The sequence below is a fragment of the Anguilla anguilla genome, chromosome 10 (genome assembly GCF_013347855.1).
Source record: "Anguilla anguilla isolate fAngAng1 chromosome 10, fAngAng1.pri, whole genome shotgun sequence".
NCBI classification, from domain to species: Eukaryota; Metazoa; Chordata; class Actinopteri; order Anguilliformes; family Anguillidae; genus Anguilla; species Anguilla anguilla.
The window spans coordinates 18,176,570-18,306,569 of NC_049210.1; the positions used below are offsets into that span (position 1 = coordinate 18,176,570).

Genomic DNA, 130,000 nt, shown 5'->3' on the forward strand with positions numbered 1-130,000 from the left:
CGTCGGATTCGTCCGGCCCTGTCTGAGCGCTTTTCTTTAGCGCAATTAACGAAGCTAAATTAATGAACGCGGCTGTGCGTGGGATTCTGCGGCCTGGTCGCGCTGAGGACACGTGGCAGGGGAAACGGACAGGAGCGGGATGCGGGATGGGGGAGTGGGGTTTTGAGAGGGGAAAAGTTTTGGGAGGGGGCCTGTTTGCGGACAAACAAAGCGCCGCGCCCGCGTGTCCCGAGCAGGGGTGGAATGTGGGACCCCCGTGCGAGGAGGGGCCCGGGGCGCACGGCCCCCCCCCCCGGGACGCAGCACTTGCCACGTGGGTGCCACCCTCTTCTTGGGTAACCGCGAAAAAGCCAACGCTCTGGAGAAGAAGCATTCCAGCGACGCGCTCCCGTACCAGGGCGGATGGGACCCGCTCGCGAAAACCAGCGCCCGCCCACCCCCCCCACCCCCCCGGCACACGCCGTTCTGCACGCACAGTATAAACACCCCTTTCAAAAAAGAGAGAGAACCTGAAGAAGAGTGGAAGAGAAAAAGAAACCAACAGAGGGCAGAGAGTTCCATAGTGTCCTAGAGAAAGGACAGAGAGACAGCGCCGGCAAGCTGGCCTAAATTCTCCTCAGTTCATTATCGCTCTTTAAAACTCACACACATCTTCCACCTCATTACCTGTTATCCAATAATTAAAAACGAGAACAGCATGGGCACCAAGTGCTGCAGGACTCAGAGTAACACCACCACTCATCCCCCCCCCTCCCCCCTCACTTGAGACCACATCACCACTAGCACCTCACCTCAACATTCACTGCACCCCTCCACCCCCACCTTCGGCACACGCCTCCTTTCAGGGGCAGGTGTCAGGATGGGGGACATTTAAAATACATTACTGACACGGACGAAGCTCCGTATTCCTGAGGAAAGGGCAGAAGCTCACTGGAAACGTGCAGGACATCACCACATCTGTGGAACTCACACTTTAGTTTAGACCATTTCTCAGTGCTCTGTTTTTACAGCAATCATTTGGTGCTGTCTTTTTCATTTTCTTGGTCAGTTAAATAACCCCACTTAATACTAAAGACTAATAACCCACATTAGCACCCCCTCACCCGTTTCATTAACTGTAATTTTGTTTTCGCTAATGTCTTCTTTTAAAATACTATTCAAATACATTAATTCATTTTTCACGTGGTAATGTGGAACTATTAATTATAGTTTGTCGGTAACCGTTGATAATGATGTAAAATAATAACAGCCTTTCTCTTCCTCTTCGTCCTCATCATCATCGCACCATAAGCACACGTCTATAAGGGGAAAATGATGAGGAAAGCAGAAGTGGTTTTTCTGCATGCTGTCATTATGATGTAGGGACAGGCGGTGTTTTGGAACGTAATGGGCCAGTGCTAACCCTGGCCCCCGAGGACCGTGAGCTGGTGATAAAAATCACACTGTTTGTGTTTCCAGGGGTGCTCCTTCAGCGCACGGACCGTCTGCAGTGCCTCCTGACTGACGGGGCCCGGCGGCCCCTGAAACCATCTGGATATGACATGGATAGCTTCAGCCATCAACCTCCTCCACCGTCCTCCATTACGGCTCTATGTAATCAGGGTGTGACCCAGACCGTTTCTCCCCGCTGGCCCAGGTGAAGGTTGCTCTCTCACGGGCCGGTAGTTAAACATGGCACCACAAACCCAACTCTGCACCCCCCCCCCAGCCCTGCCTCCCGCCCACGACAGGTTCCCCGTTGGTGGTGAAGGGGTTTTTCAGTCGGCTGAACCTCCGTCTTTCCAAATTCCCTGTATTCACTGCTCGTTTGTACATCGACTCTCTCTCACGCACACGCGCGCACAACTGCACACATATGCGTATGTGGGTCAGCAGAGGTTGCAGCCCACGGTTGCGGCAGGGGTCCTCGCGAGCCCTTTTTCGGTCCGACCACCTGCCTGCCCACTCGGTGTAGCCCCCTACTGTTTTAACAGACCCCTCCGCTGAAGTTTAGAAACCACTCCATCTACTCCCCCAGACATGTGAGGAGCGGGAGGGGGAGGCCCAGTGCTCCTGGTCCACTAATAAGAGGTAGTTTCTGGGCTGGTTAGCCCAGGTGTCTCCCCTGCCGATTCCTCCTCCAGGCTGAGGCTAGCCTGGTTAGCAAGAGGTCGGTGCGTGTGGGGTGCGGTGTGTAGAGGGGAGAGCGCTAAAAGTGTATCCAAATAAAATTAATTGCAACAGTGGCCCAGGGACTAAATGGTTTGGAACTTGACACAAGTACACACATTCTTGTTGCTAAATACAAAAAAAAATAATAAAAATTCATGGCAAGATACCTTCTTGAGAACCCCTTTGGTAAAATCTCTGTGAACATTCCGACCTGGGTTTGTAATACTTAGTAAGCGCATAGTAAAAAGAATGTGGTTAAATTAAATAAATGTTTTTTTAAATATAGTAAAAATATTTTGCACATAACTGACAAAAGAATTAGAAACTGGAGATATATTTTTGAAAGGCACCGAAAACTATATACTGTGGTGCCATAATTCATAGCAGTTATGGAAATGTTAAGCACACCAGAAAGGCACTTAGCGAAAAGAATTATCGCCTGTAACCTAAAAGTTTATCAATATAAGTACGCACATGCTGACTCTTACAACTTTACGGGCCCTGTACATTAAGTTCTGTTTAATAAAAGCATGAATTATTCAATAATGCAGCGGAAAAGCGGCATATCAATGGAAGCACAAACTGCTGTGGAGAAATGCATTTACGAACAAATAAGGAACATGCGCGGCTGCCATTTTGAAGCTGGCTATACCAGGGCAAGGAAAAATAAATAAATTACCGGAAGCCTTACAAACGAACCGAGCAAACAGAATATTAAAAATCTCTCAAAGAGCCAAAAAAACACACCGTGGTGGAAAAAAAAGGGTATGCGTGTCACGATACGGCAGATGACTGCATCACATTTGGCTCCTGGGCCAGAGCTGGAGATGTTGATATAAAACCTAATACTTCCTTACAGAGGAACATGGCCAGACCCGGCCAGCCCCGTCTCCGTCCAGCCAGAAGCCATGCAAGCTGAAGCAACACTATCCAGCTTCGAGCTGAGCCCCGCTTCCTACACGGGGCCCTCGAACTCGCTCGCTCCGCACACGTCTTTTCTGTTTTTCCCCTTTGTTTTCTGAACTCCTCTTGCGTTTTAGACGTTGTGTGAGAAGGCAGCTTTAGCATTCGCTTCGTGAAGGCTAAATTTTAAACTTTGAAACGGAAACCTGCGAACCCTGCAACTAGGAGGTTTAAAACTAAGGGAGCAGATAGAGGGATATATGCATGGTATTTATTTATTTGTTTTGGAGGGGGTTCTTTCTGCAAATATTGCAGAGGTTAAAAGTGCTCTTGATTGCCTGGGAAGACCATGCAATGTGTGAGAGTGTGTGCGTGTGTGTGCGCATGTGCATGTGTATGCATGCATGTGTGTGTGTGTGTGTGCATGCATGTGTGTGTGTGTGTGCATGCGTGTATGTATGTGTGTGTGCATACGTGTGTGAGCGTTTGAGTGTGTGTGTGTGTGTGTGGGCACGTGTGTGTATGCATGTGTGTGTGTGCGTACGTGTGTGAGCGTTTGAGTGTGTGTGTGTGTGTGTGTGTGTGTGTCAGCGCATTGCATGTGAATGCTACTCAGGAGGACACTCACTTCAGCGTCTCACACATACACTGCCGGCGAAAAAAAAAAATCCTGTCAGCATTAATCTACCCGGGATCCAGTGCACGACTAATTAAAAAACAACACACCGCGAGAGGATGCCCCAACGGTCCTAAAAAAACTCCCATCAGCACAGCTGGGAATCACTGTACATTTAGGATTACAAGTCCGCTAGCACGGCCTCTGCGATTCCCCACATTGTGTACAACTGGGTCTCAAGCAATTTCTGCTGAACTGGCCCACATTTATGCAGTGAGACAGGAAATGGGAAGGAGGGGTCGAAAAATTATAACTCCCACTCCACCTGAAAAGGATAGGCTCCCTTCCAAACTGCACATAACTGAGGTCATGATACCGGACCAATTCTCCATCTGGAGCCGACCCGCATTCCCACTCTAATTTTCACGACATCTACCACATGGTCTCTCGGTTGCCATGGTAATCGACAAACACCCCAAGATTAGCCCAAGATTGGCCATTGAATAATTGTAAATTCTAAAATTCGGTAAAGAAACATTTTAATTGCAAGAACGTCAAAACGATCATTTTATAGGCTATCTTCTTTAATAGGCCTATGTGAAGAAGTGCGGAATTTCACTGATGGACAATCTGTACAGAAACACACACACACGTACTCACACATACTCTCACTCTCACACACCCACACAGCTCTGCCTACCCCTTAGAGTACAAGAAGTTTACAAAAATATTTATGATATATGAGACCCATATAACACACATAATCGCAGACATTCATCAATCAATCACGTCTGCTCCATATCTTTAGACAGCTACCAAAAATAATAAAACCTTTACACAACAGTAATTAGATCCAGTGGCTTACTCCGCTAACACGAGAAAGACTCGCAGACATTTGTAACATATTGAACCCAACGTCATGTTTCGGCAGCTAATCCTATAATAACATTATTCAGCCGAGTGGCTGGAAAAGAAAAGTAATGAAGAGCAGAACTCGGAAGAACAAAAAAAAGAAGAAAAAAATACAACAAAAACAAATAATAAATAAAGAAAATACAAACGCACCCTATCTTGAGGCATCGCCGTGAACGACGGCGAAGGTGCGAGGCTGAGCGCTTTTGTCGATTTGATGATTTAGCGAGCAGATAATTACAGGGCACGTCTCGGGTGCTTTCGGAATGTAATTAGGCAGGGCTGCCTCCGTAACCCCGAGCCTCTCTTTGAGCCCGTGGCAGTTCGTGGGCTGGCTAATGCGTCCTAAATGAATGTCATAAAAGTCAAAAAGGTGTGAATTACACATCTAAGTATCCCATTGGCTCAAATAAACAATGCATTCACGAAAAAAAAAAAACAAGAGCAAAAAAAATAAACAAATAAATGTAAAAAAAATTACAGACATTCCATTTCATTTGAGACTGAACCTTATTGTAAATCAGGAAAAGTGAGCTCATTTAAATACACTAGTTTGCGTGCATGTGTGTATGGGTGTGTGCAGGCATGTGTAGCCGCCTGCGTGCGTGTGGTGGATTTGAACGTGCACGAGAATGCGTGTGATTGTGTGTCTGATAGTAATCTTGCTGCGAGTGTGACAATTGTCTCGAGATTACACACGATAGGCTCTCTCTGGTAACGGACTTGCAGCCAGCGCACAAACAGGGCGGTGGCAGCGGGGGAGGCTGAAACATGGCATGGTGAGTGAAGCAAACACAGAGCGTGCGAGGAAGCAACGCGGGAGCCATTACGGCTCTCGAGCATTCACCTTCACAGAAATGTATATCTCTGTCAGAAGCAGCGATGACTGATGTAGTGTCTCAAAGCGTAAAGAATCATAAATCTGTACGTCAACAGAAACATTTGGATGTATTTTGTCTGCTGTTCATTTGTGAAAAGCACACAGACAGACAGACAGACACACACACATCTACAAATATATCTAAATAACTTTAGAACTGTGGTCTTCACGCCTCACAAATATGCTTTCACGCGCAAGCAAACACATTTTGTGACCAAACACAACAAATTGAAAGACTATGCTATGCAATGCTCAAAGTGTTAAATTACAGCTTTCCAAAATATTTCAGTAAGAACATTTTGAAGAAAATATTAAATTAAAATGATAAGAATAATCACAGGTGTCCGCTCTGATTCACCTCTGTACAGAGTGAGCTTATGTCTTCTACACATCTAACACCAGCATCACTACCACACACACACAAACACACACACAGTCTAGACATGAAAAAGCTGGTGAGACAAGTAAGACTTTTCAGAGAAAGAAGGATCTCTCCAAAATTGTGGACCCGAACGCCGTTTGCCCAGTGTCAGCGTAAGCTGGCGTCTCCCGGGCGATGGAATTCAGGTCCGTAGCTATGAAATTCACATTGTTGCCTCTAACTGCTAACGGTCATGTCAGGGAAGGCGACTGAATAGCAGACAAAAAAAGTGATGCAAAGCAATAGATGTTGCTCATTGTTTGTTGCCAGGCATCTCACGGGGAGTTATAATGTCCCGGTGATTGAAGTCGCAATGTTTAAACCCCCGACACAAAAAGCCCTTAAAGTGTACTGACAAGCATGGAGAGCACTCACGCCGAGAGAGGCTACACGCGGGCTCCAGCCAGCCAGCATGCACTACACCCACGGCCAGCGCGGAGATTTACACGACACCCTTTACACAACCCACAGACAGCACGGAGATTATTGGCCCCGAGATCCATCGCTCTTAATATTATCATCTTTTTTTTCACGTTCGCTTCCAAAGATTTCACAACAATCAGTGCCTTTACTCAGTTTCCACTACCAGCACTTGTTGATATCTTACTCAAGTGTTTTTACATATCGTACAATGTGCTGGGCGCAGCTTATTCAAATGTGGTGGTGGCGGTGGTTGGGGGGAGGGGTATAATGTTGCCCATCTTGATAACGGTTGCATTTGGTTAAGTTGATGTGGCATGGTCTTTTTTAATGGATACTGGCATCGGTGTACCTCCCTGACACCTAACGAATTTTGCATGTCTGACCAAGCACCACAGCAATGGGACAGGAGGCTTTCCTACCTCTTCACTTCCTTCACTTGTTCTTTTACTACCGGTATTTGATCTAATTACAGTATACCAACAGTGTATATCAATTCTGAATGACACTCTGATAGCAATGCAGGACTTATATATGCAGAGAGGACACAATCAATGCACATTTTTCTTAGACAGCTTTGTGATAGATGAACACCACTAAACTTGTATGTACAGCTGAAAAAAATGCAGCGTGACTGCACTCCTTTCACTTTATGCATTAACTTTTATTGTATATTGTATTATTGTTATTATTATTGTAGGCCATTGTAATTGCAGGAATACAAAGCAACTGTTCAGTAGTAAATATGATGCACAATTTGTATCTAGTAATATTTCCCAATATTATTTTGTCTTATAATAATAATAATAATAATAATAATAGCATAAATATAATGTGAAAATGTGTAAAGTGAAAAGGAATATAATTTAAAATTATATATGGAATATATTTAAAATAATAATAATAATAATAATAATAATAATAATAATAATAATAATAATTCCAGGACCTGGTGTTTGCCTACTGCTTAGGCTATCTGTTTGAAAACCAAAGAAAAATTCCGTTCTAAGACAGTATTCTGTCATCCAAGAGTGGAGAGTTCGCTTAAGTCTAAATTGCCGAACAGCAAATACTTGTTGGCTACATATATGGCATTGATCAAAAACATTCGTTTTTCCATTTTGTTCTTATCTGTAAAAGTCCCTTCTCGGGTGATGACAAATTTAATTTTTTAAAAAATACAGACCTACGTATAAATGTTCACAAAGCATTTTTTTAAACCTCTGAATGATTTCATTTAATATGTTTTGCATTTAATTAACGATTATTATAGGACAACGATATTTTGTGAGATCCACATTCCATAACGTCTTCCTCGAGCGATTGCAAATATCGACCCACACGCATAGTAAGCTATATAACCGGACAAAGTAATAAGCATTTTCTCCATATATAGCGAAGTGGTACGTTGGAATGTTTTTCCATTTGGAAAAATACTCTAAAAAACGAGGCATTGCTATTATATATTTTCCGGCAAGCATTTAAAACCACGTCCTACATTCATAACATCGCATTTTCTCCTGTGTATAAATACCCAAAATCTAAACGCGCCCACACATGCGGATGTGTACCTGAACCACAGGTTTATATATCTTGTCTTTAATCTTTTAGTGCGTCCACATTACGATCAAACGGTCAATATAACCTCTCGTGTTCACCTATAAGCAATGGTACTGATGACAGGCTTGAGAAATGAGCAACCAGCTACACACATTTTGACGGAAAATTGCTTGCAGCACCGCAGTAGAAAAATGTAAAGGCATTTACGAAGAGTTCAGTTTTGGCTTGTGATAAAGAGGGAGCAGCATGTTGCCGACCATTTCTTTCATAGATAGCAGGCCTAACATCAAGGCATATGCAATATTATGAAAAGTCATAGCCTAAATAACACGTTAATTTTAAAGCGGTTTAATTGTCAATTATTATTCTACATCCTGACATGTATTTTTTATTTTAATGGTCTATAGAAGCCTCCTGTAGTCCACTCGGCAACTATAGAAATTAGTATTTTTTTAAACACAAAAGTAAATAATAATAATAATAATAATAACAATAATAATAATAATAAGAATCATAATAATAATACTAATAATAATAATAATAATAATAATAATAATAATAATACATGAAATAAAAAATAGGCCTACATTTGCGCTTTCAACTAGAACACTGCATGCATTTAGAATGCGACAATATGGAAATAATTGTTTCTGTATGACATGAAAGCATACGGGAAAATAAGTACTTAAATAGGGAGAAGAATAGATAACTACCAAACGAACTAATAAATAAATTAATATGAATATTTAGCAACATAGGCCGAATGCTTTCCACGCTACAATTATTTTGGGGCCGAATGTAAATCATTTAATGGGCATGAGAGCATACAGGTATACAGAATATACAGAATAAAATGCGATGCACAAATATCTGTATGAATGAAGGAATTAATTACTAAGTAAATGAATAAATAAATAAACAAATAAATAAATAGGCTAAATAAAATGGTAAATAATATGTAGTAGGCTCATTTTATCATTCATTTCGCAGATAGTGCTTCTATAAAATCTGTATTATTATACTTTTTACGCATGCTATACTGACTATAATTAATGTAGAACCCTTTACCCTTTGTAAATCAATCGAGGCACAGTCTAGACTAAATGAACAATCAAAACGGCATTATGAGCAAAAATAGCTAAACCCGTTCAAAAAACAAATGTTTGGGGCCTGGACACTCAAACGAAATCTTGAAGCGAAATCAGTATATTAACAGCCTATTGACAACTTTGGGGTCACACTACACCTTGGCACAAAATTCTAATCAATTCCCAAAGCATTAGCGAAATGGACCACCTGCATTTATATATATATATATATATATATATATATATATATAATTGTTAATTGCATTTGATATATATCAAATGCAATTCAGAATTTTCTGTCCATAATTTGCTGCTGGACCGAAACTAAAGCTATGATAATACAAAAAAACAAAACAAAAAAAAAACAATAGCTGGTTTCACACAGCATAACAACAGAGCAAAATAAATAAATAAACATAAAATTATAATAAACATGTATCCGTGGCCCTTACTGTTGGTAGTCGTGTTTGCAGTACAGTTTCCTCTCCCGGAAGTAACAGCTGGTGGTGAGCGGTTGTTGACACACAGCGCACTGCAAACACTCCTCGTGCCATGAAGACTCGTTAACTCGCATCAGAAAACGGTCGGATATGGGTCGCTGGCACCCTTCGCATACTGCCTGGTGATGGCACTCCGTCCCTGAAAGGCGTGAAATAGAGTTAATATGTTTGAAAAGTGAAGGAAAACAAGGTGCATATACCGTGTAAATCACAAAGGACGGACGATTACCAATATTATATATTATATATAAAGGCGCGTGAAGTGAATTCACTTAGAAGAGTATAAATATAAAACCATGACTAGAGTGTATACTCAGTGTTTGTGGTTTATTAAATGGAAAAGCTCTTACTTTGACTTGAATTAATCGCAGCCTAATAATGAAATGTATTTAATGGAAACAACCACAGAAGTAAACCAAAACATTCAAACTATAGGCTGAGACCCGAAAATGCAATGACAGGTCAGGAAGTCAAACAGGTACGTTCTCAAAAGCCCAAAACATTTAGAAAATCATACGCCCCATGTACATATTCACAAATATTTGTATACTAATGTCTATATTTTATAGTCCAACTATTACTAATACAAACTCTAAAGAAATGAGTGGTGTTTTGGGGAAAACATTTACATTGATCTTTGTAATTTAACTGCATTACTGACACCACACCGAAATAAACTCATTTACCCAAAATAAGACAATATTCAATTCTTAGCCTCGTTGCAGGACTTTAATGTCAGCTACTTGCTGAAATTATACCCACATTGTGGGGATATGAACCACGCAGCCCGCAACAGGACTGCTCGAAAGCTGCTCCAGGGATTCAAGGCAATGTGAGCTCGACATTGGCTATAGCTTCTGCACCGCATTGAATTATTTATTTTTGGATTGCCGTGCTGAAACAACTTTCGATACAACAAATTGTTATTTATACTATCGTGCGAACAACAATATGAGAAGTGTTTCTGCGGCCGTTGCACTTAGACTCTGTTAACGTGACGAAAACTTACCGAGCATAACTCCCAATGTAGCCGGTCCCGACCGTAGGGGATGGTCTTCTATTTTAATACCGTCCAACATCTTAGAGTAATCGGAGTGATTTCTCGCGGGAAAGCACCTTTCCAGAGACTCTGGACCTGTTGCAATATCCATAACAATGTTTTGTCAGAGACTTCTTCCTCTCAGAAATCGCACTTATTGCACAACACAGAACCTGGTGAAAAAGTCTCCACTGACACATAAAAAGTGTTCTTTACAGAAGACTGCTTTCAAACTATGCACTGTGTTAGTCTATACTGGCGCCTTGTTATTATTTTTTTCAAACGCAAACCCTGAGGTGGCACACCAGGTCGTAATGAAGGAATAAATTCAATAAACACCGTCTCACGCAGTCACCTGTTAATTTGGTTAGATTGCGTCCGTTTCCTTTCGCTGAATACGGATGGTCTAGCTGTCGCGCCACGCTGGGTCACTACTGGTGAATCCTCGCTCGGAATATGTGCTAAAAGGTGAAAAGTGATCAGACACTGCAGTAAATCCAGGAAAGATAAGTGGAGATGTTCCAAAGTGAACTCTTAAATTAATGTGCCATGCAGAGTCCCGCTGCTTGAAGAGTCCGAAACCGAGATTGTGGCGAAAGGATACACCCTCCCCCTTCTCAAGCCGCGTCACTTTTTTAGACTATTTACTGACATTTGGATGCTATTGGTGCGCAGTGTTCGTGCGCTCTACGGAGTGGAACTAAGCGTTCCGCCTCCAAAATCGTCAACTAGTGCCATGCCGTACATACGGGGAGAGGAAAAAACAATATACCAGTTCAGAAAAACAATAAAAACACCCTTAAATTTAGAAAATAGATGATCATGCAGTATTTCTGAGGGGGTTTTCCCCCAAAGCAATACCAAAAAATAAGACAAAAGAAAGAAAAAAGAAGATTATATGACTAATTCCAAGTAGCCTATAATATGTATGATTAGATGTAAAATTCTTATTTGGCAGCAATGCTGCAGCTTATACGGAGGTGGTAGAAAACGAAAAGAACAAATAGTGCCTGCTACTTACGTAGGCTATTCAAGATAAATTGAGTACTTAAAATTTTCAAAAATACTACATTTTTATTTGCTTTAGCTGAACCGTTATATTCAATTGTACTTTATTTGCGAGCCCGCATTTCCTGCTGTTAGAATATTTAGGCAATATATTTAAATGTGTATTATAATTATTATTATTATTATTACAATAATGATTGTAAATGACTACAAATTACAAAAATGAGAAATGACAACCAAAAATGATTACAAATATACAAAGGATACACATTAACATTTGTTATATGCTAGCGTGCAGGCTATGTGTGAAATTGATATTTAAAGATTTAAATAGTGCAGGCTATATTGTACGACAACACACTCCAATACAACGAAATGCTTTCATTCAATAAGAGTACGTTGGCTATATAATGGCTTGGTTTTTAAAAAAATATCCTCTTTTAGTCTCTTTGGAAAAAAGGGGGCTTTGAAATCAGGTATTGGACCATCACGCCGCAAACGTTTGCATGCTTTGTGGCATTGTGTCTGTTACAAAGACTCGGACCTATTGACCCCCTCCGCCATAGCACCTGGCGATGGATGATGATAACCACGAGCGTAGCCTGGCCTCGGCGGTGGCCGCTGACGGGAGAGGATGCCAGTCCACCGCTTCAGCCTCGGGCGATATAGAATGCTATCTCTACTTGACTAATAAATCCATCGATAAAACGGTAGATAGTATTGAGCTGAAATTAAATTATTTATCATTCATCTCCCCTTTCCTCCGCATGGATACTATATCTATGCTTCTAGAAAGTTATTGGAAATTCATAAGTAACGTCTATTCCCCACCCCAACACACACACACACACACACACACCGTTCAAATTCATTTCGAAGATAGAAATCTATAATCTTTTTTTATCAAGTGGCAGGCATGGCTCTGTCTGTTTTATTGCCTTTCCCTTTTATATTTTCCTCTTATTGTAATTAAAGTGAAAGAAGGCAAATGCGTCAACGTGGTCTGAAAAACAATAGGCCTATGCATTTCGTATTAGCTATAATTGTCTATTTAAGTGATAATCAAATTATAGTTGTTTCGACTCTCCTTTAAGACAGATTTTTTAAAGTTCGGTTAGTTCAAATAAACACATAGACGTATACGTAAAATAACTTAGGGCTATGGCAAAAAAGTCCTGGATTCATAGACGAAAACTGAAGGTAAATTGTATTGAACAGGCATTTGGTTACCAAGGGCACGGCAAAAATCAAATTGCCAATTCTATAGGATAACGTGAATTAAAAACTACGCGCTAGTTATTTTAATTCATATTTATTTAATTAAAAAGAAATAATAAACGCCACGAGAAAACTTCCATTATCTTCGCTGATAATTTCTGAGTGGGCACTCAATGCGGATTTATATACGAATAGGTGTATTGGTCATAGATGCAACGCTCTGAACATACACTATAAACGGGAAAATGGGGATGCAGAATGTATCCACGTACCTTGCTGAAATTTAAGTATTAATCGTGAGAATACAAGGGTTCAGCCCAACGTACCATAATGAATTTGCCACGACTGATGTCCCTTTCATCTGTCCAAGCTTTATTAATCGCACGTGTCCTCAGTTGTTGCTGAGATGCGCTGATCTCAAAGTCAGATTTTTTTAAATCCATGGGAAGCACAACAAGCACATTTCAGGGGTAATTAAGACCTGTTTTTTCTTATCTTTAAGAACTTAATTCCTTGCACTTCATGACATGAAATAATTACATAATCAAACCACGAAGTTAACATAAAAGCGCAGAATGCAGAAATGCCTTACGCTGAATGCAAAAATGAAATACTACTACTACAACCACTACTACTACTACTAACAGTAGTGCATCAACAACTAGTAAAACGACTACTAATGATGATGATGATGATGATAATAATAATAATAATAATAATACAACAGAAAGTAATAACATCAATTAAATATGGCCATATCATTCATACAGGCGAGAGCTGAACAAATGTAATTATCGAGTGTCCATCGAAAGATTAAGAAAGATCTATGTATTTATCTATCGACCGATCTACCTATCTATCTGAGAGTGAGGATGTGCGCGCGCGAGAGAGAGAGAGAGAGAGAGAGAGAGAGAGAGAGAGAATTCTGTCGTTTACTCAGAGTAAAACCCAATAAGAACCATTCAAGTTTCTGGTGCACCATTCGATGCATGCACTAGCTGGTGTCCACTTACTCAAAATCATAAGGCACAATAATATGCAGAATAATTATTCACTGACGCCCCCTCCCGCAAGCCTCGCCAAGGGATTTCCTTCAGGGAATCTATACCTTAGCTATTTCAGAGGTTTCAAGCCGTCACCAAGTGAGACACCTATTGATTCGTTATACCTCCGTCCAATCCTTCACTTATTAATACATTTTTTCACGTGCTGCTGCAAATAACTCCACTTGTTTCAGTTCATTAGACCTTTTCCAACTGTAAAACGTTTCCTTTTTCGCTGTCGCATCTTTCATAGTTCAAGTGAGCTTACAGCCTATATTTTAAACCCTTCCTAGCCCCGCTAACAATGAGGGCACCGTTGCTCCGCGCGCTTGGTGCTAATGTCGCTCAGATCTCAGTCTGATCAGGCATAAAATCGAGGAAAGGACTCGGGGCCGAAATAGAGGGCCGCTGCTAAAGTTAATTACTCGGATCGGCTATTATTTATCGCCCGGCGTCTAAATCCAACGGATAAAATGTCCATGAAGCAAAATAAATACATCAAACAAAAACCATCTTGTCAACGCAAGAAATGAGAGGCCTAAGCAAACTATTTTATAAATCGTCTGAATAACTTAAATGCATCGAATTGTAGTTGTAACGATTTATTATATACAGATGTATTTAGGGTGCAACTGTTTCATTGCTTTTTATGTTACCGAGACGTTATTTTCCACTTACAAAAAAAACAAAAAAAAACACCTTTTTTGAAGAAGATGTGATTCGATAGTGTATGGTAGGCTATTTAATATTGTTGTCCAATATATAATTAATTTACAAATCATGCGTGAACAGGCATATATATATATATATATATATATATATATATATATATATACATACACACACAATAGACAAAATCTGAATTGATATTCCCCTAAACCTTGCTCTCATCATAATGATACAATAAATAGAAAGGATGTGATGCGCTATAAAACAAGAGACTGACAATAACCTACCAAAGCAAACTAGCGAATATAGCACAATGAAGGGTGTATACACACAGTCGTCGGCCTAAGTTTCACAGCTGGCAATTTTCATGCAAGCTCCGTACTGATTCATGACGAAATACACAATAATCTCATTAATTACTCTAGTATGTATTTACATGCTTTAACTTGGCTATTGATTAAGTCAACATGTATTAAAAAGGCGACACCATCATACGCAATAACTAGTAAAATAATAAAAGTAGGCATATTGTAAATATAAAAGAAAGAGAAAAATAACACGTGAAATCTCCCAAACGGCCAAATTCATATAGGCTATTCTAAGTCACCTTCTGAATGCTCACAGTCTATCACAAATATAACTGCCACATGAAACAAGATTTAAAAACTATATATATATAAATATATATATATATATATATATATATATATATATATATATATATATTTAGGACACACAATCAAGTGCGTACCCTTTAAAATTATTGCGACGACAGATAGGACGAAGGTTAGTCTACATTAGCACTATTAAACAATATAATTTTAAAATTTCGATAACTTCTAATAAATAATATGGTGCAAATGATGAAAGATACTTCTCACCTCATCAAGTTTACGACGAAAAATCACAATTTAAAATGACATTATCAGTTTACACAGCGGTAAAATATATAGCCAATAGACAAAAGCATGTATTAATGAAAACACAACATATTATACAATTATTGCTTACAGATAAAAAAATAAAGTAATTGTAAATACATTAGCGATACATTTAAGATTACCTTGTATCCATAAGCTTGCTTGATTTCCTTTGTAGTGCATTTGGGAGGTGCACGGAGCTGTAGTCTACTGTACCACTTTCGCCACTTTCCTGACTCGAACATGCAAATGTTCTCTTGGTTTGTGTATGTCTCCCTCTGGTGTGAATAGGCAGAACTGCAACAAGATATGTATGTCCGTTTGTTTTAAATCATTATTTATTTGGCGCGTGCCAGCGCCCCCACCCCATCCCATGATTACGTAGCCATTAGACGATTTAAAAGTTTATTGTAATTTTTAGTAAGATAGTTTTAAAAAAAACTTTCGTAAAGCAAAATATATCATTCTCCATCTTAAACCATATGCAGCAATGTGTCCCTTACTTTAGACACAAGTCTTCAAGTTTAGCATTTCGACTCCTCCTGACAGAAAAATTCTGAATGTCCAGATACTATATATAGCCTATTTAATTACTGACGGCAACGTACTTTTCAACAATCAGTTATGTAATGTTATTACATTTTATTATGTACTAAGAGCGTCAGAGAGTGTGTGATGTGCTATATTGGTGGAGTTCGAGTGAATGACATTCATCATTGTTCTGTGGGAATAAAACGACATCATTATGCGTTCGTTAAGCCAGTTTTCTGTCTTAATTCTCGGCAAATGCATATTAAATCAGGGATCAGATCATACTAAAGTCAGTGACGGTTGGGATCGTGCTTCCTATTTCATAAAAGTACAAATTAAAAGAAGCAACTCTGTTTCTCATGTGATAACTATAGGTCAATTTGAAGTGCAACATGTAAACATTAGGCTACACTATTACAATAATAATAATAATAATAATAATAATAATAATAATATATGGGGACAGGAATTGGTGATAATATCTTTTTGATGTTGCTGGCGACCAGGCTAGCCTAATTTACCTTGAGCAACTAGCGGATCCAATATTGTAACAACCCTACTACTTCTCATAAGCATGGCATTAGGCTACTTTCTGTTTCAAAACACAAAAAATGCCTAACAGAAGAAACGACTGAGGCAATAACTTCTAGACGCTTTGTGGAAGGGTGACTCATGCCACACTAGCGTCGTTCTAAGGACATTATCTAAAAGCCTTACCTGAAAGTGATTCCAGCAAGGCGGTTTGATCTTCTGAAACAGGGGGCGCGGATACGCCTGTGTCGTTTATATGAATTTTAAGCTAGGATGTTCATTGGTTCTCGAAGTGTTTCATAAAATAGGGCTCGTTACATGCTCATAAAAAGTCTTCGCATCACAATTAAATGCATCACATGTTAATGGTTAGTAATATGGCCAAAACGTTCCCCAAAGCGAGGAATGAGAGCCTCGGCTGAACGTGGTGATAAGACGAAGATAAAAAAAATACACCATTCACGAATACTCCTAACAAACTCAAACTGAACCTACATACAAAATGGAAAATGAAAACTACATTCTTTCACAAAGACAATATTAATTAGCTAACTATTAGAATTTAATTAGCATAATCCCCGTGCTGCCGTTTCATTAACGAGCACCATCGTCATAAATGATAACGTGATCAACAAGATTGCATGTTTTGTAGCTTAATCACTGAAAGTAGGCTATATATATATATATATATATATATATATATATATATATATATATATATATACACATATATATATATATATTTCTTTTTTTTTTAAAGATTCCAGTACTTTCTACAATACTCCACCCGATAAAAGCAGCAGGTGTGCAGCACGTGCAACCTTCTACAACAAATGAAGGTCATTCTACGCACAGGGCTCCTATCCTGGAATGCGCGTTTCACTTGAGAAAAAAATGAAACGTTTTTAATTAACACATAAAGAAGTTCGGACATAGCCTACATTTATTTGGTTAAACGAGGCGCAACTGATACATTCAGTGACAAGGCAGCTTTCCGACCTTGGTAAGCATAACTATTTAAGGCATGCTTATGTCGCCTACAATTGCGATGATGCATGAGACGAAATATTCCTATAATAGACAATAATATGATCTCAATGGTAAAAAAAAAGAGAAGTGTAGTGCATAAAAATGAAATAGTCAATCTGACAAAATCTATATTATGGGCCAAAACCTTAACCCGCACCAATCAGTGCAGCGCGACGGAAATCGCTGGGATATGTATGCATATTTAAGCTATTAACTCTGTCAATGATAAGACTATTCTGAAAAATGGATCGTCGACATAAAATATAACTGAACTAAAATGTCCCTGTAATATACATACAGATAACATAAACAACGGTCAAAGTACATATAGGCTAAATTATGGAAATAACATAAACTAATACAAAACCTTAAATCCATACTTTCTTTTAAATTTACAGCCAATGAAACTGAGTACAATACTAAACGTTGGTGTGTAAATACAGTATTAAATAAGATGAGATAACATCCGTAGTCCTGATAAGGGTTTTGGGGATTTGTTCCATTTCTAATTTATTATAAATTAAATCATTATCAAAATACGCACGACAAATGGTAGCCTACAGCCTTTTGCGTATAACCTATTTAACAAAAGACACTGGGACACTTGCATTTTGCTAGATAGCCTATATAGGACGGCTATAGATAATTTGGGAATATTTAAAGGGATGCATATCCATTCTCAACTGAAAACCCATTGGGTATTCCAAGGATCAACAAGTTAAAACTGTATTTTGCCTTGTCATTTCGAAAGCCATAGCCTAATTCAGGTTTCCGTTGTAACGACTTCGTATGCGCCTGAAACTAACCTCGAAAATGTCTCATTTATGCCATATTTTTATATTATCTTTAAACGTTATCTTATAGCCCATTCAAAACGGATGGACAGTTGAATTAGTCTCGCAAAGCGCGGTCATCCAGTTCACAAGTAACATGCCTATTCAAAAGTAAATGTATTACCATCTTAGAATGCCTTTCGTTAATTTAAGTACCATAGCGGCGAATTTAAACCTTCGCATTGGACGAATTATACTTAGAATATCGAAAATGTAAAGCAGTAAAATAGGTGCAACAGTAGGCTAAGTATTAGCAAAAAACAGAATGTAAAAATGAAATTAAACATTTAAAAAATCATAAAACAATATCCAAACTTAAAGCACAATAGGTTTTAAGATGTGCATCTCTAGCTACAGTCAAGCGGTTTAAACTGAGACGAAAATCTTTGAAGTCAAGTTAATGTAAACTACAAGAGAGAAAAAAAAACGATATTAGGCCATATAAGCAGCAGCAGAGGTAACAACAACAACAATAATAATATTATTATTATTATTATTATTATTATTATTATTATTAATAATACATTTTACAAGCAGCATTTGATCAATTACATGTTTTTTTCAATGGACTGTGTCAAGCCAATTGCATAAAAATACTTGCAAGAACTTCATTTAAAACTCAAACTTGGTCAGTAGCCCCAACTTTTCACCAGCAACTGAAAACTTTCTGTCTCACCGGGGTAACATTTATGACTTAGGCCCACATTACCTGATGTACAAATGGCACATTTCAGCTAACGGTTTTTGGGGAAAGAAAACTATGTAAATCTAGAATACGTTATAGTGTACTTGTATAAGGGAGTCGCTGTGAGGTTAAGTGAATTACACTGCCCCCTAACGAAAGGGAACGGGAATCACAATGGATGTTTTCAAGTTCAACAGTCGGCCTACAGTACTAACTTTACCTTTTGCTCCCCCTTTCACCCAAAGACATAAACAAAGAAAACTAGTGTAATTAATATCACCTATGCATAGCTTACCTTTAGTATTAATTCATTGCTTGGTGGTTTAGTTTCCCCCTTATATGAAGAACTACAAATTGTTTAACAGTAAGCTACACAATCACTGAATATTATTGTTACGGTCAAATCTACGATCATTCCAACCCCGGGAAATCTTAGGTGCGTTTCAAAGTAATGCTACAGGTTACAATAGGGCACCTGCGGTTCCAGACAATATTATGTCATTGTGTCACTGTGGAATGTGGACAAACAAATACATAAATAAGATTAGTGTGATGAGGAATTTGCGTGGGATCTCAAATTCGGATCTAACTACGCTTAATTCACAACTTAATCATATGTCATACTGACTAAATTCAGCATAACAACTGGGAATATTGAAATATGTGTAACAGCATTGCATTCATGTATTTTAGTTCAGGAGTAGGAGGCCATTACATGAAACAGAATCTTAAAATAAGAGGTTCATTTGAAGAGTGTGGTAAAACCGCAGTAAAGAAGAATGAAAAATGCAAAATAAAATAAAACCTTTTTATATCATGGGGGGAAATTAAGCATACTATTATGAAAAATAAATAATTATAAATAAATAAATAAATAAATAAATAAATAAATAGTTTTAATTACTTCCAAATAAATGATCTATCTTTTGGAATGGAATGCCATTGAACGACCAATTGAAATGCCAAAATATTTCTCATCTTCCTTGGTGTTGTGCCTAAAGTTTCAAATACATAAACTCAATTTTATTGCAGTTCATTACAGCTTTTCTTTTGTCTTTTGGGAAAGGTAAATTGAAAGTGCAAATTTAAGGCTATTTGATAGTTCAACTGCAGGGTGCCTGGATTGGATTTACATACTACTGAGCTGTAAGTGTTGGGTAATGAAACTATAAAACTTAATGCGTATCTTGGAGTTTTAATGTGTCATGAATGTAGTTAACATTCAGGATGAAGTGCTCAAAATGCTTTGCCTTAAAAAGCAAATAGTGGATCATACTACAAAATATTCTGATTCTTTCCAGTTAGAGAGGACTGAAAAAAAAAAAAAAACATTTTAAAAAAGGTTGATAACATTATGAAAGATTTTACCTTTGAATGAATACATTCATTTTTATAGAAAATTCAACTCGTTTGTGCAGCTCGTGCCCCAGAACAAACAATGATGACTGCAGAGGGCAAATTTAAGCTCACACTTCTGGGTGCACACACTGTTGACTCCAGAGAAAAGGACGGATTAGATCTGTCAGGATAATACTCTCTGCTCCAACAGTTTGACAGTAGCTACAGGCAGACTGGAAAAATGTCACACTTCAGTTAAAAAAAAGATCACCCCCCCCCCCCCCCCTTCCCCCCACCTCAAAATTCTCCTCTCTTGCCTGGCCTTGTATGACATTATGTTAAGACTTAAACTGTCTTAACAAATCCTCCGGAAAAACAAACCCCCCTCACAGCAGTGTGTAGTGTGGATATACAGTGAGTTACTGAAGAAGTGGTCTTTTATGTTTAAATTCACTTTGATCTTTTAATGAGTCTTCTCTAACCCGTCCCCCTGCCCCACCACTTCTTCAAAGCTAAGGATAAAAGCTTTCTTGGAGGCCTGACTCCCTCCGTGCAAGCAGGTCCTCAAGAAATGGCTTGGCTGAAATGTGGCACAACAGACCAGTCAACAAGGTAGGCCTAGAAACTCATTTTACAATATATGTTCATATTCAAGTTTGCCATTAGCTTGTGCAAAAAAATAAAATAAATAAAAATGAAGATGCTTTTATTTGCCAAAGGTCTAAAACAGTGGTAGCCAACCCTGTTTCTGGAGATCTACTGTCCTGTAGGGTTTCACTCCAACCATAACAAAGCAGAACTCATTCAACAGTGAGAGATCTCATTGAGCTGCCACTAGTATAATCAGATACACCAACTTAGGGTTGAAATGAAAACCTACAGGACGGTAGATCTCCAGGAAAAGGGTTGGTTACCACTGGTCTAAAACTACCAGATACAATAATTGTTTAATCCAGAAATGCAGTAGCCTACCTTAAGCTAAAATGCATGTTTTTTCTTCAAATCTGGGAAATAAACTTAAGAAATGATTTTTCCAGATTATTAATCATTATTTTACTTCTTGATGGCTTTTGATGCAATAAAAAATCACCATTTATTCTTAAAAAAAAAAAAAAAAAAACCTTTCAAAGAAATGAGACATTTCCCAGTCGTTCAACAATGGTCTAAAACTACAAGATCCAAAAATTGTTTAACGAAAAGATGCAGTACTTTAATCTAAAAATGTACTGTATGTTTTATCTTCAAGTCCGGAAAATAAACTTGATGATTTTTCCACATTATTAGTCATTATTTTACATCTACATGATGGCTTTTCATGCAATAAAAAAAATCACAATTTATTCTTAAAAAATAGATTAAAAAATTCAAAGATATTAGACATTTCCCAGTTGTTCAACAGATGATAAGTTCAAGGTGTCTTCACTGCAGTAAATAATAATAATTAAATTAAAGTATTATATCAAAAGTATTTTCTCATTTTGAATTCTGTGATTATTTATTCTGAAACAAGGCCGCATAAAACTGACATTCCTGAGTCTTTAGTTTCATAGAATTGCTAATGCCATTGAATTGTCTTATTTAATTTTCTTTACAGTATAAATATCTTTATTAAAATACACATTTGCTCAATTTAAATATTTTTTCTCTTCTTACCTCTTTATGTAATTAAAACTTGAAAAATAAACATGCACACATAGTACATAAAGTGTGCTGTTTTTTTTTTCTGTGTAAAGCTACATATATCCAGCATGGGACTTCATTATACAAAGATTCGATTTAAAATGCAATTACAAACAAAGCAAGGATGCTGCTGGAAATTGCATATAAAATATATTGTTTTTACTTAAATATGTTCTGAGGTCAAAGTTCAAAGTAAACTGTGAAATCTAAAATATGCCACCACATAACACAAATAAAAGCATGTATGTATGTACAAAAGTGTGACTATGAAATCCCATTTTGAGTATTGGTCATCAATTTTTTATGATGTTTTTTTATGATAGTAAAGTCATCTTGAAATTTGATGAATGAACACACATCCTTAACATTTTTGTAATGTTAAGGACCATAAGTATACAGAAAGTGTGTTCTGAGCCGAAGAAAGTAGAACAACAAAAAAGCTTATTCAAATGTCCAGTTCTAAATAAACAATTTGCTTCAACTTTTAGCTGCAGGTCTGAAATTGCTCACTGTAAGGCTACTTCACAACTTGAAACGCGCTGTCTCCATCTGCTGGAGAATGTAAGAACTACAGCTGAAGTCGGAAGGGTGAAGACAAGCAATGTCGCAAAGTAATGCGTGTTTTTTAAGGTTAGTCGGCAACATTCAATAAAATATGAGAAAAAACGAGCAAGCATAGAAATAAAAAATAAGGCATAGGAAATCTAACTATTGCATCCGAGACGAAACAATAAATAACGCGTTTCAAGAGAGCTGGAAAAAGCACGGCCTACAATCCGTGAGCACTAATGCCGTGGCCAGACAATTTTAGCTTAGTAGTAGTGTCTGAATATCAAACGAATAAGTATTCTTAAATGTTATGCAGCCTGAAACTTACTCGAAACTTACTTTGCTCCATGCGTGCATATCATACCTTATGGAGTTTAGTTTAGTGCGTTATCATAATTCCTTTTGAGACTAATGTGTATCAACTCCGTCTGTCAAGGTGCATACTCGTTCTGTACCAGATATGCCTTGTTGTTCATGTTGGAATAATAATAATAATAATAATAATAATGCATGTTTTTGTAATAATACATGGTTTTTTTACAGAACAAAATTATCTTTACCCTTTAAAAATACAGGCACGTCATCACTCATATTTTGCCCCCGTTTAAAAGAAAACACTGACAAATGAATGAATATCTATGAATATATATATGACAACTCTGTGGCTGCAGGCCCTCACTGCAATAAATGAACATTCAGAATATACTCAACACCCAATGCACAGACTACTTAACACATACATTAGTATGTGGAAGCATGTTTAAATCATAATGCCATGACATCTTAATCAGAAATATGTATTATGGAAATTTAAGACAAATATAATTTATTTTCCATTTTGCTAATGACCTCCCCAGCGACATGTCACTCTTTCATGGACCCCAGTTTAGGAACGGCTAATACATTACACAATCCTAAAAGCCCAGAATGCACTGCACTGACACCAACTCCAATCCAGTACTCTGGGTTCAGTGACCTTTTGACCTTACCTGAGCCATGTGAATGGAATGAGTTTGACATTAATGGGTAACGGGTCACTCTGGGGGATTCTGGATTTGCTGCACAAAGTTTCCTAATTGGCTTTGCGTGAAGAGAGGGCGGAATCATGGGGATGACATAAGGTTCTGATTGGCTGATTGCCATTGGGGGGGGGGGGGGGGGGAGCACAAACAAACCCCCTGATCACCTTTTAAATTATACAAGTGGCTGCTGCAGAAGTACAGTGGCTAATTAATAGGAGAAGCACGTAATTACATAACTAATAGGTTACTCAATCAAGTGGTCCTGGGGTAATTATTGTGTCTAATTAGGCGATGACATAAGAGGCTTGCCTTCGTTTTAGGAAGATTTATGAGTCCCTAAACAAGTCGCTGTCGTACTTGAGACCCTGCATGGATATCTGAGGCTAATGGAGGGTTTTCTTCATGGTAACCCGCATGTGGGCGGGGCTTGCATGTTGCCCCACCCACTGCCTGAGATGGACACACACTTCTCCCGGCCAGTTCACCATCTAATAGAGGCAGCAGACCGGGATTCATACAAATCAACCAAAGGCTGAGGGCCTACTCATTGCCTGAAGTAAATCCACACACAGAGTCGCCATTTCTGGTATTTACAAACGTGGTATGTAAAGGACAGTGCAGAAGGTTGATGTAACTTATGGGCCTGCAGTCTGAGCAGGGGTTATATCTGCCTCCTGACTCAAAAAAAGGAGGCTGATTTGAGAGGAATTGTTTCAGGAAACTCACTACTACCTTTGTTTCTTAAACAAATTAAAAGTCTGAAAATGTAGCCCTAATAAGATAACGCTGAACCTTTTTCCACCCCCTACGGAATTGCATACATTTTCTCTCAACCACCCAGGTTGAGTGAATGCACAGAAAATGACAGTTGGCTATGCCTGCTACCTTTGGGTAAAAAAATAAAAATACATGATGCCAAAAGTAATGGAAAAAAAATCCATTAAAACCTTGCATGGCGCGCAGATGAAGCAGAGAGCGAGCAGAGGCTCAAGCGGACGGCAGGGACTCTGGGAACGCGCCGGCGGCGGCTTCCTCTGAAAGCCGACGGCGTCGACGAGGCCGCGGTCCTCCGCATCAAAGGGCGCGCTCGACGCGTCTCGACCGCCGCCTCGCCTGTCGGCCTCGCCACCTGCGCTTCGCTCCCGCTCACCTCTCCAAAAAAATCTGCTCTTTCTCCTCGCCTGTCAGGCTGAGCTGTTGGCTGTCACTCGTCTGGCGTTCGTGACCCCCGCGCGGCCCTAGCCGAGCGGGACGCTACGGCTTAGCACGTGTGTGAAGACGCGGCAACAACAAGAAAGATGAGTCATTGCTGTCTAAGAGCACGGAGCTCAGGAGATCTATTGCGTGTCATGCCTACAAGGTTTTTGGAAAAAGAACCTGTAATGAACAGAATCTGGGAACAGAGCTCTGGCATCCGTCCAAGCGCACACGCGGTACAAAGGACACGACTCCTATTTATTTGAAACAAAACAGCTACACTCCTGGCTGTTTGTCATTGGCTGTTTTCCCCGGGGATACTGAATCAGTTATTTTCCCCAGTTGGTTCAGAGTTGTATTCTGTTTCAATTCCCTCTGAATCATCTGAATCACTCTGCCTCATTTTCTTTTGACAAAGCCTTTGCTACTGACTCATTTCTGTGCAAATGGTACATCGGGTTCACGTTGAGAACACAGAGGGACGACCCACAGTACTGTTTGGGTCTGAAGCCTCTGATCACCATTTCTAAGTGTTACACAACAATAACTGAACACCTATAAAATAGTTGCTCAATTTTAAGCAGTTAGACTGAACCTGTCCCTCAGTACTTTAGTAAGGGCCCGAACGTTCAGTGGCTATATCACAGATCCAGTCACCATAATAAAAAGAGGAAAAGGCAGCCCTGGTGCAGTGTAAGGCAGTTTGGTGCATGCATGGCAATGCTAGGAATGTAACAGGGCTTCAACAACCAGGTGATTTTAGCTGGGTTTAAAAGAAGGCTGCATTCCATAAGTCAGTGACGTATCGCACACCACCAGCACTGCCGTTAAGTACCTCCCTGCTTTGCGAATGACCCTTGGTTTCATTTCTGTTGTGTGGGTGAGGTCTTCCTAACTGGGGCAGAAATCCATCGGTACAGACGGATCGATCCACCACCAAAGTTGGTGGGCCGGGTGATTCGGTTATGGGTCCACAACAACAGAACAGGTTCTGCCGCTCACTCAACATCAAGGCAGGTGAGGCAGTAGTGTGACTGAGAATAGCGCACCAAGGGCGAAAAGCAGGCAGCTCTGTTTGAGTCCTGACTAAACGCCAGTTATGCCAGATCAAAGGAGCCACTTCTCCAGGGGGCGGGCGTAGGAGGGGGAAATTTGTCACATGACCTCAGTTGAATGTTTTTTTTTTTGTTTTTTTGCACATTGGAATTTGCCACGTTTGCTGCATCTGAGGCACGTGCACGTCCTCCATCCTGGGAAGGTTCACGGAATACTAGAACGTTGTAAAAGTAGAATAAGGGCTGCTGGGAGGCTTATTCGGTTAAGGCACCACGCTGTGGTTGCGAGGACGAACCCCACGGTTTTTGGATGAAATTCAGACCGCGCCAGTGCCGGCTGTGGCCGGGGGGCTCCGCAGGGCGATGCGCGATTGGGAACCGCATAGCCCAGGGTACGGGAGGGTTCGGCCGGGTTAGCGGTTTGCGTTTCGACCCCCCGCTGGTTGATCACGCGCCTGCGGGCAGCACGTCGAAGCCGCACGTGAAAGACGTTTCCCCGACTCCACTCTGTGTGAACTTGGCTGCAGTCTGCGGTGTGAAAAGAAGCACCTGGCAGCATCACGTGTTTAGGAGGAAAACCCCGGTTGTCTACCCTCTCAGAAAAACGGCAGTTGGGTGGATGCAGTCACAGATAACCAGACATTCAAAATTAGGGTGGGAATTTTAGATATTCAGCCCCACGCTGGGCACCAAATAAATTTAAGGAAATTAAAAAAAAAAAAAAAAAAAACCCCCAAAAAACTGCATAGCACTCCCTGTTAGGCCTGAACTACTGCCGTGGTTACGGCAAAAACTTCTCGGCCGCGACGAGATTTATGATCACGCGCTTTTCATCCCATGGTTGTTCCGTCCATTTGATGATTTATATGTACCCTGCCATGCCAGAGCGCAACAACTACAAATAAAACAAAACAAAAAAAAAAACAGTAGATTTCTAGGAGGGGGCTTATAGTATTCATTTAGGGTACTTGCCATTTATAACAGGTATGCACTATTGTGTTCTCGTGTGGAAGACATAAATCTGCTGTGTGCTCAAAATTGCACACACCCCTCCTGTGGCTAAAACTCGGAAAGAAATTCAGAATCGTTTTTTGGAAACGGTGAGCTAGCTGTGCCATAGAATTATGTCGTTTGAAAATAAACTGCGATAAACAGGGGACAGATGCATGGCAGAGATGGCCCTCAACATCACAAATTACTATAAATCAATACCGCAAAGTTAAAAACCATCGACAGACTCGCGTTTTCTCACTGCGCAATGGCAAAACAACCCTCCTACAGCGCGGATGCAGCTGAGCACGCCCACAACGAGCGTGCCTCAACGTTTTGCATCCGCACAACACAAACGCTGACGCAGTTTATATCCGCAGAACCATAACGGGGAGAAAAATACCCAAGTCACAAACTGCATTTAACCTCCATATCGAAAAATTACAGCTCAACTATAAACTTTCATTTTTCTAAATTGAAAACGATTAGCGTGATAAATCGGGCAAAAGTTTCAACGCTCGAAACTTTCACGCGACCTGAAAACCTGAAATGCTAAACTGGATGCGGAGGCAGGCACACAGAACCGACCGCAGTATGAGGAAAAGCCAGAAGCCCGTCACTAGAGCACACTTCACCCAGAAAGAACCAGCCGGCCAGATGTTCCTCAGCTGGGAGTATCTGGGAATGAAGATCTATGCGTCGTCTGTCGAGGGCTAGCGTTCCCGATCTGTCCGGAACATTAGGCAGAGCCGGGCCGGAGACCTTCTCCAACGCTTACTGCGGCAAAACATCTGCGGCCCCCCAGTCCTGCGTGTAACCCCCAAAGAGCAGGCCCGGACCCATAAAGAACCCCTTCCCCTCCAAAAACTGACGGGACGTCTACTCTGCGTAGGTAGTGCACGTAAATCAAAAAGAAAGAAAATAATTAAAATCGACAGAACTGCTCTCCAAAAGGAGCATGCAAAAGTCCAAGGGGAAGACTGATATCTCTGGTCACATTTTATGTTAGTTTATTGTCTACACACAGTAATACAATTGGGCACGTTTGCAGGCCCGTGGTTTCTCAATGATTTATGTTTTCAAAGAAGCTATTCTGGAACGAAAACACGAAAACAAGTCTTTGTTCACAGCTGACAGGACCAATTTATGCATACACACCTTCCTGATAATATGAACATTTAAAGTCAAAGTTTGTAAGGTGAAACTACAGCTTAAAGATAATTACAAGCCTACAAAAGCCTTTAGTGTCTTTGTCGTGAAACTTATCTTAACAAATTGTAGTTTAATTCTGTAATTATCAACGGATTCATGCGGGCGTCATTGCTAACTACCACCTCCAGTTGGAAGCCGTTGGTTTATACCTGGACAATTTTCTCTATTGAGCAATCTGGGTGCGTCGGGTGAATTACCTCTTTTTTTTCCCCACGGTGATTTATACGACTTCACTTGCCAACCCTTCCAGGCTCTCCCTTAGTCACTCACTTTTCTTTCTTTTTTTAAATGTTTTTTTTTTCTTTTCCCCCCAACCACCAAAGAAGCTCTCTTATGAACTGCGAGATGCGTGTTATCAACCCTCGCTGTCAGCCTGTATCCTGTTCAGATAAAGGGCGTGATTTATGGGGCTGCGGACCACGGGGTGTTACGCCCGTCGCGGGTTGCCATGGCGAGCGTCGCCGCTTCCACGCGAGTCGCACCTGCTTCGCCAGAACCGGCGAAGATGCCGTGCTCCCCGGCACATAAACATATAAATCACTCATCTCCGTCTTTTATTCTTACGCCGCTTTTCCCTACGAAATGAAGCATCGCTGTTGTTTGTGGTTGGTTGTCATAGGAATGTTTTGATCTGGAGACGGTGTGAAAATTAGGAGTTAACCATTTTGTGTGTCTTGGATAGAAGTGTGTGTGTGTGTGTGTGTGTGTGTGTTTGCTTGTTTGTTTGAGTAGGGAAAAAATTATGTGACTTTGTGTGTGTGTGTGTGTGTGTGTGTGCGTGCGTGCGTGCGAGCATGAAGGAAAGGGACCTGGTCTTCGTCAGGAAGGACAACCCCAGAATGCACAACCATGAGCCTAATGAACGCATTAATGCTTTTCAGTGGCCCTCAAAGTAAAGGAACACAACCTATATGAAGTTCTTGAACCCCCAGCCCCGCCCACCCCACCCCACCCCACCCCACCCCACCCCCTCCCTCCCAACACCCACGCCTGGGGGCAGACACCAGGGCTTTGAACCTGCAGTTCACCGCGGGTCAAACTGAGAGAGACCACTAACCTCACCTCTGCCCATGATGTACGTATTGCTCGTAGTCAAGAGTGACTACATGAACACTCAGTTGGCCCTTGTGCACTACAGAAATTCTCTCAAAATCTCTCAAAATATTTTTGCCTTTGAATTACAATATAGATATATAAAATCAAAAGAAAAAAAAAAGTTTTTGTTTTCAGGCACGGTGTGGAACAGTTGGCCGGGCTATTTGAAATGAATCTGACATGCTGCTTCTTTAACAACATTTTTTCTGTACAGCAAAGATGCTCACAAAAACGCATAGTTATAGTGATATCTAATAAGGCAAGAAAAACAACAACAACAAAAATGAATACACCCACGTATGCATAATCACCCAGTCAAAGTGCCTCTGTCAATTTAGGAACGCATCAGAATGCCTCTGGTGACTTAACATTATCAAACATAATGCCACAAATTCAACAAATCCATCCTCATCAACCGAGTCTCTTCAAATAGACTCCAGCGGTCTGAAAATATAAATCAAAAAAGAAAAAACCTCTCGGGTTTGTTTACAAATGACAGGAAAATCCGTCCCCCCGAAATGGCTCTCCGAACCTGTCAGTGCTTTCCCCCACGGACCACTTTCAGCGCAATAAACATCTTAACGGGGCCAGGGCTCCCCCGGGGGCTGCTGGGAATTCCTGCGGACGGCCGTGGAGCGGGAGCCGGGGCTTTATTGCCTGCAGGTGGCTCGGTTAAAAGGCGGTGGGGCCGGCCGTAAATGTCCAATAAAAGGCAGGTCGCACCTCCGAGGGGGCGCGGGGTCGCCGCACCTGTCTGAAGCGCCGGTCTCCGCCCCCCGCCCCGCCCCGGAAGAGTGCAGCGCTGTCCTGCTCTCTCTCTCTCTCTTCCACACATCCGCCTCTCAGGCTCCATACATTCTGCTCCACAAAATCCACCCCTTTCCCCTTTCGCAGGAATCGTGGGATACCAAGTACAGTTCTGGAGAGAAGTCTGCGGCAACCTCAGACTGCCAAGTTAAGTTCAGAAATTGCGATGTTGCCAAGTTTCATATTTTTCTCATTTTGTAAAAACTATAGATGGGAAATTATGCACCTGTTTTACATACAAGTGCACATTGAAGACAGCCACGTGCTGTTTTCCATTTTTCTAGAAACCTCAAAAGAATGAAGTGTTACACATATTTTGGTAAAAAAGAACCATATGAATTGCCTCAAAAATACTCTGTGAAATTAAATTTTTATTCAATTTTAACTACTCAGTGTCTGCTGGTTTTTGTTTTGTCTCAGTAATTTGGTGCTTCCTTTAAATCACTGATTGGTTCACTGAAGAGTCCACACACCTGGTTTCCAAGGTATACAGTGGTAAGCTACTGAACTATGTTATTTAAATCTGCAAAACCCTGCAGACAATGTGGCTCTCCAGGGCTGTATTTTTAGATGCTATGCTTTCAGTGCAAAACAATGCATTCCAAAAAAATGAGTTAGAAATCTATGATGTAAGGAAAGGGAAACCTTAAACTGTGTAAGGTTTCTCTTTCCTTATATCACAGGTCTCTAACTCAATATTTTGGAATGTATTGCTTTGCACTGAAACCACAGCATCTAAACATACATGTCTCCAACTGCGCAAAGCACCTAACAATGCATCCAACAATATTCAGAATACACCAGCTTCAACTTTTTAATCTCAGTCTTAATTGCTCTTCGTTTACTACGTGCCATTACCCAGTTCAAGCCGTTATAAGAGGTTCACAAATGTGTGGCACATGTTGAAGGCTACAGCTTGGTCCACAAGGCCTTTAGTCCCTCAGCCAGCCAAAACAACCTCCGCGGGAGAGGATAATTAGGAAGCAGGTCCCCTGTGTGTCTGGCAAAGGGTCAGACCTTTGATCTCGCTAATGAATCTCCGCGCTCCGACCACTTAGCGTCCGGCGAGCCCGGCGGACGGACGGACGGACGCACGGGCGCGGGGGCGGCTGGCTCTTCTGCTGCGGCGTATCAGAGGAAATAGATCACCTCGCGCCTCGCCCCACCGCCGGCCAATTAGGCTAATCCGACTCAGATGGGCCGGGCCCTCTCGGCGAGCCAGTGGAGTGGGGGGGGGGGGGGGGCAGCAGACTCGCCCCGCGCTTTGATATAACTCGCCGCGCAATTCGGCAAAGTCGGGCAAACGTGGTTTTGATATCCCCCCGTCCCTTGCTTCCCCAACCCCTCTACCCACCCCCCCACCCCCCCGCCAGTCCAGTTTGAGCTTGTTAAGAAAGGGGCGGAGACGGAGACCACACGGTCAACTCCACACCACGAGAAAGCTATTTCTATCAGCCTTTAAATCATTATCAACAAAATCAAATCCACCACTGGGCAACAGAAGAGGCAAAACAAAAGAGACAATTACTTAAATGAAGAAAACACATACGTAGGTAGCTCAACCAGGAACAAACATTCTTCTGGAAATACAGACATCTCTGAGAAAAATGGAGTATATGCACATTCAACTCACATGGCCATGTGCAGGACAAAAGAATGAGACGATGTCCACTAAAATATTATATATTAAAAAAAAATACACTCCCTTGCAGTTTATTGCATTACAGGCATTTAGCAGATGCTCTTACTGAGAGGGACTTACACAACATTTCATCCATTTATCCTGAAGCAATGCAGGTTAAGTACCTAGCTCAAGGGTGTAATGGCAGTGTCCTACCCGGGCATCGAACCTCTGACGAAGGTCACCGTAACTACAAAAACAAGAACACCGACATCAGCAACTGAAACCAGGCATTGATGCAGTGACGGTACCATGTGACGCACCATATGCTGATTTGAGGTTATTGACAAAAGAACGAATTGAACTGAATCAAATATTTGTTCAAGTGTCATGCCAAACAAGTTAACCCATCTTGCATCGGATTACAAGGCAGCTTCACGTACATAATATCCAACGTGTGATGGCCCATGGGCCAGTGTGGGACATTATCCAAAAACCAAATTCTTCCAATGTTAGTCACACCTTAAAACAAAGAGAATATGACAAATGTATATCCACTGACACAACTACACCTACATATAGGTACACAATACAAGAACAAACATGAATTCAACACGTGAACATGCATAAATTAATACCATATACAAACACATTAAATCTACAAGAACAAAAATGACCAGTACTAAATTTTCATAAAGAGCTCTCCCTCTTTCCCAGGCTTTCTCTAAATAATAAGCAAACTTAAATGTCTCATATTTAAATAGCCAACTCAACTACTGTACATCATCCATATTCTTTCTTGATTTTACAAAACTGATTATCAAGCAATTTCCAATATTTCATTGAGGGGGTACATTAAACAGATCCGATTTCCCTCCTCCAGGCCCTGTCTGAAAATGAAGCGGCAATATACAAGATCTCAATTGGGCACATGATGATCTAGCCATCTTAGACAGGTTATATGAAACATAACTCTCTATAACATATTCATGTTTAATCTCACTATATATACACAATTTTGATTTGCTCCATATTTAATTAGTTGTTCTTTAAATTTACTGAACGCTGCCTTGTTGAACCTGTCTGTCATGGTTCTGTGTTCCCGTCTGTCTTTCCTTGTTGGGCCGCCAGATGGCGGTACTTCTGTTTTGTGTCCTGCTCCCCCTGTTTAATTGTATTATTGGTTTCAATTCTTCGATTATTGGTTTTTGGTTGTCTCGTTTTCCCTTCCCTCTCTGTCGCCTGATTGTGCATTGTGCCCTGCTGTGTCTCGTCAGTGTCTTGTCTATTTAAGTTCCCTTCTCCCGGACTCAGGTGCTGGATCCTTGGTTGTGTTTTTGTGTGCACTTCTGGTCATGTTTCTGGTCATGTTTAAGTAGCTTCCTGTGTGTTTCTGTTTTCCCACGCATTCTTGGATTTTCTTTGTCTCCTGAGCTTTGTAGATTACTTTGTGTTTTTTTTGGAAGAGTTGCCCTGCGAGGCTTTTTGTTCTCTTTTGTCCTGGAGTTGTCAAGTAAAGTCTTTGTTTCAATTCCGTTTTGGAGTTTTGAGTTTTTCCCCTCACTCTGCGTTTGGGTCCTAACCCCCCACCGCACCTGACACTGTCAACCTTTTTATCAGTAGAAAATAACTCTTCAAACCCAAATATTTGAAACATATTACATCTCTTGACCAAGACCCACTGACATACTCATTTCAATTAAATATCCTTATGGGCAACCAGCTCTCATCCATGTTAAGTAGCCTGTTCCATAACTGAGCAAAGCAGACCTCCCAATGCACCTCAGTTCCCACCTCATATCTCCAGGTATTGCTAAAGTAGGCATATATTTATACACTGAGGAAATATCGAATGTCAAGTACAGGACACACACAGGCCAGGAATAAGTTTGCAGTAAGTATGAAAACCTATATCTTTTAAATTCACGCTTTTACCAATGATTCCCCCCAATATTTTACCTGCTGATTTGGCTACCATATAACCTTCACGTGTTTGTCAATATAAGGACGTAAATATTTATGAGTTGGTGAAATTTCATTTTTGACTTACAAAACAGAAATGGTCATTACTGAGACTAGTGCAATTTTTTTTTTTTTTAAAGATAATTATTTCAGTTTTCTTTGTATTTATGAACAACCTCATTTTTTTTTTACACCATTCATTGGTGTGGGAGAGAAGTTTTTTATTTTGTGCTCTGAATCTGACAATAAAACAATGTCATCCTCATATAGAAGGATGCTCACCATTTCTCTTCTAGAAAATACCCCATAGTTTCAGAACTGAATTTCTCTTGCTAAATCAGTACATAAATTGAAAATAGGGTAGGGGACAGAGTGTCTCCTTGCATCACTTCTAATGGATTTCAGAACAAACCAGTGAGGTACTCATTTAATCTTACAATCTGTATGTGAGAAGATCCCTTTTTCCCATTTTTACAAAATCCATTCTGTTCCTGAACAAAAATGCCTCCTTTCTCCAGGTATGATATGAGCATTTCATTGAGTATAGCGGGATATAATTTATAGATTGTGCTCTTTAAGCTGATACCCCTGTAATTCAGTGGAACTATAGGCTCACCACTGTGGGCTTTAGGGACTGGAATTATGACAGACTCAAACCACATAGATGGTATACTACCAGATTCTAAACATTTAAAAAAATAATCCAAACAAAATGTCAAATAGTACCGGAGATTTTACAACTTCATTTGACAGATTTTCAATACCAGTGGCCTTACCCGACTTTGCCATATTGATGACTGTTTGAACTTTGGGTGAAATCATTATTCTGTCATCTGTCTCTCCAGCATACTTTTCATTAGACATAATCCCTAAAATCCACTTCCCATTTGATAATAACCTCTGATAACTCACACACAGGATTGCCGTCCGGCCCCATATGAATTTTCTTAATCCGCCTTGGACCTGGCTTATTACTTTCATTCTCAAAACTCAGGAGGTTTGAATCCTAGTCAACATAGATCCTTAGCAGTTGAATGAGGTGTGCTATCTTAGGGTTGGAGTGAAAACCTACAGGACGGGAGATCTCCAGGAATAGGACTGGGCAGCCCTGCTTTTAACAAAAGGGGAGGAAGAGTCAATTTGAGGAACTGCTTCACAGTGGCTTCATAAGAATTTCTGATTGTATATACAGTACTTATAAAGGTCCTATGCATTGCTTATGAAGGAGTTATAAAGAGATTAAGCAAGTTTTAAGTGCTCCAAAACTGTTTAAACAGATCTTGTAAAGAAATTGTGTAAGATCCTCAATAATTTGCCACATGGACAGAGAAAGCGCACACCCACACCAACATGAAACCCCCCCCCCCCCCAAATAAACAGCTTCACCCTTCCCCCTCACAGGTTCTGGGCAATAACAATCAACTAACCAAAAAAAAAATAAGATAACAAATACAGAAGAAATCAAAGCAGTGACAGCTTTTCAGCTCACCACTCTTAGCAGGCCAGCTCGTCCACTTTTCAGCTGCGTTTTCTTTCTGCGTCTCCTGTGCCCTGACAAATGAAAACTCCCAAACGGACTCGCTCACCCTCGGCACGCGCTCCCGGTCTCTGCCGCGCACCGCGGAGAGGAATACATCTTTAAACCTGGGCCGACCAGTTAACGCAACACCAGGTGCGTGTGTTCTCTCCGCTGGTAGGCGTGGGCGAGACAAATCCGTTTCGCTGGACTCCTCCGCCACCAGAATGCAGCCTGAGGCTAATTTGGCTCGCACCGAGACCGCTCCCTCCCTGGTTTCGGCACCATTTATGTCAGACTGCCGTGTGACACCGCTGGGAGGCAGGTGTGGCAATTCCGGATTTGCACCTTAATTTCCCGCACAGAGAGAGAGCACCCATACCAACATGAAAACAAATAAACAAACACCATCACTCTTCCCCCTCACAGGTTCCGGGTAAAAACAATAAACTAACACAGAAAACAAACATAACATTTTTTCAGCCCTCTCTCTCTCTCTCTCTCTCTCATTGGTCTCTGAGACCCACTGTGGAAAGAAGCACACTTCATATCCTGGACTGATTCGTAATGCAAGTTTCAGGCAACCCTGAAAAGTGCCAAACTCTCGGTGCATGCCTGCATCCCAATACAGGACAGACAGTACAAACTAATCTAGATGGGCAGCAAACCAAGCAACCTCCACTACGCATGCACACACACACACACAGACACACAGACACACACAAAGTGCCTGGATTTAAAAGTAGGCCAGGGTGAGCACAGAAAAGCAGCCAAAATAAGGGCTCTATTTTTTCTGGTTTTACAGTGTGGTCTCTGAATAAGGTCATTATTTTTTTATATTGGAAAATATAAGCGGGGGAAGAGGGGGAAAAGCAAAACCATCTGACACAGCTTTTTGAAGAGTCGAGAAGGGCCGCGTGCTCATGTCAATGCCACGGTTCGGGCTACAGGGGGACTCACAACCCATCGGCCACCCACACCCCATGCCCCCCCCCCCCCCCAACAACACACACAGCAGACGGGCAACCCTTAAGGCCACAGGGAGGAAAGCCTCACCTTCACCCTCAAACTCTCACCTAATCTGCTTCACTAACAGGCAATCTTACCGGTGGTCCACAAAAAGCAACTAGTTCTGTACCTTTTACAGAAAAATATCCCTTTCAACTGTACTACTGTACTGTTGTTGTGGTGACCTATCAAAATGATTTTGAAAGAGCTCCATTCGAACCGTAGCTAAGACGTAAAACTTCCTAGAATTACCCAGACGACTGCCTGCATCGGCCAGCATGATAATTCAACCTCCTGAACCAGTGTTCCCAGCTCTCTCCCCCAATGATGCATCATTGTTTGAACAACTGACACTGACATAACCAGAGCTAATACAGATTTGATTCTGGTGCAGGAAAATTACATCACCATGATGAAGAAGGGGGAGAGAGCAGTACCAATGTCGGTAGAGGTTCTGCGAATTTCCTTGCAATAAGTTTCACTTTTGATATGCTGCGCGGAACTTGCAAACGATCCCATTTAGGGCGAAGTTCATTACGCATCACGTGCAACTGCTTGGAACTTTGCAAAACAGCGCATGAAAAGACGCTTTTTAAATTTACGATGGGAAAAGGAGAGAGACGCGCTCGGTCACGGCTAGCGTCAACGCGGCGCACAGGTTTCCGCTTTAATCGATGTTCGTCACATTATGTGCTTAACAGAGTCTCATACGAGGCGCCTCACGTTATCCCAGTCTGCTACAGGGGCGAACGCGGGGATTTATTGCAGCTATTCAGGTTAAGCGCTTCCCCCGGAGGCGAAGAGAGCGACGGCGCACCTTTGGGTTGGGGAGCGCCGTCCCTCCTTAGCTGCCGGTTCACTTCAAGTCCTCCTCCCGCCTCAGGCATTGGGCCTGGCTCAGCCTACGGGCCGGGCCCCCTGAATCTGCCCGCGGCCCTGTTTGGGTCACCCCTCTCTCCCGGTCGGTCAGGCGAGTGTGAAGGATCCCCTCCGCTACGGCTGTGAGTGTAACCGGTGCGCCTGGCTGTCTTTCTCCTGCAGGCAAGAGGGAGGGAAAGATGGCAGGGCGTATCCTGTGTGTGTGTGTGAGGGAGAGAGACTGGAAGACAGGCCAAGAGGTTATATGTGTGTGGGTGTGTGTGTGAGATCAACTGAGACACTGGAAGATGGGCCAGGAGGTTAAATGTGTGTGTGTGTGTGTGTGTGTGTGTGTGTATGAGAGAGAAAGTGAGACACTGGAAGATGGGCCAGGAGGTTAAATGTGTGTGTGTGTGTGTGTGTGTGAGAGGGAGAAAGTGAGACACTGGAAGATGGGCCAGGAGGTTAAATGTGTGTGCACATGGGTGTGTGAGAGAGAGAGAAACAGGGAGGTGTAACCTGTTTTTTGTGTGTGTGCGCGTGTTTGTGCGGCGAAGCTGGGACAGGTCCACCACCGTCAGGCCCCGACTGACAGGGTGTCCCCACGAGGCTCGGCCGCCGCCAACGCGCTTCAAAGCCCCGCCGCCGTGGGCATCGCCTCCCACGGCCGGCAGATCACCTGACACCTGCGGAGTACGGAACGCACGGAGTCTGTCCCCGGCGTTCCTCAAACTCCCCTTCGGATCCAATGAGCTCTCTCAAAGCCAGAACCGCACCGGCAGGGAGAGAGAACAGTCACCTGCAGGAAGCATCACCACACCAAAGACCAGAACCAGCCACACGTTTTTTTTTTATTGAACTTACATCGATACAGTAAAAATCACACAACTAAATGTCCCTTTAAAAAAAAAAAAAAAACGACAAACTTTAAAATAAATAGAAAAAATGTTACAAAAAAAAAAGCCAAATTTCAAAAAACTTCACATTATAACGCTGAAAAGGTTTACAATGTGTAGTTCGGCAGAACAGCGCAAACGTAACACTCGTATGTTTTGTCATTCTCGTTCTTGTTCAGAAGCGAAAGGCCGGGGACTCGGCCACCGTTTTGTTTCGCGGGTCTGTAATGGGAACAGAGGCTTTTTTGAGGTGGAAACGGCACTGTACTGATTCAAGGGCACCAGCGACAGGTGTGCGCGCTAGTGGCCTGGCGAGAGACTGCCCTACGCCCTTTGTCCCGCCTACATCCCCTTTCCCCAACTTATGGAGGCGGGCCAGTGGCGGGAGTTGCCGTGACGACGTACACAATCGGCTGCCTCGTGCGCTAGGGGAAGATACTCAAATTTTCTAAATTCATTTGATCGTTCTGTGGCACCTTATTTTCACTCTAGCCTTGTTTCTCTTAAGCGCAGTGTACAATGACTGATGCCCAAGGCACTGTTGTAGGGGAAGCTGTAATTATCTTTTGAGAAATATGATTGATGGTTCATTTAAATCAATAAGTGAATGGAAAGTAACAGGAGCTAACATTATAATTGCTTTATATATACTATATATCACTGCAAGGAACAAGACCACAGTCATGTAGAGTAAACATGATCACTAGAAATTACATATTTAGTGGCAACAAATCTAGCTGTCAAACATAACTCCACGTTGACTGATACTAGGCTACTTGTCAGCAAAACACTTTTAAAATCATGCAATCAAACAATTAAACCTCCCCCTCAACTCCTACAACATAAGTTAAATACGAAACCTGGACGCCACAGGTCCTCTATGAAGAATTCATACAGCAACACAGAGCTATTCATACTATCTTCTCCATGCCATTGCCCTCCACTCAAAGCCCTCTTCCTCTCTGAAGACCAGGTCCAAGTGGTTTGGACAAGGAAAAGGTTTTGCCGAGAGAGTTGGAGCATGAGGAAAGACAGAAAAAAAAATTTGAAAACTGACCCAAATTAAAAGAGATTGATGCCACCGACAAATTGACTTTGATCAAAACCCCTCTCGAATCCAGCTCCAGACTTCAACATGAAGGTAAAGCTTCCCATTTCAGTAAAAAAAAAAGACTGGGGAAAAAAAGGGGGGGGGGTGAAAAAATGCAAAGAGGATGACAGCCATTTTCTCTTTCGCTTTTCAGATTCCATATAAAAATGCTTTGCATTACCTCGGCAGCTACGCGAGCATGCGCGTGAGCCGCGTTTCCCACTGGAAGGCACTACGGCAGAATTCTTCCTGTGGTTAAAACAGTTAAAACACAGAGGGCTTTTTCTCTCCTTTCTTCTGTTCCTGCTAAAATTACCGCTGCGACACTCACAGACTGCTCAAACACTGTCATCTGGTTAAAAGACTAATAGCCCTGCCCCCCACAAAGAAAGAAACTCTAATAAATAAATAAATACAATAAAACTTCAGAAACAAAACAAGGAGCAGATATAATTTGTGATTCCATCGCCGAGGCCCAAAAACAACTTGAGAGCAGAGCACCGCAGATTAAAGGTTGAATACATATACATACAAACACGTGGCAATAAAGACAGTTCAAAACAGACTGATTGACCCGTTGCACTACAACACTGAATCTGAGGTTGTGTCTTTTTTCCCCCCATTTTATATATGTATTTATTTACCGACTCTCCCCCCCTGACATCTAGTCCCAGTCAGAGACGGGGAGCACAGAAATTCTCCAGAACTCTCACACACCACAAATCTCAGAGTGATTGACATGCTGGCATTAAGGGCAATGAAAGGCTACCCCCTGCCTTGAAGTACATTACAGACATACAATCAAACATGCAGTTCTGTACACTGAAATCACCTACACGTGCAGTGAATTCCTCTTTTTAAAAAATACTTTCTACGATACCTCTGTTACTCTTAAGAGGAGTTACTGTACTTACACCCTCACAATCCAAACGTATGCAAAGTACGTTCAAGCAATGAAAAACCCTCAAAGAAAAACAACAAGCTTAGCAGCAAGGAGAACTGTAGAAAGAGCCTGTGTGATATTTATAATAACACTATATTTCAGAAATAGTCCATAAACACACACCTTAAGAAAACTGATTTTTTTAAATAGCAGCATAAAAAGAAACCTAAAGGAAATGACATCACAAATAAAGATGAACAGAGAAACTGATCTGTTGAATTGGGACCTGGATTCAATCTATCTGTAAGGCGCTAGGCCCTTAACTTCACAGCCAAGTAAGCACTGCATTATAAACAGTCTCTAAGATATGGAAACAGTCCGAGTTTTGAAGTCCCTGAAATTAAAGTTAAGGACAAACCGCATTGTGGATTGACTGAATTAGGCCAGAATCCAAGCCAGCATAACACAAACGACAGTGAGGCTCAAACGTCACAGTTCCTTACCGCTCTTTTTTCCTTTAAAGTTTAAGATTGCTAAAGATTCCACAAAATCAGACAACACTCCATTTGACAGCATTTTTAACACTAAGCATACTGTAGGCCACACGTTTGAAAAAGAAAAGTGAATTTAAAAGATCACTGTCCAACTACTGTCCTATGTATCTGTCCATCATGGGTAATCAACGGTAGTGCTTCGGAATTCTTCAGGATGAACCAGAGGTCACAAAGGCTGGAAAATGAGCGTTCTCTCAGAGAAGTGAGGTCAGAATGCACTGTTTACATTTTAAAAAATGTATTCATAAAATGGCAGTGTCCCTAAGTACACGATAAGTGTACTGAATCTATTTGTGACTAACTTTGTGGGGGGCTGGTAAAGGAAGAGGAAATATTCAAAATGCATACAAAATTTCATAAAAACAAAGTCAAGAATAGATCAGGCAAGGGTCTACTTGAAGTTAACCTACCCAAAATAGATAGCTTTGGCAACTATAAAGATAACACACTGCAGTGGTGTTAATTCTGCAGTGGGACCAAATGATCAATTAAAAACCAGTTTTAATAAGATAATGGTAATTCTTCCATGGGCAGCAAATGTATAGCTTTGTTAATTTCTTTTTTTTTTTTGTTTGTTTTTTTTGGCTAACCCAAACTGCAAGTACACATGGCACCTCGTGCAAATGTGTGTTTGTTCTCTCTCTCTCTCTCATGCATGCGCACACACACGCACACACACACACTTGAGTTACATAACTCAATTACTCACTGACATTTCAGATGATGCTATATGTTGTACTAACATACAGCCGCAGATAAACCAACTCCACAGATTTGGACTTCTAAACGCCTACACCTGGTCTCTAGAAATTCATTTTTTTTGTTTCACGGATTAACACACTTTTTTCATAACTTTGTTCCACCAGGTATACTCTTACCTGTACATGGCGTACTGTATGCTGGGACTTAACTTGGCACTTATTTTCTCTAGGAGGGGGTTTCTGCAAAATAATAAATAAAATAAATACCCTTACGGCAAAGATGAAAGAAATAGGATCCAAAACTCTTAGGACCTGCATGCTCGGTGCCCGAGAACCAAGACACTTCTGATTCTAGCGCCCGTGAGCATTCTCCCGCCCTCTGGACTCAGAGCGTCATGGAGACAATAACGATTGGCGCATCTGTGCTATACAAGCCAGCGGGCAGCATCCTTCTCCAATCTTCCAAAGCCCTGGCATCGGATTTAGTCAAGAGAGTGAAATTTAGCGATCTCTTCGGGAAGGGGGGATACGTGCCCAAGGGGGGTGAAAACTGGGGACTGAGTAAGCCCCTCTAATGACTCCAAAGAAAACAATAAAAACAACGAAATAAAATCAGATGCCTGCCTCGAGACATTCAGCAGGTAACGGTGGGGAGCCGACTTCAGAAACTGTGTTGAGTGGCAGATGCTACGCTAGCTGGTGTGCCTGCTCCAGCCGTGGCCCTGGTCGGGCAGTTCCCCTTTACCGGGGCGGAAGCAGGCGAACCAGTCTGAGCCAAAATGGCGCTAACGTGTGAAACGGAAAGAGAGTCCAAGTGATGTTTTAAAAACAAAATAACAGCGCATAGCAAAAAAAAAATACAAATAAATACAGTAATACCCACATTCTCAAAGCTACAAAGTATTCCTGATTCCCGAACTAGCATGCAAAATAAATGTGTCTTGGACAATTTGTGTAAACAAACAACGCTCCCCAATATCTGGCGAAGAGAGAGAGCCCCGTTTCCGTGTAACAGTGGTTTTGGTTAGCCATACTCTGACTTGCATTCTCCCCCAAAAAAAGGCTGCATGCAAGCGCTTTACAGAAGGCTAAACTGTGAGCTTCACATGACCGCGGTACAGTGACACACCTAAACAACGCTGGACTTCACTGATGGCATCAGAGGGGGGAAAAATATAGTTTCTGCCAGAGTTTGCGTGCGACGTGTCTGTGTGAGGATGGACTGCGCCCTCCGAGGCGCTCTTCACACAAAGCCAGTCAGGAGCCCCGCAGGCTGGCAGCGCACGTCCTCTCTGAGGGACTCCTTAACGCGCGCGGGAAAGGGCGGGTCGGCGACGTCTCATACCGGCGATTCGTTCCCACGGCCACCGAGCGGAGATCGACCTGGCTAAGCACAAAATCTGGACGGGCGTCAGGCGTGTCCGTCGATTGCCGAAAAGCAGATCGTTACCGGCGCTGGAGTGGTTTCACCTAATCACTAATACGACATGGCACTGTAGCTTGCAAACGGCCAGGTTGGCAGACACGCACTTGAAAGTGTAGGCCTGAGCCCTCTAGCCCACACAGCGCTAGTTCCAGAGCAGGGTCTGTCATTATCGGACAGTGTGAGCGTGTGTAGCGGTGAGCTCTGCGTATGCAGTCCAGGGCTCCACGAGGTCACTGCTGTGGTGGTGGTTTCCAGTGGCTCGACGGAAGTTTCCGGGTGTCTGAGTGACGTCGGCGGGTGACGAGCGTCTCCTGAAGACCCCAACGGCACGGAGGGGGGGGTGATAAGCGGGGGCTGGTGTGCCGATGGCGTCAGAGGAGGGCGTGCGTCCAGCACGGTGCTTCCCGTGTTGGGTGCGGGAGGCACAGTGTTATGTCACATCAGGTATAAGCGATAGGACATTCCAAAAAACCCGGAAGATAACGAAGATGAAACATCATTTAAAACAACAACAAAAAGAAACTGTTAGCTGCAACCGCAGCCTACGTTCCCGCAAGACTGGTTTGGTTGCGTCTACATCACGCTCACTCCTCTAGAAGAGATGCACTCCCTCTCTTTTTTGCATTCCCTCTTTTTTTCTTCATTCTCTCCGCTCTTCCGAGATAAACCACACAGATGGTTAAAACCTTTCTTTCAGTGACCAATAAAAAAAAATGAAAAGAAACACCAACCATGAACGATCTGAAGGTTGCAGTGAGAGTTCTTTTTTGTTTGTTCCTACGAGGTAAGTATGGAGTTAAACTGCGCGGGAGTGCCCTGGAGACGGTCAGTGGTGGATTGTGGGTATGTACGCCGAGGGGGTTGTGCGAGCGGCGGAGGCGGCCCCTCCTCAGTAGTAAGACTTCATTTCCCAGCGCCCCTCCGCCGCCCCCGACCCGCTGACCGCCGTGACCTCAGGACTCGGAGCTCGGCGGGCTCCTGGTGGGGCTGGGGGGCAGGCGGGCGGCGGCGCTGTGCTCCGTGCGGAAGCTGTACTCGTACTGAGAGAGAGAGAGAGAGAGAAAAGAGTGCGAGTGTGGGTGAGACAGAGAGGGGGAGAGAAAGAGAGAAAGAGACAGGGCGAGTGAGGGTGTGAGAGAGAGAGGGCGAGTGAGGGTGTGAGAGAGAGAGAGAGGGGGTGAGTGAGGGTGAGATAGAAAGAGAGAGAGAGAGAAAGAGAGAGAGAACAATACATTACACAAGCGCATTCTCTTTCACATATGAAACAAAACAGGTGGGTACCTTCCACTACAATGAAAACTGTAAGCAAAGCTCAACGCATAAATTACTACTAGGACATCGTGCTACTTCACAAGATCTGATGAAAATCTATTTTGGCCCTTTGGTTAGAGAATAATTACAGTACATCACTCACAGCAGGGGACGATCTCATTTGTATACACCTGAGGGCAAAACAATGTGCCCCTGAGGGGTGAGGTCACTCCAGGTTGAGGAGGGGGTGTTTACTGTAAGTAAACACTGCCCCCTGGTGGACATGCACGTCAGCAATGAACAGTAAAGCATGTGCGAAACACCAAACACACAAATGGAGCTTGCCATCTGCAGTCTGATCCGGAACAATCCGTTCCCATTAAAAAAACAACCGCAACTTTCTGAAAGCCTTTCCGACATCTGTGTTTCAACTGTCTCCCTGACCAACAAAAGAACAACAGAGAGAGGCTTCTGCATCTTACTGAGGCATACCAACAATTTAACAGAAAAACAAACTTAAGAACCTGCAGTGTGACATATTTTGTGGCTTTCATAAATATAATTTAAAAAAACAAGGGCCTGCAACAAGTTTTAACGCTGAGATTTTTTCCAGTTGCGGTGTTCCATTTGCATGCAATTGGTTCAGTCAAACATTCGACCTAAACTAAAATGACAGAAAACAAAGTCATTCAACACATGGAGAACAAGCAGATCCAAAATAGCTATTTCAAATTAACTGAGAATTAAATCAATGCGAAATTTCAACTAGGTGAAAGGTCATATCGTGCAGCATCCAATTTACAATAGTGCTACAGAAGATGGTTTTTAAAAAAAACACAAATGTGGAGAATCCATTAAATGCACCCAAAGTGCAAACAATATTTTGTTATATGCTATACAACTATACAATACCTTTGCAGATCAAAAAAAAATTCACCATTAAACTTGTTTGGGAGCATCCAATACAGTGTGTGAATATCTCTTGTTTCTCATTGGTTAACTTCATGCTCCTGGCACCTGTAATATTTTTTCATGTGTGTGCATGCCACCTTTCTCTTTAAAACATATATTTCTAGTACAAGTGGTTTGAGGGTTGAGGAAAAAAGAAAACTAGGCTACTTCTGGGGAAAAAAACAAATAAATGGATGCAGCAACCACATTTATTTATATCCATTTTTTCTAGTTCATTTGTCATCCGATTCCAACCCTGACATATTCCTGAGATGCAACATAAGCAAAAAACGGCCCACCATTTAAGTATACTCCTCTTGAACTATGTCACAACCGCACTTGCACAAACCCGATCGAATCCCGCAATACGCAACATGACCACTAGGTGATGCTGCAAGATCACAAAAAATCCCAAATCCGGTTGGCCATCGCCGATGATTCTTGTGCAGAAATAGGGAAATCTCTCCCTCCCTCCTCTGTGTACACACCTTCTCTCATCTACCTGAAGGGAGCAGCAAGTTACACAAACGTGTCACATGCCACCAGCCGGTTAGTTATAATAAAAGTCTGTCTGGGCGATGGGCAAGTGGAAAAAAAAAAAAATTAAATAACGGAATAAGTGTGGGGGAATGATGGATTGGGGGGAATGGGGTGTTATCAGGGAGAGCATGTATCACTGTCTGCCAGTTTTACACGCCAGCTGACAGGACAGTGACACCTGAGAGCGCGAGCGGCCGGTTCCAGGATGAGCAGGACTTCATTTCCTGTCTCCTCTCGCTCGGTGGGGGGAAAAAAATATGTGACATGTTGTCTTCATTAATTCCACCTCTATTTGAATCTCCCTAACACACACACGCACGCGCGCATACACAAACGCACACACATACACACTCAAGAGCGTAGTGCACGCATGCACATATGCACGTGCACACACACGCACGCACACACATGCACACACGCACACACAAACCATTAGCCAGCCGCCAACAACAACATTTTTCAGCGGTGCGAACTACATAAAGACGTCAGCTCAAATCGCTTACTAATTAACACTTAAAAAGACACAAATTAGATATGCGTGGCTAAAAGCAATTATAATCTCCACAAGTTTCTCGAGTCATTTGGGAAATGAAAAGAATGCCTAATTGCTGGAACCAACATCTTCTAAGAAAAAAAAAGCTTAAGTGATGCCTGTTAGGAAATGCTCTTATCTACAACACTGTATGTGATTACAGCACAGTTTTCCCCAATTACATATGCATATGTTTAATGCCACAAAATGCATTCCCTTAATGAATGTGTTTTTAATAGAATTAAAAATCTGTCAATTACCATGTGCTTCAAGCTCCTGCTCCTTCAGCAGGGAAAGGACTCCTCTGCAGATTAACACTGACCTCTACTGGACAAGAGTCACCCCCCTCACTGAGGGAGGAAAAACTTCTGCACTTCAGCTACATCTGACCACACATTGAGGAGAACAAAGCATCGTCAGACTCTGACAGGTACACAAAATATTGTTAAAAATGTTTAAAAAAAAAAAAAATTATTATTTAAACAATTGTTAATAAATGCAATTAATTAATTACAAATGAGAAATTGTCAAATTTAAAAACAATTCCAAAAAGGCATAAGTTTACACCACCAGGTTTAGTAAAATTTTATAGTGGTTGAGACACAAAAATAACTAAAATGGAGAACCTTTGTAAGTGCAAAAATGTATTTCTCCACAGCCTTTACAGCAGAATTGCTGCCAAACTGAATGCTATTAAGTACAGATCAAAGCCAATTTGTTGTTATTTTATATTAAAACAAAGAAATGGCAAACATGATTAAAAGGCTGTCCTTTGGCTACATCCTGATTAGCTGACTTAAATAATATGGAGACAAACAACTGCAGTGCCTCAATGCACTCCTGTGGGAATTATTTTTTTCTTCAATCCGAAAATACAAATGAAAAATTACAAATATCATCCACTACCTTTTCACAGGCTACTAGAGTAAAAATAGCGGGAAGGTACATAATAAGAAAGATCCTGCAAGATAACAATTTTTTTTTTTTGCATGTTTCCACAGGCAAACTAATTATCAAACGGTGCTGTGACTTCATCCCCATCCGCGAGGCCACCGCATTAATCTTCTGCTGTCGTCCAGTTCACTAAATCTCGCGCATTACTGTATCTAGCATTTACTTCATCATTTACGGCAGAGCTGTAATTAATGATTCCGCGCGCCCCTCTGCGGCCCGCGGTACGTCCTGCTGCTAATCACGGTCTTATGCGAAAAATGTATTGCTGGGGAAGGGGCCGCAATTCTGGCCTCGTCATTCGACCAATACGGTACACTTACGGATTAACTGCATTGCATTCCAACGTCGACGACGGCCCGTGCCGTACAGCGCAATTCAAGTGATCAAAAAAAGGTTTTCCAAGTCTTTAAATACAATGTGACAGCAACTTCAGCCGCGATGTCAGAAAGACACAGCGTTTGACGCTTGAGCGTTTGTTGTGCAAAGTATCTCAAACTCAGCCGCACCTGTTCACTTCCAATGTCCTGTCACACGCGACAGTTGCGATGCAAACCTACAACGCTAATGAGACAGGGGTCTTCCACACGCCATCTTCCATTAATCCGCATGTTTACGTCCGAGTAAGAAGACATACAGCCAGAATGTACCAAAAAATAAAAAAATAAAAACAGGGCAGTGTGGGAAGTAGTGTTGCCTGTGAGGCAACTCAAGTTTCATACAGGCAGTTTTGCATTCAAGATCAATATAAACTATAATCCATTGACGAAAAGACGCAGAGAGGAGAAACACTGACGAGTTGTATTTGAGAACTGTAAAACTTATCTACTCGAAATGATGTCTCCACAAATTACAAAAATAAATAAAATAATAAAATAAAAAATTATATTAATTAAGTCATTACTATGCCTGCTGGTAAGCAACAACAGACAACAAAGACAATATCAGAACATTTAAAACATGCCATTTTCTTAAAAAAAAAAAGTCACATTTCTTTTCATTTCAATTTTACCACTAAATAAATGGTACACCCAATAGATATGCAAAAGGGACCAAAAGGTTCAGTAACACTTCACTATAAATCTCCATCATCACTGAACAGACTAAGGGACTTCAGTTAAGCATGACTCTCATATAGTTAGACAAATTTCACTGTTATTGTCAGGCGGGTACTGTCACTAGTTTGCCCAGCTTTGGGAAGACTGCTGTAACCATCCCCACCCCAAAGCCTTTTACGCTCCTTCCTAAATCACAGTGCTTCTTGTGTGTGGATTTTGAGATTTCGATTCCGATCTCGTCTGGTCGCTTGGCTTTTATACAGCCCAATACTTCCCACCGCACGGCCTCGTTTATTTCCCCAGTTATCTCAAAATGTGTACACACGGCTCTGACTGTTACACACACCGTACTTTCCACACTTTGCCCGGTTTATATCTTTTGTTGCATTTTTGTGGCGTTACATTTTTTTCAAACGTGTGCCAATTAAAATACGTAAATATAACTCATAATGGATTTTTATTTTGTTTAATATACGGTACATTTTTCACGGCATGGTGTGTACAGTTTTCCAGTGGAAATGCGTACCGGTTGACTTGCCACATTCAGACCTAACTCAGACAGCTGAAGAGCAAGCAGACTGCCTCGGACCAACGGTGCTTTGCGTCTCCGCGGGGTGTCACAGCTCAGACGCGCACACGGCGGCTCACTGGTTGTCACTGCTTTCGGCATTCAGAAGAACGCAGCTCACCCCCTGCGCCACCTCTCCGAGTTTGGCAGCGAGGAGAGCAGGGTAAGTGCAGACCTCGGAATGTTCCAGAAGCTGTCGCTCAGCTGTGGAATGTAAACACCTGGCACGGCATGCGTAACGGCCCGTTCTACAATCTGAATGGGGTTCTCGCTGAAGAATATTCTCTTTTGCATACATACGGAGTAAGGGCTTCAGAGGGACAGTAGTAACGGCCTTATTCTGGCTCAGGGTTTCAGGAGCGCGGGCGCTAGGCTTGCTTTACAGTGAATTCACACGAGGTCTGCAGCTGCAGCAGAAATGTACTGTTGGTTCAGGCTTTTTAACGGCCGCCCAGGCCTCACTGGGTCAGATAAATATTACATTTCTAGAATATAAATAGCCAAATACAAAAAAATACACGCACATCACACGTGCAAGACTGAAAAGGAAAATAAGTCCTTCACAAAAGAACATACATGACTTAAATCGAGATTTCATGCTCCTGTGATGTCACATTCCTGAAAATAGTACTTCTTAGCCGAGCGGCTGATGAAAGCCTTGTTCGGATATGACGTTCATTTACACTAACAAAGACGCATGTAATCTTTCTCTCCCGGATGATGTTGGGGGGTTCCACTGATTGGGATAATTCTGAATCGTTTGATTAGGTCGATAAGCCATTTTCGGGGAGAGGTTCGGACCCCTTACCGTAACTGCGACAGACAAGAAAAAAAGAGAGAGACAGGAAATTAACCCACCCCCGTCCCCCTTTAAGACGAAACAAGGGTCCTTTGTGGGATGGACGTGAATGCGTTCTGGTTGACAGAGGCCTTTTGCAGGCCCGACTCAGGCTCAATTCAATATGGGCTTAGTGGAGCCCAGCCCGCCCTCCCGCATCACCCCCGCTTAATTACGATACCCCCACCCCCCCCCAAAAAGAAGAATTTGCTCCCCATTTTTGAATTTTCTTTTTAAGAGCAGACAAGCGTTGCCATCGAGCGCGGCCTCGCCCATACTCACTTCCTTCTCGATCTCCGCCAGCGACTTGATCGTGATGCCCATTAAATCCACTTGGTCCATCTGGAATGAAAAGGGGCGAGGGGCGAGGGGCGGGGCGGGTGGGGGGAGACAAAAGAAAAAAAAAGAGAGCACGGGGTGGTTAGACGCACGGCTGAGAGAACGTTCCGGAAATCCTTAATCTCCTGTCCCTGTGTCCGTGCGGACAGGGGCCACGGCGACGGGCCACGCCCGCGTCCGTCACGGCTGCCAGCACGCGCGGGGGGGGGGAGGGGGGGGGCGCACGGGCAGAGGTGGGGGCCCCCGGGGCGCCCTCAAACTAATGCCTCGCTCGGGAGTGGCAGACCCGCCAGAGGAGACCTCTCCGCCATTAGCGAGCAGCACTTCATTAACTTGTCTCGAACACACAAAAAAGCCCATTCCAAATTTACACTACTGTCCTCCATTGAGCATGCAGAGAAAGAGGAGGAGAACGCAGACACGCCCAGGCACTGCAAGCTGAACTGTTTTAGGGAGAGAGGCAGCGGGGGCACCCCTAACTGAGGGAGAATGAGCCGGCCTCGCATTTCCCAAAGTTTTCCGTGGAAACGGTCGCCGGGGGAACACTCACGTTGGCGGACGCCCAGGCAAATTTCTCGGAGATGGTGAACGGCACTCCGTCCATGGCTGGAAAAAAAAAAAAAAAGAATATAAAAAAGAGAGACATGAGAGAAAAGGCAGGCTGGAATTAGCGAGGGTCACGCTAACGCTTTCAGGCGGCAGCCGAGCAGAGCATCGCGTTTATTATTTTACCCCCACAAGTAAACCTGTCATTCCACCTATCGCTTCATATTCTGCACTCAGAGACTGGATATCCCCTTTTTAATATTGCTGAAAATAACCGACTCCAATGGCGGAACAGCCAAAACCAGAGCCCCCCCCCCCACTCCCCCTCCAACCCCCACACATACACATGTGCACACACATGCATGCACACATGCACACGTACACACACAAACACAGGCATAAACACACGCATACGAGCGCATACACCCGCTCACACACACACACACACGCATACACACAGAAGCACTTCTACACAAAAAAAGCAGGATGAAAGCCTTTTTTTTTTTTCAAAAAACTATTTGAGTGCTGCTCCCTCCCCCCCCCCCCCCCCCCCTCCCATTCCCACCCTTCCCCATGTTAATTACTCTTGATTATTCCAGATTCCGTCTTGTCAGTAAGGCGTTCAACTCCAAAACAAAGACACACTTACAGACACAAAGAAGGGGAGAGGACTGGAGACAAAACATTCACCGGATATCAATTTGCATGAAAATAAGCCACTCTGTTCGGCGGGCAAAAAAAGTGGATTGAAATGAGGCCTTGCCAAGAGCGCGGTGGTATAATTAGCATTCTCCCAAACAAACGAGCTTCAACAGAGCTATAATTAAGCAGCCCTGTAATTAAGTGCATGCCCTTTATCATAATGATCATGGTTAAAAATGGTGTGATGGGCGCTGGTGGGTTATTAATGGCGTAACCCCCCAAACTGAGCGGGGCCCGCGCGGGGCCCGGGGGGGGGGGGACCGGGGGGGACCGGGGGCGCCCGGCTGTCAGGCGCGAGCACGGCCCTTTGTTTATAAAATACATTAAAAACTAAATTAACGAAGGGTGATGGGGAGAACAATGGACCCTGCTCACGGGGGCCCGGGGGGGGGGGGGGGGGGGGGGGGGCGAGGGGGGGGGGGGGGGGGGGGGGGGCGTCGGACGCGTTTCCGATACCCCGGGATTAACCGCCGCGTCGCCTCGCACCTCGGCGGGGCCCGCGAACGTCAAGATCCCGACGTTGCTTGCGCCGGTGTCCTTTTTACCCACGATCCATCAGCCGCCTGGCAAAGGGAAACGGGGAAGTCAACAATGCAACGGGGAAGGTTTCAGCGGACCCCGGAAACCTTGGATCCGGCGCTAAACGCAGCCGCGGGAGCGACTAACGCGGAGGAGCTGTCACGAGCGGCGCTCGGTTTCCGCGGCGCTACGGGCTGGGGTCAGACGTGAATAGCGCCTCGTCTTTATTCTGCCATCAGGGCGTAGGATCACAAATATGCGATTAGAATGTTCGCAACTGAACATTCTAATGGTGATGTCACAATCGCTGCTGGTAACTGAAAGCAATGGAGTTCTAGAACACTTCTGAAAAAAACATTCTAAAAAAACCCACGCTTCTTAAGAGCCGATGGGAGAAGGCAAGAATGTCTTATAATGATAAGCGCCCCTGTGCAAAATACATTGTGATAAGTCTTCTGTAAAAGAGATTCTAGTTTACCCCTCCATCCCCTGGTGAAATTACCGCACAGCTTGCACAGACAGACAGAGAGAGAGAGAAAGCGGGAAAAACAGCGAGAGAGAGAGAGAGGGAGAGATGCTGATGATCTCGTTTTACCCCCTCTCCAATCTGCGGCTTGAGAAAGCGGACGGATGAGCTAAAACAACGGCGGCAATCAACCTCGCCGCGAACCAGCGGTCGCTAAAGCGCGGGAGGCCCCGCCCATCTACGCCTTCACCCCTGAGAATCCCCTCTATCCCTTCTCACCATCTAAAAGCCAGTCTGGAGACTCCGGGCCCGGTCGTACGCACATCAGCCTAACAGGGGAAGACCGGTTAGCGCCGCCGCGAACAGGAAGGCCGTCTAGCACGGCGCCCGGGCGGCCACAAAGGCTTGTTCAGGCCCGTAAAAGCGAGAGAATAAACACGCGTTAAGGTGTCAGCGGGAAGGCGGCGAGGTACGCGGGGGCGGGAGGGGCGGGAGGGGGGGCGACGGCGAAGACGTGCGCCCGAATCGATACTCGCCGGCGGAGGATCCGCCGCGGCGCGGGGAGCTTTGACAGATCTCCGGGTGACGGACAGATGAGCCGGCGGTTGAAGGCTAGGCCACCCTCCTCATTGTTCAAGGATTACGCTCTAAATCAGACCCGGCTCCAGCCTCCTTCTGACAGTGCGGAAAGCGGGAAAGAGCGCCCGGCCAGGGAAGAGGCGGGCCGGGGAGCGGCTGCGTCCGGGAGAGGAACGCCGTGCCAGGCAGCGGTCGTGTTGTGGCCACTGTAAACTTTAATTACAATGAACACTGCGAACACAAGTATTTGTCTTAAACTTAAAATCACATTTCTATTGCTTTTATGCTAAAGAAGACAAAAGTACTGCAAATGAGGGGAGACATTTTGTCCTATTTCAAGGTTTCCCAATGGGATAAGACAATTCCACTTGGCATGTAAAAAGAAACTTAAAACAAGCTAATATTTTGTACTTAAGATTTTGTACTTAAGAAAGTAAGATTGTCTAATTTTAGAACTGAAACACTTGTTGAGACAGACTGACTGATGGCGACCCAACCCTCCCACCCCTCCCGCCACCACACCCTGACAACGAGCGCCATTAATCGCGTCGCCAACGAACGGCTTTCTCCACGACCGCAAAAACCGCTTTTACCGGAAATGGACCGCAAAGCTCGACGAAAGTATGAAATGACAGCGGTAAGGACCGCAGCGCTAGCTCAGTGTTAGCATGAGGTGTCCGCGGGCCTGAAGCCTGCTTCTGAATGATGGAGGGGTAAAGAACGGAGTCAGCGGCGGCGGCGTGGATCATTTCCTTATTAATGGCGACGTCAGGCGGGATGAAAAATGCGCGCATTGTCATCTTTAGCCCCCGGGTGTAGACGAATGGCTGTTCCAGGGCTGGGAGGGCTAGCTGGAACGCAGCGCCGCGCGCTAATCCCTCACTCGTCTATTGTTGGACACACTGTCGCTGAGGAGCTCCACACCGCGGCTCAGTGCGTGCACACGCTCACACACACACACACACACACACACGCACGGGCACACACACTTACTTACTCATTCATATACTCAAGGAACTCACACGGATTTATCCACTCGCTCATTGACATTTACACACACACAAAGACACACACATGGGCACACACACTCACTCACTTATTTATATACTCAAAGAACTCACACGGATTTATCCACTCGCTCATTGACATTCACACACACACACACACACACACAGACAGAATTACACTGTTAATATGGACTGAGACTGACCCCAAAAACTGTACTGCAAAACACCACACTACAACTTACTATAAAAAGTATGTAAAGTATTTTAAAATAATTAAAAAGATATTTTAAGAAATCTTTTTTGTTCCATTTTCGCTAATGTGACAAAAAAGAAAAAAAGTACAGGTGTAACCGGGCTGACCACCTGGACAATCCAGGTCATCATACTTCACGGTAATAGCCTCGCTTCAAGCTGTGGCTCTCCGTTCGCGGCGCGGGTAATGAGGGTTTGGGCTAAGCATGCGGACACGGGGTGATGACATTAGCTGGGATGTCACGCGTGTTACACGCGGCTATGCTAGCTGGCGTACAGGCGACTGCAGGCAGAGCCCGAAACTGGATCTCATCCTCTCTCGCCGACCAGAACGGTCCGTCACGGACTGGATTTTCAACTTCCCACACCCTCACCCAATAGCAATTAATTACTCTGCCTCGTGGCCCCGCCCCCTTCTCCCCCCCCCCCAGCGACACCCAAGCTCCGCCCATGCTAGTGTCATCTCACCCTTAATAAGACCACAACCTGAGGTGGGAGGGCATAGGCCAGAAATATAATAAAATAATAATTAATATGCGGGAAGCGGTGCCCCGAAACTAATAATTCTGACCCTGGTTCCGCGTTTCCCGCCACGTTAATGAGGCGCCCGACGCGGGCGGAGGTTTCCTGAGGTGGGGGCGGGGCTAACGAAAGGCTTTTCTCGGCGAGGAGGCGGCGGAGGAGGAGGAGCGCTCTCGGTCGGCCGGCCGCCCCCGCTCGCTCGCTCGCTCGCTCTCCCGATCGACGACGGCGTGAAAAATGGCGGGCGGCCCCGACGGCGTCTCCCAGACATATTGGAGTTTATTTTGTCGCCCGGGCTCGCCATCTGTGCCGTTCCGGCGGAAAAAAAAGGCGGTCGGCGCGGGCTGCCGCGGGATGGCGGGATGGCGGGATGGCGCGGGCCGCCGGGGCCCCCGCGCTGGCTGAGCAGCCGCAGCCAGTCATTAGTCAAATTGCCTAATGAGAGAGAATAAAAATGGCCCCCCGCCCTGACAGGAGGAATTTTGGAGGTGTCAGAGCCCCTGACCCGTGCTATGAGAACAGATGATGGCGCGTTGCTATTTTCAGAGTGTTTTAATGGCTGCGGCTCGGCAGATTCCATCCTTTTCTTTTTTTTTCCCCGCCCTTTCATCTTCTCTTTTTTCTCTTTATAAATCTATCCAACTGGGAACCATGGCTGAGGGAAGAAAAAAAAAAAATCATTTTAAGTTTAAAAAAAAAAAAAAAAAACGAAAAAAGGGTTACTTTTAGCGATTTAATGAAAAAGATAACTGAAGAAGAAAAGATAATGTCTGAATGGATCAATTGTATTGACGTTGTTTTCCCTCTCTGCATAAAAAACAGCAACTGCGATCCAGCTCAGATTTATGACTGGAGGTGGAAATATTGCCTTTGTTTTGAAAGTGTTCCGTGTGCGTGTGTGCGTGTGTGTGTGTGTGTGTGCACAGTGAAACCCCGACTTGCTAATCCCAAACCCATTGTATTGACTTATCAATACAAAGCTATTAGTCACCTAACGGACACTTTCAACTTCTCCATTCAAATCGAAACCTGCGGAAAGAGGTGACGTAACCGAGCCACACAAAATGGTGTCACGGTCCAAGATGAAGTAACTGCAATCTATCTATCTGTCCATTGGGGTGGGGGGGGGGGGGGGGGGGGGGGGAAACGGCGGACACAGCCGCCTCCTGGTGGCTTGGACGGCGCGCGAAGCCGGTGCGGCGGTGACCGCGGCCAGGCGTTTGTGCCGAAAGATTAGAGCGGCTCGCCGGGGACCGCGGCGGCGGCGGCGGCGCTAAACGGGCTCGCGGTGTTAGCGGAGGAGGGGAGAGAGAGGGAGCGAGCGCTTAGCGGGCGCGGGGAGGCGTAATTCCATCTGCGCCGCGAGAAAATCTGTCCCCCCGAAAATCTGGCTGCGGGTGGGAAGCCAGGAGGCCATCCCAGCCGGGCTCCGGCCTTATCCATCTTCCGGAAAGTGGGATGAGCGAGGAGCGCCCGACGGCGGGCCGGGGGGCAACGGGAACGCGGGCGGCGACTCCGTCGGTCGCCCCGGCGCTGAGCTCTCTCCCCTCCCGCCACTCCAAAAACAACCAGGCCTTCGGGAATCCTGACAACCGAACTTACTAAAAAAATTCCCAACGCACCGCAGATTGACGTAAGACACGCCTTTTGACTGAGGTGCCCCAGAGGCTTTAGGGACTGTGTGATTTACAGCGCTACACGCACAAACCGGCTTGGACGGGATCTTAAACGAGCGGACACAAGGTTGAAGTCGGGGGTGTCTGAATAAAGGAAACGTGTCACAGAGGGGCGGAGTCCGGGAAAGGTTAAAGTTGCAAAATGGACGACGCGACCCTTTCCGTGGACGCGGCGGCGCTAGTTTTCGTCCGTTTCCGCGCGCTCGGCGGCCCGGCGGCGGCGCCGGCTCGGCGTATAAATAGAGCGGCCCTCTCCGGACGGCGGCAGAGGCGCTGGCAGAGGACTGACAGTGAGTTTGCGGGCGCCGGATGGGGCGCAACAGACGGTGCAATTACACAAATCCCCTCTTAATTAGCGGTTCTGGGGGACGCGGCAACCAGAGATGACGCGGCGAGCGAAGGTGGCGGGGGGGGGGGATGGGGGGATAAAAGGATAAAAGAAAGAAAAGAGCCCCGTGACCCGCGAACGCAAACTAAACACCTCTCAAGAATGAGCGAGAGGCAGGGGGGGGGGGGGGGGGGGGCAAAGCCCTATACCGCCAGCCCCCACAGAGACGCCGGCGAAACTGGACTCTAACCCGTCGAAGGGAAGCTAAACGAGTCCAGGCGACGCCCGGCAGCCCCCCCCCCCCAGCCCCCGAGGCCGCGCCGCGGTCCCCTCGCCCTGCGGCCGGTGGGCGTGGCGGCGGCGGTGGCGGCGGGTGTTATTAAGTCCTCCCGTGTTCGCGGCGGCGGGCGATGCGAAGTGGCACCTCACGCGGTGAATAATGGAGCGTGCCAGGGCTGGAGCGCGAGGGATGACAGCCAGAGAGGGCCCTCCTTGGCAGCCGCTAACCCGGCCTCCGACTCATTCATCATCCCCCCCTTACACCCGTCCGCCAATGCCGCGCCGCCGCTCGTCATTAATTATGCTAATCAGCGCGCCATTACTCTCCCGGTGACACCGCCGCCGGTTATTAGTTCGTTAAGGCGGGTTCAGACGCGCCGCCGAATGTTACGCGCGGGCGTGTGTGTGTGTGTGTGTGTGTGTGTGTGTGTGTGTGTGTGTGTGAGAGCGTGTGTGTCTGCGAGCGTGTGTGTGTGTGAGCTTCGGAGTGCTTTCAGGTATGTGAGTGTGTGTTTTGAGCGTGACTGTGTGTGTGTGTGTGTGTGTGTGGGAAGTGTGTGTTTGAGTGTGATAGCATGTGTGTGTGTGAGTGTGTACGTGTGTACGTGTGTGTGTGTGTGATAGTGTGTACGTGTGCATGCGTGTGTGTGTGTGTGTGAGTGTGATAGTGTGTACGTGTGTGTGTGTGTGTGTGTGTGATAGTGTGTACGTGTGCATGTGTGTGTGAGTGTGTACGTGTGTACCTGTGCGTGTGTGTATGTGGGGGGGGGCGTGTGTGTGTGTTTGAGAAAGGTACAGGGAGGTACACTCACGAGTGAACAGGAAAAATACCTGTTAATTGGACTGTTACCATCAGACAAACCTGCTTTCCAGACACCCCAGCATTCTAATGGGGGCAGAGGGCTGGCTATCTTTAAAACTGATGACTATGAGGGCATCAGAGGGCCTCCTTACAAAGGCAGGGCAGAAAAATGCACTGCCCATCGACAGCGCAGGTGCGTCCTCCCTCACCGAACCATGAGACTACTGCACACCGTTTGATACTTTCACTGGAAGGGCGACCGCGCTCCAAACGCGCGGAACTTCAGGCGCACGCCGACTCTTCTGCGCGTACGGACGCGCGGCTACGCGCTACCATGGATACAGGGACGCGCGGCTACGCGCTACCATGGATACAGGGACGCGCGGCTACGCGCTACCATGGATACAGAGACGCGCGGCTACGCGCTCGCGGGGACACGAGAGGGCTCATCCTGATGGCATCGCCCCGCTTCTGGGAGGGCCCCAGATGCCCTTTTACAAAAACGACTTCATCTCAAGCAGGGCCCTCATCGTGCTTTTAAATCGCGCTACGTATTAGGGGCTCATTAATAACAAACTTAACAAGTGAGCAGACCCATTAAAAGATCTTTAAGGGATATTTGACCATAAATCTCCTTAAACTATATTTAATGACTGAGATATCTGGAAATATTTTTATCAAGTTCTAATTAGATGTGAGATAACAAACCCCGGCGTACACGCGCGGGTCGCGGGGGTCTCTGTCAGACTCTGATTGGTGTGACACTGTCAGGCCCCGGAGCACGATGGATAACCGCTCTTATTTTGGGGTAGAACGGCAGAGGGGGAAAAAAGGGAAATTAGCCATTTCCGAGGGTCTGGGACCCGCGCCTATCGAACCCGCACGGGGGCGGGCTGCTGCTCTGCTAGACCAGACAGATACGGGGGGGTAGGGGAGGGGCTGATGCGAGGGCTTTGAAAAGCCTCATTGTCTGGCACAGATATGCTGAAATCCCAAAAATTAATGGCCACAAAAAATAAAAAATAAAAATCACCCGACTTCTTTTGTGCTGCTAACCGGTTTGTGCCAAGACCGGAGCCGGCTTGTTTCAAACCTATCTAGTGCACTGTGGCGTGGAAGCCCTTGGTGTGTGTTTTTTTTTTTCTTCTCCAAAGGTGCAACGTTGACGGCTAAGCTAAGACGTGATTTTACATTTCAGTACGGCTTTCTGGTTTAAAAAGCAAACCGGCGAAGTAGCTCAAAGAATTCTAACAGGAAGAGAACTAAAAAAAGAATTGTTCAATTGGACTTGGAGTTTCAGCATGCCCTCATTCTTTTATCACTTTTCACAGGAAATAATAATGGACAATAACCTCATCGTAAGTGGCTTCAACACCAGGAGATTCACTGCAAAAATTACAAGGGTGTTATATATTCAGTTTTAATATTGGAGAATCTCCTGTACAACTAAATGCCTGTGTGACCTTCTACTGCTATATCTCTCTGGGTTCCATAACCTGGCTTCAGAAGTAAATCACTGAAGAGTTTTAGGACAGGGGACCGTATGTGGCCTTTCAAAGCTCTTCGCCAGCCTGGAAACCTTGGCTCCATTTCAGACGTTTGGAAAAATTTTACGGCTGAGAAATTGCCAGGTTTAAATCTTGCACATTCTAAAAGTAAAACAATGCTGTAAATCTGTAATGTTCCTTTCTCCTGGTCTCCCCCCCCCCCCTCCCTCCCTCCCAAATCAAAAATCCATGCAAGATTCATTAAGGTCAATTTAGATGATACTAGGGAGAATCAAGGTGAAGTTTTAAGGGGTTACTGATTCAGGTTGGGGGGGGGGGGGAAACATTGTGGTCACTGAGTTTTTAATCAGTGGCCAGTCCTCCGCGCTCCGAGTTTCTAAGGAGTTGGGTGTCACTAGCCGGGGGAGGGTGGGTTTTCTAATCCCTCAGCTTAAGGTATTGTGTTATTGTAAAATATGGCCACCCCTGCACAAATGGAGCTGGGACCAGGCTCCGGGGGGGGGGGGGTGGGGGGTGGGGGGGGAGATGGGGGGTTGGAATTGAGATTAGAGACACTTCCCGATTTCCCGAGTCTCGTGTCTGCAGCTCCACGGCAGGACGACGAGATGGAAGTTTTTGTTGGAAATCCGTTGGGAATATCTTTATTTAAAAAAAAAAAAAAAAAAAAACTTCTTTTTTTCCCTCCTCTCTATATTAGTCGATCAGAAAAAAAAATGGCGGGGTTGAGGGAGGGGGGAAAAAAAGAGGAGAAAAAGAAAGTAATTTTGCATAATCAGTGGGCGCCATCTGGAACAATTAACCGAATTCCACAGAACTCTGAGGATCAGTCATATTGGCTTATTACAGATCCAGAATTACACAAGTCATAAATCCTTGAAAAAATGAAGCATACCCTTGCCTGTCATCACTATTTTAACTTCAAATACCGAGGACTGCTTGATAAGGCTGAAAAGAGGAGATTAATATATGCAAATTACATCGAGCATTTAAAAGCCCCCCAACAACTGTCTCAGTTTTCCTGTCTCTTATTATAGGGCTTTATGTTTTATTCATACACCGACTCACCTGTCACTTCATAAGCTATAATATTATGGGGGTATTATTAAACAGCGTAAAGCGCCAGTTTAATTGGAAAGCTCCATTGCATTTTCCAATTATTTGGAGCAAATTAAAAGCAGATGCACACACTTTAATAAGGATCCCAATATCGGTCCCGGGAAATCAAAAATCATTGTCACCGCGCTGCCGTGATATTTTGCAAACTGAAGTTAATTTTGAATCCCTCTTTTTTTCCCCTTCTTCTTTTTCAAAGGATGAACTGTCTCTCTTGTCTGTTAATTGCACTTCTTTTAATAGATATGAAAATAATTGAGCTCCACATTAGGTAAAATCAGAGGCAATCTCGGGCTTCTTTTGATTAACGCGATAGATATGCTAATGCGTTAACTTTTAACAGGTTCTCTTTATTACCGCGGTGGTTTCCGGAACATTCTTCACAATGCCATGGAGGCATCAGAGGAAATCTTTCATAGAAGGGGAGCGTGCCACGAGACTGCACCTGTCCGTGTAAATATCACCCCTGACTACTGACAGAAGCCCCGCCCCTCTGACCTACCGTGCGGTCTGTACAGTGCGATATTAACTCTGTCCGTGTCCACATCACCTCAGGAACACAAAAACACGCTTCCCATTTTATCTCACTTTCACAACCCGCATTAAAATTCTTTTTCTATGAAAATTAAAATATCAATTAACGGGACGGAAACATCACGGAAATGATGTTTTTAAGACCCAATAAAACCGGGTCTTTAACTTTTATGTCTTATTCAATGTTTGCAGCAAGCAGACGGTAGAGACGTTCTCCAAATATGTTTTTTTTCCCCCCTCGCGTTACCATCAGATATTCCTAAATCGTTCCCCGCGCGTTTCAGAGAATTATTCGCTTTTCGTTAGAAAAAAGCTCTCGGTAAACAGGAGCGGAGCGTCCCCGAACGGCAAAGATCAGCGCCGATGATATGGGCCGTAGATCAAAGAGTTACAGGTGAATGTAAAGGACAGGTTTCAGCGCCGGAGAGTAGCTCGTCTAGGTAATATAAGCCGAGACTGTCAAGTGCATGAAGGTTGCGGAATCAATGCGAATTAGTTTTTAATATTCTGGTAATAAATGTCACGGCGCCCGCACGCCACATCTGTACGCGCGGCGGGCGAGATGACAGATCTCACAGGCGCCGCGTCGCTCGTTCCTCCACAGACCCGCGCGTTCTCTCGCTTTCTCTCTCTCCCTCTCTCTCCCCCTCTCGCTCCCTCTCCCTCTCCCTCTCCCTCTCCCTCTCTCTCCCCCTCTCTCTTTTTTTTGGGTTGCGTTTTTGTTTTGTTTGGAAGTGACGGAAGGTTTAATCAAGAAAGCAGGCAATTCATCAATCCTAAAGGAGCTGCTTGTTCGGTCCTGACAGAGCGCACATGGTTCTATAGCAGCTCAAACCCGGCCAGCTGCCAGCCCCGCCGCACCGCGCGCCGCACAATTACCGCCAACCCCCTGCACCGTCTGCCGCGACCTCTCCCTTCCGCCGCGAGCGGGGAGGGGGGGGGAGGGGGGCGGGGAGGCCGGCGGCTCTACTTTCTAAACGACTCTGCCCACGTAGTACGTAGTACGTACGCGGGGTTTTGAAAGTGCAACCTCTGAGCTGATCTTTAACAAGGCGAACGTCGGCGTCGCTGGGGGGGTGGGGGGGAGGGAAGGAATGGGAACGGCGCAAAGTGTCTGATATCTGTCCAATTTAATCAGCTCTGTGATCAGCAATTAATGAATATTATCGTGATCAACTTAGCGCTAATTAGGCTTGATTGGAAGAATTTTCTATATGCCACAATTATTTTTCTGAGACATTAGGGGGAGGAGAAAATGGTAGTCTTTGTGTGTGTGTGTGTGTGCGAGCGTGCGATTGAGTTACTGTCTTAATACTTGTCAATATTCTGGGTTTTTGAATTAATAGCAATCCTCCCCTCGTGGTTTAGTGATGAAATCACAGACATTGTTTTACGTATTTGCTTTGTTCCAGTCCTTTGACACCTTTGCTTTGGCAACAGAGTCTTATGTAATGACAGTTTGGAGCAGGACTGAAACTGAAATTGAGACAGAGAGAAGAGGGAAGAGAGAGAAAGAGAGAGAGGCTGAGACACACCCAGACATTCTACTGTGCCGCAAGAAGTGCGAAGGAAAACAGGAAAATTTTCTTCTGCAAAACTCACAGGTGCAACTAAAAATTTTAAAGCTTCCTGAGGAGTAGACATTTTCCACTCTCTGCAGGGAAAAAGGAACGTGTAACACCAAACAACACGATGCACCTTCCACAGCCTGACAGACAGTGGGTGAAGCCTGACAGACAGACCCACAAAGCATGTTTTTGTCATTAGTATTACCATTACATTATTCTTATTAGTAATGCTGGTGGGCTGTGGCTATGGAAATAGTATGAACACTGAAAATAATGTAAATAAAAATTGGTTTGCTTATTTCATTTCTTCTATTTATTACTGGTGTTAGTGATGCTGTATGCCAATGCATGAATAGTTGACATCCGCACTCCTCATTTTTCACTGACTGTTCATGCTTCGACACTGCAGGTATATGTATTGCACGTTACACCAATACAACATTTGCAAATAATTTGAATTAGAAAGTAAAATGGAGAGAGAGAGGGTGGGTATTTGATTGATATGGGCGAGAGAGAGAGAGGCACATTGACTTTTACCCTCTCTTTTGTGGCCTGAGAAATGGATGTCATTGGAGAGGTATAAAGGATAAGTAGACTTTCAGGGAAGGGAGCCGGTCAGATCCACTAAACTGATAGGCTGCTCAGCCCGCTGCTAGGGAACAGATGATTGGTGGCAGTGTGCCATTTCTACGTGGATCTGTCAATCAGAAGTGGGGCAGCACCCCCCCCCCCCCATCAGCCAAAATTTGTGGTCAGAGCTCTGGGCCTTTCATATACACCACACTTAAAATCACTGCACACTTACACAAACACCGAAGACCTTCATTTAACGGGAGGCTCTTTAGATAAATAGGTAATTTAATAGATTGTGCCCTTGACGAGCATACTTCACACGAGTCGCTTCAAAAACTATTTGGCTGCACGATGACATAAACATGTAAAATATGTGAGATAAAATATGTATAACATGCAAATTCGGAGGCAGGGGTTTCTGTCGTTTTTTTATTCCTCCGAGAAACTTTTCGGAGCTCTGTGGCAATCGTAAGAACACGTCGTAGCAAATTAAGTTCTGACTGATTGATGGAGCGGCGCACATGTCACCTTGCGGGTGTCAGGCAAATAAATACCCTATTAATAAGAAAAAAAAGAAAACAAACACACACACACACACACACACACATATATATATATATATATATATATATATCCTAGTACACCTTAGTACAAAGCATTTCCCATTATCAGTACCGAGCACATTAACCAAATATAAAACGGAAAAGGATTTGAGCACATGCAGTATGAAAAGAAATAACCGGACTCAGATCCTTCTCTGTGCAGATCTGGAGCCTTTGGGTCCCTGCGACGCAGCGGTGCAGCGGACGGGGCGTGCGAAGGGGAGAGAGAGAGAGCCGCTCCGCGACGCTCATCCCCCGCTCCCTCTCTCCTGAGCAAGCAGGGTCCTCGCCACATGGTGTCTCTCTCAAGCCAGAAAAAAAAAAACCCCCTGCTCCTCCCGCGCGGCTCGGCCTGCAGCCCAGCGCTGCTCGCTACCGTCACCCGCACGCGACGCGCCTGGAGCCAAACGAGGGGTCTGAGGACGCTAACGCAAAAACGAGTAAAACGCGGGGTTGTCTGATTGGCTGTAGGCGATTTATCCCCCACAGTGCCTGAATGTACTCAGGGTTCCTACGCAAATCTCCCGTAGGATTCTGTGCCAGTTTCGCTCGATAGATCCGTAATCCACCTTTCTTTCCCGTCGGTGTGAGATGGATGATGCGTCTTTATGCACCTAAAGGAATATCTGCTGTCTTAACGGAGGTTACGCAGTCATCAGTTCCCCCGACCGCATTTTAATGTTGAACGACCGCAAACAGAACGGTTCACGGGTCGCGGTGTGAAGACGGTGAACGCAGGCGCGCGGGCCGGGGAGGCGGGGTTTACCCGAGATGGCGTAGAGGTTGGAGTTCTGGTGCTCGAAGTCGGGCCTGGTGCTGTTCTTTCGGCTGAAGCTGGCGGGCAGAGTCATGGATATGTTCCTGTAAAACAAACACTCATCAGTATGAACACATTCATGTGCGAGTGTGTGGGAGAGAGAGAGAGAGAGAGAGAGAGAGAGAGAGAGATACACAGTATGTGGGTGCGTGTCTGTATGTATCTGTGTACCTGTACAAAAGGGGACACAGTGGCCTGTGATTAGAACAGTGCTCTGTTGCTCGGTTGGGTCACAAGGTCATGTCCCTGGGGTAGTTTGGAAACGATAAAATATATATAAAAACGAAAGGCAGTCTGTGCTGACTACAGTGTGTAATATTCAACCCCCACCCCCCAACCCCACAGCAGCAGTCCTCTAAAAAGGTCATAATCACAGCAGGGCTGCTCTGGGCTAGCAGGACAGGGATGTATGAACGGATTTAAGCAAGCCTTTAATGAATGTTCACTTGGGCCCACCTGACCATGTACCATCCTTATCAGTTCAGAAACTGTGTCACCTGGTTAGCTCAAAGGGCATCAGGTGACGTTTAGAACAGGGCCTCTCACATGACACAAATCGGCACAACTAATGCAAAGGTTTAAGCTACACACACACACACACACACACACACACACACCTGTCTAATGGGCAACTATCTCCACCCCCCTGTTCTACATTTTTAAAAAATACACATCCGCTCTATGAACAAGTAAAACGCTATGCTGGAAAAAATTTTATTTAAAGATTTTAAAAAAACCTTCTGTCATTTTTATTGCAACTGTAAACTACTTAAAGCTCCTGAAGTCAATTGGCTCCAAGAAAGGCAGAATCTGTTAAACAACCAAACAGGTTTTTTAGCTGCGTTCCGCTTCGAACGCAGAGAAGCTGCCCGAGAAACCGCCTTAGCCCCATCAGCCCCCCCCCCCCCCCCCCCCGTTTGGAAGCGGCGGAGCGCGGCGCGCCGGTGTTTACGATTCCGCGGGACGCCGGCCCTTGAAGAAGCCCGGTCGAATCGGCGCCGTTAATCGATGTTCAGCGAAAAGGCCACGCGTCCGCCTCCTCCTCAGGCTCCTCGCGATCGCGCTCGCGCTCGCCAAATCACCTCCTCGACCTTGGGAGCGCATGTTGCTGTGAAATGACTGCGGCGCTGCACGGACGGTTAAGCCGCCCGCCCCGGACTCCCGGCTCCTGACAGACACGCCGCCGCCGTCGGCCTCCTAAGGCTGCGGCGGACTGCAGCCAGCACATCCGTCTTCCAGCAAACAGCGCGTCGCTATTAGCGCTCGCGACCGCCACCTCCCAAGTCAGCGACACAAACCGACTAATGTATCCACAGCAAATCGTACAGCATACATTTTATTTTATTTTTTAATGGATAACTTTTTTTTTTAATAAGTTATCCATTTATGTAGATTACGTAGACAATAGAAGCCAGAGTATCTGCGTTGTAACCAGCAGGTTGTTGGTTCAAATTGTGGGTTGCACGTTACTGCTCTACTCTTGAGTATAATTCCTTAACACCTTATGCATGGTCAAACTGAACACTGTCATAATCAATTGGCAATCCTCCACTACCAAACCGTGTGGTTACAGTATATTTTTTGATTTGATAGTGCGGCTTTGTTAAAAATGCACACACACACACACAGACGCACACACTGCGTGTACTTCATGAATCGTGATTTAGACAGAGAGCACAGCTGTTCTGCATCTCACAACACACATCAATTGCACTATGGTGAATTAAACCCAGCGAATCTCCAACACTAATCAATACACCCACCGCAGGCGAGGGGAGATTTTTCAACTTCAGGAGTGCAGCAAAACCGTGCATTAGTCACGCTCCGGAGATGAGACTGGCCCCGCCATTATCTTCAGACTGAATCTTCCAAACGTAAACAATTCAGAAAGAAAAGCGGCGTCGCTCGCAAAGTTGAAGCTGCCGCAGGAAGGAGCCGGTTTTCCAGACTGATTATATTTTTGACTCAAAGTTCCTAAACGGCGAGGGTTTCGATATTCGGAGAACGTATCTGTCCTCCGAGGCTGCGGAGGGGGTCAGGTCAGATAACCCTGAGAAATAAGCTCTGGAGAGAAGGGCGGGGGTGGAGACGATCTGATACCAACCCCGCCGTTCTGCAAGGGACCGAGACCGTATAATGCTCCAGATGCAATCACGCACCTCAGCAGAAGTCCTAAATAAAAAAAAAGGAAAATATTGCTATAACTTCATCTCATTTTTGGTGTCTTTTTATTTATTTTTTATTTTTTGCACTTCCAAAGAAAGTGTACTGTTTCTGAATTAGTTGCATTCCCCTCTTCTTATCTCCCTGTCATTCCTAATGAAATAAATAAATGCAATAATTTCTATCAACATCAATAAAACAAGCCGCCTGACGGGTTGTGGTATTTATGAGGTGAAGTCTGAAACTCAGATTTATTTTCCTTGATAGGGCTGACTTTCCCCCCCCCCCTTCATTTACATCAGCATTTGGCCGTGTTAAATCTGGGGCAGTGGTGAATTTTTAAAAGGTTGGCATCAATCTTGTGGAACCGATTGCCACGTTTAATGAAGACTTCCGTTCCATCGCAAAGGTTGACTCCAACGCGGAGCGCGGGGAAAAAAAAAAAGCGAGGGACCCGGCTCTCCCCACCGGCGAGACATTTCGCAAACACCGATAAACTGACGAGAGATAGCCTGGATGTTCCAAGAAATCGGCCCGCAATCGTTTCGCTATTTAAATAGCGGAGGGCGAAAAAAAAAAACGAAAAAAAAACAAACAATAAAGATAAAGATCTGTAGACAAAACTGACCTGTAGCGCAAAGCCTTTTTATGAGAAAGGGAGACGCAACAGAGCTTTCTTCCCTAACGTTTCGATCGGGTTACCCCCCGGGGCGGCGGTAAGGGGGAGTAAAGAAATGTCGGAGCAGCTGACGTGAAATCGCGATTGGTCACGATTTCACCTGCGGGTCGCTTCGGAAGAGGAGCAATCCCGAGGCCTCCCGGCTGCCGTCGGCAGGTACGAAATCGGCCCGGGGGCGGGGCTCTCCGTGACGAACGCAGCCGAAGCGGAACGCTCGACGCCGCGAATGCGTCGCGCCCCGGCGGTTCGACTCCGCGCCGGGGCCCCGGCGACCCTCGGCGACGGGAGACGCTCGACGAGAGGCGTCGCGCGGCGAGGACGTCCCGCAGACACGGCACGAGCGATTCGCCGGCGTGGCAGAACCGACCCCCTGTCGGCGGCGGCGCGACTGGTCGAGGGAGTGACGGGTACCGAACGGAGACGCCGCGGATCCCCGCTGCCGCTTCTCAAAACTTTCCTCCCGCAAACGCGGAGAAAAGGAGCGGGATCCAAATCCGGAGGTTTACGAACATCTTTTAGGTCCACTGGCTGAGGCAGCATATGGCAAATCAATTACCCGTCTAATTCTTAAAACAAAAACATGGCAAGTGTATTGCTACATAATCAACAGCAGCGGTTCGGTTCAGATTATGTTGGCCACTAGAGTTTTGAATACAATTAATCATCATTCTAGGCAACGAGAAGCCATATTGACACTTATTTCTAATTTGAATATTTAATTACAGTGTAGTTCCTCATTAAATTATGGTGAAACTGGGATCACAGCCTGCAAGATTTAAACAATTACAACTTTTAACTCCTGAGCCACTGGTACATATCAAACGTACCACACACACACTCACTCACTCACACACAAACACACACACACACAAGCTTGCAGATGCCGGCCCACATACACATTGAATCAGATTGTTGGACTGCGTACAAAAAATCAACAAAGGCGAGTTGATGGGAATCATCTATTCTTGCACCTGCTTCCTCCAAGTCTTTTTGTTCACAGGAAAGCATAAAGAATTCTATTGTGGGGTCTAAATAAACAAGCATCTCGGTTCCAAAATACGGTCGGAAGCCAAATGCTGCACCAAAAACTACACAGGAAAAAAGAGGACCAGTCAATTTTTTTACAAACCCTCAACAACAAAAAAAACAGACAAACAAACAGAAAACACAGAGAGCACTGACTGGCCACAAAAATACATATTTTTTTTTTTTTTTTTTAAACTGCAATACTGCAGATTAGCCCTGACAAACTACTGACAGTGCATAATATGCAAAAATAACATTAACCCGTCAGAGAACCCGTCAGAGAATTGACGAGGTTCCCTAGTGAAAGAGGCCGGGTTGGCGTTGAGGGGTGTGGCCATGCCCCTCGGGGTGGGCGGGGGGATGGCGCACAGGCGCGTCTGTCACGCTCTCCATCCCACTACCGTCCGACGCGTGCCAGCTTCGAATAGAGTCCCAGGAAGGCATAGGACCCCGTGCCAGGAACACATTAAGAACAGGCCTGGAGAGCAGGTGGCAATGCCCAGCCTAAGGTACGGTGTGTGTTAACGGTACCAATAATCATTTGCTGTTTATATTAGTTGGTAAAAGTTTCCAAACTCAATTGTTAACAGCTACAGAAATTAAACATACTTGCAAGTGTTCCTAAAGTGTATTTTTAAAAGAAGTTGGGCCTATTGCGATAGTGTTTAAAGTGCTGTTCAGAGATGTTTTTTAGTTTATGTATTGAGAATTTTTGCCAGGGGGCAATGTGATGGTGTGTTGTAAGCGCTTGCATATTAAATAGAGTCAATCCCAGCATTTCAATTAGGCTACATCATTTCTGGTGCTAGCTACGGAGCATAAAACTGTTTTCTGATTACAGGACATTGTACACAATACGATATTACACGCACATTGTTTCTTTTCAAACGCGAGTGGAATTTTTCCCAGCTGCATCAGCATTCAAGAGCGCGATCCGATAAAGCCGAGCATCACACGCAGCCGTCTTCTGGGCCTGCGTTACTGTCGGCAGATAATAAAAACGCAATTTTCTCATTTTTCTATTCTATTAGTTTTATTTCTTTATGAACGGAAGATGCAAAGCCCCGTAGTACGCCTAAAAGTTGCAAATGAATGAAGTGAAGCGAGGCAGTAGTTAAAGGCTCTGACACATCGTCATTCGCCTCTTCAATAACATCAACTTAGCACTTAACGTTACAGCACCACAAACACTTTTGTTCTTATGTTTTGTTTCATTCTTATTATTGTTATGGTCTGCTAAGCAGACTCCCTTATCCACACTCCTAACATTTTTATACACTAGCTGGATATATACTGGATCACTTTAGCATTGATGGCTACAACAGCAATTCTCCCAACTAGGATTTGAACAGGCAACCAGCTGATAGCCTGGTTTCCCAACAATTCTGCTTGATTTCTGCCTCGATAACGCAAGCTCAAACTTAGAAAATGGCAGCCTTAGCTTAGCAGCTTGCCATGTGCTCAGGGATGCCGCAGCCCTACTGGTTTCAACACACGAGAGTAGACGGGTCTCAGGATGAACGCGCATTAGATCCTCCCTCCACTCTTGACAGTTTGTTGCCGGTGAAGGGGGTCCAGCAACCCCAGTGATACGCAGCTCGGGGACGGACGGAAACGCCGAGGCCCGGCACCGTCGCGGCAGGCAGCCTCCGACAGCGGGCCCAGGCCTCCCGCTAACTTCATCGGCGTCACCGTCCAGCCCTTACCGAAAACGGAAGGAACAATCGAGGCCTTCCTGGCCTCTCCCAGTTCTGAACTTCCTCAGACTTTCTCCACCATCAGCCACGGCAACGAGAGGAAAACTCTGCAGCTTGTACAGCAGTGGTTTTTTTTTCCTCTTCCCGCTTTCAATTTATATTCTCTGGCCTTCACCTGACAAAAAACTTTGTAAATCACCCTGTCCGAAATTAGAAACCGTAAAATCGGGTACAGGTTAACGGTGGCTAGGACCAACATGTTTATTGTTCTGCCTTTTGATAAAAAAATGGTGCTGTTACACTGTTATATACTGGGCCATCATTCCCAGAGAAGTTTCAAAAACCTTGATTCTCGTATTGGGGGGGGTGAAGGGGAAGAAATAATACCACAAAGCTAATTTATGCCATCGGTCTGTTTGGAGGTCAGATATTAGCCTCACGAATGACAGTTTTATCAGGGAAACAAACAACAGACTTGGCTGAGGGCAGGGGGCTGCCTCTGGGGCCGCAGTCGCCCCGTACGCCGGGTCGGATTCAAAAGCCCCGACTCCTTTCTATCAACTTACAACAAAATGACACTATAATTAAAATGACTATTTTAATTAACTTTAGTCAACCTTCAGGGGACTTCAATATCGTTGTTGATCATCCCTAACAGTTACTGTGAGCGAAGAGGAAAATTATACATTTTTTTTTTACAGATTTTAACCACAGTTCTCAAATCACCGGCTGGTGTTGGGGCATTCAGCATTTCAGGGTCTTGAGCAAGAAAAGACACTTCAAGTAACTCCAAAGCAGCTTACAGCTTATAGCGAGGGACATTGGACAGTAAGGGGCAATATAGTGGCCTAGTTAACTGTGTTAGCTTTCAACCACATGTAATAAAGGGAAAATATAGTAGTAATCCTGATAGCCCTAATTAGTTAACTAATTAGGTGTCTTAGTGGTGGCTTGCACCAATAGCGAACTGGACATGTGTAATCACATACATTACCTTCAGTGAACCCATTTCTTTTGTTTATTTTTTCAAGCAGTTTCTTCCACATATTTGAACTGAGTGCCTCTCAAGTTATGCCATCCACACCAGGTTTGAGGTCAGTTCCCTTTCAGTTACATCAATCAAAACAAAATCTCTCTAAAACAACTGAACTGAATTGAATTTCAACTCATTTCCTGAACTGACCCCAGCCTTAACCCACACACAGATGAGATCAGAATCAGATCAGAATTTAACTTCAGGTTGATTGCCTCATATCTCACAGTCAGTGGGTTAGCACATGGCCTTTGTTTAAGTGGGGACAAATGCATGATGGGAAAACTGTTATACTGTTTTATTGACCCGCCGATTAAAGAGAACTACTCCGAGGTGCACAGGGATGCTGTCCTGGAACGACCTTTCGGTCCGAAAGGGGATTCGCCAATGCATCCGACAGGCTTCCTGCACCAAAGTGACGTTCACAAAGGAGATCCTCTCGCAACGTGGCGGGAATTAGAACACTAGAACAACAGGCCTCCAGCCTTTCGTCTCAGCAGGCATTCCAGCCCCAGTACCTCGCCAACTTGAAAGCGGGCTTCAGAAGGGCTATGGCTTAGGGGCAACGTTCGACGCGGTGCGGAACACAGGCTCTCCGTACCGTACCGCTACGAAGCATCAAACGCCTCACGCCCATCAAAGCGCCTTCCTTTCTGCACCGACAGGCCGCCGCCGTTCCTCATCTTCTCTTCTGACTCGTGAGGAAGCCGGTGGCGATAACGAGCCCGATAAGAGCGACTTAAGAGCGGAAGCCAGAGGCAGCTCACGGCTAACCGCTAACACGGCTTCTCCCTCTCTTCTGCAAAGGCTCCAACTCACTCTTTAAAAAAAACATCACTCCGTTCTCCCCAAACAGGCCTGAGGAGAGCTCAGAACCAGCAGCTGACAGTGGGCCCCCGCTCCTTTCCACCCCTTTGGCCTTCTTCTCTTTTCTACAAAGCACCCAGCATTGTTTATTTACAATTTGCTGTGGAAATCCCCAGCACTTCCACTCTGTGAATAATGGAGATTGTATGGTTTGGGTCTGGAGCTGGTACAAAGCCCTGGCCTCTCTGTTCCTCCCTCTGGGCATGCCCGGAGGGGAGGGGAAGGGGAGGAGAGGGGAGGGGGGTGGCTCTTGTGCAGTTGAAGAGGGGGTGACAATGTGGCGAAGAGCCCTGCTTCCTCTACAGCTGTCTCTCTCTCTCTCTCTCTCTCTCTCTCTCTGTCTCAGGGCAGCTCCTCTCCCCATCTGTCTGAGCGCCAGGGCTCCTGTCGCCGCGGCGATGTGGCGAGCGGGTTGGGGTCTCCGGGGAGGCAGCGGGAACAGCAGGAGTTTAGCCCTGATTGAACCCGCGGTGCCAGCTCCCAGGGCCTTTCCCTGGCCGCCTGGCTTCCGCCCCTTTCTCCGCCGCGCCGCTGCAGCTGCGCGCTCCCGTCGCCGGGTACAGCGAGAGGGGGAATGTTTTCAAACATTTCCCATCATGCATCAGTCCTCAGGTGATAATATCACTTGTCATGGACCAGGGAAATGAGCAGTTGAAAGAAACACTTTTTCCCCTATAAAGGTACCGACGCATTAAACAAACCTCATGAAGATGGTTAAACACAGCAAATGTATCTCAGAAGGAAGTGAGAGAAGTGAAGGCCCGAGAGACATTTGGCCAGGCATTGGACGGGCGGGGCGAGGGTGTGGGACGTACTTGGGCAGGGCAGGCGTGCGCGTAGGGGTGGTGGTGACGTGACCGCCCGGCGTGGCGGTGTCCGATTCAGGGACGGTCTGATTCAGCGAGGGCTCTTCCAGCTGCGGGACTCTTCCCATCCTGTACCAGATCCCCATGCTGTTCATCTCACTGTGGGGAAAAAAAAACACACACACACGCACGCCATAATGATCAATGCCACCCCCTGCAAGACAACAAGGCCTAAAGAAAGTGTCTGTTTGAGCCCGCCAAACCGTGTATGACCCAACTGCACAGTGGTCACTGTGTCTGCTTGCACCCTGGTGCAACATTACACAGTTGCTGGCCTTAAAAGGTACCCTCACGTCAACTTTCAAATAACTTATGTGCCATTCATCTGTATGCATTAGCTTCAGTATTAGCATTGGCGTGGTGGCTATGTCTAACTAAAGCATTAGCATTTTAGTGTGCTCCTAAGTTGAAAAATTTAGGAGCACACTAATGCATTCCAGCTATTAGTGCTAAAAGTTTTTCCAGTTAGCACACATCACTGTAGAGCCCTGGGTGGCTATGTGCAACATTTCCCAGGAAAGATGTTATAAAATGACTCCTGACTTCTCCCTTAAAGCATGAAAAGGTATTTCAAACTCAAATAAATGATAGAATGAGACACCCACAGTGAAACGACCGCCCTCAGCAGCCTTTAAGCCAGTACTGACTTAAGCACCTAGACAAAAGCACGGTGTGAAATGAGAAGTGTGCTTATCAGCAAAGCAAGGGGGACATTTTGAATTCACAATTAAAGATGTACTTTTAAAAAATCAGTGCAACGATGTGATAAAGCAATGCATCGGCGAGTTTCCTCACTTAGTTGAGGTGATCATAGGGACCGACAGGACCTTCCCCATTTTTTATTACAGCAAATCATAATACACATAAATGGGCCAATTTTAAAATGGCAGAGATGCTTTAAAAGGGACATTTAAGAGTTATGGGTCATGGAGCAGAACAGAATGTCATATTACAAATAATAATTTTAAAGAGAATTTATAAAAAATAAAACCCTTCGTGAAGATCTCCGAGATGCGACCTGAGATGTGCACAATTCACGTACACTATAGTTTCTTTTTTCCAGATTACTGTTGCTGCAAACTTTTCAAGGGAGCTCAGCATAAGACCTACACACGAAACAACACGCTGCTGTACATTTCCTTGCGTTCATTTTTGCGAGCGAACGGGTTTTCTTCAGCCTCGTTAAACATTCAGGAAGCGAGCGGAAGGACGTCGTTCGCTCACCCTATGAAGGTGTACTGCGGCGGGGCCTGCTTGGACCTCGCCATGATTCGGACGTCGCAGATGGCCGCCTCGGTGGAGTCCCGCGGGATGAACTTTATGCAGAGCCTCCTCTTCCTGAACGCGGGCTCCTCTGTTTGAGAGAGGGGCCAAGGTATACACAAAACAAGGAGACTCAAGGAGCCACTTGCTCACGGTTTTCCAGTACCGAGCCTCGGCCTTAGATCTGCAGCATTAGCCCGTGTGACTTCTCAACCACAGCAATCACTTCTGACATCCTACAGAACTTCCCCGCCCAAATATTAACAGAGGCTGAAAATATATAGCATTTAAATCCTCTGGGGGAAAAAAAACAAAACCTGAGAAATAAAAACACTAGGGGGGTTGTGACCCTGGTAGCAGCCAAAATATTTATTTTCCTTGCTGGAAATGGCCAAAACATCACTACCGTGCCCTGCCTCAGACCAGGTCACCGGCCCTCGCGATAGCGCTTAGCACGCTAGCCAAACCGCGGCGCGGTGTCGCGCTAAAGCCGCTGAACGCGGTAAGACGGGTCGGCACCTTCGTCCTCACCGGCGCTCTCTGCTGAGTGGAGGCCCTCTCTAACCCAGGGGAGACTCCCACGGCCCGCGCTCCGCGGCACGGCGCGTTCGTACCGCGGGGATTATCCGCGGCGTGCCGGAGCGAGCCGGGCTAAGCACCGCGCTCCGGGGCGAAGCGGCGCTTTCACACCGGGGATTTAGACTTTAGCGTAACCTTTGGGGAAAAGGTCTGGCTTCTCAAGCGTAATGCCACGCGTCTGCTCACCGCGGCGTATCGATACTGAGGAAACCGTGCGCTGAATGTCACCAACACCAGTACCATCCTTAAACACAGAACCGCTGCACTACTAGGTGCACAGGTAGATAAGACTTAGTAAGAAATAAATACATTTAATAATGACAATTTTTTTTTGCAATAGACAAAATATCTTTTTTGAAATGTAGCATCTTTTTCTTGAATTTAGTACTTTATTTTGTGAGCAACCGTACACAGGGATGCGTTACTGCACTGACAGTTTGACATCACGTGTTAAAAATGGTTAAATATACACTTAAAACAGCAGCGGTTTCAAAACTTTACCGTGCACAAATTCAAATCCTTTCCTTTTTTCAAAATCCTTTCCGCACCTTACAGATTTTATAACCTCGCCAACAAGTGCGACCTCAATTTCATAATAATGAGCACAATAAGCACTCTACGCTTACCCTGTGCTCATATGTGCACGCACATGCACTCACTCACACACGCACACACACATACTCACACACGCACACACACAGACTGAGGCAAAAAAGAGAATAATAATGTTCAAAGCAAAGACAGTGGTGGTGGGGGAGAATACAGAGCACTCCAAAAGCACTAAACCGTCAGGGAATGCATTTCATTAATATTAGATAACCACCAACATCCACTCATACTCTTCTCAAATAAATACATAAATAAATAAGCTCCTTCATAAAGAAGAGCGCCTCTCCTGCTCTGATAAACAATGACTCATGATTCCCTGCTCTTCTCCCTCCAGGGCAACATGTTTATTTTATTCCCACAGACTCCCATAAATTAAGCCAACCTGTACCCATAAAATATTCACCATCCCCTGCAAAGCTGTCCCAAGGGAGGCAGGGGGGAAGCTGGTCAAAATATAGTCAAAACATGACTGGGGAGGGAGAGGAAAAAATAAAAAAAGAAAAAGAGCAAAGGCTGAGGGAGTTTTGGAGGGGAAGGGGTGCTTACGCGTGTCCACCGTTTCGTGGATGGGGATGAAGCCCACGGGCAGGGTGTCCTTCATGTCGATGAGCCTCATGTCCACCAGCACGTTTCCTAAATGGCTCTGGAGGAGGACAGAGAGACGGCACAGGGTTCAGCTGTCAGTCACCATCCCGACTTTCCTGCTGAAGCTAACGTGACAGAGGTAGATTCCCACATGTGAGCCTGAGGAGGATTTCCTTGTGTCACTGGCTATAAAAACCATGTAACATAGAACAAGGGAAAACAACAGAGTAAATATTCAACTAAAATGAGCTGCCATTTATTAAAACCTTGCAGTACTGCTCAATGAGAATGGCTGGAAGATGATTCTGAAAATTATCCTGAAATGAGAACTTCAAGAAATTCTTCAAGAAACTCCCTTAAAAAGGAGAAAAAAGCGCTACTGATCTCGCAGACCCAGTGCACTCCAGAGCGGAACGAGTTAAAAACGTTTAGCCCGCATTTTCAAACGTGACTTCCCCAAGCCTCCACTCCTCCAGTATTCCTGCTCTCATTTTTCAGCATAACAAATAATGATCAATAATAAATAGTGCTAACGCATAGCGGCCTAAGAAAGGGAGCTTTGGTTTTCTTAGCCGTGACACGGCGCGGCGGGCAAATCTGGATTCCGACGGCGTCTTCCGAGCGCTCCTCAGCAGTCATTACTACCAGAGCCATTGTTTATTCATAGTTCTTATTTCCGACTTAAGGCGGAACATGTATGAATGCTATTACTATGCATGAAACCTCTTTTTTTTTTATAAACAAAGGAAAGGGGGGAAAACATTTCCCATCAGGACCTGACAAAAAGGGGCCATCTACCTCCAACCTAGACTGTGATAAATCACAAAGTGTTTGTTTCCCCACCACGTAATTCCGGGGGCTAATTTTGCAGGATCTGTTTTTGTCATAGATAATTACTGCGGGGGCTATATTGACTGGCAGACAAAATAGCTTTTGTTGATGGTACTGTCATGTTTTATTTGTATCAAGTTCTTGAAAACAGTATGGACACTCATTTTAAACTGATACGGAGGCGCGGGGAGAAACGGTGTCGGTGTGACACATACTAAAACTCCAGCCTGGACAGAGGTCCCAAAAAAAGGGCAGCGGTTAAAGTGAGGAGCAAATGAAGGCTCTGTCCCACCATAACAAAAGATCACTTCTTCATTTTATGAATTCCCTACCTCTCTCTCTCTCTCATCCACAAATTCCACAGTCTTCAGTAACATTTTTATAAGACAAAAAGGATCTATAGAAGTATCACCAACACTCCCCATTTATTAAAAAGGTGTTCTTCTGCCCAACTCCTGACAATCTAAAGAGATTTAATTTCCTCCCCTTGAACCCTGAAGTTGAAAGGGTCAAAATGACAACAGATATCAGTAAGAGAATCAAACTCTTCTGCCCCATGGTGTGCGATATAACCAAGCAGAGGGGTGTTTTCTGAAAAACTATGAGGTGGTTAACACTTGCTGGAGTTAACACTTGCTGCTACACCATGATCTGTCATACCGACAATGATGCACAATCGGTAATTCTGGAAGGATGTTCAGGTCAAAATATGTAAAGGGTCTAATGATTATCACTTCAAGTATTGCACAGAAAGATTAAATATGAAAAACAAATTATACATGTTGTGGTAAACATATAAAACAACACATATAACTGAACTAAAACAAAGATAATGCGATCTTCAATACTTAAGCAACATGAATTTGTAATGAGTTTCCAATATTGAACCAAAGTTAATGTCGCCCAAAAATATAAATAAAAAAATAAATAAAAATAAGGGAATACAATTAATCTTTAAACACAGGTATATTTAAACAGCTCTATGAGCTAACCCGTACATTTTAAATGACAAGGGTATGCATATGTGGTTAAAGCAACTACAAGTAGCCAACGCATTACATATCAACACAGTGACAAGATTTTGCTACAGTGTTTCATTTAGTCAACTGGGAAATAAGCCAGACAACGTTCACGAAAAAACACCAGAAAAGTGGGAAAAAAAGCTGAAAAAAGCAAGAGCAAGCCACTGAACAGGTGCCCTCATTTACAGCCAACTCCTTCCTCAAAGCTGGCAACCGATAACTACTGCTAAAGCCTGCGAGAAGACGGGGGTTCACCGAATTGAAAGGGCTCGGTCAAAAAAATCTGCATTAGCATCGTATCCGTATTTGCCTGCCTCTGGTACGATTACAGCAAGAGCTTTAACCTCCCAAACTTTTGAAGGACCTCTCTGTAAAGGGAAGCGAAAAGGAAAAAGCTAAGCGGCGCTTCCGCGGCGTTCCGTTGGCTGAAGACGCGCCTCCACGCGCCTCCACGTGCCTCCTGCACAGCTGCGCTCCAGAGAGCCGCAGTCGCTAGAAGCGGCGCGGGAAGGCTGCCGGGGCGGGGAAGCGCCGCGGATAACCACCCCGGCTCGCTCCCCCCGGCGACCGCCATCTGCGCCCGCGCCGCTACGAGCGAGCGAACCGCTGCCCTTCGGCTGGCGAGCTGCGAGAGGGTTAACCCGCGTTCCCGGGGAGGCGGCTAAGCCGATGAAAGCGGAGGGAAGGTGTGAATTCTGGAGCAGATGTAGCACTGACAACCGTGTTATAAACCGAATTCAACTTTCCAGCGCGCTTGTCATGCCTGTTAGTCGACGGGAGTTATTTTTATCCCCCTACTCGGAGCTTTAAGGCAAACCGCTTACTACCCCAGGACTCAATATGGCTGCGTAGCTGGCCAGAAAGCCACCGCTCAGGTAAAGTACCAGGAAGCCATGACGATCGGTTGTAGGCCTAATATTTCCGACCAACAACTGCCACACAAAGGCCACAAACTCATACTGATACAAGGAATTCAGTGAAACGTATGGACCTATAGGTGAATATGTATGTGCATGTGTGAGAGCATTCCCATGTGTACGTGCGTAAGTGCATGCTTATTTTTATGTATGCATGCATGCCACTTATGTGTACATATGTGCATGTGAGCTTGCGTGTCTGTGTTGTGTATGTGTGTGTGTGTGTGAGCGTATAACTTTAGGCGTATGCATGTCTATTCTCTGGAACAGGTGATGAAATCAAAACAGCATCATTATCAAGTATCTGCTACCTCAAACTGATGCGAAGTGAGTATTCAAAGCAGAATCAATTCACAGAGGACTCCTTACCATTATTAAAAAAAGACGCCCCGTTTTTCCACCATATTGTGCTAAATGTTTGATGTGTCATTTCTTATAATGCAGGATTTTCATGATTTAAAATTCAGTGGGGGATTTTTCGTATTATTATTTTTTTGATGTGTGCAACATCTTTGAAGAATGACTGGGCGGTATCCGATTCGTCTGCAGGGAAAAGGTTAATTGAATAAAATAAAACTGAGGAAATTAAAGCGGATTGCAATTCTATGAATAATCATAATGTATGCTCTCTAGTGAGCAGAGCAAAACAAACAAAAAATACCCAAATAATACATCAATAATTTTTTTATAAAGGATGTGCATTTGGGTTCCCCGATCGGGCGTACAAGTAAAATGCCTCGGGTTCAAAAAAGTCACCAAATAAACCAAAGTTTGAATTTCAGTAAAAATTATAATAATCTGATGGACCACTGAGAACAGAGGCTTGAGTAGTCGCCCAAAGGAGCCCAGGGAAGGAGGAAGAAAACCATGGCAACAACCGGACAGTCAGGATGGGGGGGGACTGGGGGGTGGGGGGGGACGGGGGGGGGGGGGTGGAGAGGGTGAGGAGGCGGGAAGGGAAACGTATACATTTCAACTTACATTTTCTTTAGCGAAGGCTCTGGTGAAGCAGAGATAGCGCGTGACCTTGGATTTGAATAAACCGTCCTTCCACAGGTCGGCGTCGACGCCATCTGTTGTTTGTGAAACCTGGGTTTAAAAAAAAAAAAAAACAAGGAGGAAAGAGCGTGAGGGGGGGGGAGGTGAAGTTAATGTATGTACGGCGCGATCGCTCCGCTCTCTTCTCCCTCTTCCCCCCACGCGCGCCTTAATTACCACTCGCCTTGCGTCCTCCCTCCGTCTCATTAGTGCCCTGCGCGGGTACGGAGGAAGCCTCCCGAATCCGAAAAGGCGACTAAAAATACCGTCCCGAGGGACGCGGGTGATTAAAGACAACCTGACAAAGATCCGGAGCAGCGCGGAAAATGAAACTTTATCGTTCTCTTAAAAGGGGGTGATTGGGAAAGGGGGGGGGGGGGGAAGAGATGCCGACGTGGGTATGAAGGAAAGTTCTTCGGTCGAGGAAAGAGGGGATGTAACATTTGGTCCAGCTTTTACCCTCAAGTTTGTGCTTCCTGTCCCTCTTCTCCTACCAGATTTGAGAATCCAAGAGATAATTTCTCCAGTTTTTATTATTTATTTTTTTTACTGTGGTTCTAATACAAAAAATAAAATAAAAAAATAAACCCTAACCTTACTTTGATGGACCCCCTGCTAAAACCAAACGGCATGCAACAGAAATAAATGTGTAACAAAAAATTATCTGAGCTCTGTTTATTTTGCTGGAATAACCTTGATTCATACAAATTCTCCCTTCTAGCATGAGCCCTCTCCAGTGACCTTTCCCAGAATGCTTTCTGTCCAGCTACAGTTCTACAAAACCTTGAGGCCCAAGAACAGACCACTGCAGCACATCCCACCCCTCGCCGCCATGGGTAAGGGCAGGCCGATCTTAAGGGTGGACAGCGCTGATTCTGGTGGACTAGAGAGGTTCCGGGTGTTTGTTGGATCCTAGCTTGAGCCCAGATTGATATTAGCCTGAATGTTCAATGCTTGAATGGGGAAATGATAGAGAATACGGTTCAAGTCACTCCCAAAGCCGCTTGTGCATTTATTGACGTCATGTTTCCGAAGGTTGTACATATGAACAGATTAAATTTTATAGTTTATTGACTATTTTAAACATAAATAGCAGTTTTAATATTGTACCGGTACTTCTTCCTCTGGTACTTCTTTCTGCATACGCACAACCTCAGGAGGCATAACGTCGCTGCACGCGCTGTTTAAGAGTTGCTCGAAGCATTTTCTTCAGACCGCAAACCCCCAAATGCACTATACCCTCCATTCTAAAGCGGGCAATTCGTCAGAAAAGATCTAAAATATTTACAATTCTCTAAAGAATTTTATAAACATGTAGGGCTCTGAATGTCTAGGCCAATCGAAAGCACACACTAAAACTGAAATAATATAAAAAATAAAAATAAAAAAAACCCAGAAAGTGTTTTTTGTTTTTAAAACAGCGTTCTGAAATACAGAGAACATCTGAGAAGCAGAAAGCAAAACTTAAGTCTGCAGTGTTATTTTCTTGACAAAATGAATAGCTGCCTAATTTTTTTTCACATTTCTCATTTTTCTTTTTTTAATATAGTACAACGCTCAAGAAATAAGACTGGAAAAGGATGCAATACCTTCGTAACATAATTTCAGTACAAATAGTACAGATATGCACAGATGATACACAGACATCCACAGACATACATTCCACCACACCAGTATATACCCAAGCTACCCAACATAGGCCGGGGCTACCAGATTTGGCCGTTTGGTAACCGAGAGGACCACCACAAGGATTTCTGATTTGTCCACCCCTGTCCACCCATCCACCCAGTGTTATTCATGAAAAATGATCATCACTTCACAAGTACTGATCACACGGGAGTACAGCTCCTTCCTTAGAACCAAAGCGCGGACCAAGGCGTCAGATGGGCAACGTACAGCGACTACGATGATCGAGTCTGACGAGGCTACTCCTTTAACTGGCCTCGGGGTTACAGGCGGTTCTGATATTCTCGATGGCAACTAAGCATTCGGTGAGTCCACTAAATTACAGAGCAGATCAATCTCTGCGTGGTTGGAACACGGCGCGTCGTTAGCCCGTGCCAGATGTGTGGACTTATGCAAATACGGAGTGTGGGAGACACCCCCCAATCACAACAGAGCCGTCCGTGGGAGCGGATCGGCGGGCCTTCTGGAAATGGCGCCCGACAGCTAATCCCAGGATATTAGAATACGGGGGTAAATTAGAGCACTGCACCATTACTCAAGCACATAAGACTCCGGCTCAGATCCTGCGAGCTGCCCGGGACAAGGCAGTATAACACGGAGGTAGTAGCACCACCCCCCCCCTGGATGGATGCATACATTACCGAGCTGCCCACACGCATCAGTCTCCGGCTCCACCCCGGCGCCCTCACAACCCCCCCCCCCCCACTTCAGCGTTAAAACCAACGACGTCCTGGGGATGAAAGAACAGGGGTCAAACACCGTCGCCGTGAAATCGAGGGGGTTAGCAGGGGGAAGAGGGCAGCGTTGGAGTCACCAAAAAATCGTAGAGTTAAAAAAATCATGAGGAATTAAAAGGGCTGCTTAAAAAAAAAAAGAGAGCGAGAGAGAGAGAGAGAGGCAGCGTAATGAGGTTCATTGAGACGAGGCGCTCGTAGATCTCAGCTCCCGCGCATTATTACGAACCCTGACAATGGTGATGAACGAGCCCACCGGATAGGCCTTGGGTGACTGGGCGAGGAAAACAAGGAACGGGGGGGGGGGGCGGGGGGCAGGGGGGTGTCTTGAAAGACCCAGAACGAGACAGGGGAAGAGAGCAGAGCAGAGGGGAAAAGAGAGCAGAGGAGGGGGGGGGGGGGGGGGAGGGGGGAGAGGAGCGGGAAGGAGAAAAAAAAAAGATGAAAGGAGGGAAGAGGAGAAAAGAGAGGAGAGGGGGAAGCGAAAGAGAGGAGACGAGAGGCACGGAGAGAAAAGAGAGGGAAGTGGGTGCCTTGCGCCAGCTATGTGACGGGTCCCAGGAGGAGCCTATACATCACCAGTATACACCCCCCTCCCCCCCCAACCCCACCCCCCTCCTTACAAGACAAGCCGTCTCTGCCACTTTTTCCAGGTCAGTACCCAGCGCATCCTGTCAGAGTAAACAAAGGGAAGGTGGTGTGAAAGCCAAAGTCAAGCAGGGGAGTAATGAGGGCAGCGCCACCTCAGGCGTCATCCTGCCAGGCCGCGGGCGGCGGGAGGGACGCGCCCCGCATGCCAAGCGCCGACCGGCGGGAGCGAGCGAGGGAGAGAGGGAGGGAGGGAGCGAGGGGAGGGGCCGGGGGGGTCGGGGGAGAGACGGGCGAGGAAGTCAGACGAACTCGCCGCTAAGCACACCTGTGTCCAACTTCGACCAGCGGAGCTCGAGATGGTTACCCGACACCACCAAAAGCAAATGAGCACTCTAACTGTGGAAGGTGCTGTATTGTGCGTGTTTGCTGAAAACGATGAAGGAAATCCGCAACTTTGGCAATGCAAACACGTTTGCGAGATTAGAACTCTCGCTCCTGAGCAAGAGGGTAACAGCAGTTCATTGGGGCTGAGCAATTAACAGAAGAACTGGATGGAGTGAGCCGAGGCTTCGCTCACATTAAAATTCCGCTCAAAGCGGTTCTCCGTAAGTGTGCGAGGGCAGCCTTTAAAACTGGCCCAAGGACGAGCCAAGGTTACCTCCAAGAGAAAAATAATGGACAACAATGTGGTGAATATTAAAACTTTATGATGAAGCAAAGTCTTGAGACCGTGATAATAATTATTAAGTTGATGTATGATAAACAAGCATTGCGTACAGTAATTTAGCCATACATCAAGCGGGTCGTGCTGCCCGAAATCCAATTTGATACGACCTTCTCAAGAGTTTCATGAAAGCTGGCGCATATATTTGTCCTCGAAGTGAACACTGATACACAATTTCATGATTTTTATTTTCAATTCTTTTTTATATATATGCGCTTTAAATTAAGATGCGATTTGCTTGTATATCCAGGTTTAATATTTAAGACTTTAAGATATTTAAGATTTTGATGGAAAACCCAATTACTTCATTTAGATTATTAAAGAAGCGTAACTCATGAATCAGTAAATTCATTTAATGCACACCCCTACCAGGAAATAAATAAATAATAAAAAAAACTTCAAAAATGTAACCAACTAGACAGCTCAACAGTAAATGTACAGGGGATCATTCCTGCGAAAGACCTGAAGGGAGTCGATACAGAAATCGCAGAGAGGAAAAGAGAAGACAGCTCAAGGCAAAAAGCACCCGCGAGAGAGCTGGCCTCTGGAGGCTACAGATTAGCTTGCAAAGAAGGTGGAACGCAACACGTTATCCATCGTTACCGTCAACCGGTAACAATACCGAACCACCTCTCATTATTAGGAAGAATCTCCACCAGCAGCCTAGTGAATGATCAGTGTAATACCCCCCACCTCCCACACACACACTGCCATGATCCCATGCTGGCTTCCACAGTACTTTACCCACAATCAGAGTGGCAGCACGTAACACAGCATAATGCTACATTACATCACATGCAAATTTAAATACCCCGTCTAAACAAATTCATACTTTTCAATAGTTAGGCCTATGAGCCAAAGAAAATGAATGCTCTGATATTAAATGCTGGCAATGTAGAGCTTTTTTTCCCATCCTGAAAGCAAAAAAAGTTATTACACTGCCTACTGCTGAAGGATTTGGTATTGGTCTTTGAAGACCTCACCCGTGATGTTGTTAGCAAGGCAATATACAAAAAATGTTTTATTTTCCAGCAATCAGTGGTGATGCAAAAAAAGGACTAATTATACGGATATGTTTATGTGCCTCCTTGTGACTATCAGCACTGTTGGCAACTTGCTGTTTAAGTGCCTTTCTGGGCAACTCGAAATTTTTAAGGTAATGTGAAAGTAAAACATATTGTTGCTCGGATGGAATAAGTTGGCAAGATAAATTTATTAGAAGGCTTGATGACGAAATGACAAATAGCTTGCTGCACTACATAGTTAGCCAGCCTCCCAGACAAAAAACACTGGTCACCATTCTGACACTCAGATTTGCATTGATCGACAGCATCAGATTCAACTCCGGAGATTGTGATGGCCTATCACTGGGGTTGACTGGCGTGTACACACACAGTCTTCTATCATACTTTGGTTAGTTTTAGTACCTTTTTCTTTCCTCATTTTCCAAATAGCTCATCATGTTCAGGTAGCTAACTAATCACAAGCACGAGTCTGTTTAGTGTTCCATCTTGTGATCTTGTGAATATTCAAAATGGAAGGAACACACCCCTCGACTGTTCAAGCCTTTCTCTTCAATAACATTTAACATTTTAAATCAAAAGAAAATATGATTTTCTCAATTTATAAAGGGTGAGTATAAATCTTTTTCTTATGGCTTAATGAACACTACGAGCACCAAAAAGTGATTGGACAGGGTCTAATTTTTATAGAAAACCCCAATGCCAACCTGACACCAGTTTGACAAGAAGATTGTTTTGAAAAACAAAAAAACTGATGTTGTTAAAAATTAAACAGCTTAGACACAGCTACAGCAAAATTTTTAAATGCTGAGGAAATCAAACAGAAAGTGAAATCAAATAGCTTTCAAATCTTGAATTTTTAACATTAAAAAAAACAACAACAACAAGAAACCAACACTTCTAAGGTTCTCAAGGGCCGATTAGATCCACGTAAGAGCAGTGGAAAGCGATCCAAACCCGAATGAAGTGATCCAGGCTGGTTCCAGCTGGATGTCAGGAGAGAGTAGATAGGGTTATGGCGCGCTGTACGGGCTCCAGGCCCCACGGTCTCTCCACACTTTAGAGTGAAATTTGTTGGGCTCTCTGCCCAGGTGCGGACCCCAGCGCCTCGTCCAAACAAAACAGAATGACCCTTCCCGCCGTTCCGTGAAGAGCCGCCCGCCTGGATCTGGAACATCGCTGGACTTTGCATGAACGGCGGTGTTTGTGTGTGTGTGTGTGTGTGTGGGGGGTTCTTCATAATGAGATGCAATAGGAGAGTTATTTCTTTCCTCTTAAGACTAAATCACTCCTTATGCTTCGTACACAGTACGGATAGCGGTGGTTCAGAGTCATCTGAGGTTGTACAGAAGGGCTACGCAGAGGTGACAGCCAATTAAAAATCGAGCGAAGATCTAGCGTCATACCCCCCGCTCCTTCGAATGAAGTTATGTTAATGCCTTCTTGGGAGTCGTATGTAACGTGTTCAGCCAGATTACAGTGACGTGCCGTGTCCCCCCGCGGGGGTCTGACTGCTGCCGCCGAGAGAGGGCCCGGAGCGTTTGATGTCGGGTCCCCGCGGAACCGCGTTTGATCGAGGTCCCACCGCCGCGCGGGTAAACAGCCGCCGACGTTTACCGATGAAAGGAAGACGAGGCCGCGCGGACGAGGAAGGCTAAAGAGTTAATCAGTCGCGTTTCAACAGTGCAATGCAACGGTTTGGGGAAAAAGAAAAAAAAAACGTGCTAACAAAACGTGCTAACAAAACGTGCTAACAAAACGTGCTAACAAAAGTTCGTCGGGGAACAAAACTTGCCGGAGAACTTTTAACCAGCCGAACGGGTTAACCGACGGCAAGCGGAAGCCGCGCTACGCCCATTAATCCTGGGCTGTCACCTGATGCCTTGGCGTACGGAAACACAATGAAGGGGCTTCCATCTCTCTCCGTGACAGCCCGCAATCGAGGAGGAGGGAAGAGGTGTTCTTCACGCGGCTGAGTCGCTCAAGCGATCAAAGGGAAGAACGTTCCGGCAATTAAAACACGTGACGGCAAAGCCGAGCGGGGCTCCGCGGGAGGACTTGTGACCAAAAAATGTCTCGGACTCAGATCCTACATGCAGGGGAAAAACACTGAGTTTCGCTCGTACGGTTCCGTACAGCAGCCGGGCTCACTTTCCCGCGGTCTGATTTGTTTTTTCCAGTGTAGGGCTTGATACATAAAAACTGAGGCAAAAAAAATATCTGTCAAGCGACACAAATGGAAAAAAAATCTACATCCGTGTCAGGCAGACCGTGTCACAGTCGCAACCCTGTCTCGCGGCGCCGCTACGAGAACGCCTTCAGGACCCCGCGCGTCGCACCCGTGTCACGAACGCGCCTTCAATCAATCACCCGCGGCAACTAGCAGCAGTCGGGGCTGAAAGTGCGGAATGTTTCGGCGCACATCAAACGCGTTTTGTGAGCGGAGGGGGAGAGAGACGGAGGGAGACGGAGGGAGTCTGAGAGAGCGGCTCACGGAGTCCTACAGTAGCTGCGCCTCGCGGCGTGCCGGGGAAATCTCAACGCCAGCCGGCAGCGCTTCATCAAAATGCCAAGCCGCCTCTCCCTCCGGAGACCTGGAGGAGGGAGGAGGGGAGGAGGCAGGAAGAGAGGAAGGGGGAATGAAGAAGAGAGGAAAGGAGCGGGGGATACGGAGGGAAAAGAGGAAGTGAGAGAGAGAGAGAGAGAGAGAGAAAGAGGGAGAGCAGGGGGCCCTGGGGCCCACTCCAGGCTGTGCGTCGCTGTGTTTGCTCTGTGCTTTCTAAAATCCACAGGCAGCTCCAGGGCCCAGCTCCGCAGTCCCCAGGAGGCCTTTAACTCTGCTGTCCTACTTCTCGGTTCCCCGCTTTCTTCTTTCCGTGAGCCAAGACTGGGACTGCAGCTCCTCTCTGCCACCAAAGGGTTAAACCAACAGAGGGGCCGGGGGCCTTTTCCTGGCTGAGACTGGGATCCGCCCTGAGGTCAGTCTACCCGGTACCTGGAGGAAGGCCTGGATGATTGACGCTTCGGGGCCCAGGACAGGCCACAGGCAGTGAACTCCAAACCTGCGGGTTCTCCCTCCCGCAACCAGTAAGCAGCCACTAATGTTTCAGCTGCTTTTCCAACTTGGAACTTACAGTGGAACCTGTTTAATGCAATGTGGCAAAATGGTAGGCCTCCCAAGATTTATTGCTAGATTATCTCCAAGTTTTACCAGGTACAGAAAATAAAAAATGCATTAATGTGTTAATAATACAATCAGCTAGATACTGTGTTTGGTTTCTTTGCTTTTGGGGGAAAATTATACATTTTCTTAATTGTAAAACAGAGATTAATTTCTGGGACTTCTCCCTTACACAGAACTGTCATCTTAATGAAAACCTAAGGGAATATACTCCATTACTCATCCCATGGTTGCATTAATATTGTAAAAAAAAACTAACTATTTTCAAGACAAAATTTTCTAGAAAACAAACACTGTGTCTCTCCAACTATCACTGTAATTTTTAACATTCATTTAAACTAAGATATAAACTACTCAAGGTATTAAACTAGGTTTTACACTAAATGTTACACTACTTATTACACTACATATTCTTAATTTCCTTAAGTTTGTGGACAGCTGTATAGAGGGAAGGGATGGAACCCCGCCCCCCCCCCCCCCCATTGTGCATTTAAAGCCACAATAAATATACAAGAACGCTACTGGAATTCAGAAATAAATGTAAGCAATTTTCTAAATATTGTTAATTTAAAATGCTCAACAGCTACAATTAAAAAAGCAAGACCTAGAATAGTGCGGTCATGGCCAATGCTCTCTGTGGCGATTCATAACATGCTGTTATCTAAATATGAAGGACACATGAATAAGCGTATATCAAGAGTTGTACAAACTGATATTCAATATTCAAAATTCTGTGGTGTTGATAATTTCTGCAGTTTTGTGTGTTTTATTATGTGGTTTTGTTTTTGGTTGTGTTTGCTGTGCACTGTTTGTATGTGAAACATCAATAAAAATGATGATCACAAAAAAATATAGGCTAAATATAAAAATACAGCAGAAAAATTCAACAGCAATACAATTAATGTTTTTCTGTGCCTATTCAAACACTGGTATTGGTAATAATAAGTTATTTAACTTTGTTTTTTTCCTGTATTTATAGGGTAGGTTGACTGAGCACACAGACTCATTTACAGCAACTCCCTGCAACAAGTACAGGGTGCCTTCAGGAATTTGTGTTGCTAACTGGAGGGAGAAGAAATCGCAGATTTCAACTATTTCTCCTGATTGTTTCCTACGCAGTTTTGCATGTTAGTAGAGTTGATAACTTCTGATACAGCGGCAGATTATGAACTAGTCCACAGACTGCTAATGATAACTGCAATTCTCGGCGATAGGTAAAAGTTATCGGAGGGTGTGGCCTGCCGAAGCAGTATCAGCGGTGTTTACATTCTTTGAGTGGATAGTTTGTTTCCATTTAATACTCACTGTGTTATTATAACCCTATGAAGAGTAGGTTTTTTTAAGAATTATTTTTTTCCTCCAAAATTCTAAATCAGTGTTCTAGAACTCCATTGCTTTCAGTCACTAGTAGTGGTTGTTACATCAACATTAGAATGTTAAGAACATTCTGATCACATATTTGTGACCTTACACCTTAAAGGAGCTTAATTAGACTAAATTGTTTATTCTGTTTCTAGGCTCGTACATACTTGATGGACCGGTCAGAGTCGCCACCATATTCGTGAGGAAAGAGTGCGACTTCATGAATGCCAAAATGTGTAAAGCTATTTTTTACAACTTGCTGGTTTGGTTCAGAGACAAAACTCATACAACCTAGTGATTGAGAGCACACGGAAGCTCCACCCATTATGGGGCTTAAGAAGCTCATTCTCCCATCTCTGATACACCCTCCACCCACCCACCCCCCAGCATTCCCTGAACAGCGGGGCTCAATGGCGCTCACCACTTCATAGCCGGTCGGCGCCCTGTTTCGAGATGCCACCACCCCCACTCCTGTGATGGGGTCCATGGGCAGCTCGGGGAGGGCTTCGTTCAACTCCCGCACCTCTGGCATCTTGGACGGCCTCTGGAACACAGCGCACATGCAGTCAGAAAGCCCCACCCTCGGAAACATCTACTGGCAGTGACAGGAAAACATCAGGGTGGATGGATGGGGGGGGGGGGGGGGAATTTGAAGTGAAGAGCTCAGCCAGGGTCACCGAGGACAAGGCATGGGGGGATTGCAAAGATTCCTCCTGGGTCTTCAGTTGATGAACGACGGCACAAAAGTCGGGCTAATGGCGGCGTGAAAGCAGTTTCGAGAGCTTGAGAAACAATTGTGCCGCAAGGCTCATTTGTACACTGAATAAGCTGTGGCGATGGAGACAATAACAATGCTGAGGATCTAATCAGCCAAGCAATTAATTACTGAGAGCCATTTTCCCTTTTAAAGAGGAGCAAACAAACTGGGACTAAAGGCCTATTCTTTTGCTCGTGCCTGAAAAGAAAAAATTCAGTCCTAATGAAAAATTAAATGATCCCTGAATCACACTCTTCACTGAAAGGGGGGGGGGGGTCATAGAAGATTTCAAAAAAAGGGCAAAGCTGTGAAAGCTGACTGCAGCCTCAAAGTCGGCCATCATCGACCTTACGCAATGTAGGCCTGTGGTGCCTGTCGATGACAAGCCTACAGCACTGTGTCAATGGCATAGAAAATGACAGATTAGCACCAATTCGAATCGGGCAAGTTGCCTTCTGAACAGCACCGGCAAAGAACCCGCAAGTTCACTTTCTGGTTAATGGCAAACAAACCGCTTTCCTTAGAGCGCCAAACCTGCACCACAGGACGCAGTGTTTTGAGTTCTCAGGTGAATCAGGCAGCTGGGGGGGGGGGGGGCGAAGGCAGAAACCGCGGGCTCTTATCTCTGAAGGCAGATGTCAGTGTGACTTCTCTGATTTACAGATATGTAGGCTATTAATACCAGGCTGTATAATGCTCCCTTTATTAAATCATTCTACCTGACACTTTTGGGCAAGTTTTTTTTTTTTTTTTTTTTACTTTAACATTTCTTCAGAAGTTGTAAAGACGCGTGAGAGCGTTTCAGTCCGCGACCCCCCCCCCCACCCCCACCCCACCCCCCACCCCCCACCCCCACTGCGGTGCTCTGACATGCACACGACCGGAATGTCCTGAAGGAACCAAAAACGTCTTTCAGGGAACCAGACGAAAGAGGACGGCGGAGGACCCTGCCGTAACAGGGCCTTGCCTCCACCCCCTCCCCCACCCCCACCGTCGGGCACCTCCACCACCCTCTCTTCACCGGCTGCAAAGGGCCTGCGCGGCACCAACCGGGCCAATAAACACAGCGACATGTGAACGGCTTCATTTAATAACACAAACATCAGGATGTCAGAGCACTCCATCTCCTCAGACGCACGCAAGCCCCGCACCTAGCCTACACGAAACAAAGAACAAAGCAGGGAGGGTACACAGAAGTCAAACAGTGACCGGGCAGCTTAACTGCTACAAGGGAATAAGGTGTCAACTCTCATGCCTTCAGAGTTTGCAATACAAACTTAAGGCATGCACAGTACAGTAAGACAGAAAAGGTTGTAAATATATTTATAACTTCGCATCAAACGGATGTAACTATCTGAGGGACTGCACATCAGAGATGGAAAAAAAAAACAAACACTTCCAATGTACAGCGGGTAGGTAGCACATCACACTTTTGGAGGGCAAGACCCAGGCAGCTTAACGTGTTTAGCAACATTGATGTTCAGCATCTGAAGCATCTTTTTTTAAAAACCAGTTAATTATGGTGATTAATGCTGGGGCAACAGCACATTTTATAAAGCCACTGTCATAGTGCACATACCAGGGGTAATTAAGTTTATGAGTAATGAACACTGAGGAAGATCAGGAGAACCTGTTGAAGGAAAAATACACCAAAATCGCCTTATTAAAGATTGTGGACTACACAACGGAATCTATTTACAACCTCACCTTAGGGAAAGCACGCGAGATCTGCAGAAGGCCTCCGGTATATATGAGCCAATGGCATTTAATATGTTGAGGCTATGCGAGTGCTTGAGAAAATGGTACAAGGCCTCTGCTACACCAGCAAAACACTGAAGTACTACACTGGGCCAGGCGAGGCTTTAACTGAAATTTTCTAATTTACATTGCATGCAAAAATCTAGATTCGGCTAAATAATATGCAATAACATTTCAAGAAACAAAATTCATCAAAGATACATAATCATTACCTGCACATGTAGTACACTTCTAATAATACATATAAAAAATAGAATGGTAGCGAAAATAATGCTGCCCACCTGTTGCAGAAGAATGAAAAAGGTGAGGCATGCGAGCTGATTCCCCTTTCCTAACAATATCTACGTGAAGACACTCAGCCGCGACAAAAAACGTTGCTTACATTAGGCCACATTAAATTGTCTGAAAAGGTGCGGCCAATGTATTAACATAGCCAGGAAAAAGCGACTCGAAACATTCCGTCATACGGCAGAACAGGGAGGTCATTTTCCCAGCCCCCGTGTGGAGCGAAAGAGTGCGTTTCATTCCGTTTGGTCATGGGCTGCTTTCTAAAGCAGCCGTGTAACAGCGGCTGTTCTGCATGACGCTATTTCAAGGGGCTCTCTAAGCCCGCCATTATCAGATGACAAGTGAGCCCACTGACTACAGGCAATTAGAATCCATCCAGTGAAGTCACCCAGTAACAAGCCAGAGCAATCGCATACATTTTCCCGGAAATCTAGTAAATGTAGATCTATTATTGCCTCTTCCTGTCCAAAGAAGCTTTCCCCTTAATGTGAGCACAGGACTGGTAGGGAGATTAGTGGCTTTGCTGAGGTTGCCTAGCCGTTTTATTAAATTATGCTCAAAGCATTTTTGTAGAGTAAATGACACAGTTATTGCGTTCAATCTAAATGTTTACTGAATTTATTGTAATTACGTTTATTGAATCTGGAGGATTTACTGTGGCAGAAGTCTTCCCGTTTAGAAAAAGTTAGTTGGGGAGACTTATTAAAGAGATGCAGGCAAGCAAATTAGCTTACAGTGGGAGAATGATCTCTTTCTTGCGTTAATTTGCGCACTAATCAATCCGGCTTTTCCTTGACTGCGCCATGCCATTTCGTTGCAAACTGACTCTAATTGGAAAATTGAAGTCGAGCAGTCCAGACCTAGGGGAACTCCCAAGGGTGAAAGAAACTCATCCTGGATCCCTGACACAAAGCCTTTAACCTCATGTTCAGTGCAACTTAAGTTCAATGCATTCTCAAGGGAAGAACTTCCGCAAATGACCTAGGCTAAGTCAATTGCACCTAACAAATAACGGTAGGTTTAGTGTACCTTCAACATATGCAGAGGATTTGCACACGTCAACCTCCTTCATTAGCTGATACAACCAAAAGGAGTTCATTAACCAAACAACCAAAAAAATAAATAAAAAAAAGTAATAGCCATAAAAAATTAATTCCTATACACTTCTTGTCTGGCTGTTTCATATTCAAAACGAGCAAGGTACTTAGCATACCAGTCTAATAAAGGGCACAGAATGACCTTGATGTTTAGATGATGCGACAGGTAAGCATTTTCCCCCTCCCTTTTCCAGACATTGCCTCTCAGGGGATTTTGGTTAATATCTGTCTCCAGCCATGAGAGAGATGGGTTTCAGAGACCGCAAGCTAAAACCCCACCGGTAGATACTGGAGGCTGGCTTGTGTGAACCGAGGGAGGTCAGCACAGATTCTGGACAGGCTCTGCCGGCAGGGAAGGGCAGTCACAGAACCTGTCATTAAACTGGGGTTCAAACACTATGACGTAAGTGCTGGGAACCTGAACTGGTCTTACTGCTCCACCCATTGCATGACAGGTGCAACTACTGAGGGCAAATGTGAAGTTTCAGGGAAAACAAAGCCAAGTGGGAGACAGTTTAAGACTAATTCTAGTTCTATGCTATCAGCACAAGCTACAGTACCATCATGTGAGCTTGCCTCTACTTTCAAAATCAATCGCATTATTATACTTTCAGTAACATCGTTTGCAGTGACAGTCGAGTATGCTGTTAATACATAGCTAGCTACCCAACTTAGCCAGCTAGTTACGGCACATGCATTCCAACGTCTTTTATTATTTTGTCAAAGTTACCCAGCTGGTTAGTTGAATTAGATTCAGAATTTAGCTTCAAAACCTCAGCACATGCACACGGCTAAACGTCGCTTTTCCGGTAACAGTAGACTAGCTAACGTTAGCCAAGTAACCCAAGCAATACTGAAAATATTAGAACTGTATCTGGCCACAAGACATCGTTCGATTAGATGCTAACGTAGTATTCGCCAAGTTAATTCAGCTGCAATATAGCTAGGCTGTTCGCATATACGTTACATAACTTAGTCGCCTTTGTAAGTAGTCAGTAAACATTCGATTGAACCGACACAAATGTGAAAGCCAAATGCAAGGTTTCCTGAAACACCTGCGAGCTGGCGGCTAGTTTAGGTTAACCAGTTTTTGTATGGTAACGACTGTCTTTGCCGAGACTGCCAATCAAGCTAGCTGAGTTCGCTAGCTTGGTAGCAACCAGAATCTGAAGTGCTGCAATTAGTTTGGTTGCATTCCATAAGATAATTGGTAGGTACCCTTCTCAGAATCTAAAGTTAATATTGGCTCAAACTTTACAGCTAGCTTGCTTGCAAGTTATAATTTTGTCCATTTAACGTTTTAGAAAATAATGCGCTAGCTAGCCAGTTAAGGTTGTTGTTGAAGGTAAACTGTGAGACGCCCGACAGCCTTCTCAAAACAAATATTAAAGGTAAAAATGCTTTAAATACTTGGACGACGAATCATTTATCTATTATCAACTTAACGGTTTGTGATACCTTGTTTCTCCTCCTTAGACAAAAGCAGCTTCTCGTGACCTGAGTGGTAAACAGAACAGTAGCTAACGTTATGCATCGGACTCGAGTATATGCCGTGGCGGAGAGAACTTGCAAGGAAGGCGGATTGTGGGCAGCCAGCCTCCGCGAAAGATAGGAACAGGGAAAGCAATGGCTAACGTTAGCTAGCTAATTCAGTTTCTTACCCAGGTGAAGTCAATAAATGAAACTCACAAGTATAAATTCTGATTATTTTACTGATTCTTCGTTTTCTTTCTTTCCACTGTCAGTCGTAGATCCCACACCCACCCTAGAATTCTTAATCCCTATTTCTGTTTATTTTTTTGGAAATCAAAAATTAAAGAGCCGCCCATTGAAATGTCTAATATAGTTGAGCACAGTTGTTGAGAGAGACCCCTATGGGGTCGAAATGGAATTACTACCTTTCTCCCTTAGGAGTTCAGATTAAAATTGTACACTAGAATATAAACTAGATCTCAACAGTATTTTTACGGTATGCAACATTACTAAATTATTTGATTTTTAAAATTCATATCATATGAATATAATTTGATTTCTAAAGCTTAATGTTCCATCAAAGTATCACTATAGCGAAATGTGCGAGAGAATAATATTTTCCTTTTTAAACATTTTCTATTTTAATTTCTAATGTAAAATATAATCGCAAGGGGCAATTGACGGGGTCCAAACAACATTGGAGAAATGACGCTCAGCTGCCGTTTTATGTAGCCTATCATTTGTCAGGATGTAGGCCTAATGGATGACGCAAAAATAACCTGACTCTGATTAATCTTAAATGGAAAGATTTTGAACGTAGGCCAAGAAGTGAGGAGTAAAAGTCAAAAATATGGAAAATACACGCTTCATCTGATGGTGGCACTATAGAACATACTGTAACTATTTGTACTTAATATGCTTTGTGGACTTCAGACTAACTTGGAAAATGTAAGTATAATTTAGATTGCATGCATTATGGATTACGCATCACATATTTTGTACCAATAGTCACAAATATTCACAAATTTGAAGGTGCGTTGTGGCCGACCACATTGAATTACAAAAATTATTTTGATAACTTTTCTTCAACATACTACACAAACTGTCAGAATCCTGTATTTTGTGAACATTGGCCCAGCAGTCTTGGATGAGTTCATTTTGGCCTTGGAATGCAATATTTTAAATGGAAAACAGCATACGGCAGAAATTAAACAACTATATAAATCGTATTCCCTTAACTCTCTATACTGAATGTGTAGACACCACAGTTTTAATTTAGGCAAAAGAATGCCAGTTCTGGTAAAAATGCACAACAGTGCCTTACCTGAAGGTGGCGCTATAGAGCATACAACTAGCGGCCATGAGCTAAATACACCTGTGAAAGTTTTCTCTCATTAGCACGCAGCACTTCCTGTTTATGTGTTGTCGCCACTAACTTTGTGGCAGCTGTATGGTGATACACTTTGAAGTAGATAAATTATTTTGTTAACTTTTCATTTTCAGACATTAAATAGTCAGAGTCTGTGACCAATCAGAACAATCCCAGTTTTGTATCAGCCGCTTCGCTACTTGACACCCCTAAATATCACAGCTGCAAAAGTCCAGTCCAGATGGGTAAACAAACATACAAGTCAATCATTTATTTGCAGACAAAATTGTGCAATTATAGAAATGATGTGACTTCTTTCAGTATTCTAGATTTACAGATATGACATTATATCGATTGCAATTGAAATGTCTATTATGTAGCCTACAAAGCATCATCATAAAATCTTAATATCATCATTCATCAATGAATATGCATAACCATATGACAAATTACATGAATGGCCATGGAGCAGAAATAACCAAGGTCATGCCACTCGCCGTAGGTGCGAATATGCATGAAAGATTATGATAGGCATTGTGTAAATCTGATTAAAATATTGTGCTTCCTACACGAGTCACCCTTCAAATAAAATGTTACCAAAACCCTACACATCACTAGGGATAGAAAAAATAATAAATGCATATACAAAAATATATCACATAAAACCATCCAATGACTGTATCTATCCATCCACCCACACATATATATCTGGAAACCTTTATGATGACTGATAGGAAAGTGTGAAATAAAATCAATAGAGGAAGAACTGTGAGATTGGGAAAATTGTGGTGTTCGAGCAGCAGAATGAGACTGACATGCTTGCATAAATCATGTTGTGATGATCTCCCAAAGCCTTGGATGGTTGGTAATATAATAAACAGCCTGACACCAGAAATTTGGATCCTGCCTTGCCCTGCCATTTATACATAATACCCTATAGGAGACATGGTCTAACCCCTGGTTAAACTCATTTATTCATCTTCCCATCCTCACAAGACAGGCAATCCCTTCCCCTTGGGGTACATATAAAAGCATACACCACACTCAGAGATCCTAAGGTCTGTAAAGTACAGTGGTTTGGCAAATTGGGGGTGGTGGCTGATTTGGCATATAGAGAGTATTATAGATTGGGGGGGGGGCAGTGTGGGCTGTTGTGGAGATTCAACATTGAGGTCTGGGGAAGGGGGGCGTAACATTATGCTACCTCTGTATTGAGCGACTGCCTTTTTTAATCAATTGAAATATTTTCTCAACAGTGTAGTTGCTATATATTGCACTTTTGTTGCCAATACTAACTGTACGTCACATAAATTACTGTTTTGCACAAAGATAGGCATACATTTAAAAAAAATAAGCAATCCACCTTCAACAGTGCAAGATCAGATCTGGAGTGAGAGACAGGGTGAAAATGCATGAGTCTCATGTTCCATGCATGAGAATTAAGATGTGTTATCTACCCAGTGTAAGCTTGCTCAGTCGCATGTCACTGCTTCAGACTCCAGCAGTTTCCAGCTTCATTCAGCTCTTTTCTGTGTATGACTATGAAAGTTAGGGAGCAAATAAAGCTGCTACTAAAAACATGTCATGCCAGTTTCTTCCATATTTTAGGACTTAGATGAGATATTTCAGTTCGTAGAGCAACCTCAGCCAAGGTCAAAGCATCTTTGTCTAATGTATTCATCATATTCCAGCCCTAACCCTTCTCAAGGAGAAACGGTTTCCCATTGTACCAGCAAACAGGAAATACCCCTGCCAGAGTGCTTAGCGCTTAATAATTGTATCAAGAATAATAAACAAGTAGGTGTGTTGCGGGCTGACATTTTCTCGTTAAGGTTTAATGATTTCGTGCTGGGCCATGTGGTCTCCAGTGTCTCCCTGTCATGTTGCGCAGCTATGGAGAAATTTAGCAGGTTTTAATTTCTTCTCATGGTCACATTGATCCCCTCGCCCCATTCTGTGCTCGGAGAACTGCTCCTCAAGTCAGGGGAGGAAACGCGCGGACGCGTAATTCCATCTGCGCGCTTTTCCGAGATGAAAAATTCGTAACGATGTCAGCTGAAACGCGCGTATACTCTAGGACACAGTGAAACGGAACAGATTGCGCTACAGCCAATTGCATGATATAAGAACGCATCAATCTGCATCTGTAGTGCCATGCGCAGAGGGCTGTAATCCTGATTGATTCTGGCCTGTCATTGCTCGAAACAAGTTTAGAACAGTGCAGAGAGCAATGTTGTTGGTAGCGAAAAGTACAGTAGGAGCATCTGTTACCGGGGCTAACGTCCTATCGGAATTAATAACGACAATGACAATGAGATCAAACATACAGGAGCTAAATAAGATTTAATGAAGGTAATAAGGTAATGAGACCTCACGCGGTCATCGTCATTCATGACAAACTGACAATGAATCAATGGCCATAGATTAGAGGAACGGAGGAGCTGTGGTGCACGTGCGTCACTCAGAGAATAATGGCAGCGCTCGGGTCCTGTGCATCCTCAGGGCTGATGGTCGTCGGTTGGTCTTGAGAAAGCTCCGAGAAGCGGAAGGTATGTGCGCGAGTCAACCACTTCATTAAACGAAGTGGATCCCAAAGTTCCTGGTCCAAGCATGAAGTGAACAGAGAAATTACTTATCTCCTCTTAGGATTCTTATAGTTTCTTACCACTTAAAAGGAAGAGCATCAGATAATTTTTTTTCAGTGCAGTTTCATTCTTCATTGTCTTCTGTCTGTTCATTGTTTTGATACATTTTTGACAAAAATAATAAAATTAAAAAGTAAAAATGGAGCCCATGGAATTTATAATGCATAAAAAATGTGTTCTATATAATATATGAATGTATAATTATAATTTGTGCATATATATAAATATAGATAGATAGTTTTTCTGTTTTGTCATGTGACATATCCTGACCTCTGTTTTAGCAGTTTTGACAGAAAAGATGACAAAACCAGAAGCTCACACTTAAGTTAGAATTTGCAGCTAGGCCAAGTGTGATCAGAGTTGATAAAATAAACCCGCAGCTGCCAAAATGTGGTGGGAAGTGTGGGAGGGAGTGACATAAGGGCCACGTACCAAGCAGAGAAGTGTCCCACCTGCGAAAGTAATGGTCTAATTATGGAAAAGGTGGTGAAATGCTCAGCGAGAAAGACGCCGATATCAGCATCGCACTCCCGGCTGTGAAAACCATCATCGCCGCGTTACGGGCCTCAGCCGCCGAGCGTCTTCGACGCGGGGCCGCGTCGCACGCTGAGGATTCTGGGAAAGATGGATGACGCCGGGGGCGGATTCCTGTGGGGACGGAGCCCATTGCCGCACGCACGCAGAAAGAATGGCGGGCTTTGCAGATGGCGCAGGAAGGGGACAGGTTAATTATAGCCAGTCTCTCTTTGCGTACGCTGCTTATGTTTGATACTCCTGTAAATGGGATCCTTGCCCCTTTCTGTGTCACATGCAAATATAGTTTCAGTTTCAGCTTTGGGTATAATTCATGAGGTATATTAGCTATGCAAACATATGCTCTTGATGTCATTGTGAAAATAATAATAATAAGAATAATAATAATAATAACAATTATTATGATTAGTTCTTCTATTTTTCCATTAATGACCAATATAAAATAGGTTTGGTTAGCTTAACTGTAAAAGCAACATATTCTAAACCAACTGAAGGCACTATTTAAATTAAGGATATGACACAAACAAACAGGCTGCCTGACTGCTGCAACAGATATCGGTGGATCTCCGCGGCTATGGCTTCTCTGCAATGCTCCAAAGAAACGCAGCAATAGTTTTGCCCTGTGATTAAAAGGGAAAGCTTCACTCTCTGTACGGTTTGAGGAAAGGTCATCGACTGTGTTTTCTAATTTACTGACACTAGTCTGGGGACTTCCGAGATGGAGATTTCTTTGTTACCACACAGAGTAATAATATCCTTATCTCAACCTGGGAAATCTACGGCGGTGCAATGCCCTCATCACCACAGCAAACCCATTACTGGCTGAAGAGTGCAAATCTGCGGTTCTCATTTCAAATATGATTCCTTTTCCTTCCTCTTCCAACTGCACATAAAGAACCCCCATGTCTCCTGAATAGCTTATAATAACATGTTTTGAGAAGCCCACCCTTACTGCCCCCAAAGGATTGAGCTGAGCGCCGCAATATAATATCCATGCTTTTCTGCCTGTAATTAAAGGTCAGTTTGGGTTAGCTCAACGTTGCCTTCACTGACAAATCCCCCAAGCTTTCTCTCCCTTTCTGCAAATGTGATGGCTTTGCCAAACGTGATTAAATCTTTTTTCTTTCTTTTCTTTTCTTAAAAAAGCCATCTGTTTTCATGGCACTAAAAATACTGAACTTCTTACTTCTTACCGTCTTTACAGGAAAATAAAATAGCCTAAATTTAGAGATGCATCCCATTAGTCTGTTGAATATTAATGTTGGATTAATATTAACGTTGGATATATTTTTTATACTATTTTCTCAAAGACAGACAGACACACACACACACAATCCCTTATTTTCTACAAATCTCAAGGACAGTAATTTAATCCTTAGAGAGAGTTTTATTACAAACAATGACACACACAGGAATGAACTGGAAGACAACGTGGTCTTCCAAGCGACTTTCATTTCATGATTGGTTGTTTTACAGATACATTTCTCAAGGGTAAATTATTATACTTTTATAACTGCAATGTGAAGAGGAAACAAACTGAAATTACATGACGAAATAATAATAATAATAATAATAATAATAATAAAATGTATATATATATACACACACACACACACACACACACATCCAGCCCCATACAAAAAATGCATCTGTACAAATAATACGTATAGTATAATACAATGCGATATTAAGAAATTATGGGGAGTGCCAACCGTCTTGTAAAAGGTCAGGAAAACTGATTGCTGTACATTATGGAAATAAATGACAGAGAAGTTTCCGGCTGTTGCCGTAGAGAAATATGCAATATTACAGAATGCAGATTAAGGGTCAGATGACAACAAGGGCAATCATAAGAAACACATTATTAAAGAAATCTGTATACATATGATACAGGATATTCCATAATTCGTTTAAGGGCGTCCGCTAAAGCAATTGACAATAATGGCAACATCCATAAAACCAACACACAGCCCATAATGCAGAAGGATATGGGAGGCAATCATTGTGACCGATGCCCTGTTTGGTAAGTGATTCACAGTTATTAAGCCCAAAAGCCCCTTCTTTTGACACTTCTAGCATTAGATAAGACTTTAAGATCTCAACTGTGACATGAACTAATGCTTAAAGACAATTTTAATGGGAACAGAGGAGGACTGGTCATGAACAAGCCCATGTCAAAGCCCATTTTTTTCCTAAATATTGCTGCGTGGAGAGCCATCTGATGCCAGTGTTTCCCAGTTGTGCATAGAGCAGCGATAAGTGCTTTCTGGATCCATCCATTCAGGGCCTTCAGCTGTCTCCTTTTCCCAGCGTATTCAACAACCGCTTGCCAATAGTAACAAGATTATGCGCCGACAATGTATAGAAGTCAAGCGATTTCTTTTGACCATGGTAAGTGACTGAGGGGGTCCATCTATAGTCAAGGTGTGTGAACGCCTGACTACAGGCTAAAAGGAATGGTGGAATCTTTGTGTCTATGCAGCATTAACAAAGGGAGCGTTTGCTCTTTCTTTCCAGAGAAAAAGACACCATTCACCCTTCTTGACCTCGCCAGGCTATGTATTGCTCCTCAGTAAATGGCGAGATTACTCCCCCTCCACATGAATATTACACCAAAGAAAGCAGCACAGTTTCTCCACTCTGCCACCCGCCTCCCTCACCTCCCCCACCTCGACCACCCCCCCCCCCCCCACACCCCCACAGGCCAAAACCTCAACGGCGACTAGATACTGTCACATGGGAGGAGGTCATCCTCTGCCTGTGTGCCCCCACCTCCTTTCACCCATCGCCCCCCGCTCCTCCCCCCCACCCCCTCCCCCTCTCCCCGGTCCCGTCTGGCAGGGAGTCTGGTCTGCTTCGACTGACTGCGCCTCACTGCCCTTGTGCAGCGGTGTGCCAGTTGTGCCTTCCTCCATCGCTGTGAATGCCACCATCTGGTGCGCCACGTGGACATCATAATCTCTCCTTAATTACATTAGCAGCGCAATCAGTTACTGCATTACAAGGCCGGGCGAAGAGCTTTTAAATCTTGGAGGAAATCATAAATAATTGCACTAAGTACCCCGCGCCAGATGTGCGTGCCAACTTGGCTGGCGTGAGATAAATAGTAACCCGACGACGGTGTTCGATATCGGCACCGCAAATGTTTCTTTGGACAGTGCTATCGTTTTTACCCCCTTGCCTCACTCTGTCTCCATCTAGCCCTTCTCCTGTTTGCTTAATCCTCTCCCCCTGTGGTTGGGGATATGCCACGCTAATGCCCGGCCATTACCGCTACCTGTTGCTGTGTGGTCGCTATACGATTATGAATAGGCCACGCGATCTCCACGGCTTGCAAAAAAAAAAAAGAAATAGCGAAAAATGGAAGCGGGAGCATCACCTGCCTCCCGGTCTTCGAAAGCAGGCTCGGTGCCTGCAGATAGGTCTGCTCAGCTCCCCTAAAATTCGGCAGAGTCATTTACATACTTAGTAAAGACCCGTCGTTTGTTCTGCCCATTGACTATACTGAAAAAAACAGCCGGATTCACGGCTAACAGGGGCATTACATGGCTTCTATTAGTGCATCATTTTGGGGGTTTCCAAAACAGGCATATGGTCTCAAATTCCCCGAGCATCTCAGACAATCATAAAAAAGATGGTGCCTTTCAACCAGAGCAGGATTGTAAAGTGAAGCAGGCCGACTCTAATCTGCATTACTCTGACTGCTCAGAGAGGCGGTGTGACTGTGGGCACTGGAGTGCTCAATATGAGCTCTTCAGCATTTAAGGCTGAGCAGCACTGGGGAAACCTGACCCCATCCAGTCAGCTGCTCATACTGCTGCGTCCTGAGAGATGCTCCTTTTCTGGGAGACGCTGCTCCTTTTCTGGGATATGCTGCTCCATTTTCGGAAGGTGTCAGCAAGTACACGATTGATTTTGACATTACGGCCGGTTCATACACATACAGTCGGCACAATATTAAGCCCATTATTAGTATTACGTGGTCATGTCTGTAGATGCCTCCCAGGGGCTGGTTTGCAGTGCCAGACTGCAGCATGCACTCATCTGCCAGCTCCCTCATCCTGGAGTGACTTCATGTCCCTCGACAGCCACCGTTGCCAACAGTGGCATACTCAAGATTAACATCCTCCCAGGTAGCATCCCAGGTAACATATCCAATTACACATAGCTGACTATTCAGTGAAGCAACTCACATCAAATACCCTTTGCCCAGAGCCACAACAGCAGTGCCTGCCCTAGGGATTCCAACCGTCAACTTCTGGTCTCCTAAACACAAGACCATGTAGCCAAAAATACGCCCATGGAAACAAGCAAATGCTCAAACCCCCAAAACTGGATCGCCAACATCCACGTGTGCAGTACTGTGGCTAAAGAACAGAGAGGTTTGTACTTTGAACCCCAAGAAGGACATGGCTTTTAAACCATTGAGACAGCTACTCAACCTGGGATACTTAACGTCCATCAAATGTCTGACTGCATAAATGAGCAATATTTAACTGACTGTGTTTCCCTGGATTAGCATTTCTGCTGAGCAACTAGATAATATAATTTTATATGTGAATCTATGAGAAGCAAAATGGCCTTCATTACTTTAAAAAAAGCATTCCCCTTCACTGCTACATAATGCTTTAAAGTAAAACATCATGCAATTCACTTACAAAATATGTACTAGGTGGCCAACAAAGCCTTTGCTGTATCAAAGGTTAATACACACACATTGTTCATTGCAGCTTGTCAAAGAAAAAAAGGAGAAGAGTAAAAAAAAAAAGCATTGTAAAATGGGATTCACTGCGGCAAAAAAAAACAAAACAAAAAAAAAAAACACAGTGGTATCCATGATTATTTGGTTGTTGTGAACACGCAGACGACTCGATATTCATCATATTCAAATGAGGCAGTAAAATAAATGATGGCATTGCGCTTATGCACAGCCACCAGCCTCCGCCATCAGAGGGCTGGGCTTAGAAGAAATCCTTGTAAATGAGAGGCAGGACTCCCGAAAGCCCATTTGGCCATTTGTCTCAGTGATGGGGACTGCTGCACTGACCTATCAGGTGTCCATATTCATTTCAGCCGCAATATGGGCCTCAATTATGAGCCTTATTTAAATGAAGTGCTAATTTGATAGACTTATGAAAAAGAGGTACTCTGTGTATTTAAAAAAAAAAAAAACATTTTTCCTTTGAGAGGTTCGGGGGTAGCTTTCTTACATAATGAACGCAGTTAATGGAAAAACTGGGAGGGGGGTGTTGGGGGAAAAAAAAAACAAAGAAATACAGGTATTGACTAAATATATCTTATCATTTATCATAATTTCTCCTTCCACTTTGTCGCAGCTTCGGTATTTAAGGAAGATAGATGACACAAGATGTTGTCTTCCCTTTCCGACTCTTTCTGCTCTGGTAAGTGTGTCCGATACGGAATTATTTTGCCACTTTATTATTTTCTAGTAAGCGTTTGTCACAATGCTCGCCAACATGTCAGCTGCGTTTTTTCCCCCGCTTTCTCCTCCGATATAAGAGTTGTTCTGAGTGACTCCAGCTACTGAATATGCCGGGCAATGTGACTCTATCAACGTCAAGGGATACAGCTGGCACTTAACCCTGTCTCTAGGATGCCACTGCAGTCCTGCTAAAGAAATAAAATAAATAAAAAAACTGCGTAATATGCTACAACCAATTTCTCCTGCCTGTGCCTAGCATCAGCGTTATATCAGACTGTACAGCACCGTTGTTCCACACACCCTTGCTCATAACAAGGGAGACATTTTACATTTGAGTAATGAAACTAAGTATACACATTTTTGAAATTTGTAAACAATGAATTTTTTCAGTTATAAATAAATTCTTGATGATGAATAAAAAACAAAACTAAAATCCCCATGAATCTTACATTTGTTACAGAAAAATTAAGGAATGACTTCTATGGCTCTTAGATGAACCATGTCCCCTCTGCAAATGATATTGTGCCACCACAGTTGCTACATTCAGTAATTGTACTTACATCCACAAACATATGTCAAATAAATGGTATTGACCTTTTATACTTTAATGAAAATGAATGACAGTGCTAAACATTTTTTATACGGACAGTATGTGAAATTTGAAACAAACCAGAATTTAAATCAGAATCCTTGAATAGTGGAAGTTTTGGATTATTGTACCTGGAATTTTTCTCATTAATAGCATTTCAACACATACATTTGGATATTTTCCTACTTACGTTCAATGAGTTTTGCAGAGAAACATTGATAACTGAAGACTCTTTGATTATTTATTTCCTTGCAGTGACCTAATATCACCATTTTAATAACACCATTTTCAAATTTAAAATGCAATTCACAAATGTAGAGCATAATTCACAAAAATAAAGCTTTATAAATATAAGTCACAATACGTAAACATTTGCATATTAGTTGCTCCTTGCCCCATTGACATTTGTGACGAGGAATTTGCTGGGGTTGTTTTTCTCAATTTCCCAATTGACTTTGAGAACGGCTGTTGTTTTTGGTGGTAATTTGCTACATTTTCACTGAAGAAGCGCATGTATATCTGGAGGCAAATGGAAGTACTACGATCCATTCTTACAAGTCGGTGGTTGGAGTTTATCCTGGCTAATGAGAGGAGTCACTTACTGACCAAATCAAGCCATTACAGACCAGCCCTCTACATAGGCACATCCTCCTAAACAGTTCGAGCTAGTACCTTTACAAAAAAATCACATGTGAACACCCAACACATTATGAGTACACATGTGAGCTATAAAAATAATACCATTTATAAGATGAGAGTGGGAACAGATAACCTATGCTAGTTCACATTTGAAAAATTCAGTCACATATGAAAATTTTACATAACTTCACGTCACATGTTTTGGTTTTACATGTGGGAATTGTCATCCGCATGTGAAAAAAGCCAATCATACAGTATGTGAATTTGGACTGGAAGTTGCCTTTGGAGTAGCAGGTTGCTTCTTCCATACACTGTCAATTTAAATAGCTAGCTAAATAGCATCCTAAAGTGACTTTCATAACTTGCAACCTCAAAAGGGTAAAATATAGATAGCAAGGTAGTTAGTGAATTAGACATCTACCTGTTTTAAGCTGTTTTCAACCTCAATGGATTGATATCTTTATTAGTGGATGAATATGCGTTCAGTGTGTGTTTTCTTCCAATTACAAACATGTTTAGTTTCTAACTTTAAATCTACAGAGTAGTGTTGGGGTCTTATCAACACTACAGTGCTTTAATCATGTTTATAATGATAAACATGCCCACAACAATGACCCTTTGGATCACAGGATACTAAGCTGTACTGTGTGTGCAGTGACTGACAGGTGGATGTGCCTATTTTATTGGCTGGTCTGAAACAACTTGACTGGCCTGACAGTAAGAAACTTCTGTAGATAATCAGAATGGCTAGACTGCTCTAATTGGCTAATTAACAAGGGGAAAAAACCCTACCCAATACTTTTGCTTCTTTTCTTTGTACTAACATTTGTGACCAAAGAGCTTTGTATTTTTGGGTTTGGTAAGTCATGTTCTGGTAAATAAACCACGCGGCCCTTCTAAAAATGTAATTGAATCTGCAAAATGTGAGTCACAAACAAAATTGGGCGAGAGGATGGCTAATATACTAGAAATGATATTAGAAAAACATGTTATTTATTAATTTACTTGAAAGTCATTAGATATTTGTATATTCACGTTACATATTTGCAGATCACCAATTATTGCTTTTTCTTAAAGGTTCTGTACTCCTGAATTGCCCTCTACATTTTCTAATTGTTTTCTTTGTATGTATTAATTGTCCTCTATTTTGTGAATTACAGTCTATATTTGCTCATCAGTTTAAATGTATTTTTTATAACATTAGAGCTGTAATAAAACTCAAAGAAATACTAATTGTATTTACATCATTTTACCAGTAATCTAGTGCTATTCTGAGTATCTAATGTGACAGGGTTTTTCTCACATGATACGAGCACGCAATACATGTTTCAACCGCACTGGAGTAATTTTTCACAGATAGAAATGTGCTATTTGTGGAAACAAGTCAAGGCTCGATTGTCATCAGAGCTTTTCCACAGTTTCAGTCCCATAGTGTTGACAGCATAGAAGCAGTCTGCCTGGGTAACCTTAGAGACAGAAATTCAAAGTGCACACAACTTAGTTTGTGCATGACACTAAATCTGCACATTAGCAGCGTAGAAAACAAGAGCTTTCAAAAAGTAAAACCTATTTGTAGCAGGTGTTAGAATATTTGATTACATTACCTGGTGTCTGAATCGAATATGTACAAACATGTTTTCATGAACATGTCTAACATTTCTCACACACTCTTGGGCAGAACGTCTTTTGGCCTTTTCAATAGTCTCAAGACAGTCCAGTTTCTATGTGGTTTTTTTTGTTTGTTTTGTTTGTTTTTATTGAGGAAGGACAAGCCAAAGAGACCCAGAGATATCACGTGTTCCATACGTACCAAGGTGTGAACCTACAGTGAAATTCTACAGAAAAAGATCAGACATGCATGCAAGCTCTCGGTTTCCGGTTTCTAACCAGTCACAGCTGTTTATTATAGTAAAGGATGCTGCAGTGGTGTGATATTTTTTGAACGGGGGTAGGGGGTAGGCTTTCGTGTTAAGCCCCACAATGTGTTGTGCTAAAGTGCCCTGTACTGCAATGGCAGTCATTAATATTGCAGTGTCTGGCTCCAGTGTGAACCTCAGACACCTCTAAATGCAAAAGTGAAAAAAAGCGCTGACTTCCACATAAACCTGAGACAGACCCTACCATCTGTTCTCTCCCTCTCTCCTCTGGATTCTTCTTTCCACTGCCCTGTCTCTGGCTTAGGCCTATATTTTACTACTGACTTGAACTGGAGTCAGCACATCAAAGTTAATCATTTCTTCAGATAATTCATGTCAGTGCTGATTTTATGGTGTATAGTGTACACACACACAAACACACACACACACACACACACACAGTAGGATAACTAACAGAAAGGGATTTATTTTTGAAAAATGTTATGAAAATGCAATATTTGTAGCACATTCAATATTCATATTTGAAATATTGAATTTATGTAAATAGGTTTATGTAATAAATATATGTTAAATGCGGACTGCCATTGGAATGCAATAATTATGTAAAACCCTTATAAGCAGTACTACCAACTTCAGAAGCATAATATAGACACAACGTGTTGGAAATTCCTACTGACATACAATAGAGTCTATCCAGATGAAAAGTGACATTGCTGTAACAGGCCAAATCACAGTATGTTTGAAATTATGTTTATGAGATGAATGATGATACAGCACAAATGTTTACAGTCTATGTCAGTTGAAATCAAGCTAAAATAATTCCAAAATGCCTTCTTGAAAGGGATACATAAGTTTGCATAAATCTATTGGCCCGCACATTTGGGAGCCCCAACCTTGGACAAAACAAGAAATCTTTGCAATATCACTAAGACAAGTCAGATGTGCAAAAATCTGGCTTCATGGTCTTTCAATGAAAGCACCATTACAACATGCTTGAAAACATTTTCAAAATGTTTTTGGCAGCTGTTTGGTCTGAGAAGAAAGTAAAAAATGGTGAAGATGATAACTTAGTGAGTGCTCTTGAAAAACAAAAAACAAACAAAATGTATTATTTAATCACAGAACTTAATTATTGAATACAACTTTTGAATGTTCAGCTAAAGTAAGACTCTGTGAAACAGAAAGGCCTTTACACACACACACGCACGCACGCATGCACGCACACACACACACACACACACACACACAGCATATAATATATTCTGTCTGTGTCCACCTTCAGAGTGTCCTCCTCCACCTCACGTCTGTGTGAGCCCCACTTGCAGACTACGGTGTGATAACAAGTGGTGGCTTACATCACATGCCTGGGAGGGGAGCACATGCTTGTTTGCATTTTCCCTAATCAATAGCCAAAGCTGCAGCACTGAGTGGTCATAATAAATGTGATTTAGCATACCAAATTTGGGTGTAAAATGGAGAAAAGCCTCAAAGAGCATGAAGTACACATTTTAAAGAAAGTTCTGAGTTGAAACTGAATAAAAAAAACAAAATAAGATTCCTAGGCCATTCATACAGTGTTCCTCGTGACTTAACGATAGCCGTCAAGGGAAATCCAGAAAAGTAGACAAATGTATACGCTGGGAACATTCGCCCGAGCTGTCATAACATTCTGGGATTCTTCTGAGAGCCAAAAAATTGTTTGCTGGGTAGATAGATAGATATGTGGGGCATCCTCTGATAATTAAAACCACTGCTGCTTATGTGCCTCGTAATTCCAGCAGTCAGTGCCATATATCAGCTGTCCCATAAAGTCCCCACCTCAGCCATGTCCCTGCGCATCTACTGCAATGCACAGAACAGTCTCTCTTCCCTCCTATAAGAGAACACTCTGGCCTCATAGAGAGGCAGTACTGACCATAAATCCACAATGCTTATGTCCCACATGCATGCACATTTCAACAGATACAATAATAATAATAATAATAATAATAATAAAAATAATAGAAGGAAGAAAACTAAATTATTCTTATAATAATAATAATGATAATAATAATAAGAAGAAGAAACAAAATGAGTCTTTTCATATCAATTTTATAATAATAATAATAATAATACATATTATTATTATTATTATTATTATTATTATTATTATTATTATTATTATTATTGAAGTGCAGAGATTGACCAGGGTAGTGCCTCTGCATGAATTTTCTCCCAGCATTCTCACAGACAGTGGCTCTCCCTCTGCTGCTCCCCAAGGAAAACTCTCAGTCAATTAGTCTAATCATTCATTATGAAGTCTTTGCCAGGAAAGCCAAGCTGCTCCAGTAAGGTGCCCACATCCAGTGACCCTGCGCATGAGAATGTGGAGAGAGAGGGCGAGTAAGAAGGAGAGCGGGAGAATACTGTAACTCTCCTGTGAGAGTATGTACTTTTGAGGGTGCGCGTGTGCATGTGCGTGTGCGTGACAGAGAGAGAGAGAGAGAGAGAGAGAGAGAGAGAGAGAGAGAGAGAGAGAAAAGCTGAATTATTAGTTTAATAAGAAACAAGAATAATATGAATATGGGTATCGTGAGTCCACACTTTTTTCTTTTCTTTTTTTTGGCAGCCTCCTCTGATTTACAGATGTACACACGCTGATAGTGCAGCTAAGAGCAATGAAAAGCAGCATGCACTCACTCGACTTTGTCACTCATTTCCCTCCGTTCACTCATATCCGCGCGCGGCGCTCGGTCTGCTGAAGAGCAAGCCGAGCAGGCGCAGAGCACCGCTGGGACCCGGCGTTTTATAAGGGCATAAATAACCTATGACACAGCATCTCTAAATTGCCTATAATGTTGTTTACTTAAGCTCCCACAAGAATGATATGTAAGGCAGGCACAAAAAAAAAAAAAAAAAAAAAAAAAAGATATGGAGAGAGAGAGGGATTGGATAGCTGTAGAGCGATATCTCTCGCCCTCTGTTTTTATTACCATTCTTCTAAGTCCATTTTTTATGTGCTTAAAGTCAGTCTCATTATAGGGGTCCTTCCAAGAGGAATGTCACATTGTCCCATACGGAGCACCCTGTGATGGCTAACCCCGTCATTTGATATGAACGTTATTTCAAAATGGAAAGTTATTCATGGTTAAATGCTCTGCCTTTAAACAACTTATACGATATCCATGTGACCTTAGCCTCTGTCTCTAGATTCATGTTTATGTGTCATCCTCATAAGCAACATGTTGAAGGGCATTTCACTGGTACTGTGAATTAAAGCTATGCTATGTCATATGTCACACATACTGTCTATGTCTATACTCTCTGATATTATCTGTATATCTCGGCTGAATCACTGTAGTGTAAATTAGTTATAAAGTAAAAAAGAAATATCGTTTTTTTCAGTTACTGCAAAACCTATTTAAGAAACATGAATAGATTTTATGAGGATCCTCTTACTGTGGTGAGTTTTCACTGTGGATCCCACGCCCTGTCCTCCATGTTGTTGCTTCCCCGGCTCATAGCCCTTCTAGAAAGCCCTATTAACTCAAACATATTTGTTAAAAATGATTCAAAAGGAGCAGAAAGTACTCTGAACCTTCATGTCAGCGCAGCCCTGTGGAGTAATGGCCACATTGCCTCTCTCAGTTAATAGACAGATCCACAGTTTTAAATGGCCTATTTATTCGCTGCCCTGGCATGTGCTAAGAAAGGTCTGGAACGAAGCATTTTTCATCACAAAATGAAAACTACAGATGGATACTAGGCGCTCACTGTCTTTCTGTCTGATTGGCATAGAGCCCCCACAGCGTAATGCCTTTTTGGCTTATTTTACAAGCCAGACACTTAAGCACTAAAATGGTGGAAATGAGTAATGGAGTTCTTATCGTCTCACAAGTGAAACAAAGGCTATCCTGACAATGTGTGTAGATGGTACACGTCCTCAAATAGGTCCTTCCACTATAACACACCACTGCACACTCCACTTAAAAAAAATAAAAATAAAAAATCTTGTGCTCTAGTGACAAAGCCTGTCCTCAGCCGCCCCCCCTTCACATTATAATGACGGAAATTGTGAGTTGGGAGAGAGAGCGCTTTTTTATGTTGCCATTTTAATAACAACAAAATGCAATAAAGCACGGGGGAAGAATTAGGTTGCAGCACCATGTGTTCAGAATTGCCACTAGATTGCGTTTGGATGCAGAAGAGCCCTGGCTGCAGTGGGCCAGGCCACTCTCACAGAGCGGCCCTCCTCAGACGCCATCTCATTTTTATGGGACCGACGCAAGAGCCAAACTGGAAAGTGCTACAGCGTCAAACAGCTCTTCAGAAATGAAACAAGTAGGGAATAAAAAAAAAAAAAATCACTTTTCACAAAGATGGATGTACAAATCAAAGAAAGGACCAAGTCCAACACCAATATTTCAGTTCTGATTTAGAGCCGTTCTCTGATAAATGTGTTTCATAATTTATTCATCCAAACATTCTTCAAAAAACGGAGCTTGGCAAACTCAAATAAACAGATCGAAATAAGGAAACAAATTCAGCCGTTGAAATGTATGTGTGCATTTTGGGTTAATGAATATATGCTTTAACAGCATGTTTTACAACTTCAGTGAGTATTAAAATAATACAAACAGATCTGGTACTCCTGAAAAAGCATGAATTAAAAATAAATACAATTATAAAAATGTATATTCAAAACAGAAATAATTGCTGTTAGACCCGAAATGTGCACCTGCGAGAACAAATATGTTAGGAGCAAAAGGCACATTGTTTTGCTTGAATTGTTGGTTGTCTCATACAGTTTGAACAGTGCTTTAGAGACAACAATGCCCTAATCTCCCCTACAACACACCCACACAAATACACACAAACACACACACACACACACACACACACACACATACACGCGCAAGCACACACCCACCCAAACTCACCCCAAGAGTCGCTGATTTCCATTATTATTAATATCTGCCCGTTTAATTTTCGGGACTGTCAAAACGTGTCGGGCTAAACTACAAGAGACAATCCCTTATTGATTACCTTCCCAGCAGCCCTGATGCATGCCCCAGCTGATCGTACCTTTCACGCGCAGACAACTCATGCATTTCACATAATAAGCCTCTGCTCCTCAGTTGAAACAAATTGGATGTGCAGTCAGTCACTGTCCAAGTGAATCATGTTGCAGTCTGTCAGTGGGCTAGGCCAGGATTATCATCTTACCCAACTGAGGCACATAGAGAGAGGAGGGGGGAGAGAGGGAGAGAGAGAGAGAGAATGAAAGAGAGAGAGGGTGGTAGTGTGGGAATGAGCAAGAGAGTGAAAAAGAGTGGGTGAGAAAATGAAAAAAAAATGCAGGGATGGCTAAGAATGAGGGAGAAAAAGTAAAGTAAGGGGTGGCATGGATAACAGTGAGACAAAGATCTGTGGACCTTTAGAACAGTGTGTACCAGTCAATCATTTGTTTGCCAACAGCAATGCCTTGTCCAGAAATCCATCTGCTAGAACGGCCATACAAGCAAGGGGCTGAAGTGAAGATAAAGTTTCAAGTGACTACAACCGCATTTAGAACTACTCTTGCGGAATATGAAACAGAAAAGAAAAAGAGCAGGGATGCAAATACATACGCAACATAAAATCACTTTGAAAATGAATGCCAGCGACCCAACTGAAGAATGTTCTCGACAAGGGTAAATTTTGGTGATAGCTGAACCAACCGAACCAAGAAACACTTGCCTAATATTTTTTTCCTCTAAATATATAATTGTATAAATATCAGAATATTTATCTTAAAGTTTGTTTTAATAATGTGCTATACTGTATTGTATTTATTACTTTGCAGCGACAACCATAGTTTATGTTACTCCTATGTGAACACTACTCTAGTATGTCCTGGGGTGGGATGCACACACAAGTGAATTGACTTGATCATTTTTGCCCTCTGTGGGAGTAGGAAGCTGTGACATCATTGGGCCTGAGAGCACAGCTCTATATCAGAATCCTCTTCAGCATTCCAGCCAGAACCCTCTGTCTTAACCCACACATACCTCTGTATAAGAGAGATATTCATGCATGAGAGAGCTAGAGAAAGAAAGAGAGAGAGAGAGAGCAAGAGATAGAGATAGAGAGAGAGAGAGAGAGAGAAAGAGAGAGAGAGAGAGGCAACAAGGGTAACAATAAAAATAGCTATGTGTATATTTATGAAACAGAGATATATTCGCAGAGAGCACAAGACAAAATCTGACAAGATTTTCTCATCAGTGTGATCCATTTCCTGTCAGATGGCATTCCTTCTCCATGGTATCCACACAGTCAATATCCCCCATTCGATCAGAGAAATCAATTGTTTCAGCCACCGCACATTGAGCGGAAATTCTCCTTACCCCTGTCAACATCATATCCAACTCATCCTCCCCCAGACCTGTCATTAACCCCCAATTACATGCCATTGTTTTAGCTGGTACAGGCTGCTTTGTGAACTAAATTCAGTGGCTCCTTAGAGTCACTTGACCAGGTTGTACCCTATCACCAGAAGCCAGGTCAAGCACCAAGAGTTTTAATGGCTGACCTTGGCTACTCAATTTTGAAATTAAATTCGAAGAATCTAGTACATCATAAGTCATTTATATTTTCCATGTCAGAAGCAAATGAGCAGATCATGGCTTTACCCTTTTCTCAAACCGCTCAGTCCCAATGTATGTTTAGTTAATCCCAGGTTAAAGTGAACAAAGAACTATCTCAAGGTAGTAGTACTATTCCAGGTTATAGTGACTGTAGTACTATCTCAGGATAAAGTGAACACAGAACTATCTATCGTAAAAGTGATCATAGTGGTATTTCAGGTTAAGGTGATTACAGTACTATCTTAGATACTGTACAGCATTAAAGCGATCATGGTACTGTCTCAGGATAAAGTAAGACTAGTACACCGGTGTGTCAGGTTAAACCCATATTGGTCCTGTCTCAGGTTAAAGTAAATGTGGTACTGTATCATGCTAAAGTCAAGGGGGAAGTCGTTAAAAGTTCTCCCATAAAGTGCAGGCAGCCATGGTTAATAATGCATCAGGATGATAAAGCACAGATGGTGAATTCTTGAGTTTAATAAAACCCATAGAGGAAAAAAAGAAGGGGAAAAAAAGACATGGAGAACAACAGAATCACTGTGAAAACACCCTCGATTACCTCATTTGGAAAAACCGTAATAATCTTCGTCGGTTTTCATCTATTTACTTTCTTTGAGTCTTCGAGCCGCCGAGATATTAATTGACAGAGTATCGTGATAACGATAATAATGAGAGAAAAAAATATTTAAAGCAATAACGCAGATTAGCATCATATGAGAATGCTCTTTTAAAATGTCAGAAACTGAAATATGAATGAAAGAGGGCGGCTGATCTGAAAGAACAATACCCTGGCGGCGGCTCTCCGCGCCCGAGCCGTGAGAACAGGAGTAATTGGCACCCCAGTGCAGCGCTCCCTTTGTTTGGAGCCAGCTGCTTAAAATATGGATGATATTGTTTTCATTGTTGCGTTTTTATTGGATTCTATTGGGGCGCGCGGAATAATCCGGAGTCTGACCTTTACCGCCTCGCCGAAAAAGTAAACAAACACCGCATTGATGTTTTCTTCCCCTTTCCCCTTCCTTTCCTTTCCTTCGCTTGTTTATTTTTTTTATCGCGGGGGCCGAGAGGAGTCTGAGAAGATCGTTTTCAGGCGTGTCTGCACGCGGGAGTCGGCCGGGAGAGACGGCTGCTTCTTCTTCGGAGGAGGAGCGTTTGTGAAATAAATCGCGTGCTGAGCGGTGTGAGGCGTAGCAGGGCGGTTACGGCGATGATGCCAAATTCCTCATTGACACATACCAAAAATATTCTGTCCTTCGTATCGACTCTTATCCATCCCACCAGCTTCTTATTGGCTCCACCAATTCACTATTAATATGTAATAAATGTGTCATAACCAGCGGTAGCCGGCTGCTAACTACCTATTATAACTGGTAGTGGAGTGGTAACTCCTGTTTCACAACGGCGATGAAGAAATGTTTTGACGTGCTCTTCACCGCATTCACACTCAAAGTATTCCCAGATTATTTGTGTTTGCTCGTGAACTTCGCGCAGCACTCTAGCTAAGTCCCAAGCAGAGCGAATTATGCCACGGAAAAGTACGATGATCGCGCTATTCGGGATTCCAAAACAACGTTCGACTGCGTGACAGCGTTTCAGTCCGAGCAGGCCTTCTCCAGGTGAGCAGCGCACTCTCCCATGTTTATCGCACATCCCGCGAAACGAGCCCAGGTGCGCCAGCGCCGCGCGCCGCGAGCCTTAGTTACGCCATCGCGCTAATCTTCATCTCCTTCCTTTGATTCCGCTCTGGACACCCTTTGTTAACGCTTGCATAAATGCATAGATAACTAAATTATTAAATTAAAGGCGAGTCCTTCCCCGATGCACACTGTCGCCTTAAATCATGCATGAATGTGATAATTACCCAGCCCGGGCGAAAAGGCCCCAACGCAGATGCTTTAAATCCAATAAACGCTGTGACCTGATCATTATAATTGACCATCTATCAAGGCCATTGAGGAGTCAACCGTCTTTACCACCCGCTTATAATCCCTCTTGATCAGTGCTAATTACAGATAGCGAGAGAAACCAATATCAGGGCGTCATGGTGATGGCACTGTGCAGGCAGCCATCTCGTGTGATGGCAAGGTTGGGTAATTTAAGCACTCGCTAAAGCGGAAAAAAAAGAAAAAAAAAACACCCAGTAGACAAAAATGACATACATTTCTTAACAGGGCTACTATAAACAGGCAAAAATTGAAATTCAGGAATGAAAGATAAAATATGCACACGTGAACAGGTATACAGTGTGCCAATCTTGTCAAAACACATTCCTTTGTTTTAAAAAAAGAATAGCTCTTTCCCTGCTCTTCCTTTACACTGATTTCTGTGGTTTTTCACTAAGACGAGAAAGGAAAATATATTGGATTTGTCAACATAACCATTTTAAAACCATATGGCATATAATTATATTTTGTAGAAAGTCAATGAAATGTGAGTAATTTTGGAAAAAGAGAAACAGAAAAATGATCAGATATTACATCTATATCGCTAACTAGCAGCAATTGAGGGTGAGAAAAAAGTGTCACCAAAATGTCAATAATTATTATAGAATACATTCAAAAATGTATTTTATTCTTTCAACAAAAGCTCTTGGTAAATCAATGTCCGACTAATTCAAGTTTTGAATTGAAAATAAAATGTGGGTAGTTCTTTATATTCACTACACACATGACTGAATAGTGATATATATTTATTTTACCAAGGATTAAGGGCAGATTATAACCAAGGTGACATAACTGAAAAAACCCCACTGCAACTATATTTCTATTGAACACTTTGAGAATGTTTATTAAGCAGTGAGTGAATTCATCCTCATTAAAACCTACGTTAAAAGTCAATATTTAGGCAATATCTATTGGATTATAATACCTCAAAGTCTCAAAGGTCAGAGCGATGGCCAAAGTATGTTTTTATTATTGTCAGAGGGAACGGGAATTCATTGAGACTCCAAAATTACAAGTGTATCGATTTTTTTTACTTTACATGCTGTTATTGCAATTTAGTGGTTCATTGGCTATTAGCCGAAGATGTGCATATGGTGATAAAAAATAACTGTTATTTATGGTTGCATTGGTGAAATGGGGGATATAGCTGTGTGTGGAAGAAAGCAAGCACATACAGAGTGGTATACATGAATGAAACAAAGGCTAAGAAAAGAAAGTACCAAAGAAAGAATAAATGGCACAAATGAACAAAAAAGAGTGAACAGACACAGATGCTATCGCAAGGTGGTGAGGGCATTTTAGGAGCTGTTTGACTAATTTGACTTCCACCAAATCAGAAAGCCTCATTGTCTTAGTAAACAGAAACTGAAGATTGTCAGCGCTAATTTAAATAATTAAATATCCCTTCTTTTAGCTGTATTTTTCAAATGTCATCAGAATCCACAAAGTTAAAATGAATCATGTTCATGTGTCTACAGTTTGACTGATGCTTCTGAAAAATATGTTGAGAATTTAAGTCTGAACCCAGTGCATATTATTGTACAATCTTTCCTGCATACTGCCCAATGCCATAACCAGCTTCACCTCTTTACCTCCATAAACATGGTCCTAGTATTACTCCCAGTACCAACTCAAGCACCTGCTCATTTAAAAAAATGAAGTAAACACTTTTCTGTTCTTAATATGCTGAATCTACTGAATTAAATGTAAATTTAAGTTAGGAGAGTGCTCTCTGCAGTAAAATTGACTCCAGGACTTGTTGTATGCTTTGAGCCCTTGCAGTAAAACCTACAGGAGTTTCCCCAGAAACATAACAGTGGTCCACAGTGATACTACGATATCATGCCAGAAGGAGAATCAGGAGGACTACACACTAGACAGAAAAGTGAAAGTTGTAGAATTGCTCTTGCGTCACCTACAACCTTCCTGATATTACTCAGACTAGCTCGGCTGGATAACGGATTAAACAAAGAGCAGAATGCTTTCTGCTCTCGGATATGGGTGGACAATGACCAGTGACCAATCCAACGCTATTTCTCTGTGTTTTGGTAACAGCCATAAACATCAGTTCTTATTTATTTTTGAGTTCTGAAGAAAGGACCACAGAGGCGCTGAAGTCGCCCGACCACAGATGACTAGGGCGACGACCGTGGTCCTCATGCGAGGGACAATGACCGCAACTGTAGAAACGCCATCACCGGAACCTGGTCCTCTGTTAGACCTCACCATGGCAGTAGAATATTTATTAATGAACCACGTCAGCTGTACGTCTTTGGAGTCTCAGTTCTCTTGATTTACCTGAGGATGCTCTGGCATCTATATCGGGAGTTCTAAATCAGTTTAATGTACACTTTCAGAAAAAAGGTTCTTTGGCTACAGGGGAACCCTTTTAATTTCCTAACAAAACCTTCTTATGGTACTGTAGGTGTGAAAATTGTGAAAACTCCCTGATTTAACCATTTTGCCCCACAAAGAACCTTGAACTAAATACTGTAGGGTTCTTTTATGGAGACACAGAGGAGCCTTTCTGAACCCTTTCTCGTGAGAGTGCGTGAGACGACACTCTCACTTTTACTGCAGCTCGCGATGAACCCAATGCAGCACGCACTTTTGGCGAAGGGTCCAAACCATGAGCCAACGAGAGGGGCCACAGGAAAGCAAGATTAACACACCCGTTTTGTCATCATGCAAATTCTCCGACAAAACCATCACTCCACATCTTGAAAACTGAAATAGAGGGTTTGGTCACAGTTGCTGCTCAAAGCCACAAGCTCACCACAAACACCCCAAAGCACGCGAGTGTGGGAAAATTATTGTGCAGAAAGATCCACTTCAAACGGACACCAATCCCAAAATGTTTCCTCCTTTTCCTTCCCACACTCTCATAAGCACTCCATAAAAGTGAAAACACACTCACGGTCACCTTGTTTCATTATTTTCATTTCATACATAATCTATTTTTTTTTGTTCTTGTTTAATTCAGAAATGAGGATGGCAGCCAGAACATTTTGATGTTTTGACACATTTCTTTCTGACAATCTCTCCTTTCAAAATCGCACAATAAAATGGAAGTCAGAAGAGCAAATCAAAACAATATGAGGTAAAATCAAAATGCAAATTAATTAGAAAGACATTAGAAAGACACAGGACATAGAAGTATGAGAACAGAACAGAGAACCTGAGAGAATGAAAAAAGAACGAGAGACAGAAAGAGAGAGATAGAGAGACAGAGAGAGAGAGAGAGAGAGAGAGGGAGAGGGAGAGAGAGAGAGAGAGAGAGAGAGAGTCATTCTCTACTACGATAAGTATGTGATGTTTGCACCTTATATGTGAATTCAGACAGAAAGCCCCAGAGGCGTTTGGGCTCTGAAAACCCACTCCTTCTTCTTCTCCTGCACATCTACCGAAACACTTAGTTAGGCAGCACAGGATCCTTTTTTTCTGCTTTGAGCATTGTTCACATTTCTGCTCCCTAAAGCTTGAAAACACAACATTTCTCGGCCTGCAACTCCCAGCGGGACCCCTGCCTGGCAAGGAACAGCAAAGAATATATTTTATTGGACAGTTGCAGACAAATAAATCTAAATATGTATTTTGGCTGTGCGTGTACATGCAGGCTGCGCCCTGAGGGGGTTGGGATGATTACTACACATAAATAAAAAGGGAAGGACACAAATGTGTGTGTGTGTGTATGTGTGTGCGAGTGGGTGTATGCGTGTGTGTATGTGTGTGTGTGTGTATGTGTGCACATGTCATGTATGCATATATGTGTGTGTGTCTGTGTGCACATGGATGTGTATATGCATACATGCCTGTGTGTGCATTTTTCCAGTGTGCCTGTACTGTGTGTGTGCATGCATACAGCAGGTTTGCATGGTTATGTGTGCTTGCATGTGAGTATATGTGTGTACACGTTCACGTGCCTTGTATTTGTGCCCATGTGCACTTGAAACCGTGTGCGTGCATGTATGTGCACGTGCACTTTTGTGTGCAAGTGCATGCTAGCACGCAGGCATGTGTTCTTTCCCCTCTTCCAGAACAGAACAGTGAGAATCTTTCGCAGAGTGGAAACCTACTGTAGGACGTTTCCCCCGAAGCCACGCAGCCATGGCAGAATGAGAGCCTAGCGTGCAGACAGGGACCAGGCCCGGCCACACGCGTGACAGGCATGCGTAATATACATACTGAAGTGGATGAAAGTCACGGCTGTATTGAGGCCTGCCAACGAAGCACAAATCAACCTGTCCATTACGGGGGCCGTGCGGGTCACGATCCTAATGAAATGCTTTAGGCGGGCTGATGGGACTGAAGGAAAGTCAATGGGAGGTGTCAATGGGAAGGCCGGGGCGGGCTCACGCCCGTGACTGACAGGTCCTAACCTGCGGGGCTGTCCGGGGTGTCATCCCAGCCCCCCGGCAAGGCCTTGACGGACACCCGCGCGTCGGGCGAGTCCGGGGCTGCCGTGAATTACCAGCGCAGCGTCTTTCCCACGCGGAAATGGCAGGGAGAAGCGTCCAACAAGGCAACGTCATCAAATCTTTGCCAAAATAAAATTGCTGATCCATGCCTAGGAACACGGGACATAATAAAATCTTTGCGTTTCTTTTTTATTTAAGACGGTCCCTCCATCGACACGCTCGCAGAATTAATTCCGACTGCTCGGCTTTGCGTACGCGGCAACAGGAGACCCAATCCTCCAGGACGCCTAACTCCTAAGCGCGCTTTTTGAAAGCGAAAACCGATCCCTCCCTCCCTCCCTCCTCCTCCTCCTCCTCCTCGGTCCCAGACGGGGGCTTTTGAAGGTAGGCCCCGGACCGCGGAACAAAAGCGCCCAGGCTTCGCGAGCGGCGCTTCGGCGAGCGGGCTGCCTTTCCTGCGGCCCCTCCCGACGAGCCCGGCCGCGGAGCTGAATCACATCTGAGCGTCTGATTATTTCCTTTCAACTCGGCGCGGTAAAAGGCAGCGCGCCTCCCAACGGCGAGGGCGAGGGCGAGGGGAGACTGAGGCGCGCCCTTCTGAGAGACTCTGACACGGATCCAGTCTGCGTGTCAGGAGAGCGAAGAGGGGTTTCCCCCACACAAGTGTAATGGAGAGAAAAAAAAACTATGCGATGTATAATATGCACTCATATAGATATCAGCAACTGTTTTTGAGATAATGCCTACATTTGAGCTGCATCGTGGTTGAATTTCTTCAGGATCTCTATGATTTCCATAGTTTTGCATAGTGTTTTTCCTTAGAAGTCTTTCAAAAAAAAATTTGTTTTAAACGTCTGTCTTAGAGTATTTTAGCAGTGTAAAGACTATGTTTAGCCAGTACATAAAGAGGATGCGTTGTTCAGATAAATAAGTGTTGCTCCATCATACAAAGTATATTAACTATTAGAGGAAAAACAGAATAGCAAAATTCTGTTAGATTTGAAGAGTTGAAAAAACAATTTTGTGATTCAGCAGCTTGCCTGTACAGACAGACACACATGTACACACCTTTCCATAAAAAAAACACACTCTCCAAAATAGTTAAAACAGAGCCTCAAATTAAGCATTTTATTCAAATGAAAAAAAAAAAAAAAGTACTATTACGTTATTATCTGTCACGGTGACAAAGGAAATCTAACGGTGCCGTTTCTCTCTCTCTTTCCCTTTTTCTCAGTTTCCCCTTTTTTTGCTGGTTGAGGCGCAGGGTGTCTCTGCTACACTCCGGTCACAAGGGGGTAGCATTGACACAGTTCTGCAGGCTCTGCCGCTGACATCAATGCAGGGGGACAAACTGCCTTTGATGTAATTGAGGTCTTAGACCTTTTACAAGAGCATATATTGGGTTTGTATGGAGAAATGTTCAAAGGACAATGGATTTCCAGAAGTGGATGTAAAATCATATGTGAAACATCCCAGGCATGCTAAGCACTCTCTAAACAATAGCAAATACATAAATAAATATTTAAATTAAAAAAAAGGACTGCATTAGGATATGCATTTCTCATTGCTTTTTGTTGGAAATCAAATTAGATTCATTTTTCATTTTAAATATGTGCTAGACTGCAAAACGATTGCTCACTTGTCCCTTCTCTGGTTAAGAGTCATTAAATTAAAGTCCCAGACCACTCGGAGAATGCAAAATAATTTGGACAGAAAGAAAAGGCAGAATTCCCCATTTTATCTTTTACTTGATGATTGTTTTGGTGTTAATTACGATTCCAGTGAAACTTTACTGCTAGAATTTCAAGATATGATGCTCTGACCAGGTACACACCCATTCCAGCAGTTAATTTATTTCAGTATTATCCAGAAAGTAAAACTGCATTCAATTAACGTTATTTTAAGTATTACATGCGTGTACATTTCAATGTGCAAAGGTAAACACAAACTCAAATATTAGCTCATAAAATTATTAAATTATTTGTAAGCAATGGATGGACAAATTAAACCCTGGTAATCTTCAATCATGCTGTAGCCAGCTCAAATAGCTACCTAATAAGCTTTTGTGTCTATTTATCTTTTCATCTAAAGTAATACTTTATATCAACAGAGTGGTGGAGGCTCATAAATAAAGTTTAAATATTTACATATTCAGTTTACTCATGAATATTGCATACTAGGTACATAAAAATTCAAATATACTGTTTATGAAATATTATCATGCACCAAACAGGAATAGATTCTCACAGCAGTTTATTCGTACAACTCTATACCACACCACAGTGCACTTTCCTTTTAATTAATAAAGCAAGAGAGGGACATATGACCCCCTAGAATAATGTGCCGTTCTCAGCCTTTGTGTGTGTGTGTGTGTGTGTGTGTGTGTTTTAATGTAACAGAATGCAATGTGTCAGCGTTCAGTTTATGGGGTTTTTAGAGATATAGGTGAAATCTGACGGTGTTATCAGCCTCGTGTGGATTATAAAGAGTTTTTTTTTCTTCTGTTGGACAGTTGATGCTTGAATTCCAGTGAAGGGTATCATCAACTGAATCTGGTCACTTTTGATCCTCCCCATTGCAGTTCCCTTGTACTATACCAGGAACACTGTACTGTTAAACCTATTAACATATTCAAAAAATGAACTGTACCTCCTAAAACAAATATGATTTGCTCATTTGAAAGGTGGCGTTTGTCATCCAGTAACTGACTTGTGCCACATAGCATTGAGCAGTTTGACGTGAACAATGATTTGGCCGTACCTCACAGAGGAGACAGCCAATCTCATTTTACATTCGCTAGTTCTCACAACAAATCACATGCATGTAGAGCCACCACCACATTCTTTCCTTCAATTTGCTATATCGTGATTATCGATTATAATAGCATTGTTTTCTTCTGTCAATTCTTCATGTAAATACGTTACCCTCTGTGTCGAGAGAATTAAGTGTGCTTACTAAAATGCACCGCAGAGATTACAATCCTTTAGAATGATTTGTACCATTGATTTTACTCCATGTGCTTTCTTCAAAAAAGAAAAATAACACCAGTCTGCAATTCATTCATTCTGTATACAAAAATGAAGGCATTACTGTTATTGTACAGTGAAGCTCATATCTTTTGCTTATGTACTGTAGTTTACATTCATCACTTAATGTCTTCAGCAGCTGCTACAGGTGAACCCTTTCAGTGTTACCTTATTTAATGGCATGTTCGCAATATAGGGGCTCAAAAAGGACTTACTGTACATGAGCTAGCTTATCATTCAAATGTGATTCTGTCTCTCTCTATGGATCAGTGTTGGGTACTCATGGGTGATGTCACACCCTGTGAATATAAGGACCCATGTACAACAATGAAAACAGTAATATAAACAGGAGTCACCTGTGCTTTCCTGAATTGGGTATATTGCCATTCATAAATCATACTGTGAAACAAAAGTTCTTCAGCCTTTGCCACTGATTTAAGAGACGGTCTCACTAACCGAAAGACTGCTCTTCGCAGTGTGCATGAGATCAAAGCAGCACGCTATGTGAATAGCATGCTATTATAGTGGAGAATCGAACACCTGGCTGGTCTGGTCTTAAGCAGGTGGGAGAGTGCTCGCGTCGTGCAACGAAAGAAGAAAAAAAAAACGATCATCTGGCGCTGACGTGTGCTCCTCATTGCAGATTTTCGAGATGATCGATCATTCGAAATCGCGCTCTGAAACCGGTCGTAAATAAGGAAAAGAACGACAATGATGGTGTGCATCCCTGAAGACGGCGGCACCACGTTGCGTCTGCTGGGAGATCGGAGCAGGGAGCAACCAGAGAACGCTATGGAAGTGTTCGCCTCCTTTTAGATGCCATTACTCAGGGGAGAAGCTCCTGGACAGTTACTGTACACTACAAGGACTACGGCTGGGCATTGTAACTAGTGCCAATTATAGCAGACTGCAACTGACCTATCCTCACCAGTAATAAATGCACGGGGTAGTGTGTGAATCTGCTGGTTGACATTTTTTGCTATTAGTTTTCAAACTCTGAGTGTGGGAATAAAGTTGACAATGAAGGCAAAAATCCAGGGTGACCGGAAGAAGCAAAGAGCACACAGCTCATGTGAGGTTGCACAATCAATAAGACAAAACTCTATTGGAATGTGGGTACAAACAAATATATTTTCATAGGAAAGACTTCACTTAAAACAAAATGGAAGCTGCTAGTTCCCTGGAGATTTGAAGGTTCCTCTCAGGCTGCAATAAGTAGTTAACCCCAAACTGTAGTGTTTCAGCCCAAAGAAAATTACCTTGGTTTTGTGAAGGGGAACTAATCTCTCTGAGCATGACATAGGACGGGAAAGGCCTCTTACTGTTATTATGATGTGTCGGCTTGTGTTAGCCAGGGCAGGCAGGTGGGGTAGCGTGTGGGAGGGGCTGGGGGGAGGGGTGATCTTGAAGGCGGGGCACGGAGATAGAGCGGTAGCTGCAGCCGAAGTCTGAACTATAACTACTGGACCTCTCTAACAGGACATTGATGGACCAAAGGCTGGGGGGGGGGGGGGTCAGGTTAAAGTGGGTATACATGTATTTTCTCCTCCCCTCACACAAAGAGAAGGCATCCTTCTGCTTTTTGACCCTTCTTCTTTTTCCCCCATGTCCCTCGTTCCTTCCTCAAGTCCAATCTTGCTCCTCACTTGCCTAGTTAAAAAAAAAAACAACAAGAAAAAAAAAATCCCCATCACAACTAACTCAAAGAGTGGTGATGTGGAGTTTGAGGGATTTCAGAATTCTTGGTTAAATTGGATGTCAGGGCTTCCGCAATGTCGACACATGCTCTGCCATCGCCAACACCGCGTCTTCGTCTTCCGCGCTTCTTTTTTTGGAAAATAACTGCACAGACACTTTCCCTTGGAAGTGAAATTCGCTCGTCATTTTTTTATAGCGACTTGTCCCCCCCACAACCCCCCCCCCCCCCCCCCCAATTGTTTCTCACTTAAATTTCACAACTCTGTGTTTTGCAGCTAACACACTTCGGACGTACCTAATCAGATGCTCACGTTAACAAAAGCACAACGATAGTACGCCTTCTCAATGTTTTTACACAACAGACCCAATTAAGAATTTTTCCAAGATCAAATGTCAGGACTGACAGGCAGAGACAAAGAAACTTAGCTTCAAAGTTAATTACAACCCCAGGATGAAAGGCAGAACATGGATTGACGTGCCACTTGCGTAAAACAAAGTTACATGTGTAAAGATAGAATGGAGCTCCACGATGAATGTATCAAAAGGAACGCCAGAATGATTAATTTTTTCCTTTTTATTTTAAATTAGTTGCAATAAAAAAAAGTCCTTTTGCATTACTCTTGTGTGGACTGTAAAGCTAAAACCACGGTAAAATTAGTGTTTTGAATAAAAGATACATTTTTCACATATAGAACAGAATAACGTCTGTATGTGTGAATATATGAACATACGTGGGCTCATTACGGACATCATCAAAACACAAAAACAAAAGACCTAACAATAAAATCATTCCAAAATCCTGCAATACTGGATTTCTCTGGTGTAACAGCGAATATGGATCTTCAAATAACAAAATATCACATGCTCGCAAATGAACACACGCACGCACACACATGCATACACACACACACACACACATCAAGCTGATGTAACACCTAATAGTCATATTTTTTTACTGAAAGAAATACACCCTGACAAAGTGTATTTCTTTTATAGGTATATTTAAAATTATTTGTCTGACCTTTTTCAGTGATCACAAGATGAAAGCCAGTGGTCATAAATGTATGTGTATTTACGTCATCAGACGCATGTGTTATGCGTTACCTGATTATGTAATGCTGTACATGTTGTACGCTAAATCTTTTATTAAGACCGCTTAATATGTTACAATAAATAATCTTGCATGTTTATAATCTACTTCATTTTTAACAAAATATTTTATTATTCTACATTAGCTAGCTGCGCTCTATTTATAGTCTAGCCAATACACTGTGAAATGAATTATTTCACATTTATATGTCCCCTTATATGTCACATATTTGGCTCAACGCAAAATTCATACGGAAAGATTTATAAAAACATAAGCCTAGTAGAACAGGAGTGTTAAGCATGTTTGTCTTCTCTTCATAAATCTTCCGACGTGTCACCACGTAGCCAGAACATGCAAACCTTCTCAGATGCGGAATGCCTCGCTCACACACACACACACACACACACAGCAGCTGTGTCTCTTCAGGAAGACAGACACAATGACATGCAGGCGCACAGAGAGCGGGGTGCGTTTTAGCGCTTCTTTCATCCGTCCGGTTTTAGCATACGGCGTCTCCTCAGACTTTATTATTATGCGATGTCTTCTGAGACTAATGATAGATTTGTTACAGCAGTTTTCATTCCGGCCTCTTTCTCCTTACTGTCTTGTTTCAGACAGGCCGAAACAAACAGACAGCCCTAATGGGCACGGGGAGTCTTCAACTCAAATCCAATGCAGAGGCATAGAACAAGGCACTTCAGGTGAGCTGCTCATCGATGAACACACACACACACACACCTGCATGCACATGCACACACACACATACATACACACACACACAGACACACACACACACACAGATATACCTGCATGCATATGCACACACACACACCTGCACGCACATGCACACACACATACACACACAAACACATACATACACATGCACGAACACACACACAAAAACATGCACACACACACACACACACACTAACAGAATACATGTTAGAAAGAGGACATCAGGCATTCGATGGGATCCAGCTCAGACACAGCGCCCCGCAGAAGGGCAGACGTGCGCACTCAAACCGTGTTTTATTTTTTTTTGCGGCCTCATTAACTAATATTCTCTGGGAAAGTGATGTGAATGACGTGCGCGGGGGAGTTATGGGATGATCTAAGAGGCGGGTCGGACCGGAGAGCCGGATGCTCTCCGGTGTTGTCACAAGCCATTTGCTGACCTTTCTGTAAATGTTTATTTGAAAAAAGCTAAACGCTCGGGTCAGGCCTCGGCGTTCTCCGCTTTGATCATCCCGCTCCTCCAGGCCAGACAGGGCCCCCGAATACCTCTGACAAATAGCAGGGGAACTGATGAACTTCAGGAATCCCCAATCTTGTGAAAGGGAGGGGGGGGGGGGGGTTTGTGGTAGTGGTGGTGGTGGTGGTGGTGGTGGGGAGACCCTATCAGCTGGAAGAGAAAGGAGGCAGGGCTGGGGAGGTGGGATAGATGTTGAGTGGGTGGGGTCAATACGAATGACGCATCAGATACGCATTTTAATATTTTAACGCGAAGCGTGTCTTTACGGAAAGGGAGAGGTCCGCTCTAAGAGGCTGAAAGCATCTCTGATAACATAACTCGCCTCTTACGCGAAGAGTTGGAGGCGGGCGGGGGTGGGCGACAGGGAGCAGGGAAAAAGTGTGTTTCTGTGCAAGCGGATAATTAGGGCGCATTCACACACACTGTCTCTGGCTTCAGCTACGAGGATTATAAGCTGCAATTGCTCCTTGTGTGGGATCTTTTTAAAAATGTTGGACCAAGCTAAACCACACCGCATCCAGTGTAGTGACAGCGAGTGCAATGATCGGGCAATTGTTTTGTTTTAGGCTGCTTTCTTCTGTCTTTTTTGTTTACCCAGGAGGCTAAGGCTTGCTTTGCAACCAACAGTTTAGTACTTTTCAAGTACACAATACAGATATAAGTAAAAATATATAAAAAATATTGACTTAAAAGAATGATATCAACTACCTCTCTTGTACCTTTAAGCCAAATAAAATCAAATCTATGGTGCGTAGTGTGGTGAAATAACCTATAGCTGAAAGCCCTTTTAATATTTTGAGGTTTCGCAGAGGAATATTTAGCCTGCTACTTGGATTGTACTGAACAATAAGTTTGCAGAGGAATGACATAGCAAGCCTCTTAAGTCTCTTATGGGTTGTCCCAATTGAGTTGTAATGCATATAAAGTGCAGCAAGTCTGGAAGTGAAGTGGCAGTTTTTGTGCATCCTGCAGACAAGCAAATTGTCTTTCTCCGGTTAAGGAAGACATTTTAGAAATATTTTCAAGGGAAGATACAAGAGGCCTCCTGGATGGTAAATTCAGCTAATCCGGTAAGCACTTGGTGTGGTGATGATTCCCAAACTCCAGAATCCAACCCTGACTGTGCCAGCGCTGTCTGCAAGTGAAACTCCTGCAGGGTCGTTGCGTGGTTGGCCGTGGCGTCACCGGGGGAGTGCTGGAAAGGTTTCATCACCCAATCACACAGGAGAAACTCCTCCAGCTTATCTGCATGCAGGCACTGTGGAGCACCGACACCTCAGGTGGAGGAATGAAGAGTGAAAAAGAAGCAGTGGTCAGCAGCATGAGCTTCCAAGAGCATATGCGGGACTACAGATGGGCTTTCCAAAATTCGGAGAAAAAAAAAAAAACAGTAACGAATAAGGTAGAAAAATAAGAAATAAACATCAAACACTTCATAATAAACAGAATGTATTAAACAGTTAAATGGAAAAAAAACCTGTTCCAATATAGCATTATAGCAGCATTGATTCTTACAGGAATGCATATTCCATTTTTATTTTCTCCTTACATTATTCCCTGTTCTCTTTGTTTTGACCTAATACACGTAGACTCATGGATACACCTATCCCAGACAAATATAAAATATAAACTGTCATTGCATTTCAGCAGCAGGCGGCAAAGGCAATAATCTGAGCCAAAATGGTGACTATGTGCTCAGGTCACAGGAACACAAATCAACTCCCAAACCCAGGTGCGGTGGTGTAGCAAGCATCCATCCAAAAATAGACTGTGTGAACGGTCCACAGGAACACTTCCTGCTTTCAGAGCGCTGACCGGCCCCGGTTTCTCCAGGCAAGGTGCCTCCATGCACCGCAGGTTTTCGGGGGCTTTTCCCCCACTTCTTATTTTGCAGCGGGGTATTTCCGATAGGTTATCTCATGCGCGACAAACTTATTGAATCACACGGCTTGTCTGCCGTCTGCAGAGAGAGGATAACAAGGACGGCAGTAGGACCGGCAGTCACCCAATCACAACCGACAAAAAAAAGCAGGTTACAGCTGATAGTCACCTGACACTGTAGCGTTTCAGCTCGCGACGACACCCAACCCCCCCCCCCCCCCCCCCCCCCCCCCCCCCCCCTCCCAGGAATTATGATTGATGACCCCATTACGGTCTGTGCATACCACTAACACTAAGCTCTTTCGCTGTAGTTATGAATCATACAATGGCAACGTGCACCTGAAATTTTATGGATTGAGAATCTGAGGGTTGCCAGACAGGCAGGCTTAAGTAGCGAGGTTTCCGGCGTGCCCAAGGTGAATTCAAATGCAGTTCTGTTCATTGCCGAGGAAGGATTTGAATTGATCCACCTGCACACTAACAGCCTGGGTAGCCTGCTTCTGTTAGTCAGAGGACGAAGATTCCATACAAATTCTATGCACTTACTGTGCTTCGTTGTGGATAAAAGCGCCTGCCAAATAAATGCAATGTAAATCACTCTATATGTTTTGCTTCTGTGTACAGTATTCCTCTTTACGTTATACACATGGCATTGCTTCATTTTACAGGTTCGCCATTTAGCAGTCTTATGAATGACATACAAAGCTTACATTCTAAACATTCAATCTATTTACACAGTATGATATTCACTGTAGCAATTCAGGTTAAGTACCTTGCTCAAGGGTAATATGGCAGTGCCTCATCTGAGAATCAAACCCTGCCCTCAAAGTCTAGTTCCTTTACAATTACCCCACACTGCTGCTCCTCAAACATGATGATGAGAGCACTGGACTCCAGCACCCCGCATGACCCTACTCAGAAGTGGGGATAGATAATAGATGGATGGATGTTTCCATTTGGATGGATGCACATTAATGTACTGAACACCAGAAAATGCACAATCACTTACATCTGTTACGGTATGTTTAATCCTTTGAATGGTATGCACTGTTTCAAGGTTTTTGACCAGTGCATTGCTTGGTGGATTTCCTGGCAGTGCACTGCCATTGTAGCCTTGAGCAAAGTACTTAACCTCAATTGCTTCAGTAAATATCCAGATATAAAAATGTATCTATGTTATATGATTGTAACTGTTGCACATTATGTTAAAGATTACTCAATAAAATGCGCTTGCAAAAAATGTGTGCAATAAAAATTTCCCTGGCTAAGGGAATCTGCCAAGATAAAATGTAATAACTCACAGCT

General features: G+C 43.7%; 2 protein-coding genes and 1 long non-coding RNA gene across 9 annotated transcripts in view; all 3 read right to left on the minus strand.

Moving 5' to 3' along the window:
* The window catches only part of lmx1bb (LIM homeobox transcription factor 1, beta b), an 81,860-nt gene extending 66,215 nt beyond the window's left edge, over positions 1-15,645 (minus strand). The window contains exons 1-4 of one of the 4 annotated variants that reach the window (XM_035436136.1): positions 15,492-15,645; positions 10,846-10,951; positions 10,461-10,586; positions 9,404-9,590 (exon numbers count right to left, since the gene is read on the minus strand). In XM_035436136.1, coding sequence (XP_035292027.1) covers positions 9,404-9,590; positions 10,461-10,530 — 257 coding nt within the window. In that variant the 5' untranslated portion in view covers positions 10,531-10,586; positions 10,846-10,951; positions 15,492-15,645. The other 3 variants (XM_035436133.1, XM_035436135.1, XM_035436134.1) reach the window with 3 other exon arrangements.
* A 26,176-nt stretch (positions 15,646-41,821) lies between these two features.
* Positions 41,822-94,073, minus strand: LOC118206651 (multivesicular body subunit 12B-like). 4 transcript variants are annotated; one of them, XM_035379585.1, is made up of 10 exons: positions 93,903-94,073; positions 88,735-88,857; positions 78,957-79,064; positions 75,167-75,263; positions 73,394-73,523; positions 72,119-72,268; positions 63,788-63,882; positions 49,996-50,051; positions 49,389-49,448; positions 41,822-43,457 (listed from the first exon to the last, which is right to left on the minus strand). In XM_035379585.1, exons 2-10 carry the CDS (start codon positions 88,843-88,845, stop codon positions 43,371-43,373), a joined length of 894 nt encoding a protein of 297 aa, XP_035235476.1. In that variant the 5' UTR covers positions 88,846-88,857; positions 93,903-94,073; the 3' UTR covers positions 41,822-43,370. The 4 variants fall into 4 exon arrangements, with proteins under 4 accessions (XP_035235476.1, XP_035235477.1, XP_035235479.1 ...); XM_035379586.1 differs by having other exon boundaries at positions 93,875-94,073; XM_035379588.1 differs by lacking the exon at positions 93,903-94,073 and adding an exon at positions 93,672-93,836.
* Positions 94,074-128,384: 34,311 nt separating this feature from the next.
* The window catches only part of LOC118237454, a 107,911-nt gene continuing 106,295 nt past the window's right edge, over positions 128,385-130,000 (minus strand). The window contains exon 6 of the long non-coding RNA XR_004767173.1: positions 128,385-128,774. This is a non-coding gene — a long non-coding RNA (uncharacterized LOC118237454). The remainder of the gene's footprint in view (positions 128,775-130,000) is intronic.

Bases quoted from the DNA above. Each gene is read 5' to 3' on its own strand.
- LOC118206651 (XM_035379585.1), bottom strand. From the start codon at position 88,845: ATGCCAGAGGTGCGGGAGTTGAACGAAGCCCTCCCCGAGCTGCCCATG. The intron at 79,065-88,734 runs GTGAGCGCCATT...TTTTAAACCCAG, and splicing joins CGCCGACCGGCTATGAAGTG to GTTTCACAAACAACAGATGG. The intron at 43,458-49,388 runs GTGAGTATGGGC...TCTCTCTCTCAG, and splicing joins TGGCGGAGATCGAGAAGGAA to TACGAGTACAGCTTCCGCAC.